Source organism: Megascapheus bottae, chromosome 11 (genome assembly GCF_031878675.1).
Source record: "Megascapheus bottae isolate mThoBot1 chromosome 11, mThoBot2.hap1, whole genome shotgun sequence".
In the NCBI taxonomy this organism is placed as follows: Eukaryota; Metazoa; Chordata; class Mammalia; order Rodentia; family Geomyidae; genus Megascapheus; species Megascapheus bottae.
This window is the reverse complement of record NC_143519.1, coordinates 47,852,983-47,968,862: the sequence shown is the minus strand read 5'-3', so window position 1 is coordinate 47,968,862 and position 115,880 is coordinate 47,852,983. Positions and strand designations below refer to the sequence as shown.

At 41.4% G+C, this 115,880-nt stretch overlaps 1 protein-coding gene and 1 long non-coding RNA gene across 10 annotated transcripts; one reads left to right on the top strand and one right to left on the bottom strand.

Moving 5' to 3' along the window:
* Window positions 1-5,149: 5,149 nt before the first annotated feature.
* On the bottom strand, window positions 5,150-42,492 carry Uspl1 (ubiquitin specific peptidase like 1). 4 transcript variants are annotated; one of them, XM_090342214.1, is made up of 9 exons: window positions 42,232-42,492; window positions 38,914-39,079; window positions 38,281-38,409; window positions 34,284-34,914; window positions 27,648-27,761; window positions 22,248-22,377; window positions 16,523-16,648; window positions 10,960-11,117; window positions 5,150-7,133 (listed from the first exon to the last, which is right to left on the bottom strand). In XM_090342214.1, the coding sequence occupies exons 2-9, from the start codon at window positions 39,010-39,012 to the stop codon at window positions 5,248-5,250; spliced, it is 3,273 nt and encodes a 1,090-aa protein (XP_090198340.1). In that variant the 5' UTR covers window positions 39,013-39,079; window positions 42,232-42,492; the 3' UTR covers window positions 5,150-5,247. The 4 variants fall into 4 exon arrangements, with proteins under 4 accessions (XP_090198340.1, XP_090198342.1, XP_090198341.1 ...); XM_090342216.1 differs by lacking the exon at window positions 42,232-42,492 and adding an exon at window positions 41,822-41,839; XM_090342215.1 differs by lacking the exon at window positions 42,232-42,492 and adding an exon at window positions 41,714-41,792.
* Window positions 41,441-94,396, top strand: LOC150057028 (uncharacterized). Of its 6 annotated transcripts, XR_016537125.1 has the most exons (5): window positions 42,131-42,306; window positions 44,969-45,117; window positions 49,086-49,128; window positions 62,290-62,414; window positions 74,362-74,988. It is a non-coding gene; the product is annotated as an uncharacterized LOC150057028 (long non-coding RNA). The 6 variants fall into 6 exon arrangements; XR_016537126.1 differs by lacking the exons at window positions 42,131-42,306; window positions 44,969-45,117 and adding an exon at window positions 41,441-41,997 and having other exon boundaries at window positions 74,362-74,981; XR_016537128.1 differs by lacking the exons at window positions 44,969-45,117; window positions 49,086-49,128 and adding an exon at window positions 94,006-94,396 and having other exon boundaries at window positions 42,143-42,306; window positions 74,362-74,487.
* The last annotated feature ends 21,484 nt before the right edge of the window (window positions 94,397-115,880 follow it).

The window sequence follows — 115,880 nt, the reverse complement described above, 5'->3', positions numbered from 1 at the left end:
CTCCATAAACTGGGCACTGGTAGCTCTCACCTGTACGTAGAGCTACTCAGGAGATGGAGATTTAAAGCATGAAGACTTGAAGCCAACCAGGATGAAAATTGAAGGGTCCCCTTTCTTGAGTTCCCCAAAATCCACCCCCTATAGGCATTTCCATCTTTATCACAAAGGAGGACTTGACCTAAGGGGGGGGCTGCAGAATCCCTGATAACAGCTCAGATTACAAGAGCAGTTAAGCCAGGTGGAGTTACCAGAATTCCTGCCCACCCCACCTCCCTTGGCCTGCCAGGGAATTCCCTCTCCTTCCTTTGTCGTCAGAACAGTGCGCCAGAAGCCCACCGAGATGACAGGTCAGTTCAAACAGCAAAGGTGTCAGTGGTTGCCCCAGCCATCAATCAACAATGTTGAATTCCATTGGCCACCTGTGTATGGCCAGCCCAGCCACATGGCTGGGGTCTATAAAGGTAGCCTGTAAGATTAGGCAGGGCTGCTCTCTCATCTTAGAGACAGCCCTGGCCGGTCAGTATGATTCTCGATGCTAAGCGCGGAATAAAACTCTGTTTAAAAACTTCCAACTTCTGCTTTTGTGTCAGACTCGTTCCTTTGATCATGGACCCTAACAAAAATATCCTCAAGACTTCATCTCTGATTAATCAGCAAAACTTTTTAGGCTGGATGTGTGGCTCAAATGGTAAAGTGCTAGCCAATCAAGTGCAAGGCCCTGAGCAGAAGTCTGTAACATCAGACTTATGGTTAAGTAACTTCTGTTACTTGAAGAGTGTTTTTTGCTGTTTTGGAGTTTTTTTTCTTTGCTGGTCCTAGGGCTTGAACTCTGGGCCCAGGGACAGTCCCTGAGCCTCTTTCACTGAAGGTGAGCATTCTACCACTTCAGCCGTAGCAGCATTTCTGAGTTTTTCAGTTTATTGGAGGTAAAGAGTCTCAGAGTTTCTGCCTGCATTGGCTTCGAATCATTATGCTCAGATCTCAGCCTCCTGAGCAGCTAGGATTACAGCATTGAGTCACTAGCACCCAACCTCTCAGTGCTTTTTTGTACTTAGAAGCAGAGTTCCTGGCCCTTTTGTGTTTCTAGTGAATACTGGTGGGGACACAGGTTGGTGAGACTTTAATGGTAACAAGCTTTGAAAAACCAAAATGTCAACAAACTGAGAAGCAGTAGCATCCTACCTGTGAAACAAGTACTCAGAGTCTGAGCAGAGAAGGTGGGATTTATGGGGAGAAAAGAGAAAGCAGAGTCAGGAAGGGAATCCAACTGGTTTCCATTCTTCAGGGGCTCTTACCACAGATGAAGGCACTTCTGACTGGTTGCTGAGAAGCTCCTGGATTCTTTCTGAAGACTGGCCTGTTCTAAAGTTGTTTGATCACAAGGTTTGGTCTGATTTGGGGCCTAATACCAGAGCCCAGTCCAAAACAATGACCTCCCATAAACTTTAACAAAGTTCAGAGGGTGGAGACAGAGAATTTCACTGAGCAGGCCCATTTGGAACTTGACAGCCGCTCCTTATCTGTAACCAGGATGACCCTGTGCAGAGTTGCTACTGAACTATGCAGAATGAAGTCTATTGCAGCATTACTTCTGCAGGAGCTTTCTCCAACCAATAGCCCTATTGTGCTGCCCCCTTCATTCCCTCTCAGAACACATATCTCAAAATGGCCCCAGTCTGAGGCTGCACAGACCTGTCTCTGTTGTTTGCTTCTGTAATGCCCAGCAAAATTAAGACAGTATTTTTTTATCCTTCATATTCCTTTGAAAATTCAGTGTGCATTATTGTAGCATGTGAAGTGGGTAAAAGAAAGCCTGATTAAAACCCTATTACTAATGATTTTCCTCCTTGTCTTTCTTCTTCTGGAAACAGGAACTAAATCAATCCTCTTAGCTGGCTGTGTTAACAGATCACTAAAAAAAAATTCCCAGTAAGCCGGGTCCTGGTGGCTCACGCCTGTAACCCTAGCTACTCAAGAGGCTGAGATCTGAGGATCAAGTTTCAAAGCCAGCCCAGGGACTGAATTCAGTGAGACTCTATTTTCAACTAACAACCAGAAAACCGGAAGTGGTGCTGTGGCTCAAGGGGTGGGGTGGTAGCCTTGAGCTGAAGAGCTCAGAAACAGTGGCCAAGCCCAGAGTTCAAGTCCCATGACCGAACCCTCCACCCTCCCCCGCCAAAAAAAACCTCCCAGTAATCTCAACGTTCTATGCAAATCTAAAGTACATTAATAACGTGAGGATGTGGATGTAACCAGTGGTAGCAGTAGCTAGTACTTGCCTATCATGTGCAAGCCATGGGTTCAATCCCAGCAAACACATATACATTTTAGCAGTATAACCAGATAGTAAAGTTATATTAGGTCACTTAAGTAGCACACATAAGTAACCCCAGCACTCAGGAGGCAGAGATAGGAGTGTAAGTTCAAGGATAGCCTCAGCTACACAGTGAGACCCTATCCCAAGAATCCAATGGTAGAGAGCCCATTGAATGGTGAATGTATAAAGCCCTGGGTTTCCTCTCCAGCACTGAAAAAAGAAAGATATGTGAATGATGTATTCTGCATGGTTAATGAAGAGTTGTTCAGGTTACTGGATAATATTCAAATAACTGTGCTGTGGGAAGGATAGGAAATAGGGAAATCTAAATGTTACATATCAAACTATACCTAAATATATAAACACACAAAAAAGAAACCTAGTTTCATTAAAAAATGATATAGTTATACTTAAAGGGATTGAAATCTTGCTAATAATGTATTATACCAAAGAGGGAAATTATGGGAAACGTCCATGCATTCAAGAGTAAAAAACAATGGCCTGAGCCGGGCAACCAGTAGCTCATGCTACTACTCATGAGGCTGAAATCTCATGATCACAGTGTCAAGCCAGCCCAGAAAAAGAAAGTCCATGAGACCCATATGTCCAAATAACCACTTAAAACGCTCAAAGAAGAGCTGTGGCTCAAGTGCTCAAGCACTAGCCTTAAGCAAAAAAGCTCCGAGTGTCTAGTTCCGCCACTCAAGTCCTAGTATCGGCACAAAAATAAAGGCCTAAGTCAGGAGTGCTGGTACACACCTGTAATCCCAACACCGCTGACACTATGGCAGGACTATGGAGTGTGAATTAAGTAAAGGCTAGGCCAGGCTACTAAAATCTATTAAAAAATCAAAACAATAAAACCTGAAGTGTCCTAGAAACTAAAACTGCCAAATGCTATTTTTATATGCAGAGGTGGCACAAATGAATATTTAAGAGGTCTGACCTCTTAAGCATTCCTAATAGGGCAGAGAACAAGACTGCATCAAAGGGGTTCGTGGGTGCCATCCAGATCTAACATTAAGAATTCCACATAAAAAACATGTAACTCCTAGTCTCTCTTCACCTGCCTCATCATTCCTCTTCTTTCATACTAAGTCCAGCTTCTGGCAGGTTCTGACTTATACCTAAGCAAATATAAACATCAGGCACGTGGTAGAGGGCATTAGGGGAATTAACTGAAAAACAAAACCCCATCTTCCAGGTTCTCAGCTTAAGCTTAAAAACCATGGCCTCCAGGGGGTCTTTGACACAGCCTAGCAAGTTCACCCAGCTGATTAGCTATCATCTCTTCCAAACTTCACTTCAATCTCAATTCCTCTTCCCTCCACATCCTCAGCAGCTGGTCATATTACTTTTTTGAGAAAATACTAGAAGCTGGGTGCCCATGGATCACACTTGTAATTGTAGCTACTCATCTGAAGATCGGGAAGTTTGTAAGACTATCTCTAATAAACTACCAAAAAGCCGGAGGTAAAACCGTGGCTCAAGGAGTAGAGTACCATGTGTAAGTGAAAACACCCAGAAAGTACTCAGGCCCCAAGTTCAAACCCCAGAAACTGCACAAAATCAAAATCCCCAGGAGAGATCTCTTTTTCCATTTTCACCTACGCATTGTTTCCTCTGGCATTAGAATACTCACTCTTCTCCTTGTAAGGTCACTTCCTCCTTTTCTACACTGGATCCTACCCCTGGAATCCCTGACCAGGGAAGACTGGCCACACAGAAGCTATTACGCCACCTTGAATAGAAACCTGGATACTCATTCCTCACTATTCACCAGAAACTGCTTCAAAAGAGTGGGTTTTAGGATTGGGGCCTGGCATGCATAGAGCCCTGGATTCCATCCAGCACCTTCCCCTAAAAAATGAGTCTACATCATATAGTATCATTGTCTGGCCACACCTTCCTCCAGAGCCCAGCCGGAAGTCCTTTCAGGGCCTATTTGTCTTTGCTGTTACTATACCCTTCCTGCCTGAACTTCATGTTGCTTACTGCTCAGCATCTCATGATGATCCCCTCATCCCAATAAGCATTCTTTCTTTGATTCAGAGGTAAATATCTACCTACTGTCCCTATTGTTCCTCAGAGCTGTTTTAATGATAGTGGTATTAAATAACACAGTCAAGCACACAAAATCCACAAACAAGTGTCTCCAGTGTCTCCTCTCCTGCACTCCAACACATCTCCAGACTCATTGCTGTGAACATATGTAATGCGGTGGACTGGCTCAATCACAGGGGTATTTTGTTTGAGGTGCTGAGGAACCGCAGGCCTCACAAATGCCAGCTAAAGGCTCTACCACTGGGTTAGTCCCCAAACTGAGGATTGATTTTTTCTGGGGGGTGGGGGGCAGGCCTGGGGCCCAAACTCAGGACCTGGGTGCTGAGTTTGCTTTGCTCAAAGCTGGCACTCTTCCATTTGAGCCGCATATTCATTTACTTCTAGCTGTTTCCAGTGGTTAACTGGAGACAAAGAGTCTCAGAACTGTCCTGTCCAGGCTGGTTTCAAATGAGATCCTAGATCTCAGCATCCTAAGGTAGCTAGCTATTAATGTCCAGTGACAGCTTTTTTTTGCTAGTCCTAGGGCGTGAACTCAGGGCCTGAACACTGTCCGTGGGCTTTTTCAAGGCTAGTACTCTTACCACTTGAGTCACAGCACCGCTTCTGGCATTTTCTAGCATGTGGTACCAAGGAATTGAACCTGGGTCTTCGTGCATGCTAGGCAAGCACTCTACCACTAGGTCAAACACCCAGCCCTGACAACTTTGATTTTTAAAACAGACTTCATGATTCATGGGAGGAATCAAAAGAAAATCATTTAGCAGCTTACATTTTATTCATCATTATTACACAAGACCAGTGTGTAAATACTACCTGAAAACAAGATTTTTCTATGAATAATAAATATTAAAATAGTTAACATGAATTCAGCAATTCTCGAACAGATATTCGTCAAAATGAGGTATGTCTAATGTGTCATTTGCTAAAGAAGTTAGTGAAGTAGAAAAAATCTCATCAAAAATATCGGTCTTCACAGGACTCTCCAAACTTAATGTTCTCATACAGGTGTTATTTGTGAGCGAGTCAGGCTGAACTTCACACTGATTTCTCTTGGTGGGGCTGCAATAGTTGTGGTCCTGTTTCAGGTGTACTGAGGGTAAACTGTTTACTTCACTAGGTACTGGCGCTGGAGTGTGGTCATCTCCCATTTCCAGATACCTCAAGTCTGCTTCTGCATCCTCCGAGAGCTCTGTTGGAATAGGTGTAGGAGACAGCAATTCTGCTAAAATTTCTTCATGAGTCTGACCATCGTAAGAGACACTAGGCACAAGAGTACACCCAGACTTATCAGCAGCATCGATCTGATATTGCAGTTCCTTTAACAAGTCTTCTACTGACTCACAGTCATCTGGAGACCCACAATGGGACACCTGTTCCACATTTCCATTTGGCAGTGGTCTATTTGGGGAAGAAGCTGTAAGAGCAGCTAGTTTTTTCTTTTTTGCCTTTAATTTTTTAAGAAGCTTCAGCCGAAGTTTATGAATCTGACCTTGCGCTGAGTCTCCGTGGTCAGCTTGAGAGCTACCATGCTCATTTCCACGTGAATGGCCATTGAGGTACATTCCCTGGGCGGCGCTTCCCTGGGCCTTCCAAAGTCCCACAGCAGCATCTACACGAGTGTGTGGATGAGCCGAGATGCTGCCTACTGGGGGAGGAACCGGGGGAGGGCTGCTGTCCACAGCAGCTGGCTTACCTACATACCTGCCAGCTTTCCTGGATGCCCTGCTAGCCTTTTGGTTTACACCTTTCGTCTTAAAGCCACCAAAGCTGCGAGCTCCTTTAACTGAAGGCTGCAAATCAGTTAAAGAGTTTCTATTCTGAGCAGAAACACAGGGAGGCATAAATGAAGCACCCCTGCTTAACAGCCCTTTAACCCAACTTCCTACAAACGGCTTCTTCTGAGTCTCTTTCAGAGGTGGATTCTGGGATGACTTGGCTGTTAGGGTTTGAGGCTTCAAATTAGAAGCCTGAGATGTACTGTGGTGCTTATTGTCGTCTGGTTCTAATTTCTCAATTTTTAATGGAGACAACTGTTTTACCAGAGTGCCCTGAATTCCCACTGATTTGTCTCCCTGTACAAAAGCAGCAGCAGGAACAGTGTTCAGAAACTTAGTATCGGTACCATCTTCTGTACTCTGTTGTTCTGACTGTGAGCCTGCACTTGCAAACTGAAATGGAAAGTTTAAATCGAGCAACTGCAATTGGGTAAACCTTTCTTTACATGGAGACACAGAAGAGACCATCAGTGACTCCAGTGACTGAGGAGTATTTGCTCTGACAGGTTCTGTAATTTCTGCCACAGGTTTACTTTGTAGTAGGAAGGCTTTAGAGTTCGTGTGGAAAATGGAGGCAGCGTCCTGGACAGCTCCTTCAAGCAGCAAGGGTAAATTATTACAGTCAACCACATTATTTGGAAGTGAAAGTACAACAGAATCTCCGTGTGTTTCAGAAGCTCTGTCCAGCGCAAGAGCATGAGGAACACCTGATGCAGGTGGGGGCTGAGCGGCTGAGGCGGCCTCCACTGAAGCAGTAGCGTCGTGCCCTGAACACAGGGCTGGAGGTGCCGATCTCCCCTCACCTAGAGCAGGCTTATCGTTGGGCTTCTTGAGTGGAAGGCAGGCAGCTTCTTTAGCTGTCATTTGGGATGTCTTTCTTTCCCAAATAACAATATGTATCTCTGAAGCAGGAATGCCACATTTCTCATGCCTTTCAACACACAGTCCTTTTAAATCATCACATTCCAGCCAACTACCTGGAGGATGAGAAAGAAAGCCACAGAGTTCAGATACTCCCTGACCACCAGCCCACCACAATTCCTTCCATTCTTCTGAATTGTGGTAACACTGAATACGCACCAAAAGAGAACACTTGAAAACATGGATCTACCTTTGTTCACTTTGCACTGCTGGACATTAAAGCCCTAATTAGAATGGTAGGAGGTGATGCTAACATATGCAGAAGCCTAGAAATCCAGAGTAGTTTTGTGGATATACTGGCAGAAGATAGAAGAACTTTAACTTTTGGATGGTAAAGTGAATACCTATCAGCTATGGAAAACAGGAAAAGTTGTTCAGTGAATTAAGTTACCCCCAAACGACTGTTTCATTTTTTTGTTTGTAATCTGACAGGATCTTGCTATGTTCTAGGTAGTATAACCCAGGCTGGAGTCCTCAGCCTCCTTCCTGTGTGCACAACACCAGTATTCTGTCTTTTCATCTCTCAAGGGAGGACATGGAGAATGATGATGGATGGCGGGACATGTTTGAGGACTAGGGGCCACGTCAGTATCAGTACTGCAGAGTTGTCATGAGACCCGTGGAGGGTCAGTTATTCATAAGCAGTTTGGTCACTGGCAGTTATTTTTCTTGGCATGGGAGACAGAGGAGTTATTCTGAAGTAGATTGAGGCATGAAGACTAAAATTAACTCATTCATAAACTGCTCCTTAGAAAAGGAGAAGGAAAGGAATCCATTTGGATTAGTTATTATAAACAAAGAAACTAAGAGATGTTAGCAGGGACTTGGTAAAATTGGGCATTCCTAGTAAGAATATAAAACAGGGAAGTTGCAGTGAAAACTGTTCAGCCATTCCTCCAAAGGTTTCACAGAATTCCCCCAAAAAAGGTAATTTCATGGTAGGTATACACCTAAACAACTGAAAACAGGATTGAGATAGCCACCAAGGTTCATAGCAACATTAGGCACTATAGCTAGAAGTTAACACATAATACAGCAGAGCATTAGTGTGATGTGGGTGAACTTTGAAAATACACTAAATGAAATAGGCCAGATGCAGAAAAAGATAAATATTGTATGGCTGTACTTACATGGTACCTGGAACTATTAAATTAAGATACAGGGCTGGGAATGTGATACAATGCTTGCCTAGCATGCACAGAGCCCTGGGCTCAATTCCTCGGAACCACATACACAGAAAAGAAAAAGATCAGAAGTAATGCTGTGGCTTAAGTGGTAGAGGCTCTAGCCTTGAGAAAGCCCAAGGACAGTGCCCAAGCCCTGAGTTCAAGCTCCAGGACTGGCAAAGAAAAAAAAAAGAATAGGAAACAACAACAACAACCAGAAATTAAGACATAGCAGAACAATGGCTACCATTAGCTGTGGGAGGGGCAATGGGGAATTAACGAGTAACTGTATCCAATGGTAGTGCATGGCAATGATTATTATACAAACTATGAATGTCATTATGAATATCATGATGCTAATGTATCATTAACTTATAAATGCAAAATGGTAATAAGCTTTATGTTCTGTGCATTGGCTTGGTTTGTGTTCGTCTGGGGACTTGAATTTGGGGTCTGGGTCCTATCCCTGAGCTTTTTGCTCAAGGCCAGTATTCTACCATTTGACCCACAGCTTCATCTCCAGCTTTTCAAAAATGCTGGTAGTTAATTGGCAATAATAATTTCACATTTTCCTGTCTAAGCAGACATCAAACTGTGTTTCTCATATTTCAGCTTCCTACTTAGGTAGGATTAAAGGCATGAGCCACCAGTGCCCAGCAATAACTAAGTTAAAAAAAAAAAATACTGATATCCGGACCTTATTCCTAAGACTGATTTGCTGAGCTCGAGACAGCAGACCTTGTAGATCATAGAAATTTTTATAAGCTAGCCATGTGATTCTCACATGCTATCAAGATTGGAAACTTTATACTTGAAGTGGATTTTTCACTTGATAGAATTTGTTGTTGTTATTTCTGTTAAGAACTACTTCAAGGTAGTAATTATATTTCCAATACAAGTTGTAGATACTCATATTCATCCAAACTATCTCCAAGAAGAAAATGACAAATACAAAAAGTGAGCCACATGTGGTGATTCAAGCCTATAACCCTACCGAGAGGCAGAAATTGGGAGCACTGGAGCTCAAGGTCAATCAGGCATAACAATTCACAAGACTGAGCTGGGAGTGTGGCCTAGTGTTAAAGTGCTTGCCTAGCATGCACAAAACCCTGGGTTTGATTCCTTGGTACCACATACTTGAAATAAGTCAGAAGTGGTGCTCTGGCTCAAGTAGTAGAACACTAGCCTTGATAAAGCCCAAGGACAGTGCCCAGGCCTGGCAATCAATCAATGAATCAATCCATCAATAAATAAAATTTTAAGAATCACAAGGTTCTATCTCAACCAATGGCTGGGCATAGAAGTCCAGATTCTTATCTCCAATTAGCCACTAGAAAACAGGAAGTGGGACTGTGGCTCAAGGCTAGGGCAGTAGCCTTGAGATGAAGAGCTCAGAGACAATGCTCAGGCCCAGAGTTCAAGCCCCATGACCACCCCACCCCACCCAGGCTACAGGTGTGACTCACATGGTAGAGTTTGTGCCTAGCACATACAAGGTACTGAATTCAAAACTCAAGGCAGCTCCTTCCTCAAGAAAAGTGCAGGCAAAGAATCAAAAATAGTTATTATCAAAGTAACCACTTATCTGATACAAATCTATAAGGGGTCAAACTTTCTCATCTAAGATAAAGTGAACAATGTGAGAAAAACAACTAATTACTAATCTAAACTGGACAAATGAGAGGATAAAAAGGAACAACCCCAAATTTGTGTGCTGTACTTATTCAGCTTTCCATTGGGAAGTTTAATGTTGACCAAGACTGTTAATAAACTATTTCAGTAACAGAGGGCTATATATTCCTTTGGTTCATAGTTTTAGAAATTATTATTTTAGGGGCTTAGATTATGCCCTACAGTAATTGTGCTTGCCTAGCATGCAGGAAGTCCTAGGTTCAATTCCTTGGTACCATATAGACAGAAAAGGATGGAAATGGTGCTGTCACACCATTTTCAACGAAAAGAGTCCAAGGACAGTTCAAGGAGCCTGGACTACATAGTAAGACCCTGCCTCTAAAAGCCCAAATAAGTAAGATTGAATTATGGATATGTATATACCTGTATAGATATGTGATGGAAGAGTTGGGAAGGATGCTAAAATCACAAACATTAGCAGGAGGAGGAAATGATAAGAAAATTAAAGGCAAAGTCAAAAGAGAGGGAATAAAAGTTAAGGTATAGTGTCTTTAAAAAGAAAAATACAATAGGGGCCGGGAGTTTGACCTAGTGGTTAAAGTGCTTGCTTAGCATGCATGAACACCCGGGTTCGATTCCTCGGTACCACATACATAGAAAAAAAGCCGGAAGTGGTGCTGAGGCTCAAGTGGTAGAGCTCTAGCCTTGAGAAAGTCCAAGGACAGTGCTCAGGCCCTGAGCTCAAGCCCAGGACTGGCCAAAAAAAAAAAAAAAGAAAAATACAATAGTGGGCCGGGAGTTTGGCCTAGTGGTAGCGTGCTTGCCTAGCACGCACGAAGACCTGGGTTCGATTCCTTGGTACCACATACATAGAAAAAAGCCAGAAATGGTGCTGAGGCTCAAGTGGTAGAGCTCCAGCCTTGAGAAAGTCCAAGGACAGTGCTCAGGCCCTGAGCTCAAGCCCAGGACTGGCAAAAAAAAAAAAAAAAAGAAAAATACAATAGTAATTCAGTATATTTAGACAAGAATGATGATAAAGTAGTTTCCATGGCTATGATCCCAAAGGCAGTATTTAAACACTTACCACCAGGCTCTAAAGTCCATGCTATAAAGTGATTACTTGCTCGGTACTGAATTACAGCCGTTATGTGATAAAGGCTGCCTTCAAAGTGGAAGGCATAGTGCTGTAGGTCACTCCGTGGCAAGCCTTCTACGAAGTGTAGCATGAATATAGGAGATACTCTGTGGAGAGAAAGCAAACAGATCTGATCCTATGTATCTGTCTGCTCACACACAACGTGGCATGACATGAACTAGTCATACATACTTTAAATGCTAACTGCACTAATTTTCTTGAGCACCTCCAGATGTGTGCCTTAATTAGAAATAAAGGACTCACTCTAAGAAATACAGAACACTAACCCCTTTTAAGAATATCATGATTGACAGCCAATGTGCAGTAAAGACTTACAAAAGCCCATTAAACAGACACTGATCGGTAAGCAGCAATGCTACTTTGGTTTAAAGAAGATCCATGGTAGCTACTTTGTAGAACTCAAAGGAAAAGTCCAGACCTTTCAGAATTTCTTCTGGCATCTAGTGCCCAAAATACCCCTATTTGGTATAAGAAAGTAAAACTTAAGCCTAAGATATTCAAATAAACATTAAGTTCACCCATTTCTCTAGTATCTTAGGAAGTAATATCTACCAAATTTTAATTCCCACTTGGAAAAAATTAAATAAAGAAAACAAAATGGTTGTTTCACTACAAACTTCAAGATATGCATATAATTCTGGAAACACACTGTATGACTACAGCAATGTCAAACTAAAAAGCAAAACCCAGACGGACTTAAAATAAAGTTAACAATGCTCTCAGGATTTAAGAAAAATGTTGAATATCTCTTTTCCTAACATTTAAACAGCTGTCAAAACTTCGTTAGCTGATCAAAATTTATTCAGCTTAAGTGAATTGAAATCAATGTCCAAAATACAAAATTATTCAGAGCGACAAGGGATAATTTTTAAACTACTCCTTGTCAGTCATTTTGCTAGAGAAGAATCAGCTCTCAAAATCTTAGAAGTTGAAGTCCTACAAACTGTCTGCAACACTACTTTGTGCCATTCTTAAATCATACTGACTTCACAGAATCAAAGATGTCACTGATGATATAATGTGCCACATAAAATACCACACCATTTTGAAATGTATTTTCATCTCACATGTTAAAATGTTAAGTATGTGTCTTTGAATCAATAATCCACAGTAAATTAGAGACGTAATCTCAGAGCCATATATGCAGGCTTTAGGCATGTCTCTTTTATTACTATTAAAATATTTTTAAGTAAATAAAAACTAATCAAGTTATTAAAAACTGCTAGGTCAAAAACTCATACCTGTAATATAACTTTGGAGACAGAGATAGGGAGGATCAAGGTTCAAGGATAACTCAGCCTCCCCACTCCAAGAAAAACAAATAAGCTAGAGACCCTTTCTCCACCAAGAGCACTAGTCCTCCTGACATCTTAGGAAATGTAAATAAACAGACCAGTCTGGGCACATGTCTGGGCAGTAGTGAGACCCTATCTTAAAAAAAAAAAAAGAAGCAGCAAAAAAGAGGCTGGAATATGAATAGGCTGCAGAGCATATGGCAAGATAGAGGGCCCAGAGTTCAAACTCAAGTACAAATAAATAAAAAAGATCTAAGGATGGGGGTTTAAAGCCAGCCCGAGCATGAAAGGGCACAAGTGCCTATAAGACTCACCTTCAATTAACTACCAGAAAACCAGAAGTGGCACTGTAGAATGCTAGCTAGCCTTGAACTGAAGAGCTCACAGACAACACCCAGGCCTAGAGTTCAAGCCCCACGACCACCACCACCACCAACAACAACTACAACTACAACAACAAAATCTACCCTCAGGAAAAGAGAAAAAGGAGAGTGAGCACAGGGAACCATGTAAAACCCCAGATGCCCAAGGACAGCAAGAGAATTAACTATAAATCCTACACCACATAAAACACTCACATCCAGGGCTAACAGCTAGAGCACAACCTTCCAATTTCAACTCAATTTTTATAACTCATATCTAATAAATGCACTGAAAAACATTTATATGTACATCTACACAGTAATAATACAGGTTTTAGGCAAAAAAGTTTGTATATGTCACTGTTTACCACCATTACATTTTAGATCTATTATATCTTTGTAATTCTTTCAGCCTCTATGACAAGAAATGAAAAGTATGGATAAAATCATTTGTAATTCAAATAATTATAACTAGCCATACAGACACATTCATATGTAAATATATTTATAAAAATTCTGTCTTGGGGAAGGGGAATAAGGGAAGCAAAGAAACAGAGGGACAAAGGATGAACAAATGCAGCAGTGGAACTCACTAGACACTATGTTTTATGTTGAAAACAGACTATAAAACTTACGGATGACCAAGGGAGTGAATGAAGGTATAACATTGTCTAAAAAGAAATGTACTTAATTACCTGACTTATGAAATGGTAACCCCTTTATAATAACAACATATTTAATGAAAAGATAATAAAAATACTATTTGTAATAATGTCAAAAATAAGTAAGATAACCAGGAATAAATCTAACTGGAATGAAAAAAAAGAAAAACTTTTTCAAATGGGAGGTTTAAGAGCTTCTGAAGTAAAATGAAATCTGATTCTAAGATGCAGGCTGGCTCCAATCACCATACTGACCTTAATTCCTAAATAATTTACTGAAAGAAAAGTAGCAGACTTCATCCACTAGGCATCATTCACCTGATTTATCCCTAAATTCATTGTTCTAATGAGGCCATATTCCAGATGTGAGTCATCTGAGGCAATGGGATCGGAGAATTTACAACACTGCTCATTTTTAGAGTGTTGTATGATTAGATTACTTGTGGTATCACGATGGATCCAAGTTAAGTTATCCCTAAAAGCAATATGGAATGTGTTCCTAAATTCTGTATGACACCAACAAATCAAGTTATACTCATTATGAAAAAAGAACTACATTAAGACTTTTTAAAAGATCTTGCCATTTAATATTTAAGTGAATTTTTACATAAGTTCAATTTACTTTCAAAGAATATAGGAAACATTCTAATTTATAATGTTTGCTTCTAAACTACCCCACTGGAACTCAAAATACATTTTCATTAAGGTGTTGTTTTAAACAATGGATACATTTCCTCTTTAATGTAATGCAACATATTTATATAATTAAAAAGTATATGTCACAATGCAGCCAACTAACAGCTCAAAGAGAATAAAAGAATGAATAGCCTCTAGCATTAAGGCTTATGAAAAAACAGACATAAACACCAGACAAAATAACATACATTTAGACTTAAGCAAATCAAAGACTCAGAACAGGATCTCAGCAAACACCCCACCTGTGTCACCATAGGGAAAGCTTGCAAAGGGGATTCTTCAACACTTAACTTATAATGGCCAAGCCAGGTGACAGACTTCTGATTAAGCTAGTCACTCTTTCTCCCACTCAGATGCCATCAAAAGATAGTGAAGAACAAAAATGTCTATGGTCCCAAAGCCTGGAGAGGGAACATGAAATGGGAAAGAAATAGCCAATACAGAAGCAAACAGATGTGGAAGCTGGTGGAGTAGACTAGATGTGGTGATGTCAGGCATCCTGAGAAGGGGAGCGCTCTGTCCCACAGAACCTCGAAGACTCAGCATCTATATGCAACAACTATGAAGGATAGGAATTGAGGCTTGGGTTATACTGGATTTTAAAAATAGAGTGTCCCTAGGTAGCCAGTCCAGAGGGGGGCCAGTGCAGCCTGGGAAGTTAGAAGAAGCAGCTTAAAATTCTGAAGCATTGGAGAGTTAGAAATATACACAATTAGAAATAGATGTCATTTGGGGAAAAAAATCCAGTGAATAAACAACAAAGCAAATGAAAACACAAGACAAGGATAAACAACTGCCAAAAGAAATAAATCAAAACCATGTACACTGCCTGGTCAAAGAAAGAAAGAATATATAGACATTCTGAGCACTGATTAAACCAAGGGCTCATTCACAGTGGAAGGGGAAATGGCTCCCAGGAGCAGGAGGCCCAGTCCACCCTCCACCACTACACAAACACGGGAAACTGCTAGAGCAGAAGCAGCACAGCATTTTACTTTGTTGCTTTGTGTTGCACCCTATCTAGGGCTTGGACTTGGGGCCTTGTGTTCCAGCTAGGAGTACTAACAGTTGGCACTTTACCACCTGAGCCACAACTCAACTCTGGCTTTCTATTGGCTATTTTAAACATGAGTCTCATGCGATCTCTTGAACTCTTAGCCTCCTAAGTAGCTAGGATTACAAGTGTTAAGCCCCCATTCTAATGCACTTGGCAATGTCAAAGTAAAATGCAGCCTTAATTTGAAGATTTGATATAGAAATCTGGAAAGGAAGTGAGGCAGAGTACTGCTGTACTTTTAAACCATTTGGCACTATTAAAAGAAAACTTCTTATTTCAATGACAATCAACTTTTAGGAATAATTCCAAGGCATTCCTGGAAGATTTAAGGACAGAGTTAAGGTCTCTGGCTCTTTGTCTGGAGTCAGACTGCACATTATGGCCAAAGAAGATATTATATGTGTGAGCACATGAACAAGAAGAGATAAAATGCTAACACAGAGCTGGAGTTAAAGTGAGAATGACTAATGATGACCAACTTTCCTGCTGAGGACAAAGCCAAAAAGTTGGCAACATACAACAAAAACATATCTGTTCAAAGCTTACAACATGGGGGGGCTGGGAACATAGCCTAGTGGTAGACTGCTCGCCTACCATGCACAAAGCCCTGGGTTTGACTCTTCAGTACCACATCCACCTAAAAAGCCAAAAGTAGGGGGCCTAGAGTTTGGCTTAGTGGTAGAGTGCTTGCCTAGCATGCATGAAGACCTGGATTCCATTCTTTGGTACCACATACACAGAAAAGCCAAAAGTAGTACTGTTGCTCAAGTGATAGAGCACTCAATAGCCTTGACAAAAGCCCAAGGACAGTGCTCAGACCCTGAGTTCAAGCCGTAAGACTGGTAAAAAAAAAAAAAAAAAAAAAAAAAAAAAAAGCCAGAAGTGGTGCTATGGCTCAAGTAGTAGAGAGCTAGCCTTGAGCAGAGTGACCAAGGACAGTGCTCAGGCCCTGAGTTCAAGCCCCAGAACTGGCAAAGGAAGAAAAAAAAAAGCTTACAACATAGAAGAATCAATAGGCTGGTACTTCTGTGAAGATACATTTAGAGAGGTGAGGTACATGAACATCTTTGAATCATCTTAGTTCTTGAAATTAAGGATGTTCCAGAATTCTAGTAACATGATAGCTTAACAGATGAGGAAACATTAGCAAAGAGGCAATAGGAGGGAAAGGAGTGAGGAGAGGGACCAGTAGGAGCAGGGCCCACTAGCAACAAAGCCACTCAGCGGCACTAGTGCACTGCCCTAACCCAGCCCCACAGCATTATTTCATCTCGCCAGCTTGTGAAGTTGTCTGAAGACCTGATTCCCAAGTACATGCTAACTTGAACTTCTAAAAGGGAAGTTGTGGCCACCACCTTCTGTTCAATATAAATATTATCTTCATTTCATTCCAAAAATTAAAATATGGTTTTAACTCACGTTTCCAATACCATTTTTCTTATTTGTGATTTACTGTTGCAATTGTTACATGGTCCAAAATGGGCGGCATTAAGTGGGTGCCAGTCGGGAATAACATTTGTGAAAGTGACCAGATTCTTCATACACCTATGGAAAAAGAAGACATGTCTTAAACTCTTCTATGTTAATTTACTTTGCATTAATTTAAACCAGTGCCTAAAATAATCTCTTCAGATGCTTATTCATACTTTCCTATTTTCCCAAGTCATGTATTTGTAGGATATTGGTCCCTACTGTGGTCCTGGTAAAGAAACTCTGTGAAGGGGCTGGGAGTTTGGCCTAGTGGTTAAAGTGCTTGCCTAGCATGCACAAAGACCAGGGTTCAATTCCTTGGTACCATATACATAGATAAAAGCCGCAAGTGGTGCTGAGGCTCAAGTGGTAGAGCTCTAGCCTTGAGAAAATCCAAGGACAGTGCTCAAGCCCTGAGCTCAAGCCCAGGACTGGCAAAAAAAAAAAAAAGAAACTCTGCGAAGAATCCATATTAATGATCTAGTTTTCTTTTCTTTTTTGTTGTTTGTAAAGGCTTGAACTCAGGGCCGTGGGTACAGTCCCTGAGCCTCTGTGCTCAAGGTTAGCACTCTACTACTTGAGCCACAACATCATTTCCAGTTTTTCAGTGGTTAAGAGTCTCACAAGAACTTTACTATCTGGGCTGGCTTCAAAACACAATCCTCAGATCTCAGACTCCTGAGCAGCTAGGATTTCAGACATGAACCACTGGCACCCAGAAACAGTCTAATTTTCAACTAGGAGTGGAAACCCTAAGTGTGAAAGGCAAAGCTTCTCAACATCAATATACTGATATTTTGTACCTGACAATCTATTGTTGGCAGGCATCAATCTGTACACTAGAAGATATTTGTCAGTATCCCTGGCCTCAACACACCAGAAGCCAGGATCAGTACTCAATTGCAGCAACTACTGTCTTTAGCCACTGCTAAATGCTCTCTGTGGAGACTACAGAGCCCGTAGTTGAGAATCTCTGCTCTAAGGTTGGTGAATTCAGAGCTCAACTGCTATTCAACACAATTGGCTAATGATTGCTGTATTTTCAAGTATATACCCAGAAATATATACAGGTTAATTTTCTTGATCTTAATTTAAAAAAAAAAAGCATCAGCTGTTAAAAAAAAACCTGCTCTTCAGTTTAAACAAGTTCTAAATTTTCACTAAAATTCTCAACAGAAATAGCCATCTAAAAAAGATGAAGACGTACTGAACCTCAGCTACATCTACTTTCAAAAAAAGATTTGAACTAAAATAGCAATTACATATTGTTCTCTCCCCATTACCACCAAAAAGAAAAAAACAACAACAACAAAAAAACGAAAGGAAGGAAGGAAAGATCATAAGGAAAAAAAAGCCCTGGTTATGAACAACAGATCAGTCCTCAGGAAGCTAGTATTTTAAGTTCAAGACAAACACAAAGGAATCAACAAATGCATTAACTACATTCTACTCAATTCTAAATTGTTAAAGATATATGTGCTACATGGCAAGTGGAGAACTTCTCTATCCAAACATAAATATGAGACTTCAAAACTCAACTAAAGCAAAAGGATAGGGAGTCAATGACAGTACATCTACTTGTTAGTAAGATCCCGAGTTCAACCGTTACTTGCCTCTTAAAAGGTACTGTTACACAGGACTGGGAGCATGGCCTAGTGGTAGAATGCTTGCCTAGCATGCACAAAGCCCTGGATACCTTACTCACAGAAAAAGCTGGAAGTTGTACTGTGTGAATCAAGGGTAGAGTGCTAGCCCTGATAAAGCTCAAGGACAGTGCCCAGGCCTTGAGTTCAAACCCAGGACTGGCAAAAAAAAAAAGATACTATTATTCAAAGACTCCTATTTTTCAGTTAGTATAAGGAAATTAATACACTACAGTGGAGCTAATGTTTCTGTTTACTATGTACAAGGCAAAGCAAAATGCTAGGCATTCATCTTTAAGTCTAGTTTCCTCCCCTGTGGGTATAGGATGAAACTGAACTAGGAGATGGCAGGAAAGACTGGGGATCTGAATCCAGGCAGCCTGCCTCCAAAGGCAGGTTCTTACTGTCTTGGATACACCTTCTAAACCAAGTATAGCCCCTTCACAAACAGCAAGCAGCACACAAAATGGACTAGCTAGACAGTCTTCCTTAATGTTACCTGGAAATGCTTCATTGGTGACATTGAAATATTTAATAAAATGCTACCTTCTTAGCTTTACCTCCAGCTGCTTTCACTTTTTTGTTGAGGCTGTTGCCAGGACTGGGACTTGAACTCAGCCTGGGCACTGTCCCTTAGGTTGTTTTACTCAAAGTCAACACACTTACCACTTGAGCCACAGCTCCATTTCCAGCTTTTGTTGGTTAACTGGAGATAAGCATTTCATAGACTTTCCAGACCAGGATGATCTCAGCCTCCCAAGGAAGTAGAATTTTAGGCATGAGCCACTGGTGCCTAACTTGAAGATAATTTTAAAGAAACAAAACCCTGCCAGGCATTGGTAGCTCACGCCTGTAATCCTAGCTACACAGGAGGCTGAGACCTGAGGATCAGAGCCAGTCCAGGCACAACAGTCTGTGAGACTCCAATTAACCACTAGAAAACTGAAAGTGGTGCTGTGGCTCAGCATGGTAGAGTGCTAGCCTGGAGGTGAAGAGCTCAGAATAGTTCCCAGGCCCAGAGTTCAAACCCCATGACCAACCAAAAAAGCAAAACAAAAAACTGGAAGTGGCGCTATGGCTCAAGTGGTAGGCCACTAAGAGGGCAGAGCCCATGCCTTGAGTTCAAGTCCCACAATGAATGAATGAACAAAAGAAAGAAAGAGAGGAAGAGGGGGGGAAGGGGAAGGGGGGAGGGAGAGAAATAAGGTGGGGGGGAGGGAAAGGGAGGGGAAAGTAAGGGAGAAAACCAGAATGTACACTAAAGTGGCTGGGCTCTCCTGATGTTCTTGGTGCTTTGTCCATATACCTCTATCATGTATATGCCATCCTGTTAGCCAAGGTTACATAAACCAGCCACTGGTTTATGTAAAATTAATAAGTCACTGGTACTCTCATGTGTTCATATTATCTCAAGTATCTAGCAATCTGAATTTGGCCAAGAGAAAAATTATTTCCAATGGCTATCTGAGCTCCTGGCACACAACATACTCAATGAAAGCTATTAAACTACCGCATATAGGATCTACAAAAGTTGTAAATGAGCTGATCATAATAATCAAGCTTATTTATATTATTTAAAACCTAGGTAGTGATTTGGGAATTACCATAAAAGCTTAAAAGACCAGTCAAGACTGCATTGTGTCTTCTAAATGTACCACATGCTACCAGGCTCTTGAGTATATCCTAAGCAACTTCAAGCTTCAAGCAAACTTCATTGACAGACTAGCGTCCTTGTCTGTCAAATGAAAACACTAGGATCATCTTCAGAGATCTTTTTTTGGTTTTAGTGATGGAATTTGAACTCAGGTCCTTCCTTGCTCACGGCTGGTAGAATAGCGTGTGAGCTATTCCTCCAGTCTTGTTCTTTGCAGATTATTGTGGGAGAGTCAGGATTTTTTTGTCTGGAGTGGCTTCAAGTCTCAGTCCTTCAGGTCTCACCTCCTGAGTAGCTCAGATTAGAGGTGTGAGTCAACCAATACCTGGCCCTCACTGAGCTACTATAAGATGATGAAAAAAAATCAGATCATTTGTATACATTAGTGGCAGATGGTCTTATCTAATTCAAGTTCCAGTCTTGGTATGGGTAAAATATCATTCTTCCCCTGTTCTAGCAGTTTTCAGCTAACTATTAAAAAACACATACTTCAGCCAGGCACTGGTGGCTCACACCTGTGATCCTAGCAACTCAAGAGACTGTAATCTGAGGATCTTGGTTTGAAACAAGCCTGGATAGCAAAGTCTGTAAGATTCTTATATCTAATTAACCACAAAAAGCCAGAAGTGAAGCTGTGCCTCAAGGTGCAGAGTGCTAGCCTTAGGCAAAAGAGCTCAGAGAAAGCACTTAAACCCTCAGTTCAAGCCTCAGTATCTGCACATACACATATAACAACACAAAACAAGAATAAAACATATTTCCCATTGCTTACATTCCTTAGCACATTCATTCTCTCATGCTCAACTCTCCTATTTACTGCTTCCTGTCCATCTACTATTTAGATAATAATGTCTAAGCAATATTTTTATTTAATAACTTTGAGATTTGGTAGTGGCCAGGAATTTGGCCTAGTGGCAGAGTGCTTGCCTAGCATACACAAAGACCCAGGTTTGATTCCTCAGTACCACATACATAGAAAAAGTCAGAAATGGTGCTGTGGCTCAAATGGTAGAGCTCTAGCCTTAAGAAAGCCCAAGGACAGTGCTCAGACCCTTGAGTTCAAGCCCCAGGACTGGCAAAGAAAGAGAGAGAATGAGAGAGAGAGAGCGCGTGAGAGAGAATGAGAGAGAGAAAGGGAGACAGAGAGAGAGAAAATGAGAGAGAAAGGGAGAGAGGGGGAGAGAGAGAGAGAGAGAATGAGAGAGAGAAAGGGAGAGAGGGGGAGAGAGGGGGGAAGAGGGAGGAAGAGAGAGAGAGAGAGAGAAAAGTTATCCCTATTGTACAATAATTTGAATGAATGATCAACAGGGCAGTTTGGTGTCAGCCAACAAGTTCCCAGGTCAGATACCATGTCAGATGAACAGCAATAACCCATGAGTACTGTCCACAAGTGGCAGGTATAGAAAAGCAGAAGCAACTATGGAACTATGGCTTCTTTCTTCCCTTTGTTTCTTTCTAAGTATCTGTGTGTCTCTCATCATCATCTAGAGGATTAAGGACAACAGAAATCTGCCATACACATACACAAAGGTAAGAACAGGAAAGCAGAGGTTACCTGAATTACTGCCAGCCTTGAGGAGCACAATAGCAGTTTCCAAGATTTTAAAAACATGCTAAGCAAACAACAACAAAATATAAGCACAAAACACAAGTAAACAAAACCCAGCTTGAAGAAATTTGAGCACCATTCTCAGTGAGCTGGGAATCTAGAGGTATGCCTATGAAGAGTGCTAGTCCCATTTCCTCCCAACTTCCATTTAAAAAATTCTTAAGAAAACTATTAGCAATCTCTCAAGTCATGGAATATTGGCCCTTCAGTTTAGAGGAGCAAGCAAACTAATTTCTGGTGTTATATTCTCCTTTAACCTTTGTGCTAGAGGGATTTTAAGATGTGACAGGAGCTGGCTGTGGTAACAAGCCTACAATGTTAACTCTGGAGGCTGAATCAAGAGGTTTAAAGTTGAAGCAGCCTGGGCTACACAGATAAATTTTCTGAATCAATCAATCAATCAACCAACCAATCAATCAAAAGGATATGGTGGGAAATCTTGTCTGTTTTAGAAATGCAGAAAGATGGGGCCGGGAGTTTGGCCTAGTGGTAGAGTGTTTGCCTAGCATGCACAAAGACCTGGGTTTGACTCCTTGGTACCACATACATAGAAAAAAGCGGGAAGTGGTGCTGAGGCTCAAGTGGTAAAGTGCTAGCCTTGAGAATGTCCAAGGACAGTGTCAGGCCCTGAGCTCAAGACCAGGACTGGCAAACAAACAAACAAACGCAGAAAGATCTAGGGTGTATAGGGCAATCAGCTTTATTCAAATGACAATTATCAGCACTAATTCAACAGAATGAAGCCATTTTTAAAAAGCAGACACTAACCTGTTCCGATATTGGTGTCCACACTGTAAACACTCAAAGTCCCAAGAAAAAGAATATGTGAACACTTTTTCAATCTGGGGTTCTATCTTTAAGAGCAGGGGAAATGCAAACACAGGGCTTTCCATCTCACCTGCAAAAGAAAAGAAAAAATTACTACTCATAATTAACAAGAGCAAGAAGTATTGGGAAGGGAAGGGGTGAAACAAAATGACTAGGAAGGGGTAGGGAAGGAAAGAGGGACAAAAACATGAGAAGGGGTATCCATAGTCAAGAACTAATACACCAACTACCTAACGAAGGTAACAGTAACCACTATATACTTTACCCCAATAATAAAACTAAATTAAAAAAATAGGTAATGTAAACACAAAATGCTGCCTTTTCTCTACTCAGTGTAAATATGTGTGACACAGCATGACAGAGAAAGTCATATACAGATTCACAGCTGGGTAGGGAGTGAGGAATTTCTAAAAATGTCCAGCATAGATTTTTCTCAGTTTTCTTACTTTTCTTGGACATTTATGAAAACTTAAATAAATTCACTTATATTGTCTTCTTAGATAGAAAATACCCACAAATCCTTAGCACTATAATAGCATATATTACAACAAAAACCATGTAAATGGGCCAGGTGCTGGCAGCTCACATCTGTAATCCTAGCTATTCAAGAGGCTGAGATCTGAGGATCGCAGTTCAAAGGCAGCCCGGGCACTAAAGTCCCTGAGATTCTCATCTCCAATTAACCACCCCAAACTGGAAGTGGGGCTATGACTCAAAGTGACAGAACACTAGCCTTGAGCAAAAAAAAAAGCTCACAGAAAGCACCTAAGCCCTGATTGAGTTCAAGCCCCAGGAATGACCCTCCCCCCCCAAAAAAATATATATATATGATATATATATATATGCAAATGGTCTGCTATAAATAACATAAGAACAACCAGTGACAGCACTCTAAAGCATTATCAGAAGTGGATGGAATCATGAAAACAGTTTCCAGTCGAGTATGGTACACAGGGTCCTCAGGCCAATCTCAATTCACCTCTCTTAGCATCTCCCAGCATCTCAATCTTTTAGTCTAAAAGATTAACAAAACTTTTAAGACTAAAAATGTGAATTCTGCTGTCACTTAAAGAAAACTTGAACAGTGAATGCTGGTTTCTAGCTGACAAGTCACGTGGACAAGACGACTCCTTCCTGCATATTTTCTCGAAGTGCTCCCCCCCTCCTTCCTATCTCTCAAGGAAGTTAAGATGGCCCAGGAGACTCTAATCCTCACCAACATTCCCCACTCTCCACAGACAGCCTGGACCTAGGATTCCCACAACATGGCTAGCCACACTGTCACCTTGGTGGTCTATGGAATATCAAAGTTACAAAGCCCAGCTTCCTATCACCCTAGTGTAAAAGTGCCACTGCTATTTTTGTGCAAAAAATGTAAAACCAAAGTATTTTTCTAATTTGAAATATAAATCAACCTTCTAGAAATGAAAGATGCAATACTTTGTGCATAAGCAGTAGATCGCCCAAGTCTTCGATTTAGTCACCAGCTTTAAAATGCTTACTCTACTGTAACCGAAATGGCAACCAATTAACATTTTGTAATGACATAAAACTTCAGCTCTTAACAGTTTTCATTGACTCAAACTATGTAAGAGCTCAGAACACACAATAAAACAAGTCACCTCGAATACAGATCATTAAAATGGCTTACTCAGCTCCTAAGTTGACCTTAACTATTATTCTTTCTTAGATGAGGAAATTTTATGAGAAGTATAAAGCATCTTAAAGAGACCAGAGTAGCAATGCCTAAACTCCTAGTATCTACACTTAGTAGACATGTTTCTAGAATCTAACCCACTCCACCCTTCACCTAGTATGCCTATTTCCCTAATGAGCCTTCATTTGCTCAGACACACACCACTCTTCGGTCCACCATTTGGGTTTTCTCTTCTATTGCTGTTAATAGCTCCAGGCCACTGTATCATGTTCCCTTCTCTTTTTTTAACTGGCATAGAAGAGTTCTTTCAAAAATATCCTGCATCTTATTTGTTTTTTCCATGGGCAACATTAGTGAATCTTTCTTTATGATACAAAAAATGTCCATTGGAATGGTAAAGATTCCACCTACATCTTCTCTGGTATTTTACAGCCCTGCTTTTGCACATCTTCGTCTTTATACTCAAGTTCTTTTCTGATAATGGTCCCTTGTTACAGGAACCAACAATCCAACATCATCCTCTCCTGACCATTCTTTACCTACTCATCTTCAAGCGCAATTCAATATGAATATAGTATGTCCACAGTAGAGGTTCTAATTCATACTCCAGTTAGTTCGCTTTGTAACGACTCCTCTATTGCTTCACAATATGCACAGTACATTACCCTTTTAGACATAAATACAGTAAACTATATTCCTCCATTCTTTCATCCTCTCCTCTCCTTTCTGTCTCCCTTTTTTTCCCCCTAATCCTAGGGCTTGAACTCAGCCTGGGCACTATGCTCGAGCTCCTTTTGGCTTAAGGCCAGCAGTCTTATCACTTGAGCCATGGTACTACTTTCGGTCTGTTCTGGTGGTTAATTGGAGATAGGAGTCTCAAGGCTTTTCCTAACCAGAATGGCTTCCTAACCAGATCTCTGCCTCCTGAACAGCTACAATTATAAGTGTGAGCCACCGGTACCTGGCTTCCCTATTATTTTAAGTAATAAGAAATGCAACTGGGCATACCTGCAAATGGCTCACACCTGTAAATCCTACCCAAGGGACTGAGATCTGAGAACTGCAGTTTGATGCAAGCCCAAGCATGAAAGTCGGTGAGACTCTTACTTTCAATTATTCACCAAAAAAAAAAAAAGCAGGGAGTGAAACTGTGGCTCAAAGGTAGACCACTAGCCTTGGGATAGTACAAGTACACGTACACACACACATGCACGCACACATGCACGCACGAAAAAAAAGGCAACACTGGAGGGAAAATACAGTTAACTGAAGACAGCAGTTAACTTCCCAGAAGATAAGGAAGAGATATGGGAAGAATACAAAGAGAACAGAGGTTGTGTTGTCACCTCCCCACTTCCGGGCACAGAAAGCTGGCCAGGTGACTGAGGGAAATTGAGGCAGATGGGAAGCTGCTCAGAAGTGTCGGCATGGTGGGCCAGCCCTCCGCAGGCGTCATGGCAGCAAGAATTCACCAGGCACTGGCCCCCCCGCCGCCCCACCCTTGCTGGCCTGCGCTGGCTCCAGAGCTGTCCTCCCATATCCGGCAAAGAAAGGGCTGGGAGGGGGGATGGGGGAGGAGGGGGACAATAGACCACGATGACCACGATCACCGTGACCATGTCCCAAAGGAGGCTGGAAGTGGGGCAGATGGGACTCAGTTTACCCCCAGGGTCCCTCACCTTCTCCATGCCAAATCCCAAATCCCCCATGGCCCAGAGGAGCAAGGACGGACTGACAGAAGGACAGACAGAAGCACAGACACAGATACCTGCATGGATGGACAGACAAGACACTAGTGGTTGCAGAAAGAAGGCTCTGGAGGAGACAGAGGGATGGACTCAGAAAAGGAAAGGAAGGAATGAAGCGGTAGGAAAAGGGAGAAAGGAAGGGAGGTAGGAAGGAAGAAGGGGAAGAGGAAAGAAAGGAGAGAAAATTACCATTTATTAAGAGAAAGTTACAAAATATTGATATTCTATTTAATTTAGTATGGGCCACCACTAATAAGGAGTATCATATACTAATAGAAAAGCTAATATAAAAATACAAGGCAAATAGCAAAGACTGAAAGAATTACAATCACAGGCCAGCTCAGATAAAACCATAAAACACCATCTGAAAAATAACTAAAAGCAAGACCAGGGAAGCACGGCTCAAGTGGTAGAGTACTTGTCTAGTAAGTTCAAGGTCCTGAATTCATATTTCAGAAGTCCCTATATCTCAAGGTAAAAGCAAGAAAGTTATCACAAAAAGTTACTGGCATATTTCTCTATCCTCCTGGCTAAAGCTATTCCAAGTTGGGGGGGGGGGGTGTGTGTGTGTGTGTGTCTTGAATTCAAGGGCTACGCGCTATCCCTGAGCTTTTGTATTCTACCACTTGAGCCACAGTTCCACTTCTTACATTTTGGTCATTAACTGGAAATAAGAGTCTCACAGGGAGGCCAGGAGTTTGGCCTACTGGTAGAGTGCTTGCCTAGCATGCACGAAGACCTGGGTTCGATTCCTCGGTACCACATACGTAGCAAAAAGCCAAAAGTGGTGCTGTGGCTCAAGTGTGGAGCCCTAGCCTTGAGAAAATCCAGGGACAGTGCTCAGGCCCTGAGCCCAAGCCTGGCCAAAAAAAAAGTCTCATAGACTTTACTGTCTAGGTTAACTTTGAACTGTGACCTTCAGATCTCAGCCTTCTGGGAAGCTATAATAACAGGAGAGAGCCACCAGCACTCAGCTCTTATATTCATTCACTTTTAAGAAAAGCAGAGGAGGACCGGGAGTTTGGCCTAGTGGTTAAAGTGCTTGCCTAGCATGCATGAAGACCCGGGTTCAATTCCTTGATACCACATACATAGAAAAAAGCCGGAAGTGGTGCTGAGGCTCAAGTGGTAGAGCTCTAGCCTTGAGAAAGTCCAAGGACAGTGCTCAGGCCCTGAGCTCAAGCCCAGGACTGGTAAAAAAAAAAAAAAAAAAGAAAAGCAGAGGAAAGCTGGGCACCAGGGGCTCATGTCTATAATCATGGCTGCTCAGGAGGCTGAGATCTTAGGATTGTGGTTTGAAGCCAGATTAGACAGGAAATATCTCTAGTTAACCACAGAAAAAAGCTAGAAGTGGTACTGTGGCTCAAGTGGCAGAGCAAATGGAGTTCAAGGAAAATATCTAGTTCAAGCCCCAGGGATTTGAAGATTTTTCTTTTTTTTTTTTTGCCAGTCTCTGTGTGTATACCAGTCCTGGGGCTTGAACTCAGGACCAGAGCACTGTCCTTGGGCTTTTCTCAAGGATAGAACTCTACTACTTGAGCCACAGCATCACTTTCAGCTTTTTTCTATGTAGTGCTATGGAGAAATTATACTAGATTGGATTTTCGTCATGCTAGGCAAGCACTCTACCACTAGGCCAAACTCCCAGCCTGAAAAGCAGAATTTTTATGGCTGATTTACATCTAAGATTCTCAACACTGTCCAAACAACAAAAAAAAAAGACCCACCAGGTAAAACTTCTAGAAACTATCGATCACCTGAATCTCAACCCTGAGTAATTTTACTGAGCTGGTATTTTCTAATGCTAGCCAGTTTGTAGCACTAAAATTACTCTCGAGAGTCACTGACTACTCAAGTACTCAATTCCTTCAAGTACCGGATTATCCTTATTGGTGTACGCAGCTCTACCACAGATGTGTTAAGTACAGCACTTACCTAATGTGCATCTAAGCTGGGGCTGAAGTTTAGTAAAAATTTCATCTCTGACTTCATTCAGGCAAGTCTCAATCTCTGTGAATACTTCAGAAGTAAGTTTCTCACCATGTTCATCTAAAATAAATAGGATATTATCAACTTCTCATCAGTATGTATTTTTATCAGAAGCAATAATTTACAAACAGATAAAATCCCATACTTTCTTTAATTCCTCCTCTCATGGTGTAGTGTACATCCTCTCACCAGCTGCTACCCACACAACAGCCTTAGCAGTCAATGGATAAGAGCTTTAAATAGACCTTTCTTACTCCTTCAAATAGCCACGGGCTTTATTAAAATACAGTTTGGAACCACAAAAATGTCTCAGGTGTCAGGGCTTTTCCAGGTCCTGGAGTATTCTCATAGACATATTTAGGGATAAGACTCAAGTCTGAATATAAACTTATTTTTATTTCATACCCAGTGTACAAAGCACAGCCTTAAAGATAATTTTATACAAAATATTGTGTTTGGAATATGACCTACCACATGAGGAACACTATATTTTGGGCATCACCTTGGCACTTAAAAAGTTTCAGATTTTTTTTTAAAGATACACAAGTTTTATGCCATTTTTATGAGAGTAATCCCATTCCTAGGAATGTGTACCTATGTGCACCAGGAGTCAGGCATAAAGGAGGAAAGAACATCTACAGCAACTGAAAGTTTCAGAATCTGGAGCATTTCAGATTTTGATTAAGGATACCCAACCTGTAGCTAACCTTTCAAATACTTTGCCTATCTCTAAAGCATCTAAAAGATAGCTTTAGCTATCTGATTTACCTATGTAACTAGAAACACCATCTAATCATTTACTCTTTGTGTAACTATAATTGCTTAAGTCTTATTATTTCCAAACTATTTGGAAGAGGTTTACAGTGACATTACTGTTTAGACAATTTCAGATTCTGCTTTGTTCACACAGTTGCTTCTTAATTTCTGGGCTAGTAACTAAGCTATAATTCATACATTGTTGATTATTTTTACTAACAACTCCTCTTTTGCTGGGCATGTTTCTTTGCTTAAAATTGTAATTGTTACGGTGACTAACATCTTGAGACACTTACCATCCATAATTTTGATTAGTACAAAAATACTAAAAATGAAATTACTATTAAGAAAATTCAGAAGAAAATTATTTTGAAGAGCTGGAAATCTAGCTCAATAGGTAACAATACCTGCCTAGCTAGTCCAAAGTCCGGGCTTCAAACCCTGCTACTACTAAAAAGAAACAGATTTTGAAAAAAGCCTCCACAGTCATTGGACTTTAAAGCTAAAATAAATCTTTAATGTATTTCATACAAATCCTGATCACTCTGTTTATCTTCACCAATGAAAATACCTACATTGTCTATAGTAGGAAGTATGCATTACCAAAATGTTCTTTGATCATGGCAAAAATAAAATTTGTAATGAAACTCAATAATAACTAAAACCAAGCCAGGAGCCACTGGCTTATGTCTGTAACCCTAGCTACTGAGGATGCTGAGATCTTAGGATCTTGTTTCAAAGCCAGGCCAGGCAGGAAAGTCTATGAGACTTATAGCTTCAATAAATTGCGCCCCAAAAAACTGAAGTGGAACTCTGGCTCAAGTGATAGAGCACTAACCTTGGCAAAAGAAGCTTAGGGATAGTGCCTGGGTTGAGTTCAAGCCCTGGGACTGGGGCACGTGGACAGGCACGCATACACAAGCACGTGTAAGTGTGTGTGTGCGCTCATGCACACGCACGCACGTACATTAAAAACCAGATTTAAAAAACTAATTACTCTAGCCGGCACAGTGGCTCACGACTGTAATCTTACTCAGGAGGCTGAGGTCTGAGGATCAAGGTTCAAAGCCAGCCCTGGCACTAAAGTCCGTGAAACTCTTCTCTCCGAATAACCTCTAGAAAATGGGAAGTGGAGCTTGGCTGAAGAGCACAAGGACAAGGCCCAGGCCCAGGGGTAGGGTGGCATCCTTGAGCTAAAGAGCTCAGGGACAGCGCCAGGCCAAGTTCAAGTTCAAGCCACATGACCCACCAAAAAAAAAAAAAAAAAAAAAAAAACCTGTAATTATTCTGCAAAGACTTATCAGAAGATTAAAAAAAAATTAAATTCCAATGACCTGTCAGGGAGCTCAACTGAAACAACAAAAGGAAAACAATGCACAGACCTGTACAACCAGTCATACTTTTAATTAATCTTTTAAGTCTGTCAGAATAGCCAACATTAAGAATACAAACAACAAATGATAGTGGGAATGTGAACAAAAAAGAATATTAATACACTGCTGTTGGGACTGGAAACTAGTGTAACTACTGGGGAATTCGGTATGGAGGTTCCTCAAAACACAAAAAGCAGAACTATACTACGATCAAGCAATGCTGCTAAGGCATTTACTTATCCAAAAGAATCTAAGTTAGGAAACAAGATACCTGCACATCCATGTTCACTATCCACAAGAGCCAAGTTATGAAAACAGCCCAGATGTTCTACTTCTGACAAATGAATCGAGAAAATATATCTCTATATAGACATATATTAAGAACATCGATCACATATGCACACACATACACAGTGGAATTTACTTCATCCATCAGAAAGAACATTATGTTATTTGCAAGGAAATGATGGGACCTGGAAAAATTATGAAATTATGTCAAGTGAAGTTAAGTCAGGCACAAAAAGAAAAGGGTTCCTGTTTTTCTTCCTGTATGTGGAAATACAAAGAAAACAAATGCAGGGCTATATGTATTTATATATACAATACAACTGACTAAAGGATGGAAAAGTGAGATTCTATGTTTTAACTTCCTATGATCATTTAACAGTCGAACAAAAGTATCAAAGCTTAAACATGTCTACTGTGGGGATGAGCTGCAAGCTACAAAGGAGGGGAGTGAACTAAGGGAAAGAAGAAGGGTGGTAGAATAAAATCTTAATATTCACTGTACATAGATGAAAATGGACCTAGGAAACTTGATAAGATGGATGGGGATGGGACAAGTGGGAGGAGAGAATGAGGGGTGACTCTGATCAAGATGCATAGTATACAAAAATGGGCATGAAACCCTCTCAGTTATTTGAAGATTAAGGAATTTAAACAGCAGGGCCGGGAGTTTGACCTAGAGGTAGAGTGCTTGCCTAGCACACATGGAAGACCTGGTTGGTACTGTGGTTCAAGTGGTAGAGATCTAGCCTTAAGAAAACCCAAGGACGGTGCTCAAGCCCTGAGTTCAAGCCCCGGGACTGGAGAAAAAAAAAAAAAAAGAAGCCGGAAATGGTGAAATGGTGGCTCACGCCTGAAATTTTAGTTACTCAGGAGATATGAAGGTCATGGTTCAGAGCCCACCTGGGCACTTAAGACCCTGAGACTCTAATTTCCAATTAATGACTACAAAACCCAAGTGGCTGTGGCTCAATGGTTAGGGCGGTAGCCTTGAGCTGAAACGCTCAGGGACAGTGCCCAGACCCAGAGTTCAAGCCCCACAACCAACAATAACAAAAATAAACAGCAGTAACCAGTTCATATTTACACAACCAATAGTCTTTATTATTTTTTTCTGGGTGAGTCATGGTACTTGAACTCTGTCTGGGCACTATCCCTGAGCTCTTCAGCTCAAGGCTACAGCCCTGACCTAGGGCCAAGCCACACTTCTTGTTTTCTAGAGGTTAACTGGAGGTAAGAGTCCCAGGTCCTTTTGTGCTTGGGCTGGCTTTGAAACTTGATCCTCAGATCTCAGGCTCCTGAGTAACTAGGATTAAAGGTGTGAGCCCCTGCGACAGCAATTTTTTTTGAGGGAGGGGTCAGTTGTGGGGCTTGAACTCTGAGCCTGGGCTCTGTCCCTGAGCATTTAAGCTCAAGGCTAGCACTCTACCACATTGAGCCACAGCACCACTTTGAGTTTTCTGGTGGGTGATTGGAGATAAGAGTCTCACGGACTTTGGTGCCCAGGCTGGCTTGAACTGTGATTGTCAAGATCTCAGCCTCCTGAGTTAGCTAGGATTATAGGCATGAGCCACTAGTACCCAGCTTGTCATTTTTTTTTTTTTAACTTATAAAGTCCACTCTTATTTGTGCTCTCACTTTGAAGGTCTACAAATACTAAATGAAAAAGAAAAACATGTCAGGATCAAAATTATAAACCTTATGAACTCTCAGTGAAAATATTAGTAAATGTCTTCCTGACCTGGGGTGGGGGGGAGCTTGGTTGGTTGTTTTTGTGCCAATCCTGAAGCTTTCACCCAGGGCTGTCCAGAGCTTTTGTGCTCAAACTAGCACTCTACCACTTTAGCCACGGCTCCATTTCCAGCTTTTCTAGTAGTGAATTGGAGATGAGATTCTTACAGGCTTTCCTGTCTAGGTGGGCTTTGAACTATGATCATTGTATCATCTCAGCCTCCTGAGTAGTTAGGATTACAGGTGTGGGCTATCAATGCCCAGGTGAAAAAAACTATTTTTAAAAGCCACAAATTATTATTAGCACTAAAAACAAAGCTAAACACTTTTCTGATAGCTTTCCAAAATAGTTTTTTTTTTTTTGGCCAGTCCTGAACTCAGAATCTGAGCATTGTCCTTGCACACTTTTTGCTCAAGGCTAGTGCTCTGCCAGCTGAGCCACAGCACCACTTCCAGCTTCCAAGCACTCTACCACTAGGCCATGCTCTTGGCCCCAAGATAGCTTTAAAAAGCAAAATCCCAAACTGCAAACTTGAGAGAAATAGGTAATACACATGTGACATAAAAATATTACAATGCTATAAAGAAAAATCAGTAAGACATGACAGTCAAGATAAACAAGAATTTCACAAGATGATCAATATACAATCTCTTTAAAAAAATCTGGGATAGGTAAATCTAAACTGAAGACCATTTGACAACAGTCAAACAGCAAAAATCCAGTATGAAAATAACCAAGGTGGGGCTGGGAATTTGGCCTAGTGGGTAGAGTGCTTGCCTAGCATGAACAAAGACCCGGGATCAATTCCTTGATACTACGTACATAGAAAAAAAAGTTAGAAGTGGTGCTGCTGCTCAAGTGGTAGAGCTCTAGCCTTGAGAAAGTCCAAGGATAGTGCTCAGACCTTGAGCTCAAGCCCAGGACTGGCAAAAAAAAAAAAAAAGAACCAAGGAAAGAGGAAAGAAGAAAAAAGAGGGGAGGGGAAGGGACCAAGGGAGAATGTACTGATCAGGACAATATCTTATACATTGCTAATGATAATACTAACTGGTACAACCACGTGGGAAAATAGTTACTATTATTTGTAAATCTGGACTCAGCCTAAAATCTGAAAACTCCATGCTTATGGTACATACAAGAGAAATTCTGTTCATATCATGGCCTGGGAACTGCTCAAGAAAGATCACAACAGCAGTATTTATAATGGCAAAAAAGTTGTCCTCCAGATCCCACATCTCTATACTCAACCAGACTGAAAACATTGGGGTTGGGGTTACGGGGAGAACAAAACAACATCACACACACACAAAAAAAACAGACTTTTCATTGACATTATTACCGAAACAATCATAGCCACTATTTATAAAATGTTTTCATTGAAATAGGCATAGTGGGTAATCTAAGAATAATTTAAAATATATAAAAGGGGATAAACAGGTGCCAGGAGTTTAGCCTAGTGGTAGAGTGCTTGCCTAGCATGCACCAAGACCTGGGTTCAATTCCTCCGTACCACATACATAGAAAAAAAAAAAAAAAGCCAGAAGTAGTGCTGAGTCTCAAGTGGTAGAGTTCTAGCCTTGAGAAAAATCCAAGGAAATTTCTGAGGCCCTGAGCTCAAGTCGGGGACTGGCAAAAAAAAAGGGGGGGGGGATAAACATACAGCTTAGTTGTAGATTTCTTGCCTACCTTCCACAAGGCCCTAGAATCTGATTCCTACCACCCAAGTAAAATAAAGTTACATACAATTTAAATATGGCTAAATTTAAAGGGAAATGGAGGGAGAGAAGGGAAGGAGAGATGAAATGCGTATAGGTTCTATGCAAATATTTTGCCATTTTATATAAAAGAGCATCTTTAGGCCGGGAGTTTGGCCTAGTGGTTAAAGTGCTTGCCTAGCATGCATGAAGACCCGGGTTCGATTCCTCGGTACCACATACATAGAAAAAAGCCGGAAGTGGTGCTGAGGCTCAAGTGGTAGAGCTCTAGCCTTGAGAAAGTCCAAGGCCAGTGTTCAGGCCCTGAGCTCAAGCCCAGGACTGGCAAAAAAATAAAAACAAACAAACAAACAAAAAAAAAAAAAAAAAAAAGAGCATCTTTGGATTTTGGTAGCTGTAGGAGACCCTGTAACCAGTGCCCCATGGATATACGAGGGAAAGACTATTATAGCTTGAAGACTGGAACTCTAAGAGGACCACTGCTACTCTGGTAGGCTAATACATATGATTGCCTTTTTCCCTTATGATTAGCTTTAGAAAGACTGCTTTTCTGTGGCAGTTGTGATGCTTGTAACTAGTGTTACCTCCATCTTCATGGGACTATGCTTAGGCTTCCAGCCTCCAGATCTCCACCCCGAATGCTGTGAGAAAAAACTGAACACTCACATCTTAAAAAAGGGAAAAAAGAAAAAGAAAGTGAGAGAAATATACTAGTACCAACCTTTATCTCCTTCTAACTGATTGATATACAGAAGCTTATTTGCTTGACTATATTTCTCAAACAACCGCCAAAATATGGATTCCTCCTTGGAGCAGAGTTCAGTCACAGTGGTCTTCAGCCATTCCAAATGCACCAAAGCTGACAGGATGCAGTCTAACCAACACAGAGCATGAGCATTTCTCCACTGCACATATGTAGTATGCCTAAATGATACAGTCCTATTCTCCGATGGCATTTCCAGGTTAGGCCTTTCATTTTGAGGGGAAATTCCCCGAGATCCAGAGATGGCAATCGTAACAGGATCTTCAGCAACCAAGATGATACTGTCAGCTCCCAAAGTCTTGCCTGGCTCCAGGGAGCATGCTGTGGTAACTGGGTTCTGTGGACTCCTACTATGCTGTATGTCTGATGGGGCTGAAGCACATACTTCTCCATCACAGTCACTATTCAAAGTCAAGTCAATGCCAGTGACAACAGAATGTCTAGTCTTTTTGGAACTTGAGAGAAGAGGCAAATCTTTACAGCTGGTTTCTAGTATCTTTCTTTTTTGAGGTTTATTTGGAGTAAGACAATCTTCTGAATCAGGATAAATTAAATTATTAAGTGACCTAGAGCCCAAAGGATAGATGCACTAGAAAGGAAAAATAAAATCATAAAAAATGCGAACATTCAAATAAATCTATTTTACTCAAGTGTCTATACTATGAAAAGCATAGTTTTCTAGAATTAATTGCATATAACAATATACTTATCCAGAGTTCAAGCCCCATAACCAACCCCAAGGGAAAAAAAGAAAAAAAGAATATAGTTATCAACTTAAATTTAGAAGAACTAAACAAATTTAGGCCCCCAAAAGAGTAGTTTTTCCTAGCTAATTTAGACAACCAAGGATGTACTCTGAGTTATTCTGGCTTAAAAAATGCAATGGGCGGGCCGGGAGTTTGGCCTAGTGGTTAAAGTGCTTGCCTAGCATGCATGAAGACCCGGGTTCGATTCCTCGGTACCACATACATAGAAAAAAAAGCCAGAAGTGGTGCTGAGGCTCAAGTGGTAGAGCTCTAGCCTTGAGACAGTCCAAGAACAGTGTTCAGGCCCTGAGCTCAAGCCCAGGACTGGCAAAAAAAAAAAAATGCAATGGGCTTGAAATATGATGTAAATCAATGTTAATAAATTCTTTTAAAAAAATGCAATGGGACTATGGGATTATGGCTTAGTTGTAGAATGCTTGCCTAGCATGCATGAAGCCCTGGGATCGATTCCTTAGTATCACACAAACAGAAAAAGCCAGGGATAGCTCTGTGGCTCAAGTGATAAGAGTGCTAGCCTTGAACAAAAAAAAAAGCTCAGGAACAGTGCCCAGTCCCTGAGTTCAAGACCCATGACTGGCAAAAAAAAAAAAAAAAAAAAAAACCATATTCCTAGCCCCATTGCATTTTTTAAGCCAGTAGGTTCTGGGATGATTCATTTCACAGCAATAAGTAAAATTTACTAAATCATCTTTCTGTGCACATAAAACACTATTCTGAAAATGCTAAATTATTTAGCATGGGAGAGAATAATCAAAGGGGTTACACTGATCAGAATGTATCGTATTCATAACCTGACTTACAAAACTGAAATCCCTTTGTATAACTACTTAAAAATAAGTCAAGACATTCTTTAGTATATACAGGTTCTGTAATCTATTATTATCTTCTAAATATACAGTGAACATCAACTTTATGCTCTGAGATTTCCTAAATACTACTCTATGCCAAGAAACTAAGAAAATCTGTAACAAGTCAGGCAAAGTGGTACATGCCTGTAATCCTAACACTTTGGAGGCTGAGGTAGGAGGATAACAAGTTTGAGGACAGCCTAAGCTCCACTGAATTCCAAGCTATCCTGAGATCCTGTCTCCATTATATGTGTGCACGCGCGCGTGTGAGTGTGTGTGTGTGTGTGTGTAATCTGCTGCAATCATTCAGTCATAAAGAAAAGAAAACTGCAGGCAAGCAGCAAGCACAAGGCCCCAAGGTCAAACCTGTATACCTACATACTGAAAAGGTATATATCTAAAAAAACTGAAAGCAGGATCTCAAATAGATATCTGCACACTAATGTTCACTGTAGCATTACTCACAATAGCTAAAGGCTCAAATTTGACTTTCAATGAAGCACTCCCCTCACCACTGCACTTAAAACTCCACTCTCTATTTTTTTTATCATTCTGCGCAACACTGTTCTTTCTTTGTGGGAAGCCAGGATTTCACTCTGATGCCCAGGCTGGCCTTGAACTGGTGATCGTCCTGTCTGAGCCTCCCACATAACTGGGATTATAGGGCCATGCCACTGAGTCACATGCCACAGCCCTGTCATCACTTGACAAAACACACAAATATGTTTCACCTATTTGTTGTCTTGACTGTCCCACTCTAAACATAACCTCTTTTTTTTGTTTTATTCATGATCTAATTTTGGCACTGTATTAGAAAAGTGTCAACCTGGTGACATTCACATTTAATTGAATACATGCATAAAGAAATTTGTAAATATGTCTAGAATTGACTTCCATCCAAATAAACCCAGCAAAAGCATCTATTCTAACCATACAAACTTAATTTAGCATTTTTCCATACTGGATCAATCATCACACCTCAAGTAACAGAACTTTACAATTCTAGCCCAACTCCACTGACTGAGTGCTTGGAGGTAAGACTCAGAAATATTTTAATGACTCTCCAACTGACTCTCATAAACTACTAATTTATCTGGAATAGTCAGATCTAAAATTAGACCACTACAAACAAACAAACAGCTCTAGCTTTATGAAAATGTTTTCTGCTCCTGAGATGCAATTGTGGCTCAGGTGGCTGAGTACCTGTCTAGCAAGCACCAAGTCCTGTATTTAAGCCCGAATACCATATACACACAAAAAAGGAAAAAGAATCTACGGCCATACCACCCTAAACACGCCCGATCTTGTCTGATCTTAGAAGCTAAGCAGGGTCGGGCCTGGTTAGTACTTGGATGGGAGACAAGGAAAAAGAAAAAAAAAAGGGGGGGGGGGCCTTTCTGTTCCTAAACTTTAAAATTTTTCTTTTTACTTTAAAAATCATGCAATGCTCTGAGAATTGACTATAGATGACACTTTTGGAAAATGTCAAGTACAATAAAATATAGTACATTACATAAAATATGAGTTATAGCAGGAAATATTTAGAGCCTTTTAAAAATGTTAGGGTTAGGGGGAAGAGTCATTTTAGGTTTTCTTTGTTTTTTTGAAGACAAGGTCTCTTATGTAACCCAGGCCTTCTGCCTTAGCCTCTTTAACTGCTGAGATTACAGATATATGCCACCATTCTTGGCTTTAAAGCTTATATTTTTTGGTTTAAAAAAAGTCATACTATTTAAGAGCATACATGTTTTTTATGGACTAATCAATTTATTTTCTTTCTTTCGTCCTTCCTTTCTTTTTTTGTGGGTCATGGGGCTTGAACAGAGCCTGGGTGCTGTCCCTGAGCTCTTCAGCTCAAGGCTACCACCCTACCCTTGAGCCAAACCCCACTGCCCATTTTCTAGAGGTTAACTGGAGATAAAAGTCTCAGGTCCTTTAGTACCCAGGCTTTGAACTTTGATCCTCAGACCTCTGCCTCCTGAATAGCTAGGATTACAGGTGTGAGCCAAAGAGCCTGGCTCGAACTAATCAATTTCTAAAGTATTTTTCAAGGAAAATTGTAGATTAATAATGTTTTCTAAAGTTGACAAACAGAAGCAAAAGTAACTATGATATGCTAGAGTAGCTAACGATGACCCCATGAGATTAACTACAAATCATATATAACAATTCAAAAATTCAAATGGAAAAAAAAAATATTTAAAATTTTATACTACACAAATTTAGAAATACAAACTCCTACAAACTTAAAAGCTATGTTCCATAATACAAAATGAGTAAAACGTGACAGTGAGAAGTTAAAGGCTAAAACCCATATACTGTTTAAGATTAATACTTTACCTGTAACTCTTCACACAAAAAGATAGACTCTTGAAAACTAATTCGGTAAGTCTTTAAAGTTTTTAATTTTCCCTTCTCTCTACAAGCAGGGCAATACTCAACTGAAGTAACTTTAGCTGGATCATAAGTCTAAAAGGGAAATAAAGCAAATCAAAAATACAGACACTACTAAATTATATCAAAGTACAAAAAGTTAAATAGAAATTGTAACCAGAAAAAAAATAACAATTGTCAACTACAGTGTCCTGGCAAGATCAAACACAGCAAATAAAACAAATACACATAAAATTTTAAACATTGTTATTAGTTGAAAAAGTATATTACACTTTTAAATGCTAAATTCTAAGGGCATAGCACCAATTTTATTTGAAGAAAAAATTATATAAACTGCCAGGAAAATGTCTCATTTCTAATAAATAGTGAACCTTAAGATCTATGTTTTATTTCTCCTTTCATACATCAATAACATGAGAGGTAAAAACATTAAAACAATCTTTCGCCATTGCTGTAAGATTTCCGTGGAAGACATTGTTTTAGAAGTTAATCAGTAAAATTAAAATTGAATTTAATTTTCAAAAATAGAAGGGGGGAAAAAAACAGCTTTGCACTGGGACAAAAAATAAATTCACTAACTTTTCCCAAGTACCCCACCATGGGGAATGAAGATCTCCCTATTTCAGTCCCCGGTCCCATCATTGGCAAACCATTTTCAATCTTCAGTGAATCCATCATTCCGAGTCATTGGCTAATTTATGTCACTTGAAACATGTCAATATCACTAAGGATATGTCAATGAACCCTGGAAAAAAAAAGTCAATAAACAGTTAAATAACTAAAAAAGAGCTTTGCTATTTTATGAGACATATACTAGGTCTATTTTGAGAGCCATATACCCTAGAATAAACATATCCTAAAATTGTATTTTTTTATTTATTTTTATTTTTTTTTGCCAGTCCTGGGGCTTCAACTCAGGACCTAAGCACTTGGGCTTTTCCCTCAAGGATAGCACTCTACCACTTGAGCCACAGCATCACTTCCAGTTTTTCTATGTATGTGGTACTGAGAAATCGAACCCAGATTTTCGTGCATGCTAGGCAAGCACTCTACCACCAGGCCTAACACCTGCCCCCCTAAAATTGTTTGAAAACTAACTACATTTGTCGAGGCCAGAGAATGGCAATTAAGATAAATTTTCACAGCAGACAGAAAGCAAATGAAACCAAATGTTAGAGGCATCTGCTTATTAAATCAACTATTTCACTAAAATTTGAAAACCTATGTTTTAAGACTGTATGAACGATTTTGAAATAGAACTGTAGCAGTAACTGTGTCAAACCTGCCCTCCATCCACTGTGCTATTACTTGACAGAAATAGAGAACAAAAGAACCACAGATTTCATACATTCCTACTGTTCTCACTACCAATCTCTCCTCACAAGACTGCTACTTTTTAAGTTTCCAACTAAATATTAACATATTTGTAAATGATCTGCACCACAACAAATACTCCCATAGCACAAAGTACATATGACAATTTTGCTTGGGGTATAGTACCATGGACTCTACATTCAGTATAGTATACAAAACATAGCTCAAGGGCCAGGAGTTTGGCCTAGTGGTTAAAATGCTTGCCTAGCATGCACGAAGACCTGGGTTCGATTCCTTGGTACCACATACTACAAAAAAGCTGGAAGTGGTGCTGAGGCTCAAGTGGTAGAGCTCTAGCCTTGAGAAAGTCCAAGGACAGTGCTCAAGCCCTGAGCTCAAGCCCAAAACTGGCCAAAAAAAAAGAAAAAAACATAGCTCAATAGAAGGAAAAAGGGGAAAAACTGTTAAGTGACATTTAAATGTGGATTTCAAGTATGGCAAAATTAGATACAGAAATCCTTTAAATAAATTACACCGAGTAAAGACATGTAAAGTAATTTCAACTTAAATCTTTCTGAAACCTAAGAAACCATTATCCTGGCTCATGAATTCACTTTAAAAATGACTTAGGCTTTTCTGTTACACCTGTACAAACTTCACACATCTTTCAGGCCAAGATTCAAAAAAAAGTCATTAAAGATGAGTCTCAATATTCTATTCCTAAAGGAAATAATCATAGAATAGGGTTTCTTATCTGTAGCACCTCATGTCTTACATCAATTATGTGTTGTGGCTAGGGCTGTGGTGCCAATGGTTTAGCAGCATTCCGGACTTCTACACACTAGACTGGACAGTCTAAAACATTTCCAAACATTGCCAAAGGTCCCAAGAAAGGCAAAATTATGCACTGAGAATGACTACCTAGGGGTTATTACAAGTTGGCTGCTCTATGGCTTACAGACAATGCCAACGTTTTATCTTTGACTGCTTCTACTTATACGCACTGAAAAGAATTTTAAGGGGCCGGGAATTTGGCTTAGTGGTACAGTGCTTGCCCAGCATGCACAAAGACCAGGGTTCAATTCCTTAATACCACATACATAGAAAAAGCTGGAAATGGTGATATGGCTCAAGTGATAAGAGTGCTGGTCTTGAGGAAAGCCCAAGGACAGTGCTCAGGCTCTGAGTTCAAGCCCCAGGGCTGGCCAAAAAAAAACGAATTTCAAGACACCAGGTACTACTTGGTGCTAATTTTATACTTTTCTTTTTTTTTTTTTTTTTTGCCAGTCCTGGACTTGAGCTCAGGGCCTGAACACTGGCCTTGGACTTTCTCAAGGTTAGAGCTCTACCACTTGAGCTTCAGCACCACTTCCGGCTTTTTTCTATGTATGTGGTACCGAGGAATCGAACCCGGGTCTTCATGCATGCTAGGCAAGCACTTTAACCACTAGGCCAAACTCCCGGCCCTAATTTTATACTTTTCATATAAAGCTTATACGTACTTATATAAACTTTGCATACTGTTATACCATGTAGAATACATTCCAGTGCATATAACCTCAAAAAGAAATGTGTGAGGCTGTATACTCGCAAGACATTGGTTCAGGTGAAAATTCCATCACCCTGGTAAGATCTAAGAAATCGTTTTTACCGGTTCTCTTAATCACAGAATAGAGGCGTTTCCAGGTCTGCTCTAATTCCATTACCCAATATTCCAAAGGGAGAAGTCATAATACCGAGTATTCAGAACTCCATAAAAGATTAAAAAAAAAAAAGAGGTGTAATGTCCATGTCCTCTTTCAAAATGTCTTCTACACCAACCTTAATTTTCCCTAAAGGAAATGACTTGCTCCTCTCACCTAAATTTTGGGATCTCCAGCCATCCAAGTAAGACTCTGAAAAGTCTGAGCCATTCTCTACTGTCCTTCCCCGCTGCAGGCGGTAGAAGTGACCAAACTTGGGGGTGGTTCTCTGGCAACGTTCCCCCTCCCTCTTGCCATGCCCTGAGACAGTCAAACTGATGCCCCTGTTAAACTCGTCTGAGCCTGTCACTGTCCTCACACACCCGCTGCCCAGAGCTTCTGCGAGCCACCGACACTCCAGGAGCCCGGATGACAACACGAAACGGTACCAGACGCAAAGCGCGTACGATACGGTTAGCCCCGTGACTCACACCGGGCGTGCGGCGGCTGAGGAAAACTTCATTCAATCCCACGTGCAGGACGGAAACCCGGAGGGACCGGGGCTGACCAGACCTGGCCCCTCGCAGACGGAGCGGGGTCAATCCCGGGCAAGTGTGGGGGCGGGCGAGCAGCCCTCGAAGCCGGAGAGCAACGAGCCGGGACCGCGGTGAGGCTCGGAGCCCGCCCCGGGCCGCCCGCGGGGGTCGGGCCGCCCGCCACCCCGGGCCCCTCTGCTTTCTCCTCAGCGTCCAGCCCTCGGCCGCGCACACAGGCCGCGCGCGCCGCCCAGCCCCACACCTCGCCACCCACCCTCCCCTCGGCGCGTGCAGACCGAACCACCCGCGCCTTGCCACCCTAGCGGTTCCCCATCTCCGAAGAGCTCCAGCTGCGTGCTCCTTACCTGCTCCGGACACTCCCCTTCATGTCGGGAGGGTTGGGTCTCGGGTTCCACCTTGAGCTCCGACACTACGCCACGGTAACGTTCAACCCACGTTCCCTCTCCGCCGCCGCCGCCGCCGCCGCCGCCCCCAACGTCGCGCCTCCGCTAGAACGGTGGCTTCCGGTTTGAGTTCGCGGCTAAAGCTTTCCCCTTCCGGCTGTTCACCAGGGAGTTTAAAAAGACGGGGGGGGCGTGGCGGGGAAGACGAGGGCGGGCACACTTCCGGCGGACTCCGCAGAGGCGGGGCTGTGCGCCATCCAGCTGCCGCCGCCGCCGCCAATCCCGGCTGCGGCGACCGGTAGGGGCGGGGCCGGGTCACTCGCTGAAGCCCGCTGAGTGTGAGTGGCTGCATCTGGGTTCTGGAAGCTGCTGGAAAGCCCTCGAGTGGAGAGCGTGGGGGTGGGGGTGGGAGAGGCCGGCGGAGGTGACGCCAGCGGACAAGGGGCGGGGCGTGATTAAAACTAGTGCGCGGCCCCGGGCGGAGGGATTAACGCGGCTCGGCTCCCGGCGGTTGTCCCGGGGTCGCCGTCCTCGGCGGCGCCAGCAGGGGTTAGGGAGTGCGGGGTGAGGGGCGGTGGGGAGCCGGGGATCTCAAGGAGTCGCGGGGGTGGGCCGCAGCGGGGAAGGAGCGCCATCCGGGTACAACCCCGCCCCAGTCGGCTCCCGGGGCTTGGGAGCGCGGCCCGCCGCCACCGCGCGCTCGCCCAGGGTCACCGCGCGGCCGCTCCCCTCCCTTTCCCCAGACCCCCCAGCTTCGAGACTCGGGGGCTTCTCCGCCGGGACTCGGGGGGCGGGGGGCTTCTCTCCCTCCCGGATCTTCTCACGGTAAGGGGGAGCCGCGGGATCCCAGGGACTTGGCGGCCGAGAAGAAGCGGGCTTGTCCCCGAGTGGAAGACCGCTGTCCGAGGGTGGCCCAGGCGACCTTTCCGGAGGGTCCGTGGTTGCTGGGACCAAGGATCTGCGATGTGTGGTTCCTCGTCATTCCTTCACGGAGGAATCGTAACGATTGGACTACAAACCTTAAAAACTGGTCTCGAAAGTCAATACTCAAAAGTGATGGCATCCCGATGCTCATTTGATATGGGGTGGTATTGGAGGAACAAGCACCGCGTGCGAAGAAATGCCTCAATAAAAAGAATTTTTGTTCGTTGGAGGTGTCACACACACACACACACAGTGCTTTCTCACTTTTTTTGTAGGTGTATCTAGTGGTTTACTCACTTGAAAGATTTAGGGTTTTTTGTTTCTGTTTTAGTGATGACAGTTTTTAGAAAGTAGTGTTCCTCCCAAGTTAGTAGCCAAAACTAGTAGGATTGTTTTCTTGGCATGCTATTTCCGTGTTGACAACGGAATAGAATTTTTTTGTGATAACCTTGCTGAATGTTAACTCAGTAAGTGAATGAAACAATTGGTTCAGTAAACATTTATGGGGGGGGCAGTTTTGGGGCTTGAACTCAGGGCCTGAGCACTGTCCTTGGGTTTTCTCCAGGCTAGAGCTCTACCACTTGAGCCACAGCACCACGTCCGGCTTTTTCTAGGAATGTGATACCGAGGAATTGAACCCTGGTCTTTGTGCATACTAGGTAGGCACTCTATCACCAGGCCAGTAGCTAACTTCCGACCCAGTAGCTAAACTTTTAAGACTGCAAAGCTACACCAAACTGGATTACATTTAAAAAAAAAATGTCTTCTGCAAAGTTGACTTGTCTTTCAGCACAAAATTTATTTGTCCTCTGCAAAATGATTTGCAGTCATTCAGACCATTTATTTTTTTTTCCCCCTGTCCTGGGGCTTGAATTCATCTTGAGTGCTGTACCCTAGCTTTCACACTGAAGATTAGTGTTTTACCACCTAGAGCCACAGATCCATTTCCGGTTTTCTGGGGGTTAAAGTCTTAGACTTTACTGCTCTGGCTGTCTTAGAACCGCAATAGTCAGATCTCAGCCTTCTGAATAGCTAGGATTGCAGGCATATGGGCTACCAGCACCCAATTAATTTTTAATATATTTTATTGTAATTAATAGAAGGGTTACATTATATTAGCCAGATAGAAGGTGCATTACTTCACAAACATTGCTACCACTTTCTCATGTTTTTGTCCCCATTTCCCCCCCAATTAATTTTTTAACTTAAAAAAAATTAGCAACAAGTAGGACTTCAGTTGTAGAGAAAAACAAGGATTTTTTTTTAATACAGTATTTGATTGCAGAGATTTAACCCTTAAGAAAAATAGGAAAAAATGTTGTCAGTAACAGATTTCACAGAAAAGTCATGTTATTAATGCCACTTTTTAATCAGTAACTATATCTGAGAAAAGAATAGGAAAAGTCTTTTTAAAAAATTCTGATATAGCCTAGAAGCTGATTAGAAAACACCCTTTTTAGCTGGGCACCAGTGGCTCATGCATGTAGTACTAGCTACTCAGGAGGCTGAGATCTGAGGATTAAGTTTCAAAGACATCCCTGGCACCAAAAGTCCATGAGACTCATCTCCAGTTAACCACCAGAAAACTGCAAGTGGCACTGTGGTTCAAGGGTTAGAGAAGTAGCTTTGAGCTGAAGAGCTCAGGGACAGTGCCCAGGCCCAGAGTTCAAAATCCCACAACCAACAAAAGAAAAGAAAATATTTCTGTTTAGGCCCCACATTTATAAGATTGAATACATTTTTTTTATTTTTCTTTTCTTTTTTGCCCTTACAGGATTTGGTTTAAAATCCCTGTCTGGCACTTACTGGGCTGGGGCTTTACCACTTAAGCTATACTTTCAACTCTGTGTTTTATTGGTTAGAGAATTCTCTGCCCCAACTGGCGTTGAAGCATGAGCTTCTGAATCAGCCTTCTGATTTCAGGTATGAGCCAACCTGTGCCTTTTTGGAATTCTGTGTACACTAGCTCCAAAGAGAGTGCATTACCTTGTAGTGAATGCTTGGAGCTCATTGGCTTCATCCCTTTGTCAACATTATGGGAGAGTAATTATATTTACCTATTTCATCTGAAAAACTCAAATTTAGTGAAATGAAGCTTTTATTAATAACTAATGAAAAACTACAAGAGGAGAACAATGCCATATGATTAGGGTTTCTTATACTCTTAGGTTGAATTTCTAAACCCCAGACCAAGGCTTTAAGCCACCAGCCTGGGGAGCTAAATACTGTAAATACTGCCTCTGTGATTGCTTGTTCTGATCTCATCAAGAGGAATTGGAGGTGTAGCTCAAAAAAGCCATGTGAGAGGGCCAGGAACTTGGCCTAGTGGTTAAAGTGCTTGCCTAGCAAGCACGAATACCTGGGTTCGATTCCTTGGTACCACATATATAGAAAAAGCTGGAAGTGGTGCTGAGGCTCAAGTGGTAGAGCTCTAGCCTTGAGAAAGTCCAAGGATAGTGCTCAGGCCCTGAGCTCAAGCCCAGGACTGGCAAAAAAAAAAAAAAAAAAAGGCAAGTGAGAATGTGGGGCCTTGAGTTCAAACCTCAGTGCCAGCATACACATGAGTTGAAGTAATCAACTTTAACATTCTGGCACTCTTTAAGTATAGATGACTCCTTATCTAAATCTAGCCTTCAGAATGCTTGGAAAATTAAAAGCTTTTTTTTTTTTTTTTTTTTTTTTTTGGCCAGTCTTGGGCTTGGGCTCAGGGCCTGAGCGCTGTCCTTGGACTTTCTCAAGGCTAGATAGAGCTCTACCACTTGAGCCTCAGCACCACTTCCAGCTTTTTTCTATGTATGTGGTACCGAGGAATCGAACCTGGGTCTTCATGGATGCTAGGCAAGCACTCTACCACTAGGCCAAACTCCCGGCCCCTTAAAAGCTTTTTAAATATAGACAATTCCTTTGGTAGTAAAGTAGGACCTAAACTAAGGATAAGCTGTTTACATAGTGTTCATCCTATATGTTCTACTGAGACTATTAAGAGATTTCATTACCCACCAGGTTCTGCTCTTGGCTACTGGTATGTGTAGTGTTAGATAATGGTTTATGTACCTTGTAATTTGTGTGTGTGTGTGCGCGTGCCTCAGTACCACATAAACATAAGCCAGAAGTGGTGCTGTGACTCAAGTGGTAGACTCCTAGCCTCAAGCAAAAGAAGCTCAGAGACACTGCCCAGACCCTGAGTTCAAGCCCTAGGACTGGCAAAAAAAAAGAAAAGAATAAAAGGTAAATTACATCACTTAATGTCTGTTGCTTTGAGCCCTAGAAGAAGAAGTGAAGTGTGTGTGGAAGGATCGTGTACAGGACAGACATGAATCTTTAGCCATTTAAGATCATGCAGCAAGCAAGATTTAGTGAGAGGCTTGTGAGAACTAGGGCCAATTGAATGACAAGTGTGCTTCAAAGCTTATACTTACACGGGACATGTGCTCTCTGGGTGCTTTTTTTTTTTTTTTTTTTTTTTGCTAGTCCTGGGCTTGAGCTCAGGGCCTGAGCACTGTCCTTGGGCTTTCTCAAGGCTAGAGCTCTACCACTTGAGCCACAGCACCATTTCTGGCTTTTTTCTATGTCTGTGGTACTGAGAAATCGAACCTAAGTCTTCGTGCATGCTAGGCACTCTACCACTAGGCCAAACTCCCAACCCTTGTCTGGGTGCTATTTAAGTTTGCTTTTCTTTTAATAATTTGCCAAGTATATAGAGTTAAATTTGTCTATGATACACCTTCTGGGTATTTTCACTTTAGGAATACTGAAACCTGAAAGGAATAAAATATTTTACCTACATTTTCTTTTACCTACATTTTCAGAGCAAAGTGACAGCTTGGGAATAAGGACTGTATCTTCCAATTTCCAATATTATATATCACCCACCCTCATAATTAAGCAAGTAGCTCCAGCAGTAGATCTGAGAATGCTAATTGGTGATGTACTTTATGTATCAGTTCTCCCTAGACCAACCTAGAGTTCAGCAAAGTAGCAGTGCAGTTTTCCAGTGACAAAATAACATTCTATAAGAATTCAAAGCAATCGCATAACATGCTGATTAGCAATCAGAAGGTCTCCAAATCAAAAAATTAAGCTCATGTAGAAAAACATTCTTTCCTAATTGAGACATAGTAGTCACTTAAAAGATAAATTTATCAGTCCTATTGGAAAGAACTTAGGTGGTAATGAAGGTGTGGAATATGAGGAAAGGCTAGTGGGCCCCACAGAGAAGGTGGTACAAAACATTTAAGGGTCAAACTTTTTCCAGCCTTCCCTAACACTTTCCTATTGTTTCCATGATCATACCCTTTTGTTTTAAATGGAAATTTGGGGGGTGAGGAGATTACTGGAATTTGAACTTAAGACCTTACACTTGTGTGGTTTGCTCACTAGGCTTAATTGTTAGGCTGGTGTTCTACCACTTGAGCCACCTCTATAGCTCTTTCCAGTTAACTAGAGATGATGTCTCACAGACATTTTCCCAGGCTAAGTCCAAACTGATCCTCTGAACCTAGCCTCCTAGGAATCAGGTAGCTAGGATTACAGGTGTGAGCTCCCGCCTGGCTGCTGATAATTCTTTAGTAAACTAATTGTTTAAGACAATCATGGAATGGGAAAAAAACATTTTTGGTGTGTGTGTGTGTGTGTGTGTGTGTGTGTGTGTGTGTGTGTGTGTGTGTGATTGGAGGGATGAGAATTTACTGGGGTTGGTAATGGGAAAAGAAAATTATTAGGTAGATAGGAATTAAAAGAGCTGTGTGTGTCGGCTCACACCTGTAATCCTACCTGCTCAGGAGGCTGAGATCTGAGGATCATGGTTCAAATCCAACCGGGGCACAAAAAACCCTGAGACTCTTATGTCCAATTAACCTCTAGAAAACGGGAAGTGAGGCTTGGCTCAAGGGTAGGGCAGTAGCCTTGAGCTGAAGAGCTCAGGGACAGTGCCCAGGCTGAGTTCAAGCCTCATGACCCACCAAAAAAAAGTGGCAGACATAACACTTGACAATAAAATATATCCCATCAGGGCGGGGAGTTTGGCCTAGTGGTAGAGTGCTTGCTTAGCATGCACGAAGACCTGCGTTCAATTCCTCAGTTCCACATACATAGCAAAAAGCCAGAAGTGGTGCTGTGGCTCAAGTGGTAGAGCCTAGCCTTGAGAAAATCCAGGGACAGTGCTCAAACCCTGAGCCCAAGCCCAGGACTGGCAAAAAAAAAAAAAAAATATATATATATATATATATGTATATGTATATATATATATATATTTCATCATGGTGGTTCTTGTTCCCATAGTGCTCCTGCTCAAATGATCCCCACCCTCCACATATCTTTCCATAATGCCCTGGGTGCCAACTCAACCAATGAAAAGAGCCAGATCAGCACTTGCACAGAACATCAGGCAGTCAGGGCAAAGCAGGGAGGTGAGGAAAACAGGAGAAACATGAGAGGAGCCCCATACTATAAAAGGGCCTTCCTAAAGGACTCCATTGGACTCATCTTTAGACCCCTTTCCTAATGGAGAGTTTCTGCTACTTTCAGCTTCAAATAAACTATTTATCTTAAACACTTCCTTGCTTTTTATTTCTTTAATAGGTAGACATAGGGTTTTGCTCTGTAGCCAGTGTTGACATGAAATTTGTGGTCCTCTTGCCTCAGCTTCCTGAGGGCTGTGATTATAGGTGTATGACACCTTGCCCAGTTTCACACCTATTTGTTAGACATCATGTTTCTTATATTTATTAAATATATAGCTAGCCCTTCATGAGTTTTGGGTTATATCCAAAATACACTTCATGAAGACACACAAAAAATACTTTATTTGAAAGACTGATAAAATAATGCCTTGCTCGTTCTTTTTTCTTTTTCTCTTTTTTTTTTTCTTGTCTACTTGCGTCTGGATCCAGTGAAGTCAGCTAGATGAAGACTGAAATCAAGTTTATCAAAAAGGTGATTTGGAAAATGTGGCCGAGGTTTGAAGGAGCAGTGAAGCTCCATCACTGTACCCAGGAACAGGCAGATTCAAATCTCAAGCTAAAAGACTAAAACTTGTACCCAACATTTGCTCCCTGACAGAGCAGGCAGAAACAGATAACAGGCAGTCAGAAAGATGTGGGGGGGGGGGGGAAATGAGGGAGAGAAGGGTGGCCTCAGAATTTCTTTTCCCAAACTTGCTGTGAGTTCAGTTGCCTTCTCCCCCACGGAAGAGGCAGGAATGAAAGCAGAGTGGGCTGTGAGAGCCACTCCAAGCAGCCTCATGTGCAGCAGAGCACTTCCTTGCCCTCCCTGGGCCTCAAGAGCTATTTCTTAGTACATTTTAAATATACTTGAGATGATACATTATGGTTGGTGCATTTGTGAGGTACAGTGCCACATTCTAATAATGTAAAATATGCGTACATTTGAATCTCAGATACAGTATCATCTGGGTTGAGAACATTCAAGATCTTCTGTACAATTTTGAAGTCATCAGCTATACTTGTCCTACTGTGTTAGAACATTAAAAATTATGCCTCCTATCCTCCCACAGCTCTGTACCTAATGTTCACTCTGTCTCCCCCCTTCCGCTCTCTCTCTTTTTTTTTTTCTGCCAATATTAGGGTTTGACTTCCCAGCCTTGAGCTCTCAAGGCCAGCCCTCTACCACTTGAACTACACTTCCCCTTCCAGCTCTTTTTTTGGCCAGTCCTGGGCGTGAGCTCAGGGCCTGAGTATTGTCCTGGGACTTTCTCAAGGCTCTACCCCTTGAACCTCAGCACCACTTACAATTTTTTTTTTCTATGTATGTAGTACTGAGGAATCGAACCCAGGTCTTCATGCATGCTAGGCAAGCACTCTACCACTAGGCCAAACTCCCGGTCCTCCAGCTCTTTTTTTTTTTTTCAGTTAATTTTTTTTTTTTTTTTTTTTTTTGCCAGTCCTGGGCTTGAGCTCAGGGCCTGAGCACTGTCCTTGGACTTTCTCAAGATTAGAGCTCTACCACTTGAGTCTCAGCACCACTTCTGGCTTTTTTCTATGTATGTGGTACTGAGGAATCGAACCCGGGTCTTCGTGCATGCTAGGCAAGCACTTTAACCACTAGGCCAAACTCCCGGCCCCTCAGTTAATTTTATATAAGAATCTCAGATTTTTCTGATCAGGCTAGCTTTGAACCACCATCCTCATATCTTAAGACTCCTCAGTAGTCAAGATTAGAGGCAGGCACCACCAGCTCTTCCATGTTCTTTCTTCTTTCCTCTCCCACATTCTTCCCCCTAGTGGGTTTTTTTTTCTTTTTCTAAAGACTTTGAGTCAGGATCTTGTGATTTTTAATACCTAAATGAAAAGTTATTAAGTTCTAACTTAAGTCATACATGTTATTGTGTTAGTTACCTTTTCCTCTAACAAACTACCACCAAACAGCTTGAAATAACAAACATCTATTATTTTAAAGTGTTTCTGGTGGTCAGGAATCTGGGAGTGGGTAAGCTGGATGAGTCCAGGTCAGAAATTCTCATGGGGTTACAGTCATCTGAAGACTAAAGTACCCTCACAACATGGCAACTGGCTTTTATCCCCTGTGATCTGAGATGCACAATGCTTTTTGTCGCCTGGCTTCAGAAGTGATATACCCATTCTGTGCTGTAATCTATGGGGTACACAAACCCATCCTGAGATAATGTGACAGGGATCAATATAGTGTGTGAACACCAACAGGTAGGTTTCAGTGGAGGCTGAAAAATCACAAATTGCATCTTTTATACTTCATAGACCAAGTAATTCAATAATGTTTAATATTCCATTAAAATGAAGATATTGATAGTTTCGTGAAATAATTGTCCCTTTGAATTGGTGGCATATGCTTGCCTACCTGGAGAATAGGTTGTGAGAGAATGCCTTCAGAATGACTTTTCTACTCTAGCCCCTCCTTCCTATGTAATTCTGTGTCTAAATCAGTAACATACACAGCATGTCAAGGACTACCCTCTTTGTATGTTCATTTAGATAGTAAAAGTTTAAGTCTTCTGGGAGGTTTCTTGTGAGGTGATGATAGCTACAATGTTTTAAATTTGAATTAATAATTGCACTTGTTTGGCAAGTAGAAATTTGTAGATTAATTCCAGACTAATCTATGCCAAAAGTTAGTAAAACCCATCTCAACAAATAAACAGGTAAGGTGGGCCATGTCTGTGAGACATGGGGGAAGTGAGATCACCATGCAAGTCTAGGCCTAGGCCAAAACAAAAGTAAGACCCTATCCAGAAAATAAAGCAAAAACTAAGTAATGGAGATGTGACTCAAGAATCTCCGCCTAGCAAACATGAGATTCTGAGTTCAAACCCCAGTACCACCAAAAACTAAGTAGTAGTAACTCTACTTCCTAGGTGGCCTGTCATAAAGTTCTGCTTTATTTGAGAGTTTCAGGGTTTTGGTTTTTTTGGGTTGTTTTTTTTTTTTTTTTTGCAGTGGTAATCACTATGACACAGACTAGATGAATAGTAAAGGTTGTTCCTATCAGTGAAATCATCTGTAGGCCCTAAGAGTTGAAATTCCCAGGGAAGTGATCAACATAATTGAACATCAGAGGTTTGAATGAAATTCTAATGCTAAAACATTAATGAAGTCCAAGTAATAAACTAGTGAATGATTTACTACATGATTTACTTTCATACAGTAAGCTAAGTAATTTTAAGTTTTATATCAAACAGTAATTGCAATGTGAGTTAGAGGGAGCTTGAAAATGTTCATTGAATTTAAAACAATTTCTCCTACTTTTAATAGCTTTTCATAATAATTTTTTTTGCCAGTCCTGGGGCTTGAACGCAGGGCCTGGGCACTGTCCTTGAGCTTTCTCTACAACTTGAGCCACAGCACCATTTCTGGCTTTTTCTGTGTATGTGGTAGAAAGGAATCAAACCCAGGGCTTTGTGCATGCTAACCAAGCACTCTATCACTAGGCCACAGTCCTGGCCCAAGAAAGTTTTTAGATTGGCAATGCCAAACTGTTCTTTTTAATTCTGACCATAAGCTTTGTTGGATCCATTTTCATTTTAAATTGCTTGAAGAGCTTATCCACAGAGCTGAAAAAAAGTGGTTCATGCCTGTAATTCCAACACTTAGGAGGCTGAAGTAGGAGGATCATGGGTTTGAAGCTAGATAAGACTATGAAGTGAAACTCTGTCTCAAAGGAGAAGGAAGAGTTTATACATGAATGACCAGTAATAGAAACCAAATATTAACATAATTAAGTTTCTCATCTGGATGTAAGCTGTGTGCTAAATAGAAGCAAGCCCAGAGCATGCCAGCATAGACCTGTGAGCTCATTTGGATGTCAGAATTTCCAGGCATGTAGGCATATTTGACAGCTGCTTTACCCTCAAGTATTAGGAGGCCCTATTTTGTTAATCAAGAAAGAAATTTCAGGAAGTACATTTTACTTTCTAAATGCAATTTGTCATGATTAATCAAAAAAGGATGTTTGGTTGGAGTACTGATTAACTTTAAGATGAGATCTTCTATGAATTCATAAGGTAAAGGAAATGTGGTCGTACATTTATTCCAATACAAAGAAGATAAACCCCAGACTTTTATTGTTGCCAGAACTAATACGTGTTGGACAAATTATTTTTTTAAAGTCTTGGAATAAATTGAAGGTTATCTGAAAATGAAAAAGAGCAATTTTAGAATATTATGCCAGGGTGCAGTGGCACACACCTGTCTTCCCAGCTATGTGGGAAACATTGATAGAATGATTACTGGCCACAGCAGCCAAGGCATAAATGTAAGACCCTATTTGGAAAATAATAAAATGCCTAACAAGCATAAACCCTGATTTAAATTCTCAACCATTAAAAAAAATACTGCCAACAAAAGATTATTGTGGGAGTTTGGGCTAGTAGAGTGCTTTCCTAGCATGCACGAAGTCCTGGGTTTAATTCCTCAGTACCACATACATGGAGAAAGCTAGAAGTGGTGCAGTGACTCAATTAGTAGAGCTCTACCCTTGAGAAAGCCCAAAGACAGTGCTCAGGCCCTGAGTTCAAGCCCCAGGGCTGGCAAAAAAAAAAAGTATTATTGTGCTAGAAATACTAAATATATTTACTGCCCTCAAAAGTTCTCCTTTCTAGAATAGAAGCAAAATGTATGATAAAGTATTATTCAAATTCATTAACAATTCTTCTTAACAAGTCACAGTCAGAGACCAAAGAGCCAGACATAGTGTCCATACTTGTAATCCTAGCCCTCAGATTAGATACATAGAAGGACCACTAGTTCAAGGCCAACACAGGCTACACAGCAAGTTCCAGGTCAGCTTTGACTAGGGAGAGAGACCCTGACTCAGGAAAAGGAGTAAGCGAGACCAACAAAACATGACAATGGGATGCATATGTGAACTTCTTATTGGTTCCTGGTGTGCAAAATATGCTACGGAAACATGAATATATTTAGATTTTTCCCAGATTTTTTTTTCTTTGCCCGTTCTGGGGCTTGAACTCAATGCCTGGGCACTGTCCTTGGATACTCAAGGCTCAAGGCTAGTGCTCTGACACTTGAGCCATAGCACCACTTTCAGCTTTTTCTGTGTATGTGGTATCAAGGAATCAAACCCTGGGCTTTGCGAATGCTAAGCAAGCACTCTACCACTGGGCCACACTCCTGCCTGAACTTTTCTTTTTATTGTTATTGCAAAGGTCATATACAGAGCAGATTCTTACAATGACTATTCTTATGTAGAAGAATGGATTTATTTGAAGTTATCTCCAAATAGTTTAGGTATATACACAAATACCTATTTTAGTAAAAAAAAAATGATATACAGTTAAATGTTGAATGTAAAGTTGTCACATTGTTCTTTCAGTTTTTATGTATGTTTGAATACATAACCTGGGGGGGAAAAACCCATGAATCTTGTTTCTTTATTCAGCATTACAGAGAAAGGCCTTAAGAGAGTACCGCTGTTTATAGCTCCTGCCTCTGTCTTTCTCTACAGTCAGCTCCATGCCAATCAGATTACCACTCCCACCTCCTGCCAGATTGCTCATTTCCAGATCAGCCTTGGAGTCCTTGTTGCCAGATCTGTTGGTCATTCTGAGGCTTCATTTCCTTGACCTCTGAGTAGCATTTGGCACACTTGATTATTCTCTTGTACTTTCTGTTCCACATCTTGACTTCTTCCTGACCTTCACTGGATCCTGGGCTTCTCAGTTTCCCTGTACTCTAAATAATCTCATCCTACCCTATAATTTTAAATACTGATATGAAAACTCCCAAATTAATTTCTCCAGCTTCAGCCTTTCCCCTGAATTTTAACTCATATATACATCTACCTACCTGATAAATTCACAATGCTGGGTAGACATTTTCCTTTCACTGACCAATTGCCAGCTAGTCTCCTGTTATTGCTCATCTTTGGGTTTGTTTGTTGTTGTTGTTTTGTTGTTGTTGCCAGTCCTGGGGCTTGAACTCAGGGCCTGAGCACTGTCCTTGGGCTTTCTCAAGGCTAGAGCTCTACCAGTTGAGCCACAACACCATTTCCAGCTTTTTCTATGTATGTGGTACTGAGGAATCGAACCTGGTCTTCGTGCGTGATAGGCAAACACTCTACTACTAGGCCAAACTTCTGGCCCTAGTCTTAATGTGAGTAATAGCACATTACTCAATTCTTTCTTCCAGTGTCATGGACAAAATACCTTAGATCAGCCTTGATTCCTCATGTCCCCGTATATCTCACATTGCATCCTTCAGTCAATGTGTTCATTTCTACTTTAAAAATACATACAGAAACCAGGTACTGGTGGCTCATGCCTGTAATCCTACATACTCAGGAGGCTGAGATCTGAGGATAGCATTTTGAAGCCAACCCAGACAGGAAAGTCTGTGAGATTCTCATCTTCAATTAGCTACCAAAAGGCCAAAGGTGGAGGTATGGCTCAAGTGGTAGAGTGCTAGCTTTGGACAAGCTTTGGAAGCTCAGGGACAGGGCTCGTGCCTTGAATTCAAGCCCCGGGACCAGCATAATTTGTATTCTAGGTAGGTAGGTAGGTAGGTAGGTAGGTAGGTAGGTAGGTAGGAAGGTGGGTAGGTATGTAGGTAGATAGGTAGGTAGATAGATAGATAGATAGTGTTCTCCATGACAGAGAACATATAAATCCAGAAATGGCCCTGGCATTAGCAGTAGAGGAACATTTGCCTAGCATGAGTAAGGTCTTGAGTTCAGTGCATATCACTGGTAAGTTTTTAGATAGATAGATAGATAGATAGATAGATAGATAGATAGATAGATAGATGTATGTGAGTATTTATATATGTATATATACATATACATGTGTATATCAATTTGTGATATATATATTCATATTCATGTTCAGAAGTTGAGTATTTCTGTACTTGTCCTATTTTATTTTTCTTTTTGCAGTTCTGAGGATCAAATTCAGAGCATTGTGTGCTAGGCAAGCACTCTACCACAGACCATCACAAACTACAATTCATCACAGTCTATAGCAAATTCTTAACCTCAGCTGTGTTGACATTTTGGACCAATGATGCTGAGGGGAGGAGCTGCCCAGTGCAGCATGCATTGTAGGATGGCTAGAGGTAAGCATCCTTTGCCTCTAGCCACTAGGTGCTAGGAGCAACCCCTCCGCCCCCTCGCTACATACACACAGTATGACAACTGAAAATGTCACTAGGAATCCAGTTGAGGACCAGTGGATTTTAGTGATACCTGTCAACTCTCCCTGCTACTTTCCTTGCTTCTCTTCAGCTTCTTCCTCTGGCTACCAGAGTTTTATGTAAAACATAACCAGGTCATGTCATCCATTGTCTCTATTGTTTGTCATGTCTTTAGGGTCAGTCTCCAAGTGTCACAGATTCTTCCCCCCGCCCCCCCCACACACACAGTGCACAATTGGAGAATGGCTTGTCCCCTTGGTGCCTGTTGGAAAGGGCAGCTGCTTCCCCTGCTTTGTCCTCCTTGCAGCATCACCACTGTACGTGCTACATTTGCTAACTATGGTATATAAGATGAGAAATACAATTGCAACAATGTTCATGTATCATAGAGGTACTAAACCCCCACCTAACCTAGACTGAGAATGTCAAGGAAGGCTACCCTAACCTTAGAGATTCTGTAGAGTTCTAGAGAAGAAAAAAAAAGATTCTTAAAAGATTAGACTTGGTGTGATCATGGAGGAGGTGAGAAAGGGTATAATAGTAAAGGCAAAGGAGGAAAGGGCCAAATGATAGGTTTGATTTTAAGTGAGCTCTGCTGTACTTTCTGGAGGAGAGTCTTGCCAGGTAGTTAAAGAAGCGAGATTTGATCTCAGAATAGCCATCTAGATTGGGGAATAACCAGTATATAAGCAGAAACAAGAATGTTTGCATGTCAGAATTGGAAGGAAAGCCTAGATATTTAGTCTGATACACTAGAGAAACTCCCTCCCTAAACAGATGCTACAGAGGAAAACAGGAGACATTTCAAACCAAGATGCTGCTGCGTTTGTCTAAGACCAAGGAAACCAGTCATATCCACCCGGTCATCAGCACCTCGGGACCTTATTCATATTAGTCTGCTTTCAACTAAAACTGTTCTTTCTGGGCTGGGAGTTTGGCCTAGTTATAGAGTGCTTGCCTAGCATGCACAAAGACCCAGGTTCGATTCCTCGGTACCACATACATAGAAAAAAGTCGGAAATGGTACTGAGGCTCAAGTAGTAGAGCTGTAGCCTTGAGAAAGTCCAAGGACAGTGCTCAGACCCTGAGCTCAAGCCCAGGATTGGCAAAAACAAAACAAAACAAAACTGTTCTTTCTCAGGGATTAAGGAGACGGTGATTCTACCAGCAAGCTGGTCCAGCTACTTCTGCGGGTTTTAAGATACTGCTCCTTTTTATGCTTTAGAGAAGTCAGTTTTCAAAGTTGGAGTCCTTTGAATGGGAGAAATACCTTGCAGAACACTATGAGGTCTTTCTTTTCGCTCTTACAGTTTTAAAGTGGGATTGTAGATGAGTATGTTTTTAGCTAGTACATAACTCTAGGGACCATCAGCTTGTGCACCAAGCTCCCTCTCAATGCGGTGGCTAAGACATGGTTACTGGTCATGAACGTGTACCTACACGTGCAGCTGAAGTCAGTTGGCATCTGGCCAGGGCAAAAGAGTCGAAGGCAGCCCAAATGACATGTCTGAAGCAGTGGTGCAGGGCGTTAGCAGGCTGCTGCTTCCTCTTTCCCCTAGCGTTCGCTCTTCATTCAGTCTCCCTTGAGGTTTTAACATGGCAGTGGAAATGTTCCGGAGGGCAACAGTAAAAGCTACAAGGTCTCTTGAGGCCTCATGACAGAAGTCACACAACAACAGCCTTGCTGCATTTCTGCCACACTGTTTTGATTGCAAATTAACTTGTTTAGACCTTATAAAAGGTCTAAAGGAGGCGATCCCTTACTCTCCTCATTTTAAAATGAGAACATTGAAGCTCAGTTTGGTCTTAGGACCCCAAAAGGACACTTGCAGAACCAGATTCAGGTTTTAATCTCTCCTGTCAGGCTCTGGAATGTGCCTTATCTATAAAGCAGGATGTAATACTATTGATGCCCAATTACCTGTTAGCATTGATGAAATGATTTCTAAAGTGCCTTGCATAATGTCTAATACCTCCTAGATATTCAAAAATGCGAGGAAGTGTTTTTATAGATGCTATTTATTTCATCTAAACAAAACTGAATGCTAGAGACTAGCATTATTAAGGGAGATAGTGATTAACATTTGAAAAGCTGAGCAGCTCTGAAGAACATTCCATTGTGATAGAATTAGTTATTTAAGACTGCAGTCTGAGCTGTTCTGTTTCTAAGGTGTTAGTGGCTATGATCACTTCATAGATTACTCCACATTTTCAGAGGAAATAGGATGCCAATGAAGAACAGAACAGAACAGAACTTTAGGTTTTGTGGGAAGCCATGAGGAAGCTGACTAGGAAAGAGAGCTTCCAGTGGTGCTCCTGTGGTCTACCGCCTGGGCCTCCCCTGCTAAGGGCCTTTACTGGCAGGAAGTCATCATGCTATGGTTTCATTGGGCATGTGACATGAATACAGTTTCTGTACTATAAACCCAAACTACAGTTCTGACTGGTAAAACTATGGCCCTGTTATAACTGTCCCTCCTCCATTTATATGTTGGGACCTCTATTCTCAGTACCCGGAATATGGCTATTTTTGGACATAGTGCCTTAAAGAGGTAATTAAGTTAAAATGAGGACTTTCAAGTGACCCTAATCCAATATAACTAGTATCCTTAGAGGAGGAAGTTTGGACAAATAAGATGGCAGAAATAGACAAGCAGAGAGATGACCCTGTGAAACTGTTGGAGAAGGAAACCATATATAATTCCAGGAGGGCCCTAGGAACCAAACCAGCTGACACATTGTTTTAAGACGTCTAGCCTCCAGAAACAAGAGAAAATAAATTTCTATGTTCCAGTCATACAATCTATGGTAATTCGTTATGGTAATCCTGGTAAATAAATACAAGGTCCATATTCAACTCTTATACTTGGTATTTAATAAATATTATTTTTTTCAAGTCCCAAACTTTTTATTTGGAAGGGAATATCTAGGAGAGAGCAAGGGAAGGAGTGACACTTTCCAAAAAGAAATGTACTCATTATCTGACTTATGTCACTACAGCACGTCTGTACTTCACCTTTGTAATAATAATTTAAAAAAATAGAGAAGTGCTAGGAGTTTGGTCTAGTGGTAGAGTGCTTGCCTAGCATGCATGAAGATTTGGATTTGATTCCTTGGTACCACATGCATAGAAAATGCTGGAAGTGGTGCTATGGCTCAACTCTGACCTTGAAAAAACCCAAGGACAGTGCTCAGCCCCCCGAGCTCAAGCCAAGAAAAAAGAAAAAAAAGAAAAGAAAATTGCTTTTGCCAGAGTAGTAATCCTAGCTACTCAGGAGGCTGAGATCTGAGGATCAAGGGTCAAAGCCAGCCCGGGCACTAAAAAGTCAGTGAGACTCTTCTCTCCAGTCAACCACAAGGAAATTGGAAGTGGGGCTGTGACTCGAGGGGTAAGACAGTAACCTTGAGCTGAAGAGCTCAGGGACAATGCACAGGCCAAAGAGTAGGGCAATAGCCTTGTGTTGAAGAGCTCAGGGACAGTGCCCAGAGTTCAAACCCCCTGAGCAACAACAACAACAAAAAAAGGTAAAAAAAAAAAAAATGGAACCATTCAAAAAAAAAACAAAACAAAAACCTTTTTATTAGAAGAAACAAACTGGAGCTGTGTGCCAATGGCTTACTCTATCATCCTAGCTATTCAGGGGGCTGAGTACTGAGGATTGTGGTTCCAAGCCAGCCCAGGCAGAAAGGCTATGAGACTCTTATCTGTAATTAATCACAAAGCTAGAAGTGGAGCTGTGGCCCAAGCGGTAGAATGCTAGCCTGAAGCAAACAAAGCTCAGGAAAAGCACCTAGGCCCTGAGTTCAAGCTTCAGGATTGGTGTGCGTGCACACACACCCATACCCCCCCACACACAAAGGAAAAACAAACTGAAAACAGATTATAGAAACCCATTCTCATAGTCAAATTAAGTTATAGCATCTATAGCACCTAGCATTTGAAATGGGACATATTTCAAGAGTTTTATTTTACCATCAAGGTGTTAACCTATTTCTTTATATTTCTTTTCTTCTTCGCTCTACCCTACATCACCCTATTGGATTTTCATAAGCATGCATACGTCATACTCCCTAGGTGGCTCTTTTATCTTCTCTCCTTGTGTCTTAAACAAGGGGTAACTATTTTCCTCAAGGAATCTGTATTGTTCTTATAACTTTAAAAAAAAGCCCGAGATGTAACTCGGCTCAGTGGGAGAGCACTTGCCTAGCACTTGGGAAATCCTAGGAAACCCCCAGACCACCCCACCCCACCCCCACCAAAACAACGTAGTAGTCCGATTGAAGAAGGAACCTCCTGAAGCCCTTTATTGAGCATTTATTTCACTGTGGGTCTTGTTACTCACTTAACATCTCCCTTTAATAAGAAAGGAGCCAGGGACCCAATTTAGGAAAAGGAAAAGTGAGGTAACAGCGATAGCTTTGTGGCAACCCCTTAGAACTTCCAGTCTGTGGCCATTGCTCTACTTCTACATACTTAGCCTGTGATTACAGATCTGCAGTACCTTGTAGTTATGCAAGAACACTGTAATTATTCAACTCTGTACATGTAAATCATTTGGTGAGATGTGAAAACAGTGTAGCTTTGGGGTGTGTGCATTGGAAGAGGCCTGGGAACAGCATGAAGTACCAGTGCTTTTGAGAGCTTGTTATTGCTGATCACAAGTAATTTGCATGTGCATGCCTCTTTCTTAAAGGGAAAATAGAAAGAAAAGGTTACTAACTTCTGGATTATTAGATGACACTTGTGAGGAAGATACAGTTAGCTTCTCCGATGAGCTTTGAAGCATGCCTGGGCTAGTATTTGGTATCTAGAATTTGAAATAGTTTTCTTAGACATGGAATGAGGGACTAGTTAACCCTGTGCCCAAGGAATCAGGCTGTGGGTCAAATAGGCTAAGAGTGGGGCTGGGAGTGTGGCCTAGTGGTAGAGTGCTTGCCTAGCATGCATGAAGACCCGGATTCAATTCCTCGGTATCACATACATAGAAAAAAAGCCAGAAGTGGTGCGGAGGCTCAAGTGGTAGAGCTCTAGCCTTGAGAAAGTCCAAGGACAGTGCTCAGGCCCTGAGCTCAAGCCCAGGACTGGCAAAAAAAAAAAAAAAAAAGAAAGCCCAAGAATAGTGCTCAGGCCCTGAGTTCAAGCCCCAGGTTTGTCACCCCCCCAAAAAAAAATCAGAGTGGTTTTTATATTTATTTTACATTTTATATTTTTAAAGAATATGTGACAGATGGGCTGGGAGTTTGGCGTAGTGGTAGAGTGCTTGCCTAGCATGCATGAAGACCCGGGTTCAATTCCTCGGTACCACATACATAGAAAAAAGCCAGAAGTGGTGCTGAGGCTCAAGTGGTAGAGCTCTAGCCTTGAGAAAGTCCAAGGACAGGGTTCATACCCTGAGTTCAAGCCCAGGACTGGCAAAAAAAAAAAAAAATATGTGACAGAGACACCATGTGGTCCATAAAGTCTAAAACAACACTGTCTTGACCCTGTACAGAAAATGTTTAACATATATTTGTTTCATATTATTACAAAGAATCAGTGTGTGTTTTCAACTGAAAGACTAATGGCGCATAGATACATGCATATGTGCATATATTATATATATATATATATATTGTGTGTGTGTGTGTGTGTGTGTATTCCTGAGCTATGATGGTGCATGCCTATAATTCAGCACTTAGGAGGCTGAAGTAGAAAACTTACAAGTACAGACTGGCTATATAGCAAGTCCTTGTTTCAAAATAAAGGGAAACTTCCCAAACATTTGTAGAATTACTTCATTTTAGACTTTTTGGAATGTGAAGAGACCACCACCCTAATTAGCTTGCTAAGTTTGCCGCATCAAATTCAGTAGCTGTATTAGTCTAAATAACATATTGACATGGCCCATTCCTTGCAAGAATGATACAGAAGATTCTGTTTTGTTCTTCTTCCTAACTTCTAGTAGTTTGTCATCCATCTTGTCAATGTGTCACCCCAGTGTTTACTTTTATGTTCACACAATGTTCTCCAGGTGTGTGCCTCTGTGTGTGTGTGTGTGTGTGTGTGTGTGTGTGTGTGTGTGTGTCCCTCCCTTTTTTTTCTTGCCAGTGCTGGCACTTGAACTCAGGGCCTGAGCGCTGTCCTTGGGCATTCTCAAAGCTAGCACTCTACCACTTGAGCCACAGCACCATTTCCAGCTTTTTTCCCTATGTATGTGATACTGAGGAATCGAACCTGGGTCTTCATGTATGCTAGGCAAATGCTCTACCACTAGGCAAAACTCCTCGCCCCTGATTCCCCTTTTTATAAGGATGGTACTCACTGGGACCAAGTTACTCCAATAATCTCATCTTTATTATCTGCTAAGATCCTTTTTTTAAATATAGTCACATTCACAAATATTGGGGGGATTAAGACTTTTAAACATAATACTGGGGACACAATTTTACTCATAACATCTTCAAAGCATTTGTTTTGCAGATATGAACACAGGCCAAAAAAGCACAAGGAAGTCATCTATAGTCTGGAGACATGGAGTAGAGTGCCTACCTAAGCAAGTACAAAGCCCTGAGTGTAAGAGTTCGAGAAAGAGGAGAGACACGAGGGTAAGTAGAGGCAAAGGAAAGTTTATTAGAGTATGCTCCTGGGTGAACGCTGTGGTCAGGATCAGAGAGGTCATGCTGGAACCTAAGCAGGCTGGGGTTTTTATAGACAGGGATAGAAAAATATTTTTAGTTTGTGGGGACTGTGATTCATGCAGGCACAACTGAGCAGGCACAATCAGCATTGTGCAAGTGTATCAGAAGAGGGGGTGGTTTCTGCTGCCATTTCAGTTGCCCAGATGACCCCCAGTGGCACAACACTGAGTTCAAACCTAAAAAAAAAGCACATAAATTAGAAATCATTCAGATCTTTCTGCTGACCATGAAGAGAACTGGTGTTAAAATGGACATACAAGCCAGGCACCAGTGAGTTCACACGTATCATTCTAGCTACTTGAGAGGTTAAGATCAGAAAGATCACGGATCAGGGTCATCCCAGACAAAATAATTCTGGAGACCCCTTCTCGATCCATAGTTGGATTCAGCGACATGAGTGGCTGAGAGGAGGAGGGTTATAGTTCCAGATCAAAAACCCACAATACTTCAGGAGCACAGTGGTGTGGATCTGTGGTACCAGAAACAGTGGGGCAGCCCACTGGTAGGTCAGGCCATTGTATTGGGAGAGAAGTGAGATTCTATAGTCTAAAATTAACAAGTGAAAAACAGAGCAGAAAGTATGGCTCCACAGTATCACAGCAGCCTACCAGTAAGCACAAGGCTCTGAGTTTAAAATCCACAGTACTGGCTCCCCCTAAAAAAAGTTACCTACTGGGTCCAGCGTCTCTTTATTTGAACCCCAACATACTATAGATAAAGTGTAATACTTGCTTGTACTATTTACAATGCTACAATCATTTTTCAGGCGCTTTCTACTAATCAAAGAGAAATAATACATAATAATCACAGTCTATCATTTCTGTTATAGAGTTAGGCATATCATGCATTAATAGATTAATACCAGCTTTGAATATTCATATTTTAATAGATTAAAAGTATCTTTGAATATTCAGTTTAGAAAAGAATTTATCCAAGGTCTTCTGTTTGCTAGAGGGTATTTGTGACTGCTAATCTTGATTGGCTTGAGAAATACCTAGGAGATTAATAAAACATACATACCCCTGGATGTGTCTGTGAAGGGGTTCTAAAAATGATTAAAGGAGAAAGATTCTCCCTTGAGAAAATGGAATAAACCATCATCAGAATCGTATTTTTTCTCCTTGACTCTCCTCTGCTATCTGCCCTCCCCTTTCTTCTCCCCTTTTTTCTTCCCTCCTTTCCCTTCCTCTCCCCTCTCCTTCTCTTACCTATTATTTACTGGCTGCCATAATATGAACTGTCTAGTCTATCAATTGTATTGGGATCTCTGAAACCATGAGCTAAAAATATATCTTTCCTCCTTTAGGTTGTTTATGTCCGTATTTTGTCACAGGGACAGAAAGTAACTAATACAGAAAATGAATGTGAAGAATGGAGTTGTTGCTATGACTGTGGTTCAGAAGCCTTTGGACCTGGTTTGTAAGAAGAAATAAGAAGAGTTTGGAGATTCAGGGTAGCAATCTCTAGAATGCTATAAGCTCAGTCCAGTGGGCTATTCTGATGGGAGCTCCCAAATCCAGAAGGTTGTTAAGAATGTGGAGCACAGTAAAGACTGCTCTCATGAGGGCTGGAGGTGTGACTCAGTGACAGAGCACTTGACTAACAAGAGTAAGGCACTGAGTTCAAATCTCAGTATGGTAGTTTGGGTGTGGGGGAGACTATGAGATGTCACATGGGGACCAAACTCTAGGGAATTGAAGCGGAGACCATTCATGTTATAGTTTGGTAAAGAACTTGTCTTCATTTTGTCCTTGTCTTGAGATTTTGTGAGGGGACTGAGTTTAAAGGTGACAGACTGACAGAGAAAATTTCAAGGAAATCTACTGTTGTACAGTTACTTCTAGCTTTTAAAATTAGGTTTGCAGTGAGAATTGGGAACAAAAATCAGAGCAGACAGAAAGACTTGAAACTTTTGCAGTTTGGTCAGAAAAACCATTATAAAGTTGAGGCCAAGAAAGGCACAAGAAGCTAACTGATGCATCAGTCAAAGATGGCTATGACTGGGTAAGTGGAAAATAGGTTGTAATGAACCCCAGCATAGCAAAACAGGGAAGGCAACCAGCTGCTAGGAAGAGAGCTTAAGCTCATAAACCACAGATGACACTGACAAGAGAAAGTTAACACTTGATATTGTAAGAGGAAAATTGGCCAACTTCCAAAAGCAGAATGAAATCTACTTGAACATGGTCTGACATACTTTGCACTCAATGTTGCTCTCTTTGGCCTAACAACGAATTCTTTTTTGGCACATCTTGCATAGGACACAGATTCACATAGCTGCTGGATTACGAATGGCCGTGACCTACTGCTCCTAGTGAATGTGTCTTTAAAAGCTTCGTAAGTTTACTGTGAACATAGGCGATTTACATTGTGAAACCTGAACCACGCCACTGTGTAGACTACTTTGTTTTGCCATGTTTGTGGCCTGGGTTCCCTGTTCTCATGGATGCATCAGTGAATTAGAGCCTAGTAACCAGGTGTGAAAAAATACCATAACTAAATAGGTTAAAACTTCTTGTATGCACTGATACTTGGGCTTGAACTTGGGTGTGCTCTACCTCTTGAGCCACACATCTATTTCAGCTTTTTTTTTTTTTTTCAGATCTCAGATCTCAAAGTCCTAAATACCTAGAATTCCAGGTGTGAATCTCCAGTGCCCAGTTGGAATAAGAATTTCTATGCTTTAGAACAATGTTATTTCCCACTGTATTTTCAGACTGTTTACAGCATACCTTTTATCTAGACAATTAAGCTGCTTTGGAAGACATTTGACCTATCTGAACCTGGCCTAAAAATTCTCTGATTTTAAGCAAATCTATATACAAAAAATGAAAGGATTACAAAAAAGGAAACCAGTTCCCTCATTTGTCATAATCAGTAGAAACCTTGGGCTCTCCTAGCAGAGATTTACAATAGAACAAAACCTAGATACATAAGGCCATATAGGATGACACTAAATGAAAGGACCTCCAGATTATAGAAACAAAAGCCATATAATGTATGATTGTTGTCCTTAATGTACTATGTTATCTCTCATATCTTTTGCTATCCCTTGGTTATCTCATATTGTTACAGTATTTTACCTCGTTATCTAATACATTATATATATATATATATTAATTATTTGAAATAGAATAGGGAAGGGGGGAAAACAAGATAAGGGGAGGGGATGGGAAAAGGGAAATGGGGACCAAAACATGAGAAAGGGTATCAAAGTTTGTGAAGTAATGCTCCTTCTATCTGGTGAATACAATGTAACCCTTCTATTAATTACAATAAAAATATATGAAAAAGAAGGAAACCAAGTGTTTTGCACAGATGTCTTGAAGGCACCCCAAGACCTGACCAGTCCCCCTGTTACAGACTCAATGATAATGGAAGAGTGAACTCCTTGGAAAGACTTCAAGAATCAATACTTGAATTGCTTCCAGGAGAATTGCTCCAAGAGAATTGCTTCTAAGCTGTGTTACTTCTGTGTGAGTGACCTAACACTCAGGGGCCACTGTAGTTCTGGTCCTAGAAGGACTAACTAAGGTTCAATCCAGTGGCCTACCTTGACATTGTCCTTGATGTGCTGATTTTGTAGGCAGGCAAAATGGAACCATTTCTGAGCCATGGAGGATTCCACGAAAATTTCAGAAAAAATGATTCATGAAGCTGGGAGGGTGAAGTCTACCTGCAGTAGAGGCCCTAGGATGCTGATAAAACCAGGAACATGATGCCAAGGAAAATGCTCAGTGAATATGTGTGTGTGTGTGTGTGTGTGTGTGTGTGTGTGTGTGTGTGTGTGTGTAAGAGAGAGAGAGACAGAGAGAGAGAGAGAGAGAGAGAGAGAGAGAGAGAGAGAGAGAGGCCTAGAAGAGAAGCCACATGAGCTTTAAACAGGCCATAATGTTGATGCTTCTCAATTCCTTTATGACTCATACCATATGCCCCAGATGTCAAATACCAAGCTACAGGGTTTAATATTTGACTTGATGGGTTTTGGTCTTGCTCTGTTACAAGCCTAAAACAGAATTTTAGAGCATGCCCAAAGTCCAGGAGTACCATATTGGGTCTGGCCATTTGTCTCTATATACTAAATAAGGAGACATGGTGAAGGACAGAGAAAAGAGATTTATTCCATGACAGCCATAGGAAGACAGCCCTTCATTATATCTCCAGCCATCTTCAGGAGATATGGACATTGGCTTCAGTCTAAATAGGGAGAACAGGGAGCAAGAAGTGAGAAAGAAAAGAGCATGCATAGTTGAAATAGTCCCAGGCACAGGTGTGGTCTCGGTGACCAGTCTTGGACTCCAAAGGCCTGACAAATTGTCATTTTTTTCTGTTGTCTTCAAAAAAGTACTGTCTCATTGAGGGACAGTCTCGTCTACCTTTGTCACAAGATACTTACAATGAATCCTCTACTTCCTAGAGCCCTAGGTGATTGTAAAGTAACTGCAGCAGGGCATGGCTTAGATCAGAGTACAGATGCAAAGTGGAGAGGCTGAGTGTCCAGTAAAGCATCTTTTAAGTAGCCTCTTATAATCCTTCCTTGTCAATTTTATATTCATTTTTTTAGAACGGGTATGTTCATTCTGTGCCATTATATACTGAAAAATGTATAATTTTCATTTCAGTGTTATAGGAATTTATAGCTCTTCTTTTGCCTTGAATATTAGAGGAAATTTTGGATTTAGACTTGAACTAAAACTTTAGGGCTTTGGGGACTCTTGGAGATAGACAAGGATTTTACAGTGTGAGATGAACCTGAGCCCCTGGGCCTAGAAGTGGATGTTATAGTTTGATATGTATTTGATGTCAAGTTGATAATGTAGACTTGATATGGTATGTATGTATGTATATATTCATGTATGTAGTTTTGAGACAAATTCTTACTATCTAGCTCAGGCTACCCAACTCACACTTGTAATGCCTCTACCTTCTGAGTGCTAGAATTACAGGCATCACCCACCACACCCACATTGGTTACTCTTGATGGCCAACTTGATTGGATTGAGAATCACCTAGATTAGTAAACTCACTTGAAGAAGTGGTGGTGGTGGGGGGGCATTTGTAGAAAGGATTAAAGAGGGAAAGCCCTGCCCTAAATGTGGGTAGCACCAGCCCTTAGCTAGGGCTCAGATGGAATAAAAGGAGAAAACCACTTACAGTAAGCATTCTTTCTCTGCTTCCTAGCTGTCAGGACTGAACTGCCCTGGTTCACTGTGCACCACCACCCCCCAATCCTCTCCCAACTTGTTATTGAAACTGTGAGATTTAAATAAATCTTTCCTCCAGTAAGCTGTATATCAAGTATTTTGTCATAGTAGTGGACAGTCTTTCTAGTACAGTACATAAAATACATGTACAGTATAGTATGGGCCACTAGACCAAACTCCCGCCCCACCTTCCAACTCAGTCAACCATCAGCAGTTCAATAATCTACGTAACAGATCATCAAAAGATCAGTAGTAGTCTACTATGTTGGGATGCCTATGTCATTTACCTAACTTTGTCTAAAATAGGCATTGTACTATCCTGCATAACAAGAATTGTGCCTACAATATGTGTAGGCAGAATATATTTATATTAGTTATTACAGCATACTATTACAATCTTTTATTCCTATTGTGAATCTCTTATTGTGCCTAATTTAGGAATTAAATGTTCTTATAAGCATATGTGTATAGGAAATAACCATTGTATATGCAGGATTTAGTATTATCAAAGGATTAAGATATCCCATTGGGGCCGTACACAGTATACCCCATAATTAAAGGAGGGTACTAACCACCAGATCCCAGCAGTTCCTGCCTGTAAACCCAAACAACTCTGGAGGCCAATATCTGAGGATCATAGTTCAAAAGCCAATCTGGGCAAGAAAGTCCAGGAGCTTCTTTTGCTGCTGGTGGTGGTAGTTGTGGGGCTTGAACTCAGGGTGCTATTTCTGAGCTTTTCTGATCAAGTCTAGCTCTCTACAGATTTGAGTCACAGCTCCACTTCCAGTTTTCTGTTGCTTAATTGGAGATAAAAGTCTCATGGACTTTCCTTCCCATGGCTCGCATTGAACCGTGATCCTCAGATTTTAGCCTCCTGAGTAATTTGGGATGAGAGCCACCAGTATCAGAAGAGCTCTCTGTAAGACTCATATCTCCAATTAACTATTAAAAAGCTGGAAGTAGCGCTTTGGTTCAAGTGGTAGAGTGCTTGCCTTGAGCAAAAATCTCAGTTCAATAGCTGGTGCTGGTGGCTTACCTCTGCAAGCCCAGCTACCCAGGAGGCTGAGATCTGAGACTCATGGTTCAAAGCCAGCCAAAGCCAGAAGTGGAGCTGTGACTCAAGTGGTAGAATGCTAGGCTTGAGCAGAAGGAGTCCAGGGATGGCACCCATGCCCAAGGTCAAGCCCCAGGACTGGAAAAAAAAAAACTCAGTTCAAATCCCAGGACCAGGACAAAAATGTTGGGGGGCACAACCACATAATTACTGGCCAGTTCATTGATAACTTTGTTCCTGAAAGATAATCCTTATTGCCATTGACATACTGACAATTTAAGGATATGTATTGTTTTCGGAGTACAAGCTAGGTAACTATACTCCAAACTCATTTTTTTTTTCTGTGCCAGGACTAGAACTTGAACTCAGTTGAACCATGCCTCCACTTGTTGCTTTTTGCTGGTTAATTGGAGATAAATGTCTCAAGGATTTGTCTGAGCTGCTTGGCTCTGAACCTTGATCCTTAGATCCCAGCCTCCTGAGTAGTTAGCATTATAGATGTGAGCTACCAGTAGCCCCAGCCACCATCTTTCCTCTTATTGTTCATGCCCTGGTGAAATCTCTTAAAGAGCAAATAGCATTGACTTTTGTGGCCAGAACTGTATTAATGCAGCTTACTTTAGGGGAAGTTGGCTGCCAAGGCATGAGAATACTCGGGAACCCTATGGAGATACGTGTACACAGTAAGAAGAAAGCCTTTCCCAAACGAGTATAGGAGTGAGAGCTACCTTAGTCTAGTCTTGAGAGAGCTATGGGCCCAGAGGACTTCTTGTCTACCTCTAAGATATGTCTACCCACTTAAATTACTTCTAGATTCCTAACCACAGGAACTTTATGAAGTAATAAATAAGCACTTAACTGCTTTGGGCCACTAAGTTCAGGGGAACTAAGTAACAACAGATAATAAGCCTACCTTTAAGATCACTGTTAGTATTTTTGCCTCACACTGGATTTTTATCTACCCACGTGCCGAGTTTGTGTTTTACTTCATTTTGATAGGATATACAGAGGTTGTTCCACATGGTTGAGAGACTTGTATCAAGGCTAGAATACCTGGCTTTGTTCCTCTAATGACTTTTGTTTGGGAAGGTAGAAATTAATGCTACTGTTTTACTTTGAAATAAATACCATTTTCTAAATGGGTTCTCTGAAAAGAGAATGGAGAGTATTTGAGACATATAAGTGAAAGAAAAATAAAATGGTTTCAATGAGACTTAACAAGGATTAAACAAGAGAGAGAGAGAGAGAGAGAGAGAGAGAGAGAGAGAGAGAGGGAGAGAGGGAGAGTAGATGGAGGGAGGGGAAGGGAGAGAGCGAGAGCAAAATCAGGAAAAACTGATGGAACAATCTTTGAGGCTGTCACTTAAAAATGTCTTCGTTTGCTTGTTGTTATATTTAACTTATTTCAGTCAGCCACTGATAGTTCACACCTGTAACTACAGCAATTCAGGAGGCTGAGATCTGAGGACTATAGTTGAAAGCTAGCCAGTCAGGGAAGTCCATGAGTCATTTCCAATTAACTGTCAAAACAGCTAAAGTGGAGCTGTGACTCAAGAGGTAGAGGGCTAGCCTTCAGCATAAAAGCTCAGGGACAGGACCCAGGCCCTGAGTTCAAACCCTAGGACACATATACAAACAGACAAACATAGACAAAAAATAATAAAGTTATTTCAAACTTAAAGATCATTGGAAATCAAAACAATATAAAGAACACACATGTAAACTTCTTTACCTAGATTAACTTACAACTAAGATTTTGTCTCATTTACCCTCTTATTTGTGCCCATGAATTATGAACTCTTTCTGGTTCTCTCAATTCATGTTTGTTCTAGACACATACATACCTAAAAATACTATTCATCTATAATACTTCTTAAAGCCATGTAATTACACTTAAATTAATTTTATCCCTGTGCTCCTAAATTCTTAGCTATATTACAGCTATGATATCTCTAGCAGATTTAACCCTGACCTGTTTGTAATTCCATTTTGCTAGTTAATCCAGTAATATTTTTCATGCCATCTTCCCCCTTCCTAACCCAGGACCCAGTCTAGAGCTATGTGTCTTTAGACTCTTTCAGTCTGTAGCCTTCCCATGGCTTTTCTGTGTCTGTATGGCTGTCATTTTGGAAGAGTAAAGATCTCATCTATTTCCCCTTTTTAATAGAATGTTTGTTGTGGGTTCTCTTATGTTTCTTTGTAATTAGACACAGATTGTACATTCTATAAAATATCTTGTTAAATGTCTTAAAATGTAAAAATAATATTCTATCCAAAAGATCAATTCAAACAAAATTTAGGTCAAGCATAATGTTCAAAAGAATTATTCAGGGACCAGGAGTTTGGCCTAGTGGTAGAGTGCTTGCCTAGCATGCACGAAGACCCCAGTTCAATTCCTCAGTACCACATACATAGAAAAAGGAGGGGAAAAAAAAGGTTGGAAATGGTGCTGTGGCTCAAGTGGTAGAGCTCTAGCCCTGAAAAAGCTCAAGGACAGCGCTCAGGCTCTGAGTCCAGGACTGGCCAAAAAAAAAAAAATTATTCAAAGCTGAGATGGGAAATGAAAATGGATGATAAAATCAACATCTTTGAAATATTCGGAATAAAATTATTTTCAGTTATTTCAAAATTTTAAAGATGTTTAGTTGTGAAATTGGATCCAAAAAAAATTAAGAAATCCCTTAGCATTGAAGTGTCCTTAGATAGTTTTATTTAGGTTTATCAAGAACTCTGCTTTCCAGAAAGCCTTTGGTATCTTCCGAGGAAACAAAGGATTTCCTTCCAAGTTCTGCTAAATTTATTCAACAAACATTATTAAATTCTTATTATCTGCCAGACACTGGGGTGGACCCTGGGAATACGGAGGAGAATATAACACAGGCCCAATGTATATTAAATGATAATCAGAGACTAACCTGACATACAGGGCAGGGGATCCCACCAGGGACGGCCTGTGGCTGTGCTTTTCCATGGGAGAAAGCAGTCTTTTCCCTGCCAGGGGCACTTCTACCTGCAAGAAAACTGGTGCTTGGCTTTTTTTTACATTTTGGTTCATTAAAAATGACTACCCCACATTGAAAGTTTTAGTAAAGGCAATGCCTTTCAGAGTCTGGGGGATAAGATAGACTCTTTTAATGCTTCAATTTTTATAGTTTGTTGCAGTTGTTTTGTACTATATGATCTGCCCCAGGGACTCACTTTTAAAAATATAACCACATTGAATTTTAAATGATGTATCTGTTTATTCATGTATGTTTTCCAACAGTATCCCTGTGAATGTGTAAATATTATTTTAAGGTGGAATTATTTTTTTTGAACTCTGAACTCTGTCTTCTGATATGTCTTGTGGCAAGGTCTGAGGCAGTTCCTTCCATAAGGAGACTAATGTGGTCTCAGCCACTTTGAGACTGATTTCAGGAGATACCATTACAGAGGGACTGCCCAAAATACCATAACTTTAGTCTGAAAATAAGATGTTAATAAGCTGATACTGAAATAATTTCTTTTCTTCCTTCCTTTTTATCTTTCTTTTTCTCTTTCTTTCTTTCTTTCTTCTTTTTTATTTTTTTGGTGGGTCCTAGGGCTTGAACTCAGAGCCTGGGCATGATTCTTGAGCTTTCTCAAGGCTAACGCTCTACCACTTGAACCACAGCACCATTTCGAGCTTTTGTGTCTATATGTGGACCCAAGGAATTGAACCTAAGGCTTCATGCATGCTAGGCACTTTACCACTAGGCCTGCCACACTCCAGAACCCAGAGTAATTTCTAATAAAAGTACTACTAAAGAAAATCTGGGCGCGGTGGCTCACGCCTGTAATCCTAGCTACTCAGGAGGCTGAGATCTGAGGATTAAGGTTCAAAGCCACCCCGGGCACAAAAGGACCTGAGACTCTTATCTCCAGTTAACCTCAAGGGTAGGATGGTAGCCTTGAGCTTAAGAGCTCAGGGACAGCACCCAGGCTGAGTTCAAGTCCCACAACCCACAAAAGAAAAAAAAGAAATAGAAAATCTTTTCCATGAATGTCATAGGTGGATGGGTAGTAAAAGATATACTTGAAATATAACTGGGTAGGTTGATAATTCTCATGTTATTCTCAGTGTAAAATAAAGAAAATATCAAGCTAGGTGGCTCACACATATAAAATTCTAGCTACTCAGGAAGCTGAGATCTGGCGATCACAGGTCAAAGTCAGTCTGGCCAGGAAAGTCTAGAAGATTCTTTTTCTTTTGGATATACTAGATTTTATTATTTATTTTATTTTATTGTCAGTCTTAGGGCTTGAACTCAGGGCCTAGGCACTGTCCCTGAGTTTCTTTTGCTCAAGGCTAGCATTCTACCACGTGAGCCACAATGCCACTTCCAGCTGTTTCTGATTATGTGGTACTGAGGAATCAAACCCAGGAATTCATGCATGCTAGGCAAGCACTTTACCACTAAGCCACATCCCTAGCCATTTTATTTTTAAATTTGTTGTAAAGGCGATGAACCTGGGTGTTACGGTTACATTAAAAAGATAAGTACATTTCTTTTTAAACATTGTTACCTGTCCCCCCTCCCCAGGAGATTCATTCATATTGCCCCATAGCTATCAAAAAGCTAGAGGCAGAACTGTGTTTCAAGTGATAGAGTGCTATTCTTGAGCAAAAAATCTTTGGGAAAGGGCCTGTACCCTCAGTTCAAGCACCATAACTGGTTCTACACACATGCGCGCACACACACACACACACACACACACACACACCAAAGTAGAGAGAGAGAGAATACAAATTACTTATTTAAAACTACATGGTGTGTTGTGTGTGTCTGTGTATGTGCACATGTGCATATATGCATATCTGTGTGTGTGTGTGTGTGTTTGTGTACATGTACAGGTTTTTTCTCTGTGTGTTTTTCAGTTCCCAGGCTTGAACTCAGGGCCTATCAGTTGGCTTTTTTTTTTAACTTGGCTTTTTAAATCAAGGTTAATATGTTGCCACTTCGGCCACACCTCCATTTCTAGCTTTTTTGCTAGCTAATTGGAGATGAGAGTGTTTTGGATTTGTCTGATTGTCTGTCTCTGAGTCCCAGTTCTCAGATCTCAGCCTCCTGGGTAGCTAGGATTTTAGATATGAGCCACTGTCGTCCAGCTACCTCCTTTTTCTCCCTTCTTTTCTTTCTTTCCTTTCTCTCTTTTTTCTTTCATCCTTTCTTGCTTGCTTGCTTTGCCAGTCCTAGGGCTTGAACTCAGGACCTGGGCATTATTCCTGAGCTTCTTTTTGCTCTAGGCTAGCACTCTACCACTTGAGTCCCAGCATCACTTCTGGCTTTTCCTTTTAATGTGCTACTAAGGAATTGAACCCAGGGCTTCATGCATGCTAGGCGAGCACTCTACCATTAAGCCATATTTCCAGCCCCAGCTATTTTCTTTTTTTTTTTTTTGTAATTAGTAAAAGGGTTACATGATATTTGCCAGATAGAAGGTACATTAATTCACATACATTGATACCCTTTCACATGTCTTGGTACCCGTTTCCCTCCCCCCACCCCAGCTATTTTCTTATATAACAACTAAGTACTATACCAAAATAAACTGCTTTCCCCTTTTTTCTTTTCAGTGCTGGAGACAAAACCCCAGAACCTTACTTGCAATCAAGTGCTTCATGGAGCTGCAATTATAATGACTTTAAAAGACACCAAGATAATAGGAAGGAATTCAAGAAGACCCATGACTTTAAGATAAGGTCAGGGAAAAGAATTGTTTATAAGGACTGGATGTAAGTCCTCTTCCTGTGTTGGCAAATACTGATATGTTTTATTGCTAACCATGTATTTTAATCAAACCCATTCCTGATTTGACATTCAGAACTGATACATAAGGGAATGGGTCTTTGTTCACTGGAATAATATATAAATAAAGCCAAGAACAGAAGAAAAACTTGAGCAGAAGAATTTATTACAAAGAAAAACAGAAGGCCAGTTGAAGGAGGGACTCATGGCACCTGGAAATCTGTGCCATTGATAAAGAAATGGAAAGACTTGAGAAAAACATTGTATTGAGTGCAGTAAGCCACACCTGGTGAAACATAGGTTGCATGGTTTCCCTCATTTGTGGGAGCTGGGATGTGCCCATCAATCTATAAGTAAACATATTGGCAGTAAGCAAATGAATTCGCTGAAGTGTAATAGTCTCTGTTGAGAGTGAAAACAGTCTAATTCTTTAGAAAGACTAAAGTCGAAATCCACCAAAGAAAGTACCAGGAAATGGGCTCTTGCAAGAGGGAGGGCAAGGGGAGAGGGGCAGAAAAATGAACAGGGCAAAGCAATAGAATACAGGCAAGAATGTGTGTACTATAGAATTGAGAAAAAGAAGGGAGGGGTTAAGTGCAAGGGGAAGATAGTGAACAGATGACACAGATCTTGGTGCGCTATGTAGGGACTGAGAATGTGGGTAGTGGTGGAGTGCCTGCCTAGCATTCACAAAGCCCTGGATTCAATTCCTCAGCACCACATAAACAGAAAAAGCTGGAAGTAGCACTATGGCTCAAGTGGTAGAGCACTAGCCTTAAGCAAGAAGCAGCTCAGGGATAGTTCTTAGGACCTGAGTTCAAGCCCCATTACTGATGAAAAGGAAAGCAGAGGAGGGGAGGAGAGAGAAGAGGGGAGAGGGGAGAGGGGATGGGAGAAGAGAAGAGAAGAGGAGTAATGGGACTGGAAATGTGTAATCAGATTTGGCTGCTGTGAGGAGGAGGTTGCCTCCTTTCCTCCCCTTCTGAGTCAAGTCCATCCCTAAGACCTATTGGTAGTGCTAATTTAAGAACAGTAGTAGTTTGGGTGGTGTCCTAGGAACTGGAGAGTGTGCAGGAATGGTTAGCATGTAGGAATGCTGATAACTAATCTGGATTCTCCTGGCTGGCTTCTGAGAAGGGTGGTTAGGAAAGGAAAACCAGAAGCTCTCAGGGATGCTATGACTTTTTAAAATCAAATCAACTAATGATGGTTTTCCTTCTATAAAAATTGAGTTGATTCTGGGCTCACATTAGTAATCATAGCTACTCAGAAGGCTGAGATCTGAGGGTCACACTTCAAAGCCAACCCGGGCAAGAAAGTCCTTGAGACATTTATCTCCAACTAGCCATTGGGAGTAAAACTTAAAATGGAGAAGTGGCTCAAGTGGTAGAGCACTAGCCTTGAGCAAAAACCTCAGGGACAGGCCCAGACTCTGTTCACATACACAAAAAAATGGGGGGTTTCTCCATCTAGTTATTTTTTCTTTTAATTTTAGTCTCTCAAGTCTATCTAGATTAAATGCACTTAACAAAGGTATATACTCTTTCAAGCTACCTTGGCTGTTAGGCTGCCCACAACAGAGCAGTATTGCAAAATATAAGAGAAGTTTTAAATCCAATTATAAGTGAATATATTACTTAGAAGTTAGTTTTCATTTATAATGTAACTACCAATAAGAGTTGACCAAGTGGTCTTAAATAAAAGAATCATAAATCACGGCCAGCCTCAGGCAAAAAGTTATTAAGACCCCATCTCAACAAATAAGCCAAGTTTAGTGAGGCACACCACATTCTAGAACTGACATCCAAGCGAAACAAGGAGATAGAGTCTAAGCAATATGCCTTGTCCTGGTTCCTTTCTGGGTAGAGAGGGCTTTCCATCCAGCTTTAAAAAGCCTAGAGGTGAACATTTGTCATAATCAGTAGAAACCTTGGGCCCTACTAGCAGAGATCTGCAATAGAGCAAAATCTTCATATATAAGGTCATATAGTATGAAGCTAATTGAAAGGACCTCCAGGATATCGAAACAAAAGCCATATAACGAATGATTGTTGTCCTTAATGTACTATGTTATCTCTCATCTCCTTTGGTGTCCCTTGGGTATCTCATATTGTTACAGTATCTCACTTTGTTATCTGATATATTGAATTTATTTGTATTTGGTTATTTGAAATTTGATAGGGAAGGGGGGAAAACCAAGATGGGGGTGGGGGGTGGGGGGTGGGGGGAGGGTAATGGGTACCAAGACATGTGAAAGGGTATCAATGTATGTGAATTAATGCACCTTCTATCTGGCAAATATCATGTAACCCTTTTATTAATTACAATAAAAATATATATTAAAAAAAAGTAAAATAAAAAAAAAAGCCTAGAGGTGAGAGAGGCCATTTAGTGAGTTGCAGGGGTCATGCTGCTTAACCTTAAGGGGGGCTTTTGCTACACAGAGAATACTGGCCTTTGGTTTCAGTGAATTGTTTGATTCTCTGCCTTTCATAGCCTCTAAATGGGAAGTTTAAGCTGACTCCTGAGCTACTTCTCTAGATGGAAAAGGTCTGTTGGTTGCTGAGCTACCTTTCCTAAAATGGTCTGCTTTTGTTAATCTTGGTTTCCACCCCAAACATGTGGTTGCTGTCTTTAAAGCTTTGTTCTAGCTCAATTCAGGGCTGCAGGTCTTTGGGGCAGATGCCTGCTCTCCAATAAAGACTCCCAATTCAGCCTCTCAAAATATGGCTTCTCTGTATCTCGCTGACTGAGTTACCTTACAACACAAGCTGTACAAGAAGGTCTAAGTAGAAGGATTGTAGTCCAAGGCTAGCCCTACGCCAGCAATCCTACCTGAAAAATAAGCTTTAAAATGGGAAGGAAGCCAGGCACTGGTGGTTCAAGCCTGTAATTCTAGCTACTTGGGAAATCTGAGGGTGGTGTTCAAAGCCAGTTTGGGTTGGCTTTTTGTGGTGGGGGGTTTGGGGACTTGAACTTTAGGCCTGGGCATTGTCCCTGAGTTCTTCAGCTCAGGGCTACCACCCTACTTCTTGAGACACAGCACCACTTCCAGTTTTCTAGTGGTTAATTGGAGATAAGAGTCTCATGGACTTTAGTGCCTAGGCTGGCTTTGAACCTTGATCCTCAGATCTCAGCCTCCTGTGTAGCTAGGATTACAGGCATGAGACACTGAACCCAACATCTAATACTCATCCCCAATAAACTACTGAAGAAAAAAAAAAAAACTGTAAGTACACAGCGGTAGAGAGATCACCTTGAGCAAAAGGAGCTCAGGGATAACGCCCATGCCCAGAGTTCAAGCCCCAGGACCTGCAAAAAAAAAACCCCAAACAACAAAAACAAAAACAAATCGTGGTGAGGTGGGGGAACGGAGGGGAAGGATGGGAAGGAGGGGCCCTGAGTTCTAACTCCAAAACCTAAAATTTTAAAAATTAGGTTTTTGTTTTTTTGTGCGTATTGGTCCTGGCATTTGAACTCAGGTGTGGACTCTATCCCAGAGCTCTTTTTAACTTAGCGCTGAGACGCTACCACTTGAGTCATAGCTCCGCTTCTAGCTTTATGGCTCAGGCTGGCTTCAAACTGGGACCCTCAGCTCTCACCCTCCCAAGTAGCTGGGATTACAGGTGTGAGCCACCACACCCGGCTCACAACCAAGTGTGTTTAATGTCAAATTTGGCTGAATTTCAGAAACTAGCTAGATTTCAACGTGACACAAGTTTCTTTATGAGAAAAACCTAGCCTGCTATCTCTTTTATCTTGGTAACATGTTCATTTAAGATGCTGTAACAAAGCACTTAAGTAAATTAAGAACAATATAGTATTAGGGATGGAATGTCCTAAGGTTAGACACCAAAAGAGTTCAAGTATATGGTGAGAGCCCACTTGGCTTCTAAGATGCACCTTCCACCGGGTTCCATGATCTGAGGATCACGGTTCAAAGCCAGCCCAGTCACGAATGTCCATGAGACTCTTATCTCCAATCAACCACCAGAAAACGAGAAGCGGCACTGAGGTTCAAAGTGACAGAGTAGTAGCCTTGAGCTGAAGAGCTCAGAGACAGTGCTCAGCCCCAGGGTTCAAGCCCCGTAACCAACAACAACAACAACAAAAAGAGTTCAAGGTCAGGTGCATAGACCCTGTCTCAAAATTTAAATTAACTAAATAGCTCTGTTTGACTCTTGCTCAAGACTGGCACTTGAGCCACATCTCTATCTCTGGCTCTTTGCTGGTTGATTGGAAGCAAGAGTTGGAGTTTTCTGCTCAGGCCGGCTTTGAACTGGAATCCTTAGATCTCAGCCTCTTGAGTAGGATTACAGGAGGGAGCCATCAGTGCCCTGCCTCCTTTCCCCTTCTTATCTATATCTACCTCCCTGTCAAGATCTAACACAAGGGTTGAAGATGTAGCTTGGTCACAGAACACTTTCCTAGCAAGACCTTGGGTTTGATCCTCAGTACTACAAAATAGTAATAATCAGTATCATTTATCTTGTTAAGCTTTTCCGTAAGTTTTCATTTTCATTATATATATACACATTTATATATATATATATATATATATATATATATTTGTGAGGTACATCAAAGATATATATATATTTTTTTTTTTGGTGGGTCATGGAGCTTGAACTTGTTCTAGGTGCTGTCCCTGAGCTCATCAGCTCAAGGCTACCACCCTACCCTTGAGCCAAGCCCCACTTCCCATTTTCTAGAGGTTAATTGGAGATAAGAATCTCAGGTCCTTTTGTGCCCAGGCTGGCTTTGAACCTTTGTCCTCAGATCTCAGCCTTCTAAGTAGCTAGAATTACAGGGGTGAGCCACTGCGCCTGGCAAATTTTTATGTTTGTAAAACATCATCATTATTAGATATTTGTACAAAAGTATTACAGTTTCATAAGTCAGGTTATGAATATAATATGTCTTGGTGATTGGTGTCACCACTTCTATTGTCTCCATTATTTCTTCTTTCATCCCTACCTTCAAGTTACAGAGTTCAATTTTTGCATAATTGCACTTTCTAATTTATAAGTTCTGCATTTTCCATGCTTGAATATAGGTGTATATAATATATATGCAATTAGACATTGTGCTCTATTTTGCTGCATGTTTTAATATGACATTATTGATGCTATTATCTAATTTGTGTTAATGTTATTTTTATAAGAATAGGTATTGTAGTGTTCCTCTATTTGCCAGTTCTGAACATAGGATAGGTCTTCAATGAATGCTTACTAAATAATATTCTGAGGATTCAAGTTGCACAGAAGCATATAATAATTTTTGTAGGACTTTTGTTCTCTTCTGATTTGTTTGTTTTGCAGGCTTTGGAGAATAGCTTCTCCTCTTACTTTCATATTTTTGAGAGCTTAGTCATCACGGCCTGTAGAAGTAGCCTTGTCTCAGCCTCTCAATAGTTCCCTCTTTATCAGTTTATTCCTCAGAAACATCTCCCTGTGCTTTTTTTTTAGACTCTTCAAGATAAAAAGCCGGCGAATTGGATTGTTGATAATGATGGAGTGATATACCAATTGATATAGTAGCCCCAAAAGAATCGGCAGTTAATTTTCTTCTCTGTTCTGGAATACATGAGCATCATACTTTAGATATTTAACATTCATATCCAGTGATATGAATGAAGTATGTGCACCAACAAAGGACATTTTAGTAGATATAAAGCTGAGTAACGTAGTAACTAAGGATAGTATGAATTTTAAGGACCTTCTTTGTCCAATTTAGATAAAAAATTTAGGAAGCTGAGTGGTTGCGATTTGAGATCAGAACATGGGAGGTTAATGCTGTAATGACTCAAAGCACTCACAGACTATGTCATGGCTGCCATTTGTAGAATGAGTACCTGTTGCTAGGCAAGTGTTCTTGTTTGCATAGCCCACTAACACTCAGATTATTATCCCTAGTTTAGAAATCAAGAAACAGATTCAGGAAATTTAACCCTCCCAGGAATCTGGCAGAACAGATTTCAAAACCAACTTTCTTGACTTCAGAAAGTCATTTTTGACTTCAAAAAAGTGCTTTCAGACCACTGTGTGAGTATTACAAAGAGGCACATAATGAACTCTGGATGCGTAAAGAAAGTGTGTATCATCCATTCTTTTTCAGAGAATGAGTTAAAAGAGAGAAGTACCTAAAGGTGCCAGGCAGTAGGGGCAGCATTTAAAAAAAAAAAAGCATCTGAGGAATGAAACGATGTGGTATGTATAACAGAAACATGGTATTAACATTTGTGTACTGTTACCTTTACAGTCATTGTGAGTTCGAAAGCGGCCTTGGGATAAGCACTGATGGCTCATGCTCAGAATCCTAGTACTGGGAGGTTGTATTGTAAGGGTCAACACAGGAGGCCAGCCAGGCAGAAACATTTTGCAAGACCCCTTCTCAACTGAGACCTGACAGCGGCGGTGTGTGTATACCTGTTATCTCAACTATTACAAGAAGCCTAAAATAGGCAGATCACAGTCCAGGTACACATCCAAGCAGGAAATAAAACCCTATCTCAAAAATAACCAGTGCAAAAAAAGGGCTAGAGGCATGACAAGGGCAAAGTGTCTGCATTCAAGTTGCAGTACTGTAAAAAGGAAAAAAAAAAGTGGGGAGACAGGATTTCTAGTGGTAGAGTGCTTGCCTAGTATGCATGAAGACCCGGGTTTGGAAGTGGTGCTGTGGCTCAAGTGGTAGAGCTCTAGCCTTGAGAAATCCCAAGGACAGTTCTCAGGCCCTGAGTTCAAATTCCAGGACTGGCAAAAAAAAAAAAAAAGAAACAAAGAAAGAAAGAAAAAGGAAAGAAGGAAGGAAAGGAAAATAAGGTGGGCTAGGATATAGTTAAATCATAGAATGCTTGCTTAGCTTGTATAAGCCCTGAGTTTGTTCCTCAGTGCTACAAAAAGGAAATTAAAAAATGAAAATAAGATAACCAGAATGTGGTTTAGTGCCAGTAGATAATCAACATGGGCATGGGTTGAATACTAAATTCTAATAATTCTCCTATCACTAAAGCTGCATGACTTCTGATTTCTTCCACCTACCTAAGTAATAGTTTATCTGTAAAGGTGATGTCAGGCTTAGGTGATACATGTATGGAAAATACCTATCACAATGGAACCTGGAAGGCAGACATTATCATCACTAATAGTTTAGAAACAGATTCAGTTATGGGTGACTGATGACCCTGAATTAAAGTGATTTAACAAACCAGAAATTAATTCCTTCCTTCCTTCCCTCCTTCCCTCTTTCTTTTCTTCTCTTCCCTCTTCCCTTCCCTTTTTCCCTTTCCCTCTATCTCTCTCCCTCTCTCTCCTGCCCCCCCCCCACCCTGGTGCCAGTACTGGGGCTTGAACTCAGGCCTGGGCACTGTCCCAGACATTTTTTTTTCCTCAGAACTGGCCCTCTACCACTGGAGCCACTGCTCTACTTCCAGCTTTTTGTGGTATTTCATTGGAGATAAGAATCTTGTGAGGGCCAAGATTGTGGCGTAGTGGTAGAGTGCTTGCCTAGCACGCACAAAGCCCTAGGTTCATTTCCTTGGTACCACATATATAGAAAAAGCCAGAAGTGGTATTATGGCTCAAGTGGTAAAGCACTAAATTTGAGAAAGCTCAAGAACAGTGCCCAAGCCCCACATTCAAGCCCCAGGACTGGCCCCCCAAGAAAGAGTCTCATGAACTTTCCTGTTTGGGTTTGCTGAGATGCTTAGACCTCAGTCTCTAGAGTTGCTAGGTTTACAGGCATAAGCCATTAGCATCTGGCTCAAACTTGTACATTATTTATTGTACCACCTCCTTGGCCTACACTCAGGGCTAAAGATGGTAATGTATATATTCCAGGCATCAGAACAGAGAAAGGTATGAATAACGGAAATAACATGCTTGTGCTGAGGTCTGAAGGCATCAGATGACATTTCCATTTCCATGACATTATAGATGTTGGTGACTGGCTATGCTTCTGTACAGAGGAAGCTAAGAATACAGTTATTCTCAGTAGCCACAGCCCAGCTAAACATTGCATTATAATATAAGATAGGAGAATTCCCTTGTTACATACTATGTTATTGAGGCTATAGGATCATGATTTCTTTGACACTGGTATTGATTTGGCTTGTTTTTTTTTTTTTTTTTTTTACAAAGAAATAATGTACAGAGAGTGCTAAGGGAGACCCTAGTTTTAACAAGATGAAGCTATAGTCATGCTCAGAGGTAATGCAATGGAACTAGGCCAACCCTTGTTAACACTTAACATTTAGAGGTGAGGTAGAGAAAGAGAAGCCAATAGAAGAACTGACCCCAAAGCGGGAAAAATAGCAGTATTGAGTATCTAAAATATTGACAGAGAATGTTCCAAGGAGAGAATGATGAGTGAGCTCTGTCAGATTGTTGTGTGAGAGTGGGTAAGATGAAGACAGGAAATGTCCCCTGGACTTGTCAACAAAGACGTCACTGATGGCCTTAATAAAAACAGTTTTAGTGACGAGTAACTGAGGACTGACGTCAGAGTCGAGGGAGCTAAAAGTAAGTGGATCAGGAATATACAGACTATGATCTTGACAGGGTTTGCTGTTGAGAAAAGAGAAAATGGCAGCGGGTAGAAACTAGTCATAGTACAGATTTTTGTTTTTTGTTTTTTTCTCCCCCTTCAGCTGGGACTGAATAGAGCATGTCTTCAGACTTCTATACAGCAAGGAATGAGTTAGCAGGCAAGCTTAAACTTGTAGGTACCCATGCTTATGATGTGAAAAGAAATATTTATATTTTAATATTCCCTGCAGAATCAACTCTTTTCATGATTAGAATGCAATGCATTTCTGAAACTTTAAATCCAGTAGAAAGAAAAGAACTCAGTGAAGTTCCATCTAGTGATAAATACATGTTGCAAAAGAAACATGTGTCTATTGGAAGCATTTTTAGAAGCTAGCCAGTTGCTAAGACATTTAACAAGATAATATTTCTGGCTTATCAAAATAGTGTTTTATTAAAATAGTAGAGAAGTACCTATAAAACATCACTAGATAATTACATTTCAAAGTATAGGTGCTTTGTTGAGACAAGGAAAATGTACAGATGAAATAAATCATAACTAGTCAATAGGTACATTTCTCTTGAGTCCTTGCAGTGTTCCAGGCTCTATATGAGGTTGGATGCAGGAGGAAAAGCAGCTCTACCCTTAAGGAATGCTTACATTTCCATAGGTGGGTAGAAGACCCAAGCTGTTACTAAGGTAGGCCTTGTATACTTCAAAGCACTTGGAAGAAATTAAAATGGAATCATGCCTGGCGTGGTAGCTCACGCCCATAATCCTAGCTACTCAGGAGGCTGGGATCTAAGGCTGAGATCGCAGTTCAAAGCCAGCCCGGGCACTAAAGAATATGAGACTCTTGTCTCCAATTAATCACTAGAAAATGGGAAGTGGGGCAGTGGCTCAAGGGGTAGGGTGGTAACCTTGAGTTGAAGAACTCAGGAACAATGCCGAGGCCCAGGGGTAGGATGGTAGCCTTGACCTGAAGAGCTCGGGGACAGCACCCAGGGCCAGAGTTCAAGCCCCATGACCCACAAAAAAATGGAATTACACTGTAGAGTCTGACTACTATAACTAGTCAAGAAAAGCTTCTTGGAGATGGTAAAATGAGGAGTAAGAGTAAGTTGTATTCCTTCAGTGACCTATGGAACCACTGCTTTTACTTCGTTTCCATACACCTTGGGTGAGTGAGCTCCTACCACACAGAGACCCATCAAGGAAAAGTTTCCTTCTTCTGAACACCGATTCAGTTTTTGTTCTGACGTCTTCTTCTACTACCCACTCTAATCCAGGCTTGATTTCAGTTTTTGTTGTTGTTGTTTTCTTTTGCCAGTCCTGGGGCTTAAACTCAGGACCTGAGCACTCAGTATCCCTGAGCTTCTTTTTCTCAAGACTAGCACGCTACCATTTGAGCCACAGCACCACTTCCAGCTTTTTCTATTTATGTGGTTCTGAGGATTTGAACCCAGAGCACTATGCATGCTAGGCAAGCACTCTACCACTAAGCTACATTCCAGTCCCATTGGCTTCAGTTTTGACATCCATTGACTATACAGCGTGTGAATTCAGACCGAATTCAGTTGGTCTTCCCTAGTATGACCTCAGACACTGGCTTTACCAAGTCCCTGGACAATTTCCCTCCAGCCTCTCCAGCTCTCAGCACTTGCTGAAGAGTTCAGTCTCACCGGGGACAACAGTCTATAGCCACATGATTAACAGAAATTACATGTTGACAGGAACTCAGAACTTACCTCATCAAAAAACTAAATAAATAAAATAAAAAAATCAGATTTTGCCTGCAGGTGTCTCCCTCCTCGTTGAATTAAATGACCTGACAAAACAAGAGTATTAGGAAACTCAGTTTCATATTAGGAGCTTATCTAACTTTTAATACATACAGAGCCTTTCTTAACTAGCAATGGCCAAAAGGAATACTCTAAGAACAATCATATTTTCTACAAAAGGTAAGGTGAGAAATAGTTTTGTTTCTGTGAGTCATTTGGCTCCAATCCTGGAGTTCATTGTAGTATGAAAGCAGTCGGTGATGGTATGACAATGTGTAGGGGGGCGGGGCGGGGTGGGGTGGGGGCTGAGAATGTGGCTTAGTGGTAGAGTACTTACCTAGCATGAATGAAGCCTTGGGTTTGATTCTTCGGTATCACATAAACAGAAAAAGCTGGAAGTGGAGTCGTGCCTCAAGTGGTAGAGTGCTACCTTGAGCAAAAGAAGCTCAGGTACAGTTCCCAGGCCTTGAGTTCAAGCTCCAGGACTGGGGGAGAAAAAAAAAGGGTTGAATGGTATCATTTGTTTGTTTCTTTGCTTATCTAACACAATGTGGTACCCATGCTTCATGAGTGCTAAGCAAGCATTGAGCTGCATCTCTAGTGCCCCAGTCCCCATTGGATATCTTTGTATATATCAGGTAGGCATCCTGCCGTCATTCTGCATTATCTACAATAGGGATACTGAAGAAGAGTCTGAGCTGATGACTTGGGGGGCTGCAGCAGGGGGGAGAGTCTCAATTCTGATGACTAATAGAGATTAAGATGAAAAATATGGGTAAAACATGAGAAAAATTCTCCAAAAGATCCAGTCTAGAAATCGTTCTTGCCTTTCTGTGTATTATTCTAGTCTCTAATTTTATCCAACTAACGGACTATGCAATATCTAGTAATTTTTTGTTTGCCAGGGATGATAATGTTAAGCATTGTCTCTTGAGAATGTTCTTCTGCTAGAAAAAACGCTTACTGTAAAGTTATGGTGTCCTATATTGCTGCCAAAAGTAGTCCATTCCTTGGCATGTAGAGGATGCTCGATAAATATTTGTAGCTGAATTAATGTTGCTTATTATAAATCAATACATCACTATTATGGTATGTTAATTACTCCCATGGATGCAATTAACATGGATCAATGGATGAATTGATCAATAAGGCAAATAGAGTTAGGCATAGTGGCACATCCCTTGTAATCACAGCCCTTAGAAATCTGAGGCAGGAAGGCTGAGAGTTCAAAACCAGCTTGGGCTCTATAGCAAGACCCTGTTTGAAAACATTAAGCAAAGCAAAACAAAAAAAATGGTAATCTCTCTCTCCCCCCCTCTGTCCTTCTCCCTCTCCCCCACCCCAACTCTGGTCCTGGGGCTTCTAGCTTTTTGGTGGTTAGCTGTGAAAAAGAGTCTCATGGACCTCTTGCCGAGGCCGGCTTCAAACTTTAGTCCTTCCATCTCAGATTCCTGAGTAGCCTGGATTACAGATTTGCTCCTCCAGTGCCTAGCTGGTAATCATTAAAATGTGAATTCTGGCTGGGCACTGGTGGTGTACACTTGTAATTCTGGATATACCGGAAGCTGAGATCAGAGGATCAAAGTACACCGTCAGCCCAGGGAAGGAAAGTCCTTGAAATGTTTATCTGCAATGAATCACCTAAAAAACGAATGTATATCTCTGGTTCAGTGTGGTAGAGTGCTAGCCTTGAGGAAAAGCTCAGGGACAGTACTTAGACCCTGAGTCCAAGCCCTACAAATAACAACAACAACAACAAAAGATGTATTCTGTCTTTCTGACATGCCAACTATAACTGCCTTGCCAGTGTCTTACTAGCAATTAAAGTATATTTGATCCAAAGAATAGACAGGAGCTGGCACAGGACAAGGACATGACAGGCAGAGCCCAGGAAAGCAAGCCTGAGAACACCAGACTGGTGAATGAGCTTGGAGCAGGAACAGCAAGTTCCCAGAGTTCCTGTAGTGCACCTTGTTTTAAGCTATGTGGTCTGGGTGACTTATCCCGCTTACATACACTAGGATAGCAATAGCTGCAGTGTTTGACTTCCATCAACTGTGTTTAATTCACCAAGCAGTATTGTACACATTTTACAAGTTCCGCCTTGTTGTTGGCCCACGTTTACAGTCGGTGGCAGAACAGGAACATAATCCCTGTGATCTGACTTGAGCCTGCAGTGATGGATGATGGGCTGCAGGAGAGGAGGGAGGGGCCAGCCTACAGGCAGACGGAGGGAAGGTGAACTATGGTCTCCTTCCTGTCATGGTAGCATTCCATCAACAAGATGGCTTAAACAAAAATGCCTTTGCTCACATTTATGGAACCCAGAAATTCAAGAGCCAGGGAGCTGTCAAGATTGGGCTCTGGTGAAGACTTTCTTTCTGGCAACATTCCAATTTTTATTTTTGTTTTTGCCAGGTTTGGGGCTGGAACTCAGAGACTGAGCACTGTCCTTGAGTTTTCTCAAGGCTAGAGCTCTACCACTTGAGCCACAGCACCACTTCCAGCTTTTTCTATGTATGTGGTACTGAGAAATCAAAACTGGGTCTTTGGGCATGCCAGGCAAGCACTCTACCACTAGGCCAAACTCCTGGCCCCTTCTATTTTTTTTATTGTAATTAATAGAAGGGTTACAGTTATATTTGCCAGATAGAAGGTGTATTACTTCTCACACATTGATACCCCTTCTCATGTTCTGGTCCCCCTTTCCCTCCCCCTACCCCCCTTTCTAATTTTTTTAAAAAATAATTTGGTAATTTTGCAGACCATTCCTGCCTTAGCTTGTCCAGTGCTGGCATTACAGTATAGCTGGCTCTGGGCACCTTCTTCTGTGCCTTCATATGGCCGATCCTCAGTACAGATAGAATGGAACATTCTTCTACTATGGGACACTAACCTCTCAGTTCACCTCCCCACCTTAGGACTTTAGTCATCCTTCATTTCTTCTTCAAGAACACATCATTAAACCACATCACCTTACGGGGTCAGGGCTTTGACACAGACATTTTGTAGGACACAGACTTCGGTCCATGATGGTACCAATTTTGGAAAAGACAAAATCCAGGTGCCAGTGGCTCACACCTGTCCTGTAATTCTAGCTACTCAGGAGACTAAGATCTGAGCATCACAGTTCAAAGCCAGCCTGGGGGGGAAGTCTGTAAGACCCTTATATCTCCATTAACTACCCAAAAAGTCAGATGAGAGCTGTGGCTCAAAGTAGTATAGCACTAGCCTTGAGCAAAAAAGCTTAGGACAGCATCCAGGCCCTGAGTTCAAGGCCTAGTACCTGCCTTCACCCCTCCAAAAAAGTCAAGATAAGAGAGCAAAAAGGAAGAATTCAATTGCAGAGGAGCGAGTTTGTGGGGTAACTGGAAGTTAGTTGAGGTTACAGTAAATGGAAGCACAGAGAACACCTCCAGGAAGAAACAGACAATACTGTATGAAGAGAGGCCCTGGCATTTGGAGATGTCATTGAAGCCACAGTCTGAGGCCAGTCACCTAGACAAAGTGGGGAAAGTGGAAAAATGGTGGTTCAGCCAAGCTGGAAAGATATTTACCGAGCAAGCAGAAGAATAGCAATGGTAGCCTTTGAAAAGAGATCTTTTACCCCTCAATCTGAAGGAAGAGAGAATCCTAACCATAACAAATCATCAACACAGATTTTGCAGCCTCTTTGCAACCTGTTTGTGTTCTTAGCAAGAAAAAGGAAACAGTTGGGCTGGAATGTGGCTTGGTGGTAGAGTGCTTGCCTAGCAAGCATGAAGCCCTGGGTTTGATTCCTCAGTACCACATTAAAACAAACAGAAAAACCACTCCAAAGCAGCACTGTGGCTCTAATGGTAGAGGGTTAGTCTTGAACAAAAAAAGCTCAGGGATAGTCATCAGGCCCTGAGTTCAAGCTCTAGAACTGGTCAAAAAAGAAAAAAGTAGAAAGAAAAAGGAAACTGTCATAGACGCTCCAGTGCTTTATTGCCCAGTAGACCAGCGATGAATTTTGCCACTCACCCTGCCACGCACCCTTCATTCATGGAAGTGGAAGCCCTGCAAAGCCCAGCAGGCAGGACAACCTGACAAACTACACTCACAGGCTAGATATTAAAAAGCTACTCATAAAAAAAATAAAATAAAATAAAAAGCTACTCATCCTATGAGCTATGCCAGGAAATGGATACACACACACACACAAAAGTCTGCTAATCTACCTCTCAGAACTTTGACTTTAATCCAGTATATATAAAATATAAATATAAAATATATTTATATAAAATAAATATTTATATAAAATAAAATCTACCATTGTGGTGATAGGAAGTTGGGTCTAACATACAACTGGAAAGTGAAAAGTATGCATTTAAGGTATGCAAAGAGAAAGGGAAGATGGAGCTGGGAGTTTAGCCTAATGGTAGAGCACTTGCCTAGCCTGCACTAGACCCACGTTTGACGCCTCTGTACCACATATATAGAAAAATCCAGAAGTGGTACTGTGGTTCAAGTGGTAGAGCTCTAGCCTTGAGAAAGCCTAAGGACAGTGCTCAGGCCCTGAGCGCAAGCCCCAGGACTGGCAACAAGAAAAAAAGAATATTGGTTATTTGAAATTGGATAGGGAAGGGGGGAAGGTAATGGGGACCAAGATTGTGAAAGGGTATCAATGTATGTGAATTAATGCACCTTCTATCTGGCAAATATCATGTAACCCTTTTACTAATTACAATAAATATAAAAAAAAGAAAAAAAGAAAAAGGGGAATAAACTTGAAGTGGAAAACAATTATAGTAAGTGAACTGAAGAAATGAGTAGCAACATTTTATTTTTCTTTCCTTAATTGGGTTTGGATAATTACATGCATAATCATTTTTATCATCCTCCCTCTGAGTTACAAACTTTATGAATAATATATAACACAAAGAACTCAAGTTTTACATAGAGAAGGGTTTAACTCTTCGAATGTTATTGATAAACTTCTTTCTTCCTGATAGGGTGATATGTTCCTTTCCTTCCTATTGCTTAGCATCAGCCGTTCCTCCCTCCCCTCACCACCAGGAGTTGTCTGGTTCACCTTCCACTTATTCTGTGCTGTCCTCCCTTCTTCCTACAGATGAGCACTAGTTTGCACCATGCATGAGGTAGAGGATACAAAACAATAGGACAAAAACGATAGGACAAGTTAAGAAGAGGTCCTTTGGTTGCCCCATCCTTGGGGGAAAGTCGTGTTTTTGAGGTCTGAGAATGTGGCTTAGTTGGTAGAGTGCTTGTCTAGCATGCATGAAGCCCTAGGTTTGATTCCTTAGTACCACATACACAGAAAACGCCAGAAGTAGTTGTGGGTTGAGTGGTAGAGTGCTAGTCTTGAGCAAAAGCAGCTCAGGGACAGTGTCCAGGCCCTGAGACCAAGGCCCAGGACTGGCAAAAATTAATTAATTGTTTATTTTTGAAACACAAAGGTACATGTCTAAGTGCCTTTTCATAGTTATATAAATAATATACATACTGAAATGAACTCTAAGATATGAAATCAAAAGACTATTTTTTTTTTTTTTTTTTTAGTTTTTAGTGTTTGATGGTGCTGTCTTCTTTATCTTATGTATGGTTTATTTACATGTCTATCTTCCAGAAGGTGGCGGGGTGCAGGGGAGATACAGAACTCAAGAGGAAAAGGGTGAGAAAGTGCAGTAGCAGGCAAGCTCACTGGACATGGATGAAAGTGAACTGTACAACTTGTAGGAGGAGAAGGGGGGTGCTGGGAGATAATGAGAACAGAAGACACTGTACAAAAGCAAACGTACTCATTACCTGACTCATCATAGTCACCCTATGATGACAATAAAGTAAAATTATTTTTCAATTTTTCTTTCTGTGTATTTGGAAGGAGGAAACAGTGGCATGTACAGTGGTAGAAACGGTTCAAAGAGGATTAGCCCCAAGAATGACAGTTAGTAGTGGAAAGGCTAGAGGCATGGATGCTGTCTTCTCTGTATTTATAGCTTTTTTGGTACAGGGGCTTCAACTCAGAGCAGGGGTGCAGTCCCTAAGCCTTTGTGCTCACTGATAGTGCTCTACTACTTGAGCCACAGCTCCATTTCTGGCTTTTTGGTGTTTAATTAGAGGTCAGACAGAGTCTTATGAACTTTCCTGCTTGGGCTGGCTTTGAACTGTGATCCTCAGATCTCAGCCTTCTAAGTAGCTAGGATTACAGGTGTGAGCCATTAGCACTCAGCATGGGCACGTATTTTCAATGTGACCCCCTTCTGATTTTTTTTCCATCCTTGACATACCCCCGTATTACTGTTCAGGTTTTTTTTAATAGAATATTTATTATTTCCTAATTATAAAGATTAACAATTTCAGGAGGTAAATAGCACAGAACTATAGAAAAAGTATAAAATTGCATTTTAATTTTGTGAAAAAAATAGTTAAGCTAATACTGCAGTCTTTTCAAGCCAGCCAAGGCAGGAAAGTCTGAGAAACTTTTTTTTTCTTTTTTGGTGAGTCATGGGGCTCACAGCCTGGGCGCTGTCTCTGAGCTCTTCAGCTCAAGGCTTTCTGCCTTACCCTTGAGCTAAGCCCCATTTCCCATTTTCTAGAGGTTAACTGGAGATAAGAGTCTTAGGTCCTTTTGTGCTTAGGCTGGCTTTGAGCCTTGATCCTCAGATCTCAGCCTCCTGAGTAGCTAGGATTACAGACGTAAGCCACCATTCTTGGCTAAGTCTGTGAAACTTTTATTTCCAATTAACTACCAGGAAACGAGAAGTATCACTGTGGCTCAAAGTGGTAGAGCACTAACCTTGAGCTGAAGAGCTCAGGGACAGTGCCCAGGCCCACAGTTCAAACCACACAACCAATAATAATAATAGTTTTAATTGACATGTGATAGTTGTTCATGTTTCTGGAGTACAGTCAAGTGTTAAAATAACATCTATACCATGTGTTGTGATCAGATTAAGATAACTGACCTATCCGCCATTCCAGACTGATTATTTCTGTACTGGGAATTTCAAAATCTATCTTACTAGCTGTTTTGAAGTATTCCCTTAATTGTTATCAGCCATAGTTATCCTTCTGGATTCAATCCCCAGTGCCACAAAGAAAAAAAAAAGAAGTTATTCTTCATATTCAACTGCACCCCAGTACCATCCGTCTCCCCCACCCACATCTTCCCAAAACCAGTAACCATGATCTAGTTTCTTCTTCCTTGATTAGAAAGAAGACTTACTGTATAGTCTTGCTATTTCCATTTCCTAAGAGAGCTCATGGAGGTAGTAGTTTCTCAATTTATCTTTATTAGATAGATGTAGTCTGTTAGAAATAAAGCATGAAGAAATTTTGACCAGGTATGATTAACAGTGCTACTGTCCTAAAACAATGCATGCAGCATCCACTTTTTGAGCACCAGCTGTATAGTGCAGGACTTAGCACCAGGAAGGAGAAAGGAAAAGTAATCTTTCAAGCAGTGGGGTTGTGGAGGAGCAGGTGAAACAGGGTGCTTGTAAACAGCTGTGATAAAAGCTATCAGTGCTTCAAGAGAAAGACAAAAACAAACAGCCATAAAATAATAGCACAATCACAGAAGTCTGCAATTATACATGTTCTATTATAAAAATACAAAATGCCTTGGAGGATCAAAAAAGAAATTCCAGTTGAAGGCAGGAGAATTTGGCAAGGATTCACAGAGGACTAGGCCCAAGTATATTTATTATTTTCCCATCCATCCCAAACCGGCTCATCTGAACGTCTTGAGGATGATTTCTGATGCCCCCATTCAGTCCTGGGGCCTTTCTTGGCCAGGATAGCTTAGTTCCTTTCTTTCAATAGTAATTTGGTCTCTGTAGTTACATGAAGTTTTCATCTGTAACATTTTCCCCCAGTCCTGGAGCTTGAAACTTGAGCTTGAACTCAGGGCCTGGGCACTGTTCTTGAGCTTTATCAAGGAACATTCTACCACTTGAAACCACAGCACTACTTTCGGCTTTTTCTTTGTATGTAGTACTGAGGAATCAAATCCAGGGCTTCATGCATGTTAGGCAAGCACTCCATTGCTGGGCCACTTTCCCGGCTCTTGGTAGCATTTTTTTTTTTAACAATTGGCATGTTTGTGTATGAAACTCATCAAAAGGATTTCAGAGTGGGGTGCAGGTGGCCCACACTTGTAATCTTAGATACTCAGGAGGCTGAGAGCTGATGATCGCAGTTTAAAGCCAACCCAGTCAGGAAAGTCCATGAGATTCTTTTTTCCAATTAACCACCAGAAAATGAGAAGTGGTGCTGTGACTCAAAGTAATAGAATAGTATCCTTGAGCAAATAAGAGCTCAAGGACAGTGCCCAGGCCCTGAGTTCAAGCCTCACAACTGACAAAAACAAAAAAGGATTTCATACATTTTTAACTGTTATTCATTTTTCTATGTATTTACTTATTTGCTTGTCTTCTTAGCTGTGGAGCAACAGAACATTAGAAGTTACTGATTGAATGTAGAGCCAAGCATATGCTCTTCCAACAAGTCACAGCCCCAAACCTAATCATACTGCTTTATATTTTATTAAGTTTAAAAACATGCTTTTTTTAAAGAATTTATTAACATTGATTTTTACTTCATATTTCAAATAACGTGTTTAACAAACAAGTGTTCAAGAAGGAAATCTCTATATACAATCACTGGCACTTAGATTTTAGAACGTAATTAAAATTAGGCTGAGAGTTTGTATGTCATAGATACATATTAATTTAACATTGATTTAAAAATATTTTAAAATGTTTGAAGAAATACATTTTTTGTTTTGGTTTGGTTTTGATGGTTATGGGCCTTGAACACTGTCCCTGAGATTTTTTTTTGCTCAAGGTTAACACTTTACCACTTTTGAGCCACAACTCTACTTCCAGTTGTAGGTGACTAACTGGAGATAAGACTCAGGGATTTTCCTGCTTAGGCTGGTTTTTAACCATAATCCTTCGATAGATCTCAGCCTCTGAAGTAGCCAGGATTATGGGTGTGAGCTATTGGCACCCCACTTCTTTTTAATACATTCAAAATAACATTATTTTGGTATTTTTCAATGAGGCATACAAAAATCATAGAAAACCACTCATTGTTATTATTATAAAGGTGATTACAGAGGGACAAAAGTTTTCTTTTTAAAGCAAAGATTTTCTTTATTTTTTTTTCCTCCTATAGAACCTTAAAATATTGCCACCCCTGTGGCGTTCCTAGAATCCATATGCTTCACACCATAATGAAGTTGAGCATGACATGCAAAGACGCCTGCTCTGAATGAAATTCAGATCTCCAGAAAAACTTCCTCTCTACAATGCAGCAATTAAGAGGCTTCATGCTGTCTAGATTTCTTCAGTACTAATCTAATGGAAGTTACAAAAGCAGCGGTGCTGAGGATACTCTGACAACAACACCGAAACAGCAGCTTAGCCTCCCTAAAGTGAAAGTGAAACGCTTGCCCTGGGCATTCACAGCAAACAAATCACTCTGTTAAGAGAGATCTGAATGATTGGGAGATTGCACTCAGAGCAATGTGTTCGGTAAATTTTGCTACCATCTCAGAACCATATTCAGTCTTTTAATGCAGTTTTTTACATATCTACAAATATTTGCTGCCTAGAGTGGTCTTAGGAATTGAGAAAAACAAATTTGTGAAAATGTTTTTCATTCACGTTTTCCCCAACCCTGACACCTGAGTTACGAAAATGAAGATTGAGCAAAGTTCATTCACAAGAGATTTTTTTTCCCCCTTCTCTCCTATCTTGCTTGGTGCAATACTAGAAAAAAAAAACCCAACTGTTGAAAGAAGTAATATAGAATAAAGGGAATGGCATTCCTGATTCCTGTAGTGGCATATGCCTGTAATTCCCACACTTGGGAGGCTAAAACAGGAAGATCATGAATTTGAATCTCTCTTGGGCTACATATTAAGAACGTGTCTCAAAATAAAAAAAAGTAGAAAAGTTAAAGGAATTTTGGTTAGTTTGAAGTCACATTACATTACTTAAAAAGATAAAAAATTGACATATCAGGGCTCCATCTTTGCTAGCCAGGCATTCTACCACTTGAGCCATGCCCCCACCCCCAGTCATATTAAAATATTCTTAGCATTATTATGAGGTCTTGAGGTCCAATTTTGATTTTGTTAGCATCATGTGAATATTGAATTTTAAATTTTTGTCATAAATAGAACAGTTTCTCTTAGTAACGCTGAAAAATTTTGCATTTAGCATTACCTTCAAACTGTACTAACTTCCTATACCATTATGAAATGTCACTAAAGTATTCTGAAGGCCAGGTTGAACAAATTCTCACCAGAATGTCCCAGAATTCTCTCGCAGTTGTTTTCTGACATATGGGAAGCAAGGAAGGTACTTAGAAATTTCCCTGTTACCCACACCACCTATCCTGATGCCATGAACAGTCCTATTCTGCCCGTATGGCATCATATCGATCCTTTGTGCTTTTTTCTTTATTGTTGTTGTTATTGTTGTTCTGTTTGACTTTGGTTTCGTTTGGTTTCTGGACAGGGTCCCCAAACACAGCAGCCCTGGGTAACTGTAAATTCATCATACAATGCAAGTTAGGCTAGGAATGTGGCTTAGTGCTTGCCTAGTATGCATGAGGCCCTATGTTTGATTCCTCAGTACCAAATAAACAACAACAATAATAATAATAATTGAAAAAAGAATGCAAGTTAACCATGAACTCTTGATCTTCCTGCCTCAGCCTGAGATTAAAAGTATATACTACTATTTCTGGTTCATTCTTTAATCTTTGATTCAAAGTCATTTCTTTGAAGTCATGCCCACACTTCCATTGTTAGCTTATGAGTCCTGAAGCTATTTTATTTACTCCTAATACCTGCTAGTTATGTGTGTGTGATAGATGTTGCTAGAGAAATCGCTTATGTATAGTTCCATAGTAAATACAAGTGTGCTTATCAAAGACTGAATTTTCCTTTTCTTTGTGCCAGTCCTAGAGCTTGAACTCAGAGCCAGGCATTGTCCCTGAGCTTTTCTGCTTCAGGTTAGGCTCTGCCACATGAGTCACAGTTCCACTTCCAGCTTTTTTGGTAACGAATTGGAGATGAAAGTCTCATAAACTTTCCTGCCCAGACTAGCTTTGAACTGTTTTCCTCGGATTTCAGCCTCCTGAGTAGCTAAGATTACAGGCATAGCCCATTTAGACTAAATGATAGAACCCAGGTATGCATTAAAGCAGTTTTATAAGACGTCCAAGTGTTCACTAGTGTGGAAATTCATAAGTGATCCTTATTATTTAAGAGAATGGGGCTTTGAATCACTTGTTCTTTGCTTTATTAATTAGTAATATGCTTGTTTAAGAAGAAGGGTGGCTGGTTAGGCCAAGGCTCAGACTCCTTTTTCCCTCACCCTGTTTGTGAATCACCAAACCCATGCCCTGGCCTTCTCACACAAAGAGAATGCTGTGGACCCATGGGCAGAGACTGGGCTGGATTTGTAAGTCTCTTCCTCCTTATAAGCAAATCCAGACATTTGCAAACTTCTTGTTGGCAGGTGACAGGAGCTTGGACAGCTGTAGACTGGAGCAGGATAACCGGTCCTAGAGAGATGACTGGAAGGTGAGACCTCTGGCCTCATTAGCACACACAATTGCAAAGCCTATCTATCAATTTGGTAGTTTGTTTTTGGTCTCTTAAAGCCTTTTTGTTTGTTTGCTTGCTTGTTGTTTGTGGGGGGGGAGAGGGCAGTCCTGGAGTTTGGACTCAGGGAGTGGGCAATGTCCCTAAGCTAGTACTCTACCACTTGAGCTAAGACTCTGCTTCTGGCTTTATGTTCCTTAATTGGAGATAAGAGCTCACAGACTGGGCCAGGAGTTTGGCCTAGTGGTTAAAGTGCTTGCCTAGCATGCATGAAGACCTGGGTTCGATTCCTCGGTACCACATACATAGAAAAAAGCCAGAAGTGGTGCTGAGGCTCAAGTGGTAGAGCTCTAGCCTTGAGAAAGTCCAAGGACAGTGCTCAGGCCCTGAGCTCAAGCCCAGGACTGGCAAAAAAAAAAAAAAAAAAAAAAGAGCAAAAGAGCTCACAGACTTTTGGACTTTCCTGCCTGGGCTAGATTCAAGCCTGAGTAGCTAGGATTATAGGCATGAGCTGTCTGTACATGGCTTCTTCAAGCCTTCTTGTTTGAAGAGTTTATGTTCCTCTCTCCTCCGTAGCCTTCCCTTACCCAGTAACCTAGGCTTTCTACTCTCCACTCCTCCACGCATGCTTGCACTACAGTCCAGGGATGGCCTTATAGTGGTAGAGGTAGGGGCTTTGGGAATCACACTCCATGGAGCCCAAGGACTGGCTCTGCCACTATATAAATTTGCATCCTGTCAAGCAAGACACTCAGTGACATGCTTGCAAGGTCTTACCTATAAAATGAGGGTCAGGCTGACCTCACAGGATTCTGTAAAGGTTGCACAAGGTGCATATTTAAGGTCTTGGTGATTGTTTAGTAGACAGCAGTATATGCTAGATAGCTTAAAATGAAAAGAATGAGGCTTATTTACCGTGAAGTTGGTGTATATAACTTAAAATGCCTGGCTTCTCCCAGAGGAAAATAAATTGCCTTTTACAGGATATAAAGACACAAATTGGAATAGACTTTAAGAATACTGCACAGTTGGTAGCAATGGATTATAGGGATATTTGGCTTTGTTTTGTTGTTCTGAGACAGGGTCTCTTTATATAGGCTGGGCCAGCCTACATGCATCTTCCTACTTGAGCCTCCCAAGAAGCTAGGATTGTGGCATGCTCTGCCATGCCCGGTGAGGCCAGGTTTTAAGTGAGCCTATCCTAGAATCCTATCTCATAGGACATGCCTATTGTGCTAAATTCATCATGATCTATCAATTACTTTTTGCTACTTCAGACTTTATTGTACCCCGTGACAAATCTATTTTTTTTTCACACTGCGTACACTGACATAAATTGATTATGCACAAATTCGGTGGCTTCAGACAATAGGAATTGCTTCTTCACAGTCCAAGATAACAAAAGTCCAACGTAAAGGTGACAGCAAGTTGGTTTCTTCTGGAGATTCTGAGGGAGGAACCATGATCTCCTGCATCTCTAGAAGCTTCTAATAGTTTCTGGCAATCCTTGGTGGTCCCCAAGGCTCTGCCTTCTGCTTTATAAGACCCCTCTCTCTCTCTCCCCCCCCTCATCGTCTCTCATCTTATCAATCCAACTTGTCTAACTATCAATCAACCTATTTTGTGCCGACTATGGTTTGAACTCAGCCTCTCAATCCTGCACAACTTTTTCACTCCTGCTTGGTGCTCTTATCACTCTACCTCTAGTTTTGGCTTTTTTTTTTTTTTTTTTTGCCAGTCCTGGGCTTGAGCTTAGGGCCTGAGAACTGTCCTTGGACTTTCTCAAGGCTAGAGCTCTACCACTTGAGCCTTAGCACCACTTTTGGCTTTTTTTCTATGTACCAAAGAATCGAACCCAGGTCCTCATGCATGCTAGGCAAGCACTGTACCACTAGGCCAAACTCCCAGTCCTAGTTTTGCCTTTTTTCTAGTTGATTATAGATAAGAGTCTCTCAGATTTGCCTTCTCAAGCTGGTTAAAACTTCACTACTCAGACCTCGACTTCCTGAATAGCTAGTATTACAAATGTGAGCCACCAGCACCCAACTTCCTGTGTGTGTGTGTGTGTGTGTGTGTGTGTGTGTGTGTGTGTGTATGTATGTATTTAAGACAGGGTTTGGTTATATAGGTTAGGCCTCAAACTTTTGATCTTCCATTCTTAGCCCCCTAAGTGCTGGGATGAAAGGTTTGGACCACCGCGCTCAGCCCTATTCTTTCCTTAGGGCCTATTATACATTCAGGATGATCTCATCTCAGGATCCTTAATTACATCTTCAGAAGTTATTTTTTAAATAAGATCATATTCATAGAGTTAGGACATGGAGTTATCTTTTGTTGAATTTACTTGCTGTGTAAGAGAAAAGAATCAGAATCATAAGAATAGCAAGAGGTGAAGGGGAAGGGATAGAAAAGGGAATTCTACTCCTCTAAGATTCCACCCAAAGGAAAAGTAGTTTCACTGCCAATACAGCACCAGAGGACCTCTGAAGATGAATTTTCAATGGACAATGAAGTCTCTACCCAGTGGGAGAATCTTCTTCAGCCATAAGAGTAAGGACGTAGCCACTGGGATTTGTTCAACTGTTTTTTGCAAATGTATCAATACTATTTAGTTCCTGGTGTTCTCTGGCTACTGTATATTTAAATAAAGAACAAGCAAAGGAGGAGGAGGGAGAAGAAGAAGAAGAGGAAGAGGAAGAAGAAGAGGAACAGGAGGAAGAGGAGGAGAAGCAGGTGTAGATATCTTAGCGGTCATCAGCATCTCAGGATATCACCTGCCTTAGGTATGTATAATCAGAAATTTGGTTTATCAAATTGGTTCAAAGCCAGCCCAGGCACTAAAGACCATGAGTCTCATCTCCAAGTAACCACTAAAAGAGCAGAAGTGGAACTGTGGCTCAAGGGGTAGGGTGGTAGCCTTGAGCTGAAGAGCTCTGGGAGAGCACCCAGGCCCAGAGTCCAAACCCCATGAATGAAAAAAAGAGAGAGGGGGTGGGGGGAAACAAAAGAAAAAACAAACAACACCTCAGACTTTCCTGCCTAGGTTGGCTTTGGACTTTGCTCCTGAGATCTCAGCCTCCTGAGTAGATAGGATTACAGGAGTATGCCACCAGAACCTGGCCTGACTCTTTTTTTTTTTTTTGCCAGTCCTGGGGCTTCAACTCAGGGCCTGGGCACTGTCCTTGGATACATTTTGTTCAAGGCTAGACTGTGCCACTTGAGCCACTGCACCACTTCCAGCTTTTCTGTGTATGTGGTTCCAGGGAATTGAAAGCAGGGCTTTGTGCATGCTAGGCCAGCACCTCACCACTAGGCCACCTCCCAGCCTCTTTTATTTTTTTTTAATTAAACAATTCTTTATTAAACAGAGGGTTACAGTTACACAAATCAAGTAATGAGTACATTTCCTTTTGGGCAATGTGGCGTCTTTCCTTGCTGTCTCCCAGTTTTTTTCCTCCTATGCTACAAGTTGTGTAGTTCATTTTCAACATAGTGTCAGTGAGTACTGCTGCTGCATTTGTTTAGCCTTTGTCCCTCCATTTCTAAGCCTCCTCTTATCCTCCTAAAGACATATAGACAAACAAAGAAAACAGAAACATCAGAAAAGAAAAAATCAGGCTGGGAGTTTGGCCTAATGGTAGAGTGCTTGCCTAGCATGCACAAAGACCCAGGTTCGATTCCTCAGTACCACATATATAGAAAAAAAGCTAGAAATGGTGCTATGGCTCAAGTGGTAGAGCGCTAGCCTTGAGAAAACCCAAGGACAGTGTTCAGGCCCTGAGTTCAAGCCCCATGACTGGCAAAAAAAGAAAAGAAAAATTCTTGGCCGGGAGTGTGGCCTAGTGGTAGAGTACTTGTCTAGTATGCACGAAACCCTGGATTCGATTCCTCAGTACCACATACACAGAAAAAGCCAGAAGTAGTGCTGTGGCTCAAGTGGTAGAGCACTAGCCTTGAGAAAGCTCAAGGACAGTGCTCATACCCTGCGTCAGTCCCCAGAATGTTTCCACTTCCTAGAGTTTATTTTGATACTATTCTGTATGGTCAGACGCATATAGGCATTGTGCCTTTCAGTTTCTTTCCTAAGCGTGTCCTTCTTTGGTCTCACTATATGTGAATGTCTAGAATCCTGTATGGTTTATTATGTCCCAAGTTTAGATCTAGCCTCCACATAGAAGAGAAAACAGGCACCATTTGTCTCTCTGAGCCTGGCTTATCTCACTTACAGGATTTATTCTAGGTCCATCCTTTTCCCAGCAACTGACATAATATTCTTTCTAAGGGTTGCATAAAATTCCATTGTGAATAGGTGCCACATTCGTTGGATCCATCTGGGCTGTTTCTACAATTTGGCTATTGTGAATAGTGCAACAATGAAGATGGCTGTGCAAGTGTCTTTATGGTGTCCTGATGATGATTCTGGTGATGTTCTGATAAATGCCGAAGAGTGGTATTGGGTTGTAGGGAAGTATGTTTAGTTGAGGTACCTTCAGACAGTGGTCCAGAGTTGTTGTGCTAGTTTACATTTCCACCAACAAATTCACCACGTTGGCCAATCTCACTGGGGTGAGATGGAATCTTAGAGTTGTTTTGATTTGCATTTCCTTTATTGCCCAATGATGAGCATTTTCTCATGTGTTTCTTTGCTATTTTTTTCTCTTCTGAGAAGTTTCTCCTTAGCTCCCTTGCTCATTTAGTGATTGGTTTATTAGCTTTGGGAGAGGTTAGCTTCTTGAGCTTCTTGTATATTTTGGACAGCAAGCCTTTTGTCTAGTGTATTGCTAGTTCAGATCTACCAGTCTATCAGCAGTCTTTCTAGTTTAATAACTATGTCCTTTGCTCTGCAGTCTCTTCATTCTAAAGGATAACTTCTAGCTCTATGTTTGAGGAAAATGAAAAATAAATCATAGTTTCTAAGTGAATAATGTGGGCCAGAAGCATGGCCTAGTGGTAGAATGCTTGCCTAGCATGCACAAAGCCCTAAGTTCGTTTCCTTGATACCCCATACACAGAAGCTAGAAGTGGTACTGTGGCTTCAAGTGGTAGAGTGCTAGCCTTGAGAAAGCCCAAGGACAGTGCCCAGCCCTGAGTTCAAGCTCCAGGACTGGCCAAAAAAAAAAAAGGTGGATAATGGGTGAACATACACAGATCAAAAGCTTTACTGCTTCAAAACAGGAGTCTGCAAACTATGACCTACTTAAGAGCGGAACCTAACCTGCTACCGGAGCTTGTGTGACCTGCCGGTTAGAAAATGCTTGACATTTTTTTTTTTAGATAATTGAGAAAAATGAAAAGATACAGGAAAAATATGTGAAGTTCACATTCAGATTCCTCAAATCAATTTTTATTGCTGCTTCACTTCTATGTTGTCCATGGCAGTTTTTTCCATACAATGGCAGAGTTGAATGGGTGAGACAGAAACCATATGTGATCCAGAAAACCTACATTTACTTTGTCTTTTCCAGATAATTTCTACTGACCTCCGCTATACAGTGGGGGTGGGAGCGTGGCCTAGTGGTAGAATGGTTGCCTAGCATGTACAAACCCCTGGGTTCAATTCCCCAGAACCACAAACGCAGAAAAAGCCCAGAAGTGGTGCTGTGACTCAAGTGTAGAGCGCTAACCTTGAGGAAGCTCAGGGACAGTGCCCAGGCCCTGAGTTCAAGCCCCAGGACTGGCAAAAATAAATGTGTGTGTATGCGTGCACATGCCAGTACTGTGGCTTGAACTCAGGGCCTGGGGGCTGTTCCATAGCTTTTTTTTTTTTACTCAAGGCTGGTGCTCTACCACTTGAACCACAGTTCCACTTCTGGGTTTCTGCTGGTCAATTGGAGATAAGAGAAGCTAGGCACAGTGACTTACTCCTGTAATCCTAGCTACTCAGGAGGCTGAGATCTGAGGATCTCAGTTCAAAGCCAGCCCAGGCACTAAAAAGTGGATGAGACTCCTATCTCCAATTAATCACCAGAAAACTGGAAGTGGGGCTGAGGCTCAAGTGGGACTGTGGTAGCCTTGAACTGAAAAGCTCAAGGACAATGCCCAGGCCCAAAGTTCAAGTCCCATTACAAAAAAAAAGAAGAAAAAAGGATTCTCATGAACCTTAGCTAGCTTTGAATCTTGATCCTCCCAGCACAGCCTCCTGTGCAGCTAGACTTACAGGCATAAGCCACCAGTGATCAGTATACTGAGCCCTTGAATTTTCCCCTCCTACTCTAGTTCCACCAGGAGAGTAGAGCGTGATCTGCCACAGCGTCTCTTATGGGAATGGAGTGTAGTGTACAGGCCCTTGAAGATAGGACAGACATTCCATGATGCTCAGAAAATGGTCCATGATGGAAGAGGCCAGCCAGGCTAGCCAAGCAGCAGTATGAACAATACCACCACCACCCATGTCACCAGTGCTGACAACGTTTCCTAAATTGTCCTTTGAAACTCAGCTTCACAGGCCACACACCTATACCTGACTACCAAGTTATAGAAGATGGGGGAAGTCCGAAGTGTATTTTTTTTTTTTTGCCAGTCCTGGGGCTTGAACTTGGGGCATGGGAACGGTCCCTGAGCTTCTTTTACTCAAGACTAGCACTCTACCACTTGAATCACAGCACCACTTCTGGCTTTTTCTGTTTATGTGGGGCTTCATGCATGCTAGGCAAGCACTCTACCACTGAATCACATTCCCAGCTCCTGAGTATTTTCTTTTGTTGTTGTTGTCAGTCATGGGACTTACACTCTGGGGTGGGGCATGGTCCCTGAGCTCTTCAGCTCAAGGCTACCACCCTACCCCTTGAGCCAAAGTACCACCTCCAGGTTTTCTGGTGATTAATTGGAGATGAGTGTCACAGTCTTTAGTGCCTGAGCTAGCTTTGAACTGCAATTCTCAGACCTCAGCCTGCTGAGTAGCTAGCATTACAGGTATGAGCCACCAGTGCCGGGGTCCAGGGTGTATTCTTTTTGTTTTAGTCATGGGACTTGAACTAGGCCTGGACACTGTCCCTGAACTTTTCAGCTCAAGGCTACTACCCTACCTCTAGAGCCACAGTGCCACTTCCAGTTTTCTGGTGGTTAACTGAAGATAAATCTCATGGACTTTAATGCCCAGGCTGGCTTTGAACTGAGATCCTCAGATCTCAGCCTCCTGAGTAGTTAGGATTACAGGCATAAGCAAGCCACTGGCGCCTGGCTGCAGAGTGTATTCTTTTGAGTGTGATTGGGGCAGTATTGTCACTAGTGACCACAGCAGAAACATTCTTAAGGAACCTTTCAGGTGAAGAAAGAATGATTCTTGGTTATTACAAGCCCAAGAGTAATAGAGAATAGGCAAATATCCCAGCCAATGCTGGCTGTGGTAGGTATCCCAAGAGTGCAGTCCCTGCCATTTCACCACATTTCCACTGAATATATCACCTCTATAAAATTGAGTTGAATTTGTTTCCACAACTAAAATGCTACGGCTACAATGTCCCTGAAGTCACTAAAGTAAATCGTGATAGGTTTCCAGTTACTTTTGATTTTTATAAGCTTGTAAATTAAAGAAGAATGTGGCTATAAAGACGAAGACCAGCTAATAAAGCTTAACCAAGTTGTTAATAAATGAAGTGGATACACAAAACCTTTAAACCACATCCCAGTTGGCAAGTCTTTATTTCTATTTGACGCTATAGGTTCTACTCACATACACTGTAGCAGGGACCCTGTAAATTGAAGGTCCTATGTTACTCTGGCTAGAATCTTACCTGTAGAATGGCAGAAAATGAGTTACATTAACTGTAACTAACCAAGCGAAAGGATGTTTGGGGTGTATGAGTATTAGCTAGGCGATGTAGGGAAATTATCAGAAATTAAATTTGTGGCTGGGAGTTTGGCTTAGTGGTAAGAGTGCTTGCCTAGCATGCACGAAGACCCGGGTTTGATTCCTCGGTACCATATACATAGAAAAAAGCCAGAAATGGTACTGTGGCTCAAGTGGTAGAACTCTAGCCTCAAGAAAGCCCAAGGACAATGCTCAGGACCTGAGTTCAAGGCCCAGGACTGCCCCCCCCCAAAAAAAAAAGAAAAGAAAGAGAAAAAGAAATTAAATTTGTGGGGATTTTCTCCCAATCCATTACAGATGCCTTGAAATAGATGCAGAAATCAAGTGTGTCCTTAAAGCAGATCTTGTTGTAGTAATTTACCCACATAATTGCCTTTGGAATCTGGACTAGCAGAATCCTTGTGGCTGTCTTTAGGTAGACACTGCACTCTGGGTACTGAGGCCTATAGAACAGACATCCCAGATTCAACACTACACCACACCAGTATCCACATCTGATTGGCCTCTTTTCTGCTTCCTGGAGCTAATCTTGTGATTTATAAGTTTGTCTTTTATAAACCATTGGAACCACATGCTTTGAGAATATATCCATTAAGATACTAACAGAGGAAACCAGAAGCTTCTGCCTGATATGCTAGTTGGTATGGCAAAGCCTCCACCATTGCATTCTAACTTTTCTATCACCGATCAGCAACCTTTATCTCTACCATCTCTTTTGGGCAATGCTGGAGGTTAAGGCCAGGGTTTCACAAATGCTAGGCCTGTGCTTTCCTCCATACCCAGTCCTGGGCCTTGAACTTAGGGCCTGGGCACTGTCTTTGGGCTTTCTCAAGACTAGAGCTCTACCACTAGAGCCACAACACCACTTCCGGATTTTTCTGTGTGTGTGGTACCAAGGAATCGATCCCAGGGCTTCATGCATGCTAGGCAAGAACTCTCCCCCTAGGCCACACTCCTGGCCCCCATCGCCACACTTTGACACCATGACCCCATCATTTCCATGTGTGTTGGCCATAGCCTGACCTGACTCCAAGAATAAGATCTTTTTGTCTCCTGGATGCATAACCCTCTCCCTGGTGTTAATTTATTCTTCTTTTGCACTTTCAGAAATGGGTAATTTATACTTCTCTAACGTGAAATCATTCCTGAGAAATATTATCTGTACAAATGCATTCCTGTAAAAGAAAACAACAGAGACGTTCATCTATAATTCAATATCAACTTCCATATGTGTATTTTATAATGGCTATATATAATTTTAGTTCTACATTTACTTCTATGTAAGAGTATACATTTACCTTTTACATAGCTAAGTTGTACGTGATAACAAAAATACAGAAGCTCATTTCTATAGAAGGTCAAAATTTCTGACTCTAACCTTAACTGAGGGGATTGTGCAGTCATTCATCCATCTTTTTTGTGGGCTTAGAACCCTGAGCCTCATACATGCATGCATGCATACTAGTAAGCTTCCTGCATTCTATGTGAGCTACATTCCCCAGACCCTGCTTATTTTTATTATGTTTCTTCTAGTTTCACTTCCTCATCTACTGAGCTTCTCTCATTCCCCGCCTCTCTCTATTTCTCTGTCTCTCTCCCTCTCTCCCCCACTTTCTCTATCACTTTCTCCCAGCCTCTGCTCTACTATTACAATTTTCTGGTGGGATTTTCTCACTACATTGACAATAAATTTCTTCCTCTTGGTGATCCCTCTCTTTTTCAGTTCCTGGATTCATAAACAACATCTAATCAACACTAAAGCATGCTTTAAGTATCTGTCGTCATCATCATCATCATCTTTAAGTAGTTGTACAAAGGAGTTTCAATTGTACTCATAAACTACTTTTAGTATCTTAAGAAAATTCTTCCAAGTCGGGCATTGGTAGCTTGTGCCTGTAATTTCTATTTAAGAGACTGAGATCTGAGGGTTATGGTTTGAAGCTGGCCCAGGCACTGAAGTCTATGAGACTCTTATCTCCAATTAACCCCCCCCCCCAAAAAAAAATAAACAACCAGAAGTGGAGTTGTGGCTTAACTGGTAGAGCATGAATCTTGAACAAAAAGCTCAGGATAGGCTGGGAGTTTGGCCAAGTGGTAGAGTGCTTGTCTAGCATGCATGAAGGCCCGGGTTCGATTCCTTGGTACCACATACATAGAAAAAAGCTGGAAGTGGTGCCGTGGCTCAAGTGGTAGAACTCTATCCTTGAGAAAAGTCTAAGGACAGTGCTTAGGCCCTGAGTTCAAGTCTCATGACTAGCAAAAAAAAAAAAAAGCTCAGGACAGCACCAAGGCCCTGAGTTTTAAGTCCCAAGATACAAGTCCCAATACAAAAAAAAAAAGAGGGAATAAAATAGCTTCTCCTCAGCCCCACATTCTATTCTGGCTGCTCCTCTTTCTTTTATCACTATACTGATTTTGTTTTAGTGGTACTGGAGTTTGAACTTAGGGCCTCATGCTTATATTTATGCCAATGCCAGGACTTGAACTCTGGGCCTTACACTCAGCATTTTTACTCGTAGCTGGTATTCATCTACTTGAACCATGCCAGTCAGCATTTTTGCTTGTTAGAGATGAGTTTTAAAGATTTTTCTTCCCAAGCTGGCTCCAAACTGTGATCCTCAGATCCGAGCCTCCTAAATGGTAGGATTATAGACATGAGCCATCAGTATACAGATGCACTGGGTTGAGTTTTGATTTTCATTGTTCTAGGGTTTGAACTCAAGGCCTAGGCACTGTCCTTGGGCCTCTTTGTACTCAAGGATAGTGCTCTACCACTTGAACCACCGCTCCACTTCTGGCTTTTTCTGAGTAGTTTTATTAGGGATAGGAGTCTCACGGACTTTTCTGCCTAGGCTAGCTTTGAACTGTAATCTTCAAAGAGTAGCTATGTCTACAGGGTGAGCCAATGGTATCTGGATCACTGGTTATTTAGATAACATTTTGACTTCTGTCTGGGTGCACATCTGGACCTCATTCTATTTTACATTGCCCATTGTCATTAGGATACATGGTGGCACCTGTCCAGCTTCTTCCACTCAGATTGAACTCAGATTTGTGGGCCTGGGTAGTTCTGGAACCATGATTTTCTAGATCTCTGAGTCCCATGCAGCCTACTACACAGCTTGGATGCTAGGCATAATATCAGGCCCTTCCTTCCTTCCTTTCCTCCTTCCTTTCTTCTTTTTTCTTCTTTGTTTATGAGGCATGGAGGAAGTTCATTAGGAAAGGAATACACTAAAAAAAGAGGGTCTAGGATAAAGAGTGAATGACTTTAACCCCAGCATGCATTGATGTGTAAGGGATTTAGAGCATAAAGTCCTTCCTCAGGACCAGCCGACAAGCAAGGCACAGTCCCAAGGCAGGAGATTTACTGAATTACATTTGACCTCTAAGCCAGGATTCTCCTGCCTGGATGAGTAAATTAAAGATCTATTGTTTCAGCACTATTCCTTGACCCAGCTTAGACTAGAATGAAGGATCATAAATCCTTAGATGGTGAAGGACTCAAATTTTTTTTAAAAAAAAAATTTCACAACGTTCTATGACCTTGGTACGTTTCACAGGTGTGATAACTTCACTTCTAAACTATCTCCACTCAGATGCCTTGCTCTCAGTTCTCAATCCCGTGGCATCTGTCTCCCCTCCTACTGCCTCATGGACCTTGCTCTTACCAGGGTCACCTTGTCACCTTGTGGGCTGTGTGGCAGAAGTCACACTGTTCTGCAGTCATCCTTCCTTTGACACCCTTCCCTGCCCTTGGCCTCCCAGAGTCCACCGGCCCTGTCTCTCCAGTAACAGCTGCTCCATGTCCTTTGCAAGCCTCTCCCCAGTCGTTCCCACCAGGGCCCCATGCCATGGGTTTTGTTTTTCCTTTCCTTTATTAGCATACATAATTGGATAAGGGGAGAGGCTTCATCACGGCACGCCCACTGTGGCTGGGCCACACCTCTTCTTTCACTCTCCTTACCCTACCTTTCAGAAAAGGATTTCACCTGGTTTCATTGTTCTATTTTTCAGACATGCACATGGACTTCTTTGACTATCCTATTCCTTCTTCATCTTTCTCATTAGCCCTCCTCCCTCCTGCTGCTGCCCCCACCACAGAGCCTGTTTTACTAGCCTGTCACTCCATTCATTTATTCGTTCATTCATTCATTTGTTCATTTATATATATTCCTACTGTGAGAGTACTAGGCTTGAAATCAGGGCCTGGGCTCTGTTTCTTAACTTTTTCACTACCAGTTAAGCCATAACTCCATATTTGGCTTTTTGGTAGTAAATTGGAGATGAGTCTTAAGACTTTCCTGCCTGGGCTGGCTTTTCAGGGTTCACCTTGATCCTCAGAAATCAACCCAATCCCCTGAGTAGCAAGGATTACAGGTGTAAGCTACTTGTTCTCTGCTTGCTTGTTTTCTTTTTCTTTCTTTCTCTGTGTGTTGTGTACCTTAGTTTCACCTAGGGTGTCACTAAAGCATTTTAGACATGGGTATATGATATTTACTTGGAATAACCCACTGTGGGGTTTGAACTCAGAGCCTAGTGCTTTACTGCTTTGAGCCACAGTACCACCTCTGGTTTTCTAGTGGCTAATTGGGGATAAGACTCACAGACTTTTCTACCCAGGCTGGCTTCAAACCATGATCTTCAGATCCCAGTCTCCTGAGTAGCTGGGATTACAGGGGTGATCTACCTGTGCCTGGGTCCTGTGTGTATGTGTGTGTGTAACTTTGTGGTATTAGACATTGATGACCACCCCACCCTGCTGAAGAACATTTTTCCCCCTCATATCAGTGACCCATTTTTTTCTGGAAACTTACATCTTTCTGGCCTCTTTTGTTGCTTTGGGAAGAGGAAAATCTCTTCTTGTTTACTTATTTTAACAAATACTTAGTGATGTACAAAAATAGTATCACTATAGCTCCTTTCTTTCCAAGAGTTTACAGGATCCAAGAAACAGCTATCAATTGGTTCCGGGCATGCTGTGAGCGTGTGTACTAGGGGCTCGTTCTAATCTTACACAGGAGAGTACCCGACTTCTGAAGCTTGCAGGAGTCCACCTGTCATACTATATTGCCTTTCTGACGTTTTGAATGTAAGGTTTTGGTGAATGAATTCATTCTTGCTTAGTCATGCTATTAATTATTTAATAATTGTCACTATCATACCCCTTCACAATCAGCTAGTTTAAAATGGAGATATTTTTAGCTTTTTAATATACTGTCTCCTGGTTGAAGTTAGAGCACACCAGGAATTCTAGCCCTAGGGAGGCTAAGCCAACAGGATCTCAAGTTAGAGGCCAGCTGGGCTACATAATGAGGCCTATGGACCAAAACAATCCTCACTCCTCACAGAAAGCAAGAGTCCTTGTCCCTTTCTGAAGGAATCAAACAACTATAAGAATAGTACAAATAATATCCATCAGTCATTTATCTAGCCCCAGATCTGGTATGGAGGGTAGTCTGATTACAGTTAGGGTTCACTGCTCAGGGATCACATTATTTATATTGGTTGAGACATCCAAGGAAATGAATAGAATTTGACAGACAACTCATTACCAATAGAAGACTACTTGAAGCAAAGTGAAACATGAAAATATGGGAGAAGAAACCTTCAAAAATGTGTAATTCTGTGCTAATTGTCTTAGCCTACAAAGACATAATTATTACTCTTAAAAATATTTATGAAGATCATAAAAGCTATGATGTCTGAGGAAGTTATCAGAAATAACTTGTACTTAATTTGTAAGAAAGTAAGAGCTGGGTATGGTGGCTCACATCTGTAACCCTAGCTACTCCAGAGGCTGAGTTCTGAAGATTGAGGTTCAAAGCCAGCCCAGGCACTAAAGTCCGAGAGACTCTTATCTCCAATTAACCACCAGAAAACTGGAAATGGTGCTGTGGCTCCAGGGGCAGGGCGACTGTCTTGACCTGAAGAGCTCAGGGACAATGCCCAGGCCCAGGGGTAGGGCGGTAGCCTTGAATTAAAGAGCTCAGGGACAGCACTGAGGCCCAGAGTTCAAGCTCCACGAACCACAAATAAATAAATACATAATGTAAATTAATTTCACTGTCTAAAGATTCAGTGACTCATTTGAATGAATTCTCCCCTTGAAGATATTCTCTTTAGGGACGATCTGGGCAGCCATTTCCAAGAAATGGGGTTTTTTTTCTGAGATTTTGCAGCCTTTGACACTTCTCCCATTGAAAAAGTTGATTTTTTTTTCCCTTTGACTAACTCAATTCCCACAAAATATACAATCTGTCATATTTTATAAGGAACACACAGGCCATGTGCCAGTGGCTCACTTCTGTAACCCTAGTTACTCAAGAGGCTAAGATCTGAGGATTGCAGTTCAAAACCAGCCCAGGCAGGGAAGTCTGTGAGACTCTGATCACCAATTAACCACCAAAAAGCTGTGACACAAGTGGTAGAGCACCAGCCTTGGGCAAAACAATAACAAAAACAAAGCACTAAGGTATTAGACCTAGGCCTTGAATTTAAGCCCCAGTACTAGTATGTATACATACACACACACACACACACACACACACGCCCACCCCAATTTTATTTTTTGTTGGTGCTTGACCTCAGGGCCTGGGCACTGTTGTTAAGCTTCCTTGTTCTCAAGGCTAGCAGTCTACCACTTGAGCCACAGCGCCGCTTCGGTTTTGTGAGTGGCTAATTGGAGATAAAGAGTCTTACAGGGACCTTTCTGCTGACTCGGAATTGCAGTCTTCGGATATCAGCCTCCTGAGCAGCTAGGGTTACAGGTGTGTTATATTCATATGCATTACTTTATTATGGACATTATGGTAATAAACAGGTTTCTTTTATTTTAATAAAAACACTTTGGAGACCCTAAAGCTTTGAAAATCTTGGTTATAAACAAAACAACATTTTCCTATGAGACACTGATATGTAAATTACTTTTCATATGCTTCTTACCCATGAATTTCTTCCTGAAGTTTATGTTTCATATATTACAGGAATAGTTTGTCTTTTTCCTACCCTAAGGATGTTTTCTTTATTTCACATGTTTTCCGTTGGCAATACTGGGGTGCAAACTCTGGGTCCCGTAACTTGCTTGGTAGAAGCTCCATCCCTGGAGCCATGTCTTCACACCTCTGTTGCTGTTGTTGCTTTCGTTATTTTCCAAGTAAGGTTTCTGTTTTCAGTCCCTCCTACCTATGGAATCCTACACAGCTAGGATAAGAGATATGTGTCATCACACCTAGAATTTTTGTTGAGCTATACAGTCTTGATAATTTTCTCCCCAGGCTAGACTTGAATCACAGTTCTCCACATCACTGCCTCCTGAGTTGCTGGGACTATAAGCAGGATCTACCACACCTGATTTAGAATTTTCTTTTCACTTGTTGAACATGGTACTGCATGCCTGTAATAAACTCTTGGGAAGCTGAGTTAGGCAGATCCTGAGCTTGAAACCCATCCCACACAGAAAGAGTGTCTCAAAATTAAGAAAAATAAACCATAGACATCATTTATTCCATGTATTAGTGTATCATTTCCATGTGCCAGAACTTCAGTGGCTAATAGAAGCAAGTAACTAAAATTAACCAATGGGAAGTGTAGGTCAGAAGGATTCAAGTCAGCCTGTAGAAAGAAATAGACCTGGGAACTGGAGCATGAAGAGTCTGAAATGGCTTGTTTTCTGTGTTCTCTCTCTTGTCTGTCTCCTCATGAAGTAAAATACTGCAAAGTTCTGTGCTTTGTTTTCATCTCTCTATAGACTAGATTTTTGCATTGCTTTATCCACACCGCAAATTCTGGCTGATCTGCATATCCTGGGAATATACCTGCTACTGTAACTAAAGGCAAGCACTATATCAACTGCCTGTTCTTCACCTCCAGTTTAGTACTCCAAGAACAACAACTGACTTGTGGTTTCATCAGCAAAGACCAAAGTAAGCATAAACACGTGGGAACACATCCCCAGGTAATGAGGGGAAGGGCAATAGTTTTGAGAGAAATGAAAGGGGAGATGACATCAAAGATAGACACATGGGCTAGGACACATGCCTTTTGCATGCACAAAGCCCTCGGTTCGATTCCTCGGTACCACATACATAAAAAAAAAAGCTGGAAGTGGCACTGAGGCTCAAGTGGCAGAGAGCTAGCCCTGAGCAAAACATGTCCAAGGACAGTGGCTAGGCCCTGAATTTAAGCCCCATGACTAGCAAAAAAAAAAAACAAGACACATACCCAACACCATTGACTATAGTCAACCATGACACTAGCAAATGGTTATATAGTGAAGAGGAAGAATTTCTTGCTATCACATTTCTACCATGAAAGTATTATCATTATCATTATGAATGAGCCTGAGAGAAGTTAAATTTACCTGCTTAAAAAATGTCTGGTGTTGGGGCCGGGAGTTTGGCCTAGTGGTTAAAGTGCTTGCCTAGCATGCACGAAGACCTGGGTTCGATTCCTCGGTACCACATACATAGCAAAAAGCCGGAAGTGGTGCTGAGGCTCAAGTGGTAGAGCTCTAGCCTTGAGAAAGTCCAAGGACAGTGCTCAGGCCCTGAGCTCAAACCCAGGACTGGCAAAAAAAAAAAAAATGTCTGGTGTTTTCCCAAAGAAGTTCTAAATAGTAAGACCCTGCCAGGCTTCAATCTGATTCAGGGCCAGGCCTTACAGCTATGTCAACCAATTATCACCTGGAATGTTCCAGTGCCCACCTCTCTTCCTCTCCCATCCTCTTCTCTCTCTCATTAATATTCTAATAACTCTCCAAAACTTAAAAACTAGAATTCTCCCTTCTAGTCTTGTCTTCCAGCCTATTAGTACAATTAAGAAAAAAAATGGAAGTTTCGCTGTGGCTCAAATGGTAGAGCGCTAGCCTTGAGAAAGCCAAAGGACATTGCTCAGGCCCTGAGCAAAAGCCCCAGTACTGGCAAAAAAAATAAAAAAATAAAAAATAAATTAAAAAATGTCTGGTGAATGTCCATATTTGGATTTGACTTTAAATTTGTTGCCTCAAGGCTCACGTGTGTGGGGGGGGGGTGTGCATATGCACACATATGCAGCTTTTCTGTGTATGTGGTACGGAGGAATCCCACCCCGGTCTTAATGCATGCTAAGAAAGCACTCTACCACTAGGGCACACTCCCGGTGCCACACTAGGTGTGTTTCTTCTCCAGAACTCCCTCAGTGGTCCTGAGTACATCTTCCAAGACCCCAAATGGATACCAAACTCCAGGATACCCAAGCCCCTTGTTTAAACGGTTGTATTATTGTTGGATCAGAACATGTGCCCATCCTTCTGTAGACCTTAAATCACGGTTAGATTATTTATAATACCTAATATGGTAGAAATCCACAGAAGTCATGTTGTATTGTATTGTATAGAGACCCAGGACAAGAAAAAAATGTTTGACCACATTGGTGAATATCTTCCACTTTAAATTCACTGAATCCAAGAATGCAGGGATAACTAACCTGAACTAACCTTACAACTTTTTGAACCTCTCCAAACTTTAAGTTCTTTTTGTAAAAGAGCCTGGCACTGGTGGCTACTTAGGAGGCTAAAATTTGAGGATTGCATTTCGAAGCTGCAATCCTAGCTACTTAGGAGGCTAAGGTTTGAGGATTGCATTTCGAAGCCAGCCTGAGTAGGAAAGTCTGTGAGACTCTTATCTGCAGTGAACTACTTAGAAAAAGATGGAATTGGCACTGTGACTCAAGTGGTAGAGTGCTAGCCTTAGCAAAAGAAGCTTAGGGACAGAGCCCAGGCTCAGTGTTCAAGCCCAGGAACAGCAAAAATAAAAGGAGGAGGGGAGAGGTTGGAGAAAAGTTAATTAACTGGGGACATGGGCAGGGGCTAGGAATAGGTTGAATAGTATGGGATGAAGTTGATGGGGAAACTGAGGCATAAAGGTGCTCAGACATGGCTGCGCATGATGTGCAGGGCTGCTCATGGCAGAGAGATAAAGTCAAGACCAGAGAAGGTGGCATGCCATACTGGAGCCCTGAGCTGCAGGCTGCAGGCCTGGAGACCCTGAAAGCTGTCGCATGTTTTTCTTTTTTTCTTTTTTTGCTGGTCCTGAGACTTAAACTCAAAACTTGAGCTCTGTCCTTGGGCCTCTCTGTGCTCAAGGCTAGTGCTCTACCACTTGAGCCCGCAGTGCTATTTTTTTTTTTTGAGTAGTTTATAGGAGATAAGATTCCTACAAACCTTCCTCCCCAGGCTGGCTTTGAACGATGGTCTTCAGATCTCAGCCTCCTGAGTAGCTAGGATTACAGCCATGAGTCACCAGCGCCTGACTACATCTTTCTTTTTGATGAGTTTCCATTAGCAATGGATTCACAAACGTGAGTCAGAAAGGGACAAGAATCTGGAAGCAAGATGAATTCATATGTTACTTCCACAGATATGACAACACATTCTAGGCCTAAATGGAAACAGTGCCAGAAATTGAGAGGACCAGATGACTTTGTAATTACATAGAACAGCTGGGCACTGGTGGTTCACGCCTGTAATCCTAACAACTCAGAGATCTGAGGATCGCAATTTGAATCCAGTCTGGGCAGAAAAGTCCATGACACTCTCGTCTCTAACTACCAAAAAGCTGGAAGTGGAGCTGTGATTCAAGTGGGTGAAACAGCAGCCTTGAGTTGAAAAGCAAAGGGCAGTGCCCAGGCCCTGAGTTCAAGCCTTAGAACCAGTAGAAAAAAAATTTCACAGGGCAGAAGAATCAACAATCCTCAATACTACAAACAAAATTTAGACCCTAAGTTCAAGCTCCAGTATTGAAAAGAAAAAAATTGTACTAAGTTCATAAGAAGACATATATATAACAACTTTTTTTTTTTTTTGCCAGTCTGGGGCTTCAACTCAGGGCCTGAGCACTGTCCTTGGGCTTTCTCGAGGATAGAATTCTATCACCGAGCTACAGCACCACTTTACTTTTTCTGTGCATGTGGTACCAAGGAATCAAACCAGGATCTTTATGCATGCTAGGTAAGCACTCTACCACTAGGCCACAATTTTAGATAATTTTAAGTGTCAAAAGCAAAAGGAAGAATTTCAGAAAGAGAATCAATTAGTTATAGAACTTTATAAATTATGAATTCATCAATGGTATGTATGTCAAAAATGTAATCTAGGACCAGGAGTCTGGCTTAGTGATAGAGTGCTTGCCTAGTATGCATGAAGACCTGGGCTCGATTCCTCGGTACCACATACATAGAAAAAAGCTGGAAGTTGTGCTGTGGCTCAAGTGGTGGAGCTCTAGCCTTGAGAAAAGTCCAAGGACAGTGCTCAGGCCCTGAGTTCAAGCCCCATGGCTGGCAAAAGAAAAGTAATCTAGCTACTGAGGAAGCTGAAATCTCAACATTGCAGTTCAAAGTCAGCTGGACAGGAAAGTTCATGAGACTATTACCACTAATGAATCAGCAAAGACCAGAAGTGGAGGTATGGCTCAAGTGGTACAGCACCAGCCTTGAGGGAAAACGCTAGGCAGAAACAAGCAGCTATGAGTTGAAGCCCTGGTACCAGCACCGAGAGAAAAATACACACATACACACACACACACAGTATATTTTTTTTATACCTGTTGTAGGGCTTGAACTCAGGGTCTAACACTCAACCAGAAG

Bases quoted from the DNA above. Each gene is read 5' to 3' on its own strand.
- Uspl1 (XM_090342214.1), bottom strand. From the start codon at position 39,012: ATGATGGATTCACTGAAGATTGAAAATGGTTTGCCAATGATGGGACCG. The intron at 22,378-27,647 runs GTAAGTGCTGTA...TTTCTTTTGCAG, and splicing joins CCAGCTTAGATGCACATTAG to GTGAGATGGAAAGCCCTGTG. The intron at 7,134-10,959 runs GTAAGTGTTTAA...CTCATCCTCCAG, and splicing joins ATGGACTTTAGAGCCTGGTG to GTAGTTGGCTGGAATGTGAT.